The sequence below is a fragment of the Lemur catta genome, chromosome 15 (assembly GCF_020740605.2).
Source record: "Lemur catta isolate mLemCat1 chromosome 15, mLemCat1.pri, whole genome shotgun sequence".
Lineage (NCBI taxonomy): Eukaryota > Metazoa > Chordata > Mammalia > Primates > Lemuridae > Lemur > Lemur catta.
This window is the reverse complement of record NC_059142.1, coordinates 19,337,496-19,475,817: the sequence shown is the minus strand read 5'-3', so window position 1 is coordinate 19,475,817 and position 138,322 is coordinate 19,337,496. Positions and strand designations below refer to the sequence as shown.

Below are 138,322 nucleotides of genomic sequence, written 5' to 3'. Positions count from 1 at the left end.
ACAAAGAATGCTGAAGCAGCCAGGACTCAAGTGAGACAGGAAGCAAGGGCAGTTCTGGGAACCCAGGCGGCAGGAACCACGCAACGCACTTTAGGAGACCGTGCTACCAGGAGAGATCAGCTGTGATCCTATTTTATCACTGTGCTCAAGATTCTGGTTCCTGGGAAATAGAGACGCTGGCCTGACTGAGTCGCAGGCCTAGCCCGTGGCAAGGAGGGGGCGTGTTAATGGACAGCTCTCCCAAGGCTGCACCCCGTGGAGCTGGCAAAGCAAGATGGTGTTACCAGAAGGCGAGGTAGGGAAAAATATTGAAATCCACTGTTTTTTTGTCATCCTTGGGCAAATTCTGAAGATTATGTAAGCCAGGATGAGGAAGAGTCAGTGCAATGCGCAGAGTAACCCCGGGTCAGGCTCCAGCGGGTGCATTCGTGGCTCTGTTCTGAGCAGCACAGCCTTGTGCCAGGTGGCCCTCAAGGCAGCTGTGCGCTCAAGTGTGTTCAGAGTGGACCCCACTCAGGACAAGCTAGGACTTATGGAGTGTACACAGGCTCAGTGCTCACCACCCACAGGTAATGCCAGGGACCGGGCTCCAGCAAGACTATTTCCAACCTCCGTGGCCTGGGAGGCTTCCCTGCTGTCTGCTGACCTGGAGCCTCAGGTGCCTCCTTCCTTCTGTCCTTAGGTCTTGCTCCTCGCCAGCCCGGGCCCAGGCTGCTCTTGCTTGCCCCCTTGTGGCCATCTCTGGTATCACATAGCTCTCAGTCTCAACCTGCGACCGGGACCTAGCTATACACTAATATCTGAAAGCAAGCCCGTGGATTAAGCAAGCATATTTTCCAAAGACTTGCCAAAGCAGATTTTTTTTTGATGGATTGACTTATGTAATGAAGAGTCCTGTAAAGGTGTGAATGAGCAGTTACATCTGGCAAGCCACATTCTAATTCATCTACATTGAAAAGAGTAGAAGCGCAGACATCAGGACTGTCCCAGAATGCAAGGGTCAGACCGTGGTGGCAGTGTCCCTCTAGGAGACCAGACCTCTCAGCTCTGTGGGGCTTTACACTGGGGAGAAAGGTACACACTGTTGAAATGTTAGCCTGTCAACCCTTCACACGCCCTCCCACCAGGAACTTCCTTCCCAGCACACACACCCTTTGCCCAGGCTTCCCTGATCACGCAAGACCTCTCACCCCCTCCAGGCTTGGCTGCCAGCACCTCCTCCCCCACCCACCCAGCCAGCCAGCACCTGCCAATCTCACCCCCCGTGTACTGGGCATCTCCACAAGATAGGCTGCACCTCATTCTCCAAAAAAAAAGGAAGAAGGGAGAAGTCACGCCATCGAACTCTTAAGAATGGTTATCTCACTGAGACCTGGGGACAAGCCCATCTTACAGGTGAGGCAGGCCCAGAAGCCCACACGTAGCCAGAGGCAGCAACGGCATCAACAAGTGGGGGTGTAGGGGCTGGGGGGCAGCTTCCTGACCAAACGGCTGCGCCTACTGACGGGTTTAGTGCCTGAAATCTCACCACGAGACTCATTCCTCGGAGACTGTAAAGCTTTTTGGTTGGGAATTCTCCTTGAAAATGGAGATTAATTAAGAAAGAGTTAATTGGCCAGAATTTTTTTTTTTTTTTTTTTTTTTTTGAGACAGAGTCTCACTCTGTTGCCCTGGCTAGAGTGAGTGCCGTGGTGTCAGCCTAGCTCACAGCAACCTCAAACTCCTGGGCTCAAGCGATCCTCCTGCCTCAGCCTCCCGAGTACCTGGGACTACAGGCATGCGCCACCATGCCTGGCTAATTTTTTTATATATATTTTAGTTGTTTGGCTAATTTCTTTCTATTTTTAGTAGAGACGGGGGTCTCGCTCTTGCTCAGGCTGGTCTCGAACTCCTGAGCTCAAACGATCCGCCCGCCTCAGCGTCCCAGAGTGCTAGGATTATAGGCGTGAGCCACTGCGCCCGGCCCAGAATGTTTTATCAGTGGAGTCCTCTGTGAGTGTGTGTGTGTGTGTGTGTGTGTGTGTGTGTGTGTAGAAGGATATTAACAAAGTCCCTAAATGATTTTTGCTTTTCATCATCATGCAAACCCTTGCAATCAGTAGAGAAGGATTTAATTTTTTAATTAAACTTTTTATTTGAATATAATTATAGATTCACATATAATTGTAAGAAATAATACAGAGATCTCATATACTCTTAATTTCTCCCAGTGGTAACATCTTGAAAAACTACAGTACAGGCCAGGTGTGGTGGCTCACGCTTGTAATCCTAGCACTCTGGGAGGCTGAGGCAGGTGGATCGTTTGAGCTCAGGAGTTCGAGACCAGCCTGAGCAAGAGCAAGACCCCCGTCTCTACTAAAAATAGAAAGAAATTGTCTGGAAAACTAAAACTATATAGAAAAAATTAGCCGGGCATGGTGGCACATGCCTGTAGTCCCAGCTACTTGGGAGGCTGAGGCAGGAGGATTGCTAAGCCCAGGAGTTTGAGGTTGCTGTGAGCTAGGCTGATGCCACGGCACTCACTCTAGCCCAGGCAAGAGAGCAAGACTCTGTCTCAAAAAAAAAAAAAAAAAAAGCAACAAAACCACAGTTCCAGAGCACAGCCAGGATATTAACATTGACACAGTACAGGTACAGAGTTTTCCATCACTGCAAGAGTTGCCTGTTTATAGCCACACCTACTTCCCTCCCAGCCTCCACTCTGCTCATTTACCCCCAGCAATCATTAATCTGTTCTCTGTTCCTAAAATTTTGTCACTTCAAGAATGTTATACTAGGCTCCAGAAGCGCTAGTCAGGGGCAGTCAGCAGAGGTTTCTCCCCGCCCAGTGATAGGCCTGTGCCCCACCGGCCGCCAGCCGACCCTCTGCAGCCTCTGTGGGGTTCTGTGTCTGCTTGGCCCCATAGGGTGCCCAGTGTGTACATCCTGGTCGGCAGGTCCCCTTGAGTGCACAGGTCCGGGTTCCTAGAGGCTTTGTGTCCTGATCCCTGCAGCTGACGGCTGTGAGGGATCACCAGCAGAATATTCCTTTAGAAAAGGAATATTTGCAAAAGAGTTGCACAATTGAGAAGGCACTTGCTGATGCTAAAGCTCTTGTGGAAAGATTGACAGATCACGACGAGGTAGCAGGATCTCCGACTGAGAAAACCGCCTCTCTCAACAAGCGGGTAGAAGCCATGAAGCAGATTCAGGAAGAAATTTGAGAACTTAACAGAGTCACCACACATCAGCCAAGGTCCACAGTAGCTATGGGAACGCAGCAAGAAAACAGACAAACGGGAGAATTGCATACATCCTTGGAAGAACATCGGTCTGCCTTGGAATGTATCATGAGCAAGCATCGAGAACAAATGTTTAGATCGCTAATGCCTAGCAGGAAAGATGATCCAGGTATAATAATGAAGTTAAAAGAGCAGCACTCCGAAACTAACACGGTACATCATAACGACTTGAGAGGAGTCTTCCTTGATGCGTCACGTGCTTGAAGCACCTGAGCACGGACTGGCAGGGAGGCACTGGAGGCAAATCAGGATGAAGTAGAAGCACCTGTGGACCAGGTACCTGCACTGGCAGCAGGAATGAGGAAAGCTGTGGAAACTGAGGAGCAACAGGGTTGCAAGGAACAGGAACGGAGACTTCAACTTGAACAAGAAAACAAAGGCTTGAGAGAGATCCTTCAAATACCTGGAGAACTATTTTTTGACATTTAGGAAAGACAATGCATTGGAAAGTACTTATCCACTTTAGTGCTTCAAAGTGACCTAAGTCTAAGGACGAGCTGAAGAGCTTCCAAGTCTGTGAGCTGCTTACTTGGCTACAAATGGTCACCAGGGCTCACCCATAAGTGAATGAATGAATGAACAGAACACTCAGTCTCAACCCTTTGTTTATTTGTTTATTTAATGAGATGGTGTCTTGCACTGTCACCTGGGCGAGAGTGCAGTGGTGTCATCATAGCTCACTGCAGCCTCAAATTCCTGGCCTCAAGCAATCCTCCCATCTTGGCCTCCCAAAGCATTGGGACTACAGGTGTGAGCCACCACACCTGGCCTGGTTGATCTTTAAGGATAGTACATAGTTCATTTAGCTAACAGGGCTGAAATGTTTGATATAGCAAGATAGGTAGGGTCATTTCAAAGTAAATTTGGAGTTCCTCTGGCTCATAGAAATTTTTTAAAAATTAATTACTCTTGAGATACAGAAAAAGTAAATTAAAATTTTTAAAAAATCTTCTGGATTTATTTTTAAGCTCCATCTTGTCCTCATAACATGTGAGATTTTTCTTATGACCTTTTTGTTGAGAGAGGGAGAAAATCTACAGATTTAGAAGTATTTGTTTTCTTTTGTTTTATAAAAAATATCAAATATACAGTATGTAAATTTTTTAAAAGCCTACAAGGCGCGGCCGGGCATGGTGGCTCACGCCTGTAATCCTAGCACTCTGGGAGGCCGAGGCAGGAGGATCACGCGAGGTCAGGAGTTCAAGACCAGCCTGAGCAAGAGCGAGACCACCCCCCCCCTCTCTACTAAAAATAGAAAGAAATTGTTTGGACAGCTAAAGACATATATAGAAAAAAATTAGCCGGGCATGGTGGCGCATGCCTGTAGTCCCAGCTACTTGGAAGGCTGAGGCAGAAGGATTGCTTAAGCCCAGGAGTCTGAGATTGCTGTGAGCTAGGCCGACGCCATGGCACTCTAGCTCGAGCAACAGAATGAGACTCTGTCTCAAAAAAAATAAATAAATAAAAAATATTTTAATAAAGAAAAAAAAAGCCAACAGGTGCAGAAATGTGTTTTAACTTCAATTGAAACCTAAATTTTTCTTATGTTGTGATGATTATAGAGTAAAAGAATAAAAGAAGAGTGTCACACATGACTGAATATAGTATATGCATTTATATTAAATGTATATTAAAATAGGCACAAATAGAAAATTCGTTTCGGGTTGCTGAACACACAGAGGTGTGGGTAGGGTGGTGAGCCCAGAGAAGGCATCGAAGTTCCACACCTGCCTCTCCTGACTGTACTTTGCCCTACCCATCTCTTCGTCTAGCTGTTCATCTGTACCCTTTGTAATATCTTTACCATGAAAGGTTAAAAAAAAAAAGTCTGGACACAGTGGCTCACACCTATGATCCCAGCACTTTGGAAGACCAAAGTGGGAGGGTCACTTGAGGCCAGGAGTTTGAAACCAGCCTGGGGTAGCTACGTCCACTGTACAAAAAAATATTTTTAAAGAGAAAATTCTACTTCTGAGTATATAATTTGTTAAAGGAATATTACTTTGCATGGCAATATTTATGTATGGTTTCATATATTGGTAAAATTCAAAACTACTTTTCATTTCAGAATTTTTCTATCTTAATTTTGGGGTGAGTGGGATGGATGGGGCTGAGTGAATAGAAAAAGACTAATGGCCCAAACATTAAACAGAGTTCTTTTCTCATTTGGAGGACTTAATTGATATTTTATAAATAAATGACAGTTTTTCGGGGTTTTGGGGTTTTTTTTTGAGACAGAGTCTTGCTCTGTCACTCGGCCTACAGTGCATTGGCGTCATCTTAGCCTAGCGCAACCTCAAACTCCCAGGCTCAAGCGATCCTACTGCCTCAGCCTCCCAAGTAGCTGGGACTACAGGCATGAGCCACCATGCCCGGCTAATTTTTTCTATATATTTTTAGTTGTCAGGTTAATTTATTTCTATTTTTTAGTAGAGACGGGGTCTCGCTCTTGCTCAGGCTGGTCTCAAACTCCTGACCTCGAGTGATCCACCCGCCTCGGCCTCCCAGAGTGCTAGGATTACAGGCGTGAGCCACTGCGCTTGGCCTGCTTTTGTTTTTGTATGTAGTTTTTAAGAAATTGCCAAGCTGTTTTCCAGAGTGGTCATACCATTTCACACTCCCACTAGAAATGTATAAATGATCCAGTTTCTCTATGTCCTCATTTGGTATTGTCACTGCCATGCTGGTAGGTGTGTAGTGATATCTAATAGTTGCTGAAACAACCTCCTGCAAGTCTAAGAATAGTTCTACCCATGGCCATCCCTTACCAAGCAAAACTGGCCAGCTCCCCAAAGCCTTATTAGTGCCAGTGAACTTTCTCAAAGAGCAAGACATAACATTTCTCTCTCTCTCTTTTTTAAAACTTCTAACATTCTCTTTGTTCTTCAGACATACCAAAGACCACCCAGTCTGCATTTATGCCCTGAATTGCAATTCTTTCTTCTCAAATAAAACATTTTGATTTCAGAGATTTCTTTCTCTCTCTCTCTCTCTCTCTCTCTCTCTCTCTATATATATATATATATATATTTTTTTTTTTTTTTTTTTTGAGTCTCGCTCTGTTGCCCAGGCTAGAGTGCCATGGCATCAGCCTAGCTCACAGCAACCTCAGACTCCTGGGCTCAAGCGATCCTTCTGCCTTAGCCTCCCAAGTAGCTGGGATTACAGGCATTCGCCACCATGCCCGGCTAATTGTTTTATATATATGTATTTTTAGTTGTCCAGCTAATTTCTTTCTATTTTTAGTAGAGACAGGGCCTCGCTCTTGCTCAGGCTGGTCTTGAACTTCTGAACTCAAACGATCCACCTGCCTCGGCCTCCCAGACTGCTAGGATTACAGGGGTGAGCCACTTCGCCCGGCCTTGTCTCTATATTTTATTTGTCTTTGACAATGGTACTGTTACTGTATTAATGGATACCATAAGTTTAGGTCATCTGTTTACAAGAAGAATCATCTATCTGAAATGACAGGCAACTGCAGCTGCAGACCTCAATCTGTAGTACATATCAAGCAATTCTATTTTTTTCTCATCCTGTCATGACTTTGCTTCCTGGGAGCACTTTCAGCATTACTAATAGCACTTTGTATGGGTCCCGTGGTGTTATTAAAGGCTTATGGTATTGCAGTAAATACGATGAAAAATACTTGAGAACAACGAGAGATCACTTTTTACTGCCATACACAATTTACTGGAGAAATGAACTGCTCATGTGGAGATAATTAGTATCACACAATGTTTTAAGCAGATACTTGCAACATTTGAGCTCACCATAGTAACAACAGGAGGTGGCTATAAAGTGATAGTAGTACAGTTTGTACTATAATTAATTTTATGCAGTTATGATTAAATACTGCATTTTTACATTTGTTACATTTTTCTTGATTGCCAGTGGTGCCATATATGGTCTGTAAATGTTTGTGTAAGTTTTGATAAATTATAACTTTTAAAATAGATTTGTGTATATTTAATGGTGGTAAATTATTAGAGCAGTATCTACATAAATTTTATGCATTCATAGCATACTTAATGTTTTCTTAATTTTTTCAGTATTTCTAGGCTACACAATTCATCTGTGAGTTTTTCAAGTTGTCGAAAACCTCCAAAATATTTTCCAATATATTTGTTTTTAAAAATCCACATAGGCCGGGTGCAGTGGCTCATGCCTATAATCCTAGCACTCTGGGAGGCCGAGGCGGGTGGATCGTTTGAGCTCAGGAGTTCAAGACCAGCCTGAGCAAGAGTGAGACCCCATCTCTACTAAAAATAGAAAGAAATTATATGGACAACTAAAAATATATATAGAAAAAATTAGCCGGGCATGGTGACACGTGCCTGTAGTCCCAGCTACTTGGGAGGCTGAGGCAGGAGGATTGCTTGAGCCCAGGAGTTTGAGGTTGCTGTGAGCTAGGCTGACGCCACGGCACTCTAGGTTGGACAACAGAGTGAGACTCTGTCTCAAAAAAAAACCCAAAACATTATTTCTGGATGTGTCTGTAATGGTGTTTCTAGAAGAGATTAGCATTTGAATCAGTAGACTGAGTAAAGATCTGCCTTCATTAATGTGGGTGGGTGTCATACGATCCATTGAGTGCCCAAATACCTCAAAAGGCAGAGGAAGAGTGCAACGAAAAAAACTAAACTGTACTGTTCCTGTTCTCTACTCTCACTGAATATAATTCTGACACCAGTTGTGTGAGGGTATCTCCCCACACGTCAAGCAATCAATTCTCCAGCAGACACCAACTGAGTGTCCTGCAATTCAATTCACTTCTGACACTATCTGCCTGGAAACAGCATCAGATCGGCAAGGGTTCAGCCCCACAAGACTGCCCCCCACCTGCAAATTGCAAGTATAAGTTGTCACCTATACTTCTTTTTTTTTTTTTCTGAGAGCCCAGGCTAAAGTGCCATGGTGTTAGCCGAGCTCACAGCAACCTCTAACTCCTGGGCTGAAGCAATCCTCCTGCCTCAGCCTCCCAAGTAGTTGGGCCTACAAGAGTGTGCCACCCTGCCCGGCTAATTTTTTCTTTTTAATAGAGATGGGGTCTCACTCTCGCTCAAGCTGGTCTTGAACTCCTGAGCTCAAGCGATCCTCCTGCCTCAGCCTCCCAGTGTGCTGGGATTACAGGCATGAGCCACCACGCCCGTCCTGTCACCTATACTTCTGACTCATCTAATACCCTCCTTATGTTCAATTAATCTGCTAGAACAGCTCACAGAACTCAGGGGAAAACCCTACTTATGTTTACCCATTTATTTCATTATTTTATTTTTTTAGTGGTCATCATCACTGGGTAGCCATTCATTATAAATGATATTGCTAAGGATACAGAGGCAGGAGATGCATAGGGCAGGGCATGTGGGAAGGGGCACAGAGCTTCCATGCCCCCTCTGGGTGCACCACCCTCTAGGAACCTCTGCATGTTCAGCTGTCTGGAAGCTCTCCAAACCCCGTCTTTTCTGTTTACATGGAAACGTCTTCCTTACGTGGGCATAATTGATTGCATCATTGGCCATTTGTGATCAGTCCATCTCCCCTCCCTGGAGAGTGGGGAGGGGTGGGGCTGAAAGTCCCAATCCTCCCATCCTTCACTTGGTGACCTGCACACATCCTGAAACTATCTAGGAATCACCAGACACTTCATTAGCATGCAAAAGACACTCCTGTCACACTGGAAATTCCAGGGGTTTTAGAAGCTGTGAATCAGGAAACAGGGACAAAGACCAAATATATATATTTCATCACATCACAAAGGGCAAATTATCTCTTTCTCTCTCTCTGTCTCTCTCTCTCCTTGAGCTGGGACATTCATCTTCTCCTGTCCTGGGACATTAGAGTTCCTGGTTCTGGGTCCTGCCAGACTCTGGGACTTACACCAGCGCTCCACCCTTCTCAGGCCTTCCTACTCAGACTGGGGGTGACACCATCAGCTCTCCTGGCTCCCAAGCCTTCAGGCTCAGACTGGATTACACCATCAGTTTTCCTGGTTCTTTAGCTTGCAGACAGTAGGTGGTGGGACCTCCCAGCCTCCATAATTGCATGAGCCAATTCCCATCATAAATCTCTATACATATGTACATCTGTATATACATGCGTGTATACTGATATGTGTGTGCTTAGATATGTGTATGTATATATACATATATATATATATATATATATATATATATATATTCTGTTTCTCTGGATAATCCTGACTCATGTAGTTTCTCAGGGGTAGCCATAAAGGAGATTCTGGTACCTAACGCTCAGTGTTATTTGTGTAGACTATGATGTCTGGGCCCAGAAATGGTAGCAGTGGAGTCTTTGCTAGGGAAGCTTTGTGGTCTGGTTTAAGTATTGTTAATGGTAGTAGAACATCGAAGCCTCAACTCTCTGGCTTTCCCAGGGAATATTCAAAAGCCTTAATTAATTATTTTCTGCTAAAACTAGCTAAAATGAGATCTGTTAATTGCAATTAAGAACTTTAACTGATACACACTCAGAGTTTTTGAGGGTTTTTTTTTTTTTTTTTTTTCTGAGACAGAGTGCTCTGTTGCCGTGTTGCCCGGGCTAGAGTGCCGTGGCGTCAGCCTAGCTCACAGCAACCTCAAACTCCTGGGCTCAAGCAGTCTCACTCAGCCTTGTGAGTAGCTGGGACTACAGGAGAGCATTATCACACCTGGCTAATTTTTTTTATTTTTGGTAGAGACAGGGTCTCGCTCTGGCTCAGACGGGTCTCGAACGCCTCACCTCAAGTGATCGTCCCTCCTCAGCCTCCCAGAGTGCTAGGATTACAGGCATGAGCCACCCTGCTCGGCCTCATTCAGAGGTTTTTGTTGTTGTTCTTTATAATTTACAAAAATAGTATCATTTTGCTTTGTTCATTTAATAGTATATTGTGAAGATTTTTCTAGGTCCATTCATACAGGCCATTCTTTTTAATGGCTGCATAGTATTTCATTGTATGGATGCTTCATAATTTATATATGTAATCATTAACTATTTTTTTCTTTTTGTTTATTTTGATAGATTTAGGGAGTACAATGTAATCAAAATGAAGTTTCAGTGAATATCCTTGTACAAAAAATGTTTGGACATTTGAATAAGTGTGTAGGATAGTTTTCCTAGAAGAAAAATTTCTGAATCAAAGGGATTTGCATTTAAAATTGGGATAGTTACTGCTAAATTGCTTCCAGAAAAGTTGTACAAATTTACACTTCCACTCAAAAGTTAGCCCATTTTCCCCTACCCTCACCAATTCTTTAAGATTTTTCCAATCTGCCAGATGCAATGGCTCACGTCTGTATTCCCAGCCCTTTGGGAGGCTGAGGTGGGAGGACTGCTTGAGCCCAGGAGTTTGAGATCAGCCTGGACAACATAGTGAGACCTCATCTCTACAAAAAATATAAAAATTAATTGGGTGTGGTGCCACACTCCTATAGTCCCAGCTACTTGGGAGGCTGAGGCAGGAGGATGGCTTGAACCCAGGAGTTGGAGGTTACAGTGAGCTATGACTGCTCCAGTACCCTCCAGCTTGGATGACAGAGCAAGACCCCGTCTCTACAAAAAATTTTTTTTAAAAGATTTTTTTTCCAATCTGAGAGGCAAATAATGCTTTATTTGACTATTGCTGACATTCAGTTAGTTTTTTGTGCTTATTGGTCATTTGATTTGTTCTGTAGATTGCTTGTTCAAATCGTTTTTTGTTTTTTTTTGAGGCAGAGTCCTGCTTTGTCACCCTGGCTAGAGTGCCAGGGTGTCAGCCTAGCTCACGGCAACCTCAAACTCATGGGCTCAAGCAATCCTGCCTCAGCCTTCCCAGTAGCTGGGACTACAGGCATGTGCCACCATGCCTGGCTAATTTTTTGGATATATTTTTGGTTGTTCAGCTAATTTCTTTCTGTTTTTAGTAGAGACGGAGTCTCGCTCTTGCTCAGGCTGGTCTCGAACTCCTGAGCTCAAACAATCCACCCACCTTGGCCTCCCAGAGTGCTAGGATTATAGGCGTGAGCTACCACACCTGGCCAAATCCTTTTTTTTCTATTGGACTTCTAGCCATTTGCTTAGTGACTTGTAGGAATTGTTATTATTTTATATAGAGCAATCTGTGTTTGTTATAGAGTTTCCATATATTTTTCTCCCCAGCCATTGTCTCAACTTTGTTTATAGAGTCTTAAGCCTTAGAGAAGTTTTAAATATTTCTTATGTACAGAGTTTGCATTTCAGTTTGTTTACTTCTTTGTTTCAAAAAGGACTTGGAGGGCTTATGAGAATGTATGTCATAGGCTAAAAATCGAGCATAAGACCAGACAAAGGCAGATTAAAGGCAGAATATAAAGATGTGACCTGGGCAGTGCGGTGGCTCACACCTGTAATCCCAGCACTTTGGGAGGCCGAGGTGGGAGGACGGCTTGAGGACAGGAGTTGAAGTTTACAGTGAGCTATGATTTCACCACTGCACTCCAGCCTGGGCAGCAAAGCGATGTGACCCCCAAGATAACTTAGTGGCCGCAAACGCCTCTAATCGAGGCAGCAAAGGTGCGTGCGTGATCAGGAGATACTGATGCCTTGGTTCAGGGAGCCCTGGTTAGGGCCGGCATGTCTCGAGTCCGGTGTACTCTCTGGCGGGTTAGGAGGAGAAGTTGCCCTGGCTGAACTGCCTTCACCCCCTGTGCCACATCCACACCCCAGCCAACTGCTGCACCTGGGTGGGGAATCCTCTGATGTCTCTATCTTATCTCCTGACCCACCCTATTTCACCACAGCAGGCTCTGGCACACAGCCCGGCCACGTGTTGGAAGGCCACGTGTTGGAAGGAAACACAACACGAGGGCCGGTCCTGGAGGGAATGATGGCTGAGGGCCGGCCCAGCCCAGTACCAGCCAGCTGACCTGGCAAGCTTGGCTCTGCCTGCCCAGATGAACTGGAAGACTCCAGGGGGCCATCAGGGGCCCCAACACCAGGGCCAGTTTAAGACCTTCCTAGGGCCAGGCCCTCTTACTCTGGCAGCCCCACTCGACATCCCCTGTTAAGTAAGATGTCCAACCCACAATAACATTTTACACATTGAATTGAATTGCCCTGATATGTTCCTTTTTGGAGACATTTAATTAACTATTAGGTTGATATTTTCTATTTTGCAATTTGGTTTTTTAATTTTAGTGTCACTTTAAGTTTGTCTTCAGGTCTAGAGTTTTCATAGACTCTTGAAAATTCCTAGACCCCAAGCTCTCCCATCCAGCAGGCCTTCACCCCCCCAGCCCTCCTAATTTGGCTTACCTTAGCAAAGACCCACTTTCCAATCTTCAGCTGCTACTAGGACCTTAAACATCTCTTAGGGTGGGATTTACTACCAGGGGCTCCAATGGACTAATTTAAAGAGACAAAAGAAATAAGAAACTTCTGCCTCTCTGTGGCTGTAGTCCCAAATAGGTCTTGGGCTGCAGGTAGAATCTTAACAACCGAAGAGGCTCCTCAGGAGGCTGATAAGGCAACGACTGGGGGAATCTTAATTTGAATGAAGTATTTCTTTGATCAGGAGGGCTGGGTTAGAGTTAAGTGTTGTTAAGTATCCCATGACCTGCTAAATGTGGATCCCAGCACTTAGCATGGTCTTTAACTGCATATTTATTTGCGTCGTTATTTAATAGTCTATCCCCCTTACCAAACTGTAAACTCCTTGAAGACAAGGGATGGATTTGTCAAATCCTCCCCTGGTCTCTGGAATATACAGTTTACACGTAGATACAAGCATTCTAACACGCACATGCATGCATCCACTGTACACACTAACATTCATAAATGCATTCACATGAAACCACATAAGACAAACATATACGTATGCACTACACTCACTATTCATACACATATATCAATCAAAAATTCCACATACATATATTAATAAATGCATATATCGAAAGACTCATATAATTATACACACACCCCAAAATAAGCATATATATTTAGGTCATTGGAGAGATGGGGAAGCTGTCCCAGGTAGAAAACACAGGACAAGTGAGTGGGTCTGTGTGGCTGATGCTGGCATTTTTTTTTCAGACTTGAATAGAAGTACTATTTAGGAGATAGAAGGTGGCAAATAAACAGAGCCTCTGAAGGGAACTGTTCTAATTATTAACTAAAAAGTAAAGCTATACAACTATATTCAAGGACATAAGATAAAGCATTACTTTAAAACCAGAATAACTGAACAGTTAGATGAAAAAAACCCAGCTGACACAGGAAAGGGAAATGGATTTAAGAATAATTTGAATTACAGCACTGACTCATCAATCCTAGATGCTTCTGCTACCTGAATATCTTGAACCACATTCTTTCCTTTTTAATCTCTGTCTTCACTGAAATCTCAAAGGAGCATTTTCACAGCGCTAAATAATAGCTGCCATTTTGCTGGGATTCAAAATTTCAATCCAGTAGCCATCAGGATCTTGAATAAATGCCAGGCCTTTCATTTTTACCGTGATTGGGTTTCTTCACAAATTTCACTCCCAGTTCTTCAGACCTTTTACAAGCTCCATGTACAGCAGGACCAGCAATTCTAGTGTGACCCAATCCGCGAGGGTCTCAGTTGCCATTGTGGTGACTCTAGGTCTCAGCATCTTCAGTGCCCCTTGTGTGTCAGCTCAAGTTTAGATTTTCTGGAGAATACCCATGCTACTTTTTCATCTTTTTCTTTGGAGATGTCATTTTTATCCTCATAAGCCAAGAAATAGAGTGAAAATTTCATAGTGGGAAAATCTAATTTTGAAGTAGCGTCATTCCAAGAACTCTAGTGTAAAAATCCAATGACTTGTTAGGATCCTTAATTTGTAGAGTGGTCTGCTGCAACAGGAAATCCTTTGTGCTGGGGTCGGCGTCGGAGCAGCAATTGAGGGTGGTGGCCTCGTCCGTGAGGCCACTGGACGTGGGCTGCGGTCCTGCCACGGCAGCACTGCTGTATCATGGACAACGGGACCCAGGAACAGACCAGTCAGCCACACTCGTGTTGCCGGGATTTGAAAGGGAAGTTTAGGCAAATTAGGGAGGAAGGACCTTGAATAGCAAATAACAAAGGTGTTGCGATGTCATGGAAAGAGCCCTGGATTTAGAATGGATGATCCTGCGATTAAATCACTGCTCTGCTGTTTACTAGCTGTGTGACCCAGGGCAACTGACTTAACCTCTCTGTGCTTTGGCTTTCCTAGCTGTAAAATGGGTTGTTGCAAGGATGTCACTGAGTTCCAGAATGTTGTAGGTGCTTAATGACAAATCACAACTGTTGTTACGATGAAATGTATGCGGGGACTAAAGGTATTTTAATGGATCCTTGACCTCCATAAACTGATGTTCCCGGGGAAAAAGAAAAAAATCCTTTATATACATCATCATCATCCCATTTGAGGCCAGGAAACCGAGGCCCAAAGAAGGTAAAAGTAGTGGTCCTAGTGGGGAGGTGTGGATGACGCGTGCATTGCAAGAGGCGTCCAGCAGGAGGCGCGAGCCAGGCCAGGGCTGGGGTTTGGGACCACGCAGCTGCCAGGAAGTCGCACCTGTCCCGGTCTCTGCCTACACTCAGCTGTACTACGCCAGGGAGCTGTCCTGCAGCATTCCTGAGGACTATGAGATTTTATTTGCAGATTATGCAAAGCAGAGCCATTCTGTCAGAAGGCCACTGTCCGGGGCCCCTTGTGTCTGTGCCACCCAGTGTCTCCAATGGGCCTTAACTCTGCCCTTTCCTCTTAGCTGGGTGTGGGAGCCAGCTCCCTCAGCAACCTTTCAGTGCTGCCAAGGAGGGGCTCAGGGTTTGTGGAAGGCGCAATGAACTGGCAGTTGAAGGATCTGGGTTCAAGTCCCACCTTGGCCACTTGCTAGCCGTGGGGCCTCGAGCCAGTCGTTTCCCTTTCCTGAGGCCTGGCTTCGCCCCTCTGTTCGATGCTGGTATCAGCCTCCAGCAGCACGGTGAGAGTTCGGGGCAGGAATGAGCATGAAGATGCCTAGCTCGGGCGTGGGGACTCCATGTTGGCTGAGGGCGTAAAGTGAAATTAGCAGAGGCAGAGCAAAGCGTTCTAGTCCAGGCTGTGCCTAAAGTGTGTAACCTTCAGAAAGTGTCTTAACTTCTCTGCGCCTCAGCTCCCTCAGCGCGAAATGAGAAAATCGGCCTAGATAACCTCTCGCCTCTTTTCCAGCTCTGCTGCTCCAGAGCTCCGGGATTGGAGCTGTTGGGGTGTCTTTCTTCAGGGCACACATAGAGTGTTAAAAGTGGCAAGGTTGGGGACAGACCCACAGAGCAAGGACCCTCCTCTGCCCTAGAGACCCGTAGGCTTTGCAGGCCAAATGGGGAGGGGCTTTGCTCTGACATCGTGTTGAATGAGGTAGGTTAGTTTGTGTGTATGGGGGAGGTGGCGAGAGCTGGATGTTTGATAACGGGGGTCCTGTGGGTCCATCCGTCAGACACATGTGGCCTGTCTGTCAGCCGCCACTGTCCTTCAGAACCCTGTTGGGAGAAGAGCGCTGGGCACACGCAGCGCCGCTCACATGTAGCGCACAGTGAACTACTACACGAAACCAATGGGGTGGCTGAGGTCCCAGCTCCGCTCTCCAGATTCTCACAGGCTACTTGGAGACGAGCCAAGGACAAATGTTTACCACCAAAAGTACAGTTTGTGCCAGAAACCAGAGCATGTCCTCAAAGGAGTTCTGAGAATAGTGTGGTCAGCATGGGCTGCGACATCGGGCAAAGGTGACAGGTGTGATCTGCTCTTGAGGGATGGGCAAAGTTTTCATGGAGGGGAAAACGAGGCCGGTGACATGTTCCAGAAATCAAAGCTTCGTTTGGCCAGCACGTGTGGACGTTTGGGAGCAGAGTAGGCAGAGGCTGACGAGGAAAGGGAGGAGGAAGCCAACCTTTGCCCCAGGACCTACCGGTGCCAGGTCCCCTCTAATCCTCTCATAGAAACGGCACAACACACAGGCATTTTTCTCATGCTCATTTCACAAATGAGGGGAGTGAGACTCAGAAAGACCAAGAGCAGGGTGCAGTGGTGCACGCCTGCAGTCCCAGCTACTCAGGAGGCCAAGGCAGGAGGATCGCTGGAGCCCAGGAGTTCAAGACCAGCCTAGGCAACATAACGAGACTCTACCTCTCCCCACCTCTAAAAAAGAAATTAAATAAAAATTTTAAAAGACCAGGAGCAGAAGCCACAGCCAGTGAGGAGCAGAGCCAGGATTAGAAATTAGAAGTGGAATCCAGAAGCCCAGGCCCTCTCCCTCCTCTGCCTCATCCACTCAGAAGCTGCTACCAGGCTTGGAGGAGAGAAGGCTTCTTTGTCAGGAGGGGAAGGACTGACTTCCCTGGAGGACGACCAAGACAGCCTCTCTCCTCCTCTGGGCAGCCTTCCAGTTGCTCTCCTGGCAAGAGAGTTCCACAAACAAGCAATAGCGCTGCCAGGCTTATCACCGTCCCCACCCAGGACAATCTGATTAAATCCTGCTGTTTTCAATGAAAGGTCTTGCACAAAAGCTCTGCTTATCACAAACACCGGGCTCACCTCCTTCCTGTCTCCTCACCTTCAAGGTCAGAACATATGACAAGAGGGAGACTTTATCACTGTCACCATGGAGAGAGGCTTGATCAGAGTCCTGCTTTGATTTGTCAACAGCTGTTGATCCCTTGGGCACATAAACTGAAGTGAACTCCCTGAAGTGTCAATTTCTTGAGCCTGAGACTCAACAGGCCCTGGAGAAGGGCTGCATCCACTCAGCGATGGCCCCTGAGAAATAACAATTGCTACCATTTATTGAGTGTCCACCCAGGACAGGCCCTTTGCACGGTGTTTCTAGTTCGCCAGCATCACTGCAGGGTTGTTTCCAATCTTCTCTTCTGACTGCATTTCCAGTTTCTTCCCTGCTTTACAGAGAGAAAACTGAAACTCAGAAAGGTTGCCCTGTCTAAGGTCACGTAGGTGCTATGCTACATGATCCAGGCCAGGGTTCAAAGCCAGATCCGTTTGATTCCAAAACTCTCTAAGCATTTGCTGAATGAATGAATACATGAGTAGATAATGAATAGATGGGACCAGGTTTGGGGATCCAAAGATTGGAAGCCAGAATTAATCTTACCACCTCCTCCTATCTCTAGGGCCTCCTCACAATATTGAGATAGGTGAAATCAGGTTAAATAAATATCAAAGGAAGGTTTAAATGAGAAAAAAGAGAGGCCTCGAAAGAGCTGGGCCTGTGCATCTAAGGACATAATCAAGAAAGTGAAAAGGCAACCTACGGAATGGGAGAAGATATTTGTAAATCATATATCTGAGAAGGAGTTAATATCCAGAATATCTAAAGAACTCTTACAACCCAACAACAAAAAACAAATAACCTGGTTTAAAAACAGGCAAGCGGCTGGGCACGGTGGCTCACACTGGTAGTCCTAGCCCTCTGGGAGGCTGAGGCGGGTGGATCACTCGAGGTCAGGAGTTCGAGACCAGCCTGAGCGAGACCCCGTCTCTACTAAAAATACAAATAAAAATTATCTGGACAACTAAAAATATATATAGAAAAAATTAGCCGGGCATGGTGGCGCATGCCTGTAGTCCCAGCTACTTGGGAGGCTGAGGCAGTAGGATCGGTTGAGCCCAGGAGTCTGAGGTTGCTGTGAGCAAGGCTGACGCCACGGCACTCACTCTAGCCCGGGCAACAAAGTGAGACTCTGTCTCAAAAAAAAAAAAAAGAAAACAAGGTCTCAAGGAGATATCTGTACACCCACGTTCATAGCAGCATTATTCACAATAGACAAAAGATGGAAGCAACCCAAATGTCCATGGATGGATGAATGCATAAACAAATGTGGTATATATAATATGTATACAATGGGATGTCATTCCACCTTCAAAAGGCTGACACATACCACAAGCTAGATGAACCTCAAGGACATTATGCTAAATTAAATATGCCTTTCACAAAAAGACGTTGGCTCATGCCCATAATCCTAGCACTCTGGGAGGTCGAGGCAGGAGGATCACTCAAGGTCAGGCGTTTGAGACCAGCCTGAGCAAGAGCAAGACCCTGTCTCTATTAAAAATAGAAATTAGCTGGACAACTAAAAACATATAGAAAAGATTAGTTGGGCATGGTGGCACATGCTTGTAGTCCCAAGCTACTCGGGAGGCTGAGGCAGGAGGATTGCTTGAGCCCAGGAGTTTGAGGTTGCTGTGAGCTAGGCTGATGCCATGGCATTCTAGCCTGGGCAACAGAGTGAGACTCTGTCTCAAAGAAAAAAAAAAAAAACCCAAAAAGACAAATACTGTATAATCTCATTTCTGTGAGGTATCAAGAGTAGTCAAATTCATAGAAACAGAAAGTAGAATGCTGGTTGCCAGGGACTGGGGGAAGGGAGAAATGGGGAGTTGTTTAATGAGTATAGAGTTTCAGTTCTGCAAGATGAGAAGTTCTAAAGTTGGTTGCATAACAATGTAAATACACTGAACAGCACCGAGCTATCCACTTAAGAATGGTTAAGAGGGTAATTTTATGTTATGTGTATTTTATCACAGTTTTTAAAGAGAGCTGGGCCTGGAGACTTAGAAGAAGGGGGAAAGGGGCTCGCTGCTGGGTGATGCAAGGAGGTGGTTCTTGGACTGACTGTATATTAATGAGCCTCAGGTCCCTTTTAGGATCAGAATGTTCCCTGAGTCCCTGCCCAGCCTCCGGCAGCCAGAGCAGATGAGCAGGGCCAGCTCTGGAAGGGTTACTTCCTAGCTGCCTCGTCACGATCTTGGTGGGGGTGAAAACCCATTCACTTCTTTGCCTCTTTGTCTGCCCAGTGGCCTCCATATGTCCTAACTGCAGCTCCAGGGACTAGCTCTAGAACAGGCCGGAAGGAGGGCTTGGCTCTCAGCCATAAACCTTATAAATTATCTTATGGGCATCCCCTCCACCCATCTACCCATCCATCCATTCTTTCAGCCTATCCTGGAGAGCGCCAGCTCTGTACCATGTCCACACACACAGTCCCTGCCCTGATGGAGCCTGCAGCCTGGTGGGATACAGACAGGTGATCAGGAGGATGCAATGCAATGTGACATGTGCTGTGACAGGGTCATCTAGGGCACTTTGCAGGGCACCTGATTCAGTCTGTGAGGAGAGCTCACAAAGCAAGTTCCACCTTAGGGCCAAGACTTGAAAGATAACCAAGACGTAGCCAGTACAGCAGGGAGGAGGAGGCAGGGAGCATATACCTAAGAGAAGCAAGCCCATGGGGACTCCCTGGAGATTTTATAACAGAAACTGCAGGGTTCGAGTGAGCATCTGAAAACAGTCGAGTCTGGCTTATTGTTGGGTGTGAGGCAGGAGGTTAGAGCCGAGGCAGAAGAGGAAAGTGAGGACTGGATTTTTTTTTTTTTTTTTTGAGACAGAGTCTCACTCTGTTGCCCAGGCTAGAGTGAGTGCCGTGGCGTCAGCCTAGCTCACAGCAACCTCAAACTCCTGGGCTCAAGCAATCCTCCTGCCTCAGCCTCCCGAGCAGCTGGGACTACAGGCACATGCCACCATGCCTGGCTAATTTTTTCTATATATATTTTTAGTTGGCCAGATAATTTCTTTCTATTTTTTTAGTAGAGACAGGGTCTTGCTCTTGCTCAGGCTGGTCTCGAATTCCTGAGTTCAAACAACCCACCGGCCTCGGACTCCCAGAGTGCTAGGATTACAGGTGTGAGCCACCGCGCCCGGCCCCAAGGACTGGACCTTATAGCAACATTTAAGCCCCTTTGCAAGGTGCAGGGGGCGGGCGGAACAAACAGGTGTGCGACAAACTCCGTGGGCCCACTTGGAGAGGTGGTGGAAGATGGGGGGTGTTCAGGGCACCTGGAGTTGGATTTGGGGTTCAGGATTCTCACAGCTGTAAGCAAGATGCCCACCACCCCCCACTCCACCTCTTCCTGCTAATTCAGGGCATGTGAGCCACTCAGGCTCCTCTGGAAAGGAAGGTGGCTTCTTGGAAACAGCCTCAGTGGGCCTCCCTAGCCCCGCCATCCTGTGATCCTCTCTCCGTCCTGAGAACATCCCTGCCTTCTTCTTCAATCAAGCATTTGGCGACTGTCCCCACACCTTGTCTTCTCAAGGCTGGACAGGCTCAGGTCTTAACAAATCATGCCGGTGCTTCCTAATATGTCCAGCCACCCAGCCCTTCTAGAACCACTTGGGTTGTTCCCTGTGGGTGCCAGGCCCAGCCTGCACAATCCTGGGTGCCCAAGGGCCTCCGTCTGGATGCGCACCCCACATGTGCCAGCATGAACTTCCTAAAACCAACCCCAGTTTATCGGCCACCTGCTGCTGAGGATAAGCTGCCTCTTGCAAGCCAGGAGCCACCTCCCTTCCCCCAGGACTTTGGGCTGTTCTCTGACAGCCCCTCTAGGGGGACAGCAGGCAAAGTGCAGGGTAGGAGCTCCCTGGTGTGGTTCTTTCCTGAGATAGTACAGAGACCTGTCACAGGAAAGGACAGCCGTGCACCTGCCAGAGATTGTTCACGGTTCACTAGGAGCCATGAAGAAAAGCAGTTATTTGCAGTATTAATTAAAGGAAAAGGGGACAGGGCAAACTGGAATATTGAACAAGGCCTTGGCTGTGAATGCCGGGCAACAGGGAAGTTTTTGTAATGGGTGTGACAGCTGGAGGCTTCCCATGGGCGTTCGGGACACTGATTTTGCGATGAATTAATCGCCTCGGAGGCCTGGCTGCTGATGGTGCGATAGCCCCCAACATTGGGCCTCGAAAGAGAATCAACAAAGGTCCCCACAGTCTGGGACTTTTGTTAGAGCCAGATTCCCTCGGCCCCGGGAACAGAATGACAGAGTCACTGAGGCTGTAAAAGGCAAAGGAGTTTATTGACTAGTTCGAACTAGGGTCCAAGCCCCGAGCACCAACGCAGTGGTCTCTTTTTATGGGCAGGGACCCCGCGCAGCGGGAGTACAGGTCTTTTATGTTTTTTTGTTGGAATTTGTTACAGCCAGTTACCTCTGACAAGGGGACATACGCCCCTCATAAGTTTATTTACGTACTGATCAGGCCTTGGCCCCCTTATCAGTAAGTTATTTGTGGTTGTTGTTTTTTTTTTTTTAACTACATTGGAGCATTTTTTTTTCTTTTTTTTTAGCTCTTTATCGCAACCAAGCGTTAAGTAAGTAAGCCTTGTATACAAAAGCGGACTTTGGCTGTTAGCTATAAGTTAAGCAAGCAAGCCTTGTATACAAAAGCGGACTCTGGCTGTTAGCTATAAGTTAAGCAAGCCATCACAGAATTAACTAAAATGTTGTTTCAGTCCTGTTCTACACTTTGAAGAGGGCTGTAGGTAGAAGCCAGGGGGTCTCAGTAATATAGTAGCCATCTAATTTGGAGACACGGGGTTTGTCCCAGTTCTGTCAAAGGAGCGCAGAGCACGGAGGGCCGAGCGCAGAGCACGGAGGGCCAAGGGCACAGCAGCCTTGGAAGGAATCTGGGTTCTCTCTCCGTTACTCACAAGCTCTGTGACCCTGGACAAGTTACTTCACTGCCCAGAGCCCGCATCCCAGGGTTGACGTGGAGAGTTAGGGGAACTGGGGTTCAGGTTTGACACTGAGCGAATGCTGCCCCTGGGCGTGAGGCCCAGCCTGGTTTTTCTTGTGTCTCCTCCAGGCCTTGGCCGTGGGAGGGGCCAGGGAGACAGATTCGGGTATGGTCGTGGCTTTGTCTATCTCTGTGCTTCCTGGCTCTTGCTCACCTGGCCCTGAGCAGGTGGCAGGTGGGCTGTGTAGGAGTGAAGGGGCCGTGCCTGACTGGGGGTTGGAAGTGGCTAGTCGGTCTTGCATTGCTGTGGCTTCCCACCCACCCTTGGCCTGGCCCCGGAGACTCAACCTGGGTCCATCCACACTTCTATGACTGCCCTGCAGAGGGCTCCAGGGGTCTCTCTCACAGACCCCACTGGCTCCAAGTGTGTCTTGGTGGCATAACAGCCCAGGCCATGATATCGTACACCCTGGAAATGTGGTTACCAGCTTGCAATTCCGACCCCACAAACCACTGTCCACTCCAGCCACACACGGAACCTTCTGTTCTCCCAACCTCATCACACTTCTGCATCTTTGCCCAGACTGCGTTCACGGCCTGAACGTCGTCCCCGACCCTGCATTCTCATCCTGGCACACGCAGATTGTCACACTCTGACAACCATCAGAAACATGGATTGAGCTCCTACTATGCACAGTAAGGGGTGGGGGAAGGATGGTGAGGGTTCCAAGAGACAGAGGTTCTGGCCAGAGAGATGACCTGCAAGTTCTTCCAAACCACAACCTGCCCCCTCCAACACACACACACACACACACACACACACACACACACACCACCCTCCCGGCCTTAGTTCAGTCTTCCCTCTGCTTGTTCTCTTCCCCCTGTCATTTTGTGGCCAAATTAGCCTCCACTCTCAGACCTTAGCTCAGACGCTGCTGCCTCCAGGGAGCCCTCGCTTGGTGCCCCTGGCTGGGGCGGAGCTCCTGCGCTGGTGTGCACCTCCCTCGGGACACTCACAATGTTTGTTTGAGTTCCGGCTGGCCCTGTGTCGTTGGGCCTCAGTTTCCCCATGTGTAAAATGGATTATAGTAACACCTAACTCGTGGTGTAACTGTACAGAGTCAATAGTACACTGCCCAGCTTGTACTCACTGCTGCCCAAAGCAGCTTTCACCACCAGCTGCAGCAGGGTGTTCATCTCTGTATCCTGGGCGCGGAGCACAGGGCTGAATACGTAATTGGTGCCAAATACTTGTTTGGGGGAGGGATGGATGAATGGGTGATGGAGAAATGGAAAACTCAGGTGTGTTTCCAAAATATGAGACACTCTTTGCTAGTCTCCCATGGCGGTGGGGGGGGGGGTGGAGGGCGAGGGGGCCAGGAAGAGCCGGAAAGAAACTAAGCCTTATTGTCCATGTCACAACATCCATGCTCAGCACCCACGAGTCTCACGTGAGCCTCACAATAGGGAGAATGAGGAAGTGGCTGTTCCGAGAGGTTGAGCCAGTGGATCAGTGTCACACAGCGTGTAAGAAATGGTCAGGATCAGTGGCTTTGACAGTTTCCTTGATACCTGGAAGGAGGGGAAGGGCTTGCTCCAAGCCTGGGCTGCCTCAGTCTTAGGCTAGAAACTCCTAGTGGGCAGGACGAAGCCGTAGGCAGGGCAGGCCACCTACCCAGGGCCCTACACAAACTGCCCAGCTGAGAACCTGGCTCTGTGGAATAAAAGGACAGAAGAAAGGCCGGGCAGGGGGGAGGCCTTGGGGGCTCCCTGCGGGGGCCAGGTCGGGGGCTCTCCAACCGCCTTTCCTTCCCCAGCTCCTCCAGCACGGCCCTCAGCAGCCTCTAGGAACAGAAGGAGTTAACTCCGGGCTTAACTTCCTGGAGGAGCCTGAAGCTTTTACTTCTTGGTCTCCCCCCACCCCCCACCCCGCCCTCCCTTCCTGATCTTTACTCCTCCCGCAGGTCCCTCCTCCTCACTCTCACCTCCTGGCCTCCAAAAACACTCCGACTGCCAGAGTAGGTCAATGGTTAACGCTCCATGGACTTTAAATAAGCCCGCCCCGGCGACCTGCCGGCTGGGCTGCATCTTCGGTCCTTGTGTCCCCGGGTTCCCGCAGGCGGTGGCTCTGGCAGCCCTCGTTGGCGCACGATGGCCACCTGTTGGCAGGCCCTGTGGGCCTATCGCTTCTACCTGATCGTGTTCTTCCTGCCCATTTTCCTGCTGCCTTTGCCTATCCTCCTCCCCCAGAAGGTAAGGACCTGGCTTTCAGGGCATGGATAACTCCGGGGACTAGGAGGGGGACTGTCTGGGCCAGGGTTGGGCATCCTTGGGACCCAGCATAACCTTCCTCATCCCCCCTGCCCTGGAAGTCAGGCTACAACCTCCTGGTCCTCCTGAGGGCTGGGGGTTAAGAGGTCAAAGGGGGCTCTTGCTTGGCACCCAGTAGTAGGAGCCCAATGTGACTTGCTTAGCTGCTCTTGAAACCTATGGCCTCGGGGAACAGGAGGCCAGTTCCATGAGGGAGATGGGGGGTGGCAGGTGGAGTTGATCTGCATACAGGGTGGGCACACCCAGCCCTGGCCTGCACTCAGTGGGGGACGAGAGGAGCTGGCTGCGGGGAGGGGAGGGCACAGCAAGGTTTGGAGGGGGATAGGAGGGTGGGAGAAAGCTGGCTTTGGGCAGTCTGTGTCTGTAAGAGTGTAAACAGAAGGAGAATGAGTTCACCTGTGACCTCAAGGGCCAAGTCTTCTGAGGAGGAGGGGTGGGAATGGGAAAAGGGGACCCCTGCCAGTGGGGGACCCCTGCAGAAACTACGCCCTGGGTGGAGGGGGAGCTGGGCCCAGCCAGGTGTCACTGCCCCTTCCCCTGCCCCGAGAATAAGTCATAACTTCATCTCTCATTAATTTGAGCCCCTGCTGCCTCCCCTGAATGAGGCACCCAGTAATCCGTTCCCCCATCTTAAGAGGCAGGTCTGACTGCCCCATTTTACAGAAGGGGAAAGTGAGGTTAAGTCATTTACCCAAAGTCCCAGAGCAGATCCCGGTTTTGTGGAGCTTGACTTAGACACTTTGGGGCCTCCCTCTGTAAGAGAAAGAACACAAATGACGTATCTGAAATTAACGTGGGGCTTTGGGAAGGGTCTAGGAAGAGGGCCCTGAAGCTCCAGCGTCACGGTAAGTCTGTCTCTGGCTGGGCGTGTGTTCTGGCTCCAAAGCCTGTTGCCTCCCGGAGGCGGAAACAGACTCGTGGCCCTGGACCCACCCCACACCCCTAAGAACTGCCCGTCAAGCCATTTTCTTCCTTCTGTCACAGAGAAATCAAAGCAGACTTTTTCGTTCATGGTGTCCCAAAAGGGTGAGGGACCGGGGTTGGTAGTGGCACAGCCCCTGGGCCCCTGACAGCTGGTAAGTGGCAAGGCCTGGCTGAACTTTGAGATGACCTTCATCTCAGGCTAAAGCCCGTGGCATCTCTGTGCTGGGGACACATTGGAAGGGTTTTCAGACAAGCTGGGGCAAGTGTGTTAACACCAGGAGGGAAGCCAGACAGGGACTGTGATTTCCACTGTCCCCTACCTGCCACTGGGGAATCACAGCCCAGAAAGATTCAGTAACTTGCCCAAGTCACATGGGAACACATGGATCCGTGCTGGAAGCCATCTTGGTGGGAGTGGGATGTGTTGGGAGCCCGTGTCTTCCCTCTGCCTCGTCTGGCCCTGCCGCCTGCCTCTGGCCCCCAGACACAACCCCATCCTGACTCCCGTCCTACTGTGAGAGGCCAGCCCCTCTCTGGGACTTTGCTTCTGCAATTATCCTCTCTCTCGCCTGTGTGATCAATCCTTCCCTCTCTGCCTTCTCTCTCCCATCCTCATATGGAAACAAGAACCTTCCTTCAGTCCCGCGTGCCCTTCAGATATCACCTTCTTTCTCTGTGCACGCTCTCTCTCACACACACAACAGAAAGCTTCAAGACACTGTCTACACCGCAAACGCACTTCTCCCCTCCCCGAGACTTAGATCCCCATCTACGTGCATGTGACCAAACCCCTGTTCCACCTCCACCTCCCTCAACCCCTCAGCAGCATTTGTCACAGTCTGTCACCCCCTCTTTGTCATGCTGTCTTTTCTTGGCTTTGGTGACACCTTCTCCTGGTTTTCCTCCCACCTTTCCTGGCTCCTCCATCTGACTGTGAAAGTTGAGGTCTTCCAGAGCCCCTCCTGCCCCGGGGGACCTTATGCTCTCTCTGTAACCCCAGCCCTAGCCTCTAAACTTGTGTTATCCAACACACACTGGCCACCTCCTGCCCCAGAATATTTTCTTTGTACGCGGCGTCCACGTTCCCACGTCCTACTCAACACTCCGACTTCCTGTCGTCTCCAGTTGGCTCTTCCACATTCTTACTCACCAAGAAATGCTTCTGCTGTCCACCTCGTTACGCTAGCCAAAACCTCAGAGTCATTCTTGGTTTCCCTCTTTCCTTCCTCTCCACCTGCACCAGCAGGTCCCCTTCACTCGATCTCCCCAGAATACTTGAATAGAGTCACTCCCCACCCCTCCACTGTCTCCCTGCTGCCATTTCCCACCTGTCCCCCCTCCCCCTGCCCGACAAACCATGCTTCACCCAACAGCCATGCACAGTCATGTCACCACCCTGCTTAAAACTCCACACTGGCTTCCTGTCAAGCTTAGAATAAAACTCAAACCTCTCAGAGCAGCCACAGGTCCCCAAGGCTCTGCCCCAGACCCCTCGGACTCCATGCCCTATGCCCCACCTCTCACTCAGTCCTCACCAGCTGTCCTTCTGCTCCTCAGATTGCTCGTCCCCTGCCTGGACTGTCCCAGACGTCCCCTTCTCATTCCTTAGGCTTCAGCTGAAATCGACCTCCTCAGCAAAGCCTTCTCTGACAAACCCCCGCCATTCTTTGCTACATAGCCGTGTTATTTTATTTATAGGAAATGCACTATCTGAAATTAAGTATCTACTTACTTTCTACTTCTTCTCTGATTTCTACACTAGAATGCAGGCTCCATGAGGGAGGGAACTTTGTCTTTTTCCATGCAAAATCCCCAGTGGCCCCCACAAAGCAGATGCTCAAAAAAAAAATACTTGTCGAATGACAAAAGGAAGGATGGAAGGAATGTGGGCAAAGACGACCCTGCCCTGCGTCCCTGTTGAATCTCTGCTCTCTGTGATGAATCTCCATGGCACTGGCCCCCAAAGTGGGAAGGGGGAGCCCCAGAGTAGGCTCAGGTCTGTGTCTGCAATAACAGTATTGACATTTATTGAGTATATTTTATGCGCTAGGCATTGCATCAAGCACTTCAAAGCATTAGCTCACTTAATTCTTGCAAAACCCTATGTGATACCATGAGGTTACTACTACCATCTCCATTTTACAGGCATATAAACTGAGGCCCAGAGTGGGGAAGTAATTTGCCTAAACTCCCAACTAGCAAAAAGTTTAGCCTGGAACCTGGTCTCGGGGTCTCTGCCTGAGGCTGTCTGGGGAGGCAGGTGGTGTCCTGTTGTGACCTACCTCTCAGGCCATCTTCATGTCCCTCCAGCCATCAGCCAGCACTTCCACCATGCTTCAGTCCAGGATGTCTGCTAAGTCCTTTTTCTGTGCCAGGAGTTACTGGAAAGGACTACAGATGTTCTGCCCTCCAGTCGCTTACAGTCTAGAGGAAGAGACAGTATCTGTGCCAACACAGCGGTATAGCCCGCAAAGGTCAGAGGAGGGAGAAAATTCTTCCTGCTAAGTCAAGAGAGAATCTGAAGCAGGTGGCATTTGAGTTGGGCCTTGGAGGCTAGGTGAGATTTCAACAGTCAGAGGCATCAGCCGAACAGGCGAAGGGAACCACAGGAGGAAAGGTGTAGCGGCTGGAAATAGTAGGGTATGTTGGAGGGATGGCAGCAGAACCCCTGAAATGCTAGTCACTCTCTGATAGTCCCAGCAAATGGGGGCCAGTAGGGCCCGAAGTCTTCTCACTGCCCCCGGATCCCTGCAGCCAGACATCAAAGAAGCACCATTGGTGCGCCGGAAAACTTACATCCATCCATTCATTCACTTATTAGTGAACACAGAACTCAGTGCTGTGTGACAGGTGCTCTCTATGTGTGTTGGGGAGAGGATTTGAGGGAGCTTGCGTTCCTGAGGGTGGGAGGGGTGGAAACACACAAACACAGCAGGCTGTGACTATGGCTTGGGGAGGGGCTGCTGTAGATGCGGTGGTCAGGGAAGGCCGCCTGAGGAGGGTTATTTACCTGGGACCAGAATGGCAAAGTCACTCAGTGACCAGTCAGCCAAGCACAGCTCCGGGTGAAGCGCCGTCCAGGCAGAACACACAGCAGGCACAGAGCCCTGAGGATAGAGGTGAGCATAGCAAGGGGAAGGGATAGACGAGGCCAGTGTGGCTTCAGGGGCCTGAGTGAGGACAAGATTGCCTAAGTCAAGTTCAGAGACGAGGGGAGAAGCCAGCCCATGTCGGCCCAACAAGGCCAGGGGGAGGAGCGGGGATTTTATGCTATGGCTGTTGAGGGGTAAATAACTTGCTCAGGGGGCAAACAGCCAGTAAGACAGAGTCAAACCGCAGATGCCTCCTGCCACCCAAAGGGACCACCAGTAAAAACAGTCTCCCGATGGCTTGATGGGAGCACAAATGAAATCAATATTGTATTTGTTGTAAGAACAGAAGGCAGAATTTCCTTTTTTTTTTTTTGAGACAGAGTCTCACTCTGTTGTCCGGGCTAGAGTGCCATGGCGTCAGCCTAGCTCACAGCAACCTCAAACTCCTGGGCTCAAGCGATCCTCCTGCCTCAGCCTCCCGAGTAACTGGGATGGACTACAGACATGTGCCACCATGCCCGACTAATTTTTTCTATGTATTTTTAGTTGTCCAGATAATTTCTTTCTATTTTTAGTAGAGACAGGGGTCTCACTCTTGCTCAGGCTGGTCTTGAACTCCTGACCTCGAGTGATCCACCCACTTCGGCCTCCCAGAGTGCTGGGATTACAGGCGTGAGCCACCGCGCCCGGCCAGAATTTCTTGATCTGAATCACCTGCACTCCTAGCACGCAAGAACATTGTGTATACATGCACTTTAAAATCAATGTAATTAAAATACCGTTAGTGCAAGCTATTCCTGAACTCCAAAGGCAGAGGAGGGCTCAGATGATTCACTGTACATGAGGACGGTACGTGGGATTTGGACCTCTGTTCTGGGGCCCGCCTCTATCTTTTGTGACTTCTCAGCTCTCAGTGGAGATAGCCGAGTCCAGCCAACAAAACAGGGATTTTTTTTTTTTTTTTTTTTGAGACAGAGTCTCACTTTGTTGCCCGGGCTAGAGTGAGTGCCGTGGCATCAGCCTAGCTCACAGCAACCTCAGACTCCTGGGCTTAAGCGATCCTACTGCCTCAGCCTCCCGAGTAGCTGGGACTACAGGCATGAACCACCATGCCCGGCTAATTTTTTTGTATATATATTTTTAGTTGGCCAGATAATTTCTTTCTATTTTAGTAGAGACGGGGTCTCACTCTTGCTCAGGCTGGTCTCGAACTCCTGACCTCGAGCGATCCACCCGCCTCGGCCTCCCAGAGCTAGGATTACAGGCGTGAGCCACCGCGCCCGGCCCAAAACAGGGATTTTGAAAACAGATGTGGGTTCAAGTCTGTTCTGCAGCGTGTACAGCCATGTGACCTGCCTGAGCCTCTCCACGTCCTCTTTTTTTTTTCTTTTTTGAGACAGAGTCTCACTCTGTCACCCTGGCTAGAGTGCTGTGGCGTCAGCCTAGCTCACAGCAACCTCAAACTCCTGGGCTTAAGCGATCCTCCTGCCTCAGCCTCCCGAGTAGCTGGGACTACAGGCATGCGCCACCATGCCCGGCTAATTTTTTCTATGCATTTTTAGTTGCCCAGCTAATTTCTTTCTATTTTTAGTAGAGACAGGGTCTCGCTCTTGCTCAGGCTGGTCTCAAACTCAGGAGCTCACAGGATCCACCCGCCTCGGCCTCCCAGAGTGCTAGGATTACAGGCGTGAGCCACCGTGCCCGGCCCACATCCTCTTGTCTCTAAAGGGCTCTTACAGAGACGAGGTCACCCACATACATAGAGCGCCAGGAACCCCGGGCTCAGGACACACGTGATCCCTTAGCCCCCTGCCTCTTGCAGGAATCCCTGGGCCCCTGGAAAACACAGGCTGGCCTTGGGCACTGTGTAGATGTCTCCACAGCTCTGTTCAAGCAGGTGCTTGTCTTCCCGAGGGCCTCGGACGTCCCCACCCACCACCTACGAATCAGGACGGCTTGTCTGGTCGCCCACCAGAGTGGTGAGCCGTGTCCCTAAGCGTAGCTGGGGAGCAGCGCCTGGGGCTGTGTGGAGCGGAGCTAGGTTTTCCAGCCTCTGGGGCTCCTGGAAGAAGGACTAGAAGGAGGAGCCAGCCTCAAAGGGCACTCCTGGGGTGGAGAGAAGGTTCCCCAATTGGGACTTTGTCCCCAGATTACTAAATCGTGCCCCCACTTATCAGCATGTCCTAGGTGGAGCCCGGCAAGCGGAAAGTAAGGTAACATCTTGAACAGCCGAGTTTCCTGGGCGTAATCCAGCAGGAGGCCCAGGGAATTGGATCCTCCAGCAGTGTGGGAGCCTCGTGCACTGTCCTTCCGGCTTGTGGTTTGCTCTTTGGTGGATGCAGGCCTGGCCCAGGCCAAACTGTGATGTGAGGACTCTTCCCCCAGCTTTTGTTCTCTCCGACACTCAGAAATCCATTGTCTTGTTTTGGCCTCTTAGAAGAGAAGATGATGCAACAAAGTCGTTCACATTAAGGCACGCACATGCATGAAGATGACCCAAATGAGAACATGCAAGGGTAGGAAGAGAGTCAGCCGCCACCACCTGCGTTTGGCAGCACCTCAAAGGCAGGCGGGGGTGGGGAGAAGTTTTCGAGTGGACAAAAGGGCCTGCCAGTGTGCCCAGATTGCAGGCTGTTGAGGGGGGAAGCCGTAGGTGGCTCCCTAGAAGCCGGGCGCCCTGTGCGATTGGTTGGGGGAAGAGATTTGGCCTTTCTCTGTTGGTCCTGAGTTGGAACTGGGAGTAGGAGTAGGAGGCAAACATTAGAGGAGCTGGCAGTCACTGAGCAATCCTGACCGTGTGGGGCCCACGGCTGTAGAGGTTGTGGTCTGGCTTCTGGGCTGGCTGCTGCAGAAGTTGCAAGATACATTTTCATATGTGAACTGGCCATTGTCCCTTCTGTATATTCAGTCCTCAAAGGTATCCAGGCATCCTGGAAAGGATTTCATCCCCCGCCCCCCACCAGTATTTTTTTCATATTTTTATTTGGTTTGGGTTTTTTATTTTTGAGACAAGATCTCACTGTATCGCCCAGGCGGGCCTCAAGCTCCTGGGCTCAAGCAATCCTCCCACCTCGGCCTCCCAAGTAACTGGGACCACAGGCACGCGGCCACTGTGCTGGCACTTTTTCATATTTTAGTACTTCAGTATAACTGGTTTCCTTTGTAGTCCTATTTATTTTATTTAGTGCATTTAAAAACATTATTGTAAAGCATCGGAAGCCTTTGTCAGGCTGCCATGGGGGTCCTGTTACAAAAAAAAGTGTAAGAACCCCTAAATCAGAGGTTTCCCTAGGTATATATAAACATTTGTGCACATATTGTTTTGAATCACATATGGCAGTATCAGTGTAATCTTTTAATAAAACCCCAGCCTGACCATACCCTTCTCTGTGCTTAAAACCCTTCAAGGGCCTCCCCTTTCACTCTTGTTTTCTGGATACGGTCCTAGAGCCCTCTCAGGGCAGACGAGGCTCTTTCCAACGTGCACTCCTCCAAGAATGCATCTTGATCTTCTATGCCTCATTCTGTTCCCTCTGTGCTTACCCCTCACCCCAACCCCTTTCCCCCACTGATTGAACTCCTACACATTCCCTCAGTACCCACTCAGAATCCCCTCTCTGGACCAGCCCAGATAGAAGGAGGCTCAGGGAAGGGCCCCTTCTCCGCCGGACTCCCGGTTGTCTGGTCTCTCCCTTGCAGTGGTGCTTGGCAGGTTGCCGCCTAGGGCCTCACCTTGTTCCCAAGGCACAAGAGCACCCACTGCCCACAGCATGTCCACTGGCCAGGGGCAGAGGGGCAGTAGGAGTGGCCCACTATGTGCCAGCCATCCCCACCCCTGGGTTAACCTTCAATCTCCAGGAGGACGACTGTGATACCTTTGAGACCGCACATACTTCCTGTGCCTGACAGCCCAGGCCGGGCCGGGCCAGTAACAGGCAGAGGCCGTGATGCCCGCAGGTCCCACATCTGCCACGTACCCAGGGTCCAGAGCCTGCCCTGGACTCCCTGGCACCATAATTCCACGTGTGCCTCGTGCATCCACCCTTGTCCCCTCAGCAGCCCAGGAACACATTTCTCTCCCAGCACCACCCCTACCATCGGCTCACGGGGTTCAGTGCTTTAAAACTTATTCCTGGGCCGGGCACGGTGGCTCACGCCTGTAATCCTAGCACTCTGGGAGGCCGAGGTGGGTGGATTGCTCGAGGTCAGGAGTTCAAGACCAGCCTGAGCAAGAGTGAGACCTCGTCTCTACTAAAAATAGAAAGAAATTATCTGGCCAACTAAAAGAATATATATAGAAAAAATTAGCCGGGCATGGTGGCGCATGCCTGTAGTCTCAGCTACTTGGGAGGCTGAGGCAGGAGGATCGCTTGAGCCCAGGAGTTTGAGGTTGCTGTGAGCTAAGCTGATGCCACGGCACTCACTCTAGCCCAGGCAACAGAGCGAGACTCTGTCTCAAAAGAAAAAATAACAACAACAACAAAACAAACAAACAAACAAAAAACTTATTCCTACATTGTCAAACCTGCCAGCCCCCCTCACCTGTACAGTAACCCAGCTAGGGGGATGTTTCTCTTATTCTCACATGTAGATGAGGAAATTGCATAAAGAAGGTAAGTGTGTGTGCAGCTGGAAATGCTTGATAGTTTCGACCAAAAAAACCAAAAGAGGTTAACTCGCTTGCCCAAGGACACACAGCAAAAAAGCCGGGCCCCAGCAGGCAGGTTCTCTGATGCCTGGCTGTGCGCTTTCCCTTGCGAGCAAGCTGCCAGCCGTGGAGTTTGGAAGCTCCTCGGAGGATTGATCTCTTCGGTCCTTTGCAGGCAGCCCACCCTCCAGGCCAGCCCACACGGGCACTCAGACCCCTGAGGGCCAGAGCCGGGCCTGCCTCATGTCTGTGTCCCTAGGGCCCACATGCGCCCACTCTGCTGTCCAGGTGCCAGGCACCCTACTGGGGTGAGCAGAAACAGACCCAGACCCTGCTCCCAGACCTTGATCTGACAACAAAGACTGATGCTCTTCATTTAGCTCATAAAACTAAATGTTTAATTACAGACTGTGATGAGTGCTAGGCAGAAGACATACAGGGGCTTAGGGTGTGAAAAATGGGGACTATAGCCCAGCCTGGAAGCCAGAGAGGCTTCCCTGAAAAAGGAACATTTGAGCTGAGATCTCAAGATTGAGTAGACATCAATTAGGCAAAGTCGGGAGGGAAGAGAGGTCCAGAGAGAGGAAATTATGTGCAAAGGCCCTGTGGCCAGAAGGAGGATGGAGTCTTTGAAGAACATGAAGATGGCGGGTGAGGCTGGAGTAAAGAGAGCAAGAGGGAAAGTGTTAAGCCATGAAGCACAGGCCAGACCCCAACTTAGGTTCCCGAGAGCAGTAGGAAGCCACAGAAGGTACATGAACTGCTCTGAGGTAAGCATGTGTGTTGGGGTAGAGGGGTGAAACTTAAACAGATTTCTGCCTTCAGGTCACTGGGAGATGGGATTTCAGGGGCAAGAGAGGATGCTGGGAGATGAATAAGGAGGCCTTTGTAGGAGTCTTGGTGACAGATGCTGGTGCTTGACCAGGCTAGCGGTTCAGAGCTAGACAGAGGTACACAGGAGCACTTGAGGGGTAGAAGCAGCAGGGCCGGGAGCCTGGCCAGAGAGGGCATTTGTGGAATGAGTGGCTGGTGAACAGTAGGAGGCCCAGGGCCTGCCCCCAACAGGGTTCCAATTGCAGGGACCGCCTGGGGGGTGGAGAAAGGTGACTTCCTTGGTGGTGGGGGTGGCACCTGTGGGAAAGGAGGATTTACAAACCCAGGCCAGCACCAGCAAAAGCGTGACAGGCTAGAGACACAGAGGAGAAAGAGGCTTGGGCCCTGTCCTTAGGAGCTCATAAACAGAGACTGAGAGGAGAGTCAATGCTCCTGCCAAGTACAGAGCTGGGGAACAGCTATCCTGCTGGCCTGGAGAAGGAGGAGGTGACCAAGGCATTAGCCACCAGGAGAAGACACTTCCCTGCTGGTTTCTGAGCTCCAGGAAGGGGCTGCCTCGGACAGCGGTGCAGGCTGAGCCTTGCACAACGCCATGTGTGAATGGTGCCCCTGGACTCGTGCAGCGCAGCAGCCCTGGGGAGCTGCCAGTGGCTGGCGTGTAAGCCAGTCGGGTCCTATGTCATGGGCTGCCAGCTGAGCTTGGCCAGCTTAAGTTCCATAGAGCTGGGCTGCAAGGCAGAGAGTACTAGGGTGGCCTAGAAGGACAGGTCTGATCCCCAAATCGCCACTTCTAGAGCTGGGGATACTAATCGTGTAATCAGACACATTGTGGGCCCAAGGAGAAAGAGTCCCAAGTGCTCTGGCCTCAGGGAGTGCCCAACAGGCTGGCACCTGACCCAGGGGGCCTCTCAGAACACTGACAGCTCTCCAACCTCGAAACCAGACCCTTTAAGTTTTAATAAATGTCAACGCAATGCTAGGCCTCCCTGAGTCTCAGTTTTGCCTTTCTCAGAATATTGTTTGAAATGTACAAAATACAATGCATGGGATTACAGTGGAAACCAATTATTCTGAAATACAGTTATAAAAATATAAAAATATAAATTGCAATTCCAAAATATATGTGCTTCCTTATTAGTGTATGAAGCCAGATTTATTGTTGGTAGAATAACTACCATAATTTCATGATAGTGATGGCTATAAACATTATGTTGAGATATATCCTGGGATAACTGCAGCAACTAATCTGGGCAGACCTCCAGTATCTCATGCCACCATCAACTGGCCGAGACAAAGTCACCAATAACACTGTTATGATTCTGTTGCCTATGTTCATAACCTTAGTTAAATGTTAGTGGATAGATGAAATAGTTTTCCAGGCTGGGCGCAGTGGCTCACACCTGTAATCCTAGCACTCTGGGAGGCCAAGGCAAGAAGATTGCTCGAGGTCAGGAGTTCGAGACCAGCCTGAGCAAGAGCAAGACCCCGTCTCTACTAAAAAATAGAAAGAAACGATTTGGACAGCTAAAAATACATATAGAAAAAATTAGCCGGGCATGGTGGCGCATGCCTGTAGTCCCAGCTACTCGGGAGGCTGAGGCAAAAGGATCGCTTGAGCCCAGGAGTTTGAGGTTGCTGTGAGCTGGGCTGACGACACGGCACTCTAGCCTGGGCAACAGAGCGAGACTCTGTCTCAAAAAAAAAAAAAAAAGAAAAGAAATAGTTTTTCAATATAACTTATATATCCTCGGAATCCCATGCCCTTGCTAAGAACCCCATGATCCAGGACAAAGTCAGCAAGTCATGCTACAGCTTGACAGGCTGCCCAGGAGGTGGGAGGAGGACACAGAGCCAAAGCCACCGGGTTAGGGAAGGCTTCTGGATGGAACTTTGAGACAGATTTTGGGTTTTGATCCAGAGAAGGATCCACAGAAGGACCCAGCATAATTTTTTTTTTTTTTTTTTTTTGAGACAGAGTCTCACTTCGTTGCCCTGAGTAGAGTGCCTTGGTATCAGCCTAGCTCACAGCAACCTCAAACTCCTGGACTCAAACAATCCTTCTACTTCAGCCTCCTGAGTAGCTGGGACTACAGGCACACACCATGATGCCCAGCTAATTTTTATGTTTTTAGTAGAGACGGGGTCTCACTCTTGCTCAGGCTGATCTCGAACTCCTGAGCTCAAGCAATCCTCCCACCTTGGCCTCCCAGAGTGCTAGGATTACAGGTGTGAGTCACCACGCCCTGCCAGACCTAGCACACTTGTAAAGGGTGGGTGGGCCATATATTAAACACACTAGAGCTCAAAGAGGCAGATTTGATTAACAGCTCCCTTTGGAATGTGGAAATAGGGTCTCAAAAGTGAAGGAGCTTGGCCAGGCATGGTGGCTCATGCATATAATCCCAGCACTTTGGAAGGCTGAGAGGGGAGGATTGCCTGAGGCCAGGAGTTTGAGACCAGCCTGGGCAACACAGTGAGACCCTGTCTCTACAAAAAAAAAAAAAAAAAGGAAAGAAAGAAAAGATAGCCAGGTGCGGTGGCTCATGGTGGCATGCACCTGTACTCTTAGCTACTTGGGGGCTGACAAAAAAATTAAATTAAAAATTTTAAAATGTGAAGCAACTTGACAGAGCTAGGCAACAGGAGGTAGCAGGCCTGAGGAAGACAGTTCTGTTTTGATTCAGAGCTCATACCCACTGCACCCCACAGTGGTCACAGGGAGCCCGGGACTGAGGACACCCTCAAATGCAAGGGGCTGAGCTGAGCATAGAAGGTGAAAGCTGGGAAGGAGACGGCCTGGCTTCTCCACTGACTATTTGTGTGGCTTTGAGACATTTATGCAGTGTATTTGCACCTTTCTTTTCTCATCGGTGAAATGGGGACAGTGGTCATTACCACACAGGGCAACTAAATGCGATGAAAGAAAGCACTGGAAGCACATAGGGCACAACGCCTGGCACGGAGCAGTCCTTAAGATCCCTCCGAGGAGCTTTCTTCTTGAATCAGCAGAGTGATTCCACCTCAGCCCCCCTCCTTGTCTCTGGTCAGAGAGCTCTGGGTGGGCAGGGTGGGGGACACCAGGGTCCAGAGGGGCTGGCCTGCCCTTAGCCCAAGGGAGGGTAACCGGCCATTCAATCATTGCAGCTGAGGAAACACCAGCATCAGCAGAATCCTGTGGGGTGGGGGCGGGGGTGGGGGCCTGACTGAGGGTAAAGGTGGCCCCACCTCTGGGGCCAATGAGTTTATGTTCAGGGTGAGGAGAAGTGGCAGAGCTTTAGTGGAAAGAGAGCCCGGAGTCAGACAGACTTGGCGGGGCTGTGTGCGGTTGTTCATGCTGTGCACTGCATGACTCCAGGGGCCCCATCTACCATCTACGTAGAGGACAAGGGGAATGCTCTTGAGTAGCACTTGGAGTTACACAATCCAGATGCCTTACCTGAGTTCCAGCCAGGCTCTGCCACTTCCTTGTTCTGCAACCTTGAGCAAGCCACTTACCCTCTGAGCCCATCTGTAAGGTGGGACCACCACACCCACCTTAATGGCTGTTATGTTTTCATGTAACAAAAATGATAACAGTAAGAATTGCCCTATAAATAGCAGCTTCCGCTTCCCCCAGGCCACCCCCTGCTCCTACCCCAGGGGACTCGTGGGGAGCTTTAGGGTACTGTGGGTGTGAAGTACTAAGGGGTGAGCCCAGCCTGCACCAGGTGGAGAGAACAAGAAGGGCAGGGCAATTGGGACAGGTCAGGGCCACAAGCCCCATTGTCCAGCTAGCCCCAGCGAACAGCCCCTTCCTTTGGCAAACAAAGGGTGGGCAGGCACCGGCCCCTGGAGAGCCTCCGATGGACGCAGGGGCCTCTCTCCTGGAGGCCTCCTGGCTAATAATTCCCCAGCCCTGGGAGAGGCTCTGTCAAGGAGGGTGGGCCTCCATGCCTGCCCAGCTTCCCTCTCAGGCCTGAGGCTTCGCTAGACTTGGGGCCTCATGAGGGAAAAGGGTGCTTTGGAGCCCTATGACTCAAGGTTGCCCCGCAATTCCCTGCTCAAGGCAGAGATGCAGGACACGTTCACACAGTTTGTAATGTAAATGGTGCCTCTGGAATTGTGTCATCCAGCAGCCAGACCAGGAGGGCTGGGAAAGAGACCCTCCACCATTCCCAAAGCTTTTCAGTGATTCACTCATTCAGGCAAGATTTGCTCCCAAACCTGCTGGGGCCTGAGTCCAAGGATCCAGATGCCACAAAACTGACTCTGTCCTCACGGAGCTCACCTTGTAGCAAAGGGAACAGACTAAATAGCCAATCAAATAGGTACATTCTTATAGGATGTGATAAGAGCCAGGGAGGGCCAGGGTGCTAGGCAGGGGTCCACACTGTCCGGGTCCCACTCCTTCCTCTCGCAGCCCCCATCTCCTCTCGGAATCCTCGCCTGGGCCCCCGGCAATCCCCTTGGGCTGGCTGGGGACTGGTAGCCAACTGCAGACTCTCCAGTATGGCTGGTTTATAATGTCTGGGCTCTCCAAGGTCAAAGACAAGGTGGTAAGTGCCTTGCTTTGGTTTTTATTTCCATTTTGAAAAGGGACCTTGGACTTGGGAATCAATGACTGTGGGTTTCACAAGCTCTCTCCAGGCTGTTACAGACAGCCCGGTTTCTCTGGGGGGCAGGAGGTGGTGTGACTCTGGGACACAGGCCTGCCCCCTCTGACAGCTCTGCCACTGACCTCCCACCTGCAGGAGGCCTACTGCGCCTACGCCATCATCCTCATGGCGCTCTTCTGGTGCACCGAGGCTCTGCCCCTGGCCGTCACCGCATTCCTGCCCCTCATCCTGTTCCCCATGATGGGCATAATGGACGCCTCCGAGGTGAGCCCCCATCCACAGGAGAAAGGGGTCCTGAGGGTCGGGTGTCTTCCCTTGGATCCTGGTGACCAAGGAAGCCTCATGACAGGCAGGGCTCCTCAGCTTGGAGAGAGCACAGAGGGAAAAGTCAGCTAGAAATGCCAAGCACGGGCCGGTGTTTAGAGTATGTTCGAAGCGAGAGTGATTAGCCTCGGGCTCGGGAGGTGGAAGGCTTTCGGGTACTGTGGGTGTGATCTAGGACCCAGGAAAAGGGCCCTGAAGGCCAGCTAAAGAGCTCCTGTGCTTCTAGTTCAGTGGCTCTTGGACTTGAATGAGCATGAGAATCCCCAGGAGGGTTTTACCAGATGCTGGGCCCTGCCTGGAGTCTCTGATTCAGGAGACCTGGAGCCGGGCCTGAGCAGCTCATTCCTGACAAGTTCCAGGTGATGCTGAGGCATCAGGGACCACACTTTGAGAACTGCTGCTCTAGTTTCTAGAAACAGCACTAAATTATCTATCTCCCAGTCTATGGCTTGAAACATGAATGGAATCAGGTTAGATTATCCCCCAATCATTCCTGAGCAGAGAAAGAGTGAGTTTGGCAAGAAGAGGGGAGCTTGGTTAATATTAAGTGGCAGATAATCTGAAGATTTATTTCCATCAGGTTCCAAGATCTCAGGGGAATGCTAGTTTGTGGGAATGTCAGTGACTGTGCTCCGTACGCCCAGAGGCACAATGGGAGGCCCAAGGTCTTCCTGCCTCTCAGCCGTGTCCCTGCCTGCCAGGTCAGCGTTGAGTACCTTTCGGACTCCAACGTCCTGTTTATCGGGGGCCTGATGATGGCCATCGCCGTTGAGCACTGGAACCTGCACAAACGCATCGCCCTCCGCGTGCTCCTCATCATCGGAGTGCGGCCTGCCCCGTGAGTTCCCGCAAGCCAGGGCGGGAGAACCTGGAGTGGGGTGACCTTCTGGGCATGCAGTCCCTGGAGGAAGGCTGGAGCCGCCCGTGTGTCCGTCTGCCCACCCCTAGGCTGATTCTGGGCTTCATGCTGGTCACCGCCTTCCTGTCCATGTGGATCAGCAACACGGCCACCACGGCCATGATGGTGCCCATTGCGCACGCCGTCCTGAACCAGCTGCACAACTCAAAACCCAGCGGGGACCCCGAGGAGGGCAGAGAAAACCCCACCTTCGAGCTCCAGGAACAAAGTCCCCAGAAGGAGGTGACCAAACCTGGTGAGAAATGAGGCCAGACCCTGCTCCAACCCCTTGGTTCCTGGGGAGGACCGGAGGGGTGGTCTATTTTGAGAGGCGGTCATCTTGGACCCTTTGGGGAGAGAAGAAAGAGGCAAGAAGTATAGGGACCAACTCGTTCCAGTTTGTCTGAGACTTCCCAAGTGCTGGGAATCCCCTCAGTCCTGGGAAAACCGAGATGCTTGGTTGCCCCAGCAAGAAGAGGGCTGGAGTCTAGGTGGGCAGTCAGGGCTCTAGGCTCCATTCTTCCTGTGTGCTTTGGATACTCCTCTTCCCTTCTCTGTGCCTCAGTTTCCCTATCTCAAGAGAGAGGTTGGACCAGATGGTGTCTGAAGGTACTCCCAGCTTGAGACGCCGGGAGTGCTGGGCCCACTCTGACCTGGACACAGCCTCTGTCCTCCTCCCAGCCCAGGTCGGGGCTGTTCATGGGTAAAGTGCCCTGGAGGCCATGAAGCCAGCCCCAGCCACTTTCCCTGGAGCCTGCCCTCACCTGAGCTCTCCCTCGTTCCCAGATAACGCAGAGGCCCTCCCTGTCCCACCTGCTCCTGCGGAGCCGCGGGCACATCTAACCCAGCAGCAGGCCCGCTTCAGCCAGGGCTTGAGCCTGTGTGTGTCCTACGCAGCCAGCATCGGGGGCATCGCCACGCTGACTGGCACCACGCCCAACCTGGTGCTACAAGGCCAGGTCAACTCGTGAGTGCCGAGGGGTGGGCACACTGTGGGGTCTGCACTCTCGCCGGGAGGCGAATGGGGCTGGGAAGCTGCAGGGGCAATGTCACACAGCAGCCCGCGTCCCCCTCCAGGCTCTTCCCCGAAAATGGCAACGTGGTGAACTTTGCCTCTTGGTTTGGCTTTGCCTTCCCCACCATGATCATCTTGCTGCTGCTGGCCTGGCTGTGGCTGCAGATCCTCTTCCTGGGCTTCAAGTAAGTGGCAACGTAGGTGAGAGAAGCCCAGGTCCCCGCCCTTACCCCCTGGGAGCTTCCGGTCGGGTCAGAGGTAGAAAGTGATATAATCACCACCCCAGTGAGAAGGCCTCTCCCTCCCGGGGCCCCTCTGTGCCCCTGGACTCCCATTTGAGGAAATTACTGGATGGAGAGTACTACCCCATTTAGCAGACAAGCCAGCTGAGGCTTGAGGAGTGGAACACAGCTAGATTTGTCAGTGGTGGGATTGAAAACCAGGTCTCCTGATGCGCAGGCCAGGCCCCTTCCCATCGTGCTCCACGGCCCTTTGACAAGTACTTAAGGAGCATGCACTGAGCGTGGTCGGTTCCTACAGCCTGCGGGGCCCTGTGCTGAGCTCCAAGAGCACTAGAAGGAGTTGGGCATAGTCCCTGTCCTTGTAGCCCATCTGATGGGTGATGACATGTTGGGGGCCGTGACAGAAGGAAGCCTGGATGCTGTGGGAACCTAGAGATTGGAGCGCCTAGTTCAGCCCAGAGTAGTGGGGATTCCAGAAGGCCCCTGGAGGAGATAATGCCTCAGCTGAATCTTGCAGGACCAGAAGTCAGCCAGGTAGAGAAGGGGGTAAAGGCATTCCAAGCAGCAGGAACAGCTTGCACAAAGCACAGCGGCAAGAAAGGACACGGTGTGTTTGGGGGAACTCTAGTTCTGTGGGGCTGAAACACAAAGAGCAAAAAGCAGCATCAGGACACGAAGCTGGAGAAGCAGGCAGGGGAAGACTATGGAGGGTCTTGTGTGCTACATAAAGAGTTTGAACTTTGTTTTTGAGGCCAGGAACAGTAAATAGGTTTCATTCCTACTTCCAACCTTGGGTTACTGTTTAGAGCTCTGAGTTGAAAATTGTGGGAGACCCTGCTAAGGCTCAGTTGGAATTGAATCTGTAATTGATCAGTGATGTCTGCAGTGAGTACAGGATAGGAGTGATGGTATGAGTGTTACTGTGTGTTATGAGCTGTAATTTGCTCTTTCTGCCCAGGTACTGGGGACCCATTGAAAGTCTTTAAGCATTGTTGCTGCACTTTGGAAAATTCACTTGGGCAAATGCAAGGAGGGTGGATTAAGGTTGGGTGGGAGCCAGTACAAGGCAAGGTGGTAGTCGAAGAGATCAGCACAGTGCCAGGAACCACGGGGAAGTCAAAGATTTGTGAAGCACGGTCTTTGCCCTCGAGGAACTCACAGTCCAGCAGAGAAGCTGGGAGTTACCCAAGTGAAAAGTTATATGTCAACACAAGTTAAGTAAGCAGCACTTACTTACTAAGGAAGTGGGCTGCAGCCTCCTATTCCTCGGAGGACGATGCAGGGGGAGCTCAGGCTGGCAGGGGATACCCAAAAGCAGGTAGAGGAGGGAAGGGAAGATTTCCTGAAAGGCTGCTGGAGGAGGAGAGCTGTGATTCAGGGCCAGAAGGGGGCATGGCATTGGGCTGCTAGGTCCTCCTCATCCTGGGCGAGGGAGGGCTCCGCACCGTAGAACACTTGGAGGGAAGGGGCTCAGTGGGGCAGATACAGCAGGGGCTGATGAGCAAGGGGCATGGCCCCCGTGAGTCTGCCACTCCTCCTCCAGAATCTAGGGGTGTCCGGGAACCTTAATGCAGCGACCCTGCAATGCCCGCTGAGGGCCTTGGTCTTTACATTATGGGCACTCATGGGCACCTTGCTCCCTACCTGGTACAGGCCCCTCATGAGCTTGCCCTGCTTCTCTGCCTGCAGCTTCCGGAAGAACTTTGGCTTTGGGGCACAGGCGCAGGAGCAAAAGCAAGCCGCCTTGCGCGTCATCCAGACAGAGCACAAGCTACTGGGCCCCATGACCTTTGCGGAAAAGGCTGTCACTGTGCTCTTTGTCCTCCTGGTGCTGCTCTGGTTCACCCGGGAGCCGGGCTTTTTCAGTGGCTGGGGCAACCTGGCTTTTCCCAATGCCAATGGCGAAAGGTGAGAATTGCCAGGGAGAAAGGAGGACTCACCTGGTGCGCACATGCTTGGGGAGGAAGGTAGGGAAGAGGGCCCCAGTGCAGAACAGGAGGTAACACTTTCGGGGGGCTCCCCAGGCATGTCTATGGGAGGGGAATCCTCTCCACCACCCTCCACCCTGCAGCCCTGAGCAGCCCTGAGCCACTAAGCCTGCCCTCCCTGCCCCACCCACAGCATGGTGTCTGATGGGACAGTGGCCATCTTCATCGGCATAATTTTGTTCATCATGCCCTCCGACTTCCCAGGGCTGACCCAGAACCCAGGTAAGCACCTGGGCTGGGGCAGGGAAGGGTCTCCAGCAGCTCCTGCCTTCAGGCATGTAGTGTATCTTCGACCACACTCAGCAGGAGTAGACAAAGCCCAGAGATGTTGGAGTGACTTGCCAAGGGCACAGGGTCTCAGGGACAAAGCTCGGATGTTGCAGAACTGAGGGTCCCCCTCCTGCGTGCATTGAGCTCTGATAGAGACCGACACAGGGAGCCACCAAGTGGAGGGGTGGAAAGGCCTGTTTGCTCTTGGTGACCATCCTTCTCTGCTTGGGGAACAGGAAAACCGGGGAAGCTGAAGGCCCCTCCTCCCCTCCTCAGCTGGAAGACAATGAATGAGAAGATGCCCTGGAACATTTTGTTACTGCTGGGTGGTGGCTTTGCCCTGGCCAAGGGCAGTGAGGTGAGAGAGCCCCAGCCCACTCCCTGGCCTGTCTGAGAGAGACCCCATGGCAGGGAAAGAGGGGGCCCTGCTTCTATCCCACAGAGGGGAGGCCTGAACCCCACCATGTAGGACACCCCATCCCCCGCCGTGGGCAGAGCCTTTGCTGCAGCTACAAGGCGTAGGTTAGAGCCCTCTCTGAGGAAGGAGGAAGAAACACAAGCCCTAGGGACCTCTTCCTGGTGTGGCTTCTCTGCCGGGCGAGGCCTGTTCTCAGCGATGAATCCCATCCCACCCCAGCCCTTCACCCACTGCCAGACAGAGACTGCGCAGTAGCTTCAGCAGCCAAGTAGCTGGCGTCGGGTTCTCACGGTCTGCCAGCCGCAGCCACGAGGGGGCACCAAGATCACAGCCCCAGCCAGGCTCTGGGGACCAGCACATCTTTCCCAGAGCCTCCACCCCAAAGAGAGAAACCCCTGAAACTGCACCCTGGGCCTCAGTGTTCCAGCTGAGCCCATTCACTGCAGGGACCGGAGGCAGGAATTGGCGCAGGAACTCCTGGGTCTGTGGGACGTTCTTCCATTGACCGCCAAGCACTGTGCCAGGGGCCGGCAGCCTTGAACGAGATCCGATCCCATCTCCCTGTGGCTTAGAGCCTGGCGTCACAGACGTGGGCAGGGCAAGACCTCAGAGCTCTTCTGCCCCTGCGGACTGCCCCCATCCTCCCTCAGCCTCCTCCCAGCCTCTATCAGGGCCCTCCCCAGCCCCCCTCCTACCCGGAGCAAGGTCCCCTCCACCCCAACCCACTGGGCTGGAGGGGGCAGGGAGAGGGCTAAGGTTGTCCAGAGACTTCCTGAGAGAGATCAGGAAGGCAGCGGTAAATGGGGTCAAAGGTTTTTACTGCCACCAAGCCCCAGGTTTCCCAAGAAGGCCCTTTGGTCCCCTTTCCTAATTTCTCATCTGACCCTTCTCCCCACACCCCACTCTTCTTCAAGGGTAGGAGAGGGGACCCCTTAGTCCTTGCTGGGTCCTGTCTTCCCTTAAGAGCTGTCTTTGACTCTGAAGACTAGGGAGGTGTGGGCAGGAGCAGGACCCTCCCTGGGCCCAGACAGCCTCACTTCTCACATACCACCCTTCTCTGCCCACAGGAATCAGGCCTATCAACATGGCTGGGGGACAAGCTAACCCCACTGGAAAGTGTGCCACCTCCTGCCATTGCCATCATCCTCTCCTTCCTGATTGCTGCCTTCACCGAGTTTGCTAGCAATGTGGCCACCACCACACTCTTCCTGCCCATCCTGGCCTCCATGGTGAGCTGGCCCTGCAGAAACACCTCCTCCAGGCAGCCCTCCTGCCTGCCCCCACCAGGGGTTCTGCCTGCTGGGCAGACTGACTTGTCTTTGCGCCTCCTCTTCTCCTGGAGAGGACCCCTGAGCCTCCACCTTTATCTAGGCCCTTGAGCTGCCTTAGGCCCTGAGGCACTCTGGCCCCTGACTCACCCCACCCTTGTGACGTCATCCCTTGAGTATCATGATGGGGCTTGCTGGTGGCCTCACCCACCTCCCCACTCCAGTCCCTGTTCTGGTCATTCCTGAGGTGACGGGGTGAAATTGCTCCCCGAAGCGTCCCCAGCCCCTTCCTCCCCAAATGCGTTCTTGCTGCCTTTGATGACACTCCTGGAGCCCCTTTGAGATCCGTTTTATGGGCCTCTCCCCTCACCACACCCCACAAGGCAGGGCGGCACACTCATTCCCTCCAGAGAGGTCAAGGGGCCCTGCCCAGGTCACCCTGTGCCTCTGGCAGAAGTGGTGGGTTCATGACCAGAGAGTGTGTTGGGGGCAGGGGTTGTCCCCCAGAGACGGGAAGCAGGAGAATTGGGGCCACGCCCCCCCTCCAGGATGGGGCCCAGGGTCAGCTCTGCCCCCCTGTCTCCCGCTCAGGCTCAGGCCATCTGCCTGCACCCTCTCTACGTCATGCTCCCCTGCACTCTGGCTTCCTCCCTGGCCTTCATGCTGCCTGTGGCCACCCCACCCAATGCCATCGTCTTCTCTTTCGGGGGCCTCAAAGTGACTGACATGGTGAGTGCCAGGGAGGCCTGAATGCCTGGGTCCTCCTTCCTGCTCTGTCTTCCCAGCTTAGTAGCTTAAAGCCACTGAGATTCTCGGAGTGGAGGGTGGGCCCCATCTAGGGTGAGTGTATGGCGGGGGAGGTGGGGACGTGATCCCCCAGTTGTAGCATCTTCAGGCCTTGCCAGCGCCCCGCCATGTGAGAGGGAGGGAAGGAGGTGAGGAACATGGTGAAGGCTCTGAGGTGCCAGCCACCCACACTCAGGGAGAATAAAGCCCAGGGCCCTGGAAGCTCGTGGGGAACGTCCCTTTCTTCCTGTTAGCGCGGGGAGGAAAGCAGGGGCAAAGGCATCGGCTAGTGCTGCAGGTTGGACCAGAGGGAGGACTTCCCAGGGGGCGTATCGCTACCGGAGGGCTCCCCGAACACCTGGGGGATGGGAGCTGGCCCAGCTCAGCCTCTGACTGTCCTCACTCCAGGCCCGGGCGGGATTCCTGCTCAACATCATTGGGGTGCTGGTCATCACACTGGCCATGAACAGCTGGGCCATCTCCATCTTCAACCTGGACACCTTCCCCGCCTGGGCCCAATCCAACACGACCCAGTGCTGAACAGCGTGGCCGACTCCACCACGGCTGGCCCCTAGACGGGGCACGGCCTGGCATGGCACAGGAAGACCCGCCCCGTTTCCACTGCCCCGAGCTGGGAGGGGACACCCCGAGCTCCAAGCTCTGGGCCAAATACTGAGAGAAAGGCACATACACATATGTCATCTCGTGTGTGTCTGTGAGGGAGATGTGTATGCTCAGTCTCCTGTGTGTCAGAAGGAAATAGGTGTGTGCGTGTGTATACGTACGCCTGCATGTGAACATGGCGTGTGGTGTGAGGATGTCTGGGGGGGGGTGTGCACACGGTCCTAGGTGTGTATGGTTGACAGTGCACATATGTGCGTTCACACACAATACAACACGCCCTCTCTTATACCTCAGGTCTTTGTCTTCCCATCTTAGTGACCAGACCCCTTTGCACTGTATTTATTGAAACTCAGGCTTGCAGTGGCCTGGGAGGAAGGCCTACCAGTGGTTGCCATGGGAACAGCCCCTGGAACTGGCCCGGCACACTGAGGTTTCCCCAGCCTCTCAGGGTTTTGGGGAGGGTTCAAATATTAGTCACATTAAAGTCTTTTTCAGTAGAGTCTCGGATGGTTTTTTACAGCACTCTCCAGGGCTCGTCCACAACGTGGTTCAGGCCCCAGGTTGGGGGGTCCGGTGGGAGGGGGCCTGGCCTCTGTCCTGCTTGGTGGCCTCCTTGGCACCCCTCCCACCCAAGGGAGAAGATAATGGTCAGACACTCCTGCCAAGGCCCATCGGAGTGGGCGCAGCCACCGGGGAAAGCAGCACTGACATCACTGGGCCTGGCTAATTGGGAGCTGCCAGTCCCTGCGTGTCTTTGGGAAAACCGGCCTCCCTGTTCCCAGAGCGCTCCCTGGGCATTTACATAAAACCCTCTGCCCCTGCCAATTCCTCCCCGACCCTTCCTCCATCTGGAAAAACAGGTCCCACCAGACCAGAAGAGTCAGGCTGACCCACGCTGGGTGCCCAGAAAGGTGGACCCTCACCCCAAATGGCAGCCTGCAGCAAGAAGGGTACCGGTTAGACTCACAGGAACAGGCTCAAAACTGGCATGGCCTTCAGAGTCCAGGCCCAGACAACTTCGGATGATTCTGCCTCCCTACTCCACCTCTACCCCTCCTCCCCCCGACCCTCCCCACTCTCACGGACTCCAGAGTTTTCATTTATCTAGCAAGGTGGACGTGGGGATGGGGAGCAATGATACCATGTTCACCATCCATTCTGGGAGCCCAACAGCCCTTCCTGGCTGGAAATTCATCTTTGTGTCTATCCTAAGTCCCTGTCACTGTGACAGTGGCAAGTAAGCCTTGCGTCACATAGATGGAAGTTTCCTAAAGTCTCATCCAGTTCCCGCCCGCTACGGTGGGCGAGGAGAGTGGGATTTACCACCACCTGCATGCCTGGATGAAAAGGGGGCTGAGCTGCGAGGAGAGGAAACCAGAAAGGTTTTCATGCTGGATCCCCCTGGGCTGGGCTTTCACTCGGTGCTCCCAGAGCTGGGGGTTGGTGGGGAGCGCAAATAGGAGGGGGCTACTGTGCAGGGGAGAACACGGCTGTCCCCAGGGGACAGGGGATCCTGACAGGACACGCCAGCCAGCCAAGAGAGTGAGGAGTGTCAGGTGAGCGGCTCCGCCCCCACCCGGCCCCCCAGGCTGGCATTCCTCACTCATGAAGCACAGTCATAAATCACAGCTCCCACCCAGACCCACACTAGGAGCCCCCCCGAGCCAAAGCCCCAGGTGACAGTCCTCCCCATTGTGAATGGGCCAGCCGCAGAAGGGTAGGGGTCTCCCATGGCTTACCCATAATGCAGTGGGTCCCCGGGAGCAGCCCCACCTGCAAAGAGGACCCTCTGCTACTACTTCCTTCTGGCCCCTGCTTGGGCACCTGCCGTCCAGCCCTGGCTGGGGAAAGCAGGCTGTACATCTTAGGGTGTGCATACCCTGCCCGCTGTTCAGTCCCACTTGCCCCGCAGTCCTTCTCAGAGAGGGCCGGGTGTGGACTGAGGTCACACAGCAGTCCCAGCGAGTGAGGACTGGGCCGGCCCTGCCTTCTCAGGGGAAGGTGGTGGACGTGAGATGGTTGAGAGGTTGGCCGTGGTGGGTGCGCTCGCAGAGCCAAGCCTCCCCCAGATGCTCAGAAACCACCCTCCTCAGCAGGCGGGAGGATGGACGGGTGGCAGGCGGCACCTGTCGGCCTAATCACCGTCATTAGCTGGGCAATAAAGCGGCACGGACGGGCCAGCCTTTGAAGGAAGGGCCTGTCGGCCGGGTCAGGTTGGTACAGGCAGCCCGGCAGCTCGGCTCATCCTGCACACACTCCGGGCTGCAGCAGGTGGATGGGGCGCTGCTGGGAATGGGGTCTGCTCAGGCACCCACACCCCTCATCAGTGGCCTCCGGGAAGGTAGCAAGGCGCTTTGGGTGTCTCCTACCAGCCAACCTTGTGCACCGCTGGGACTCAAGCACTTCTGCAGTAGTGAGTTCCCCATTGCTGGAGAAGATCAGTGAGGCTGGAAACACCGTGAGGACAGTTTGCCTATAGGGGCTGTGTCCCCAGTTCCTATACAAGGCCTGGCACCGTGAATGGTGTGTGAAGAAATGAAAGTATCAGAAGCACAGAGCCGCTTCTGGCTCCTGGAGGGAAGCTGGACACGCTGCCCTCAGAGCCCGTTTCCAGCCCGCTGTGTGTGCAGGCCACGTGGCCTTGAGAAGTGTCTTGGCCTTTCTGGGCCACTGTCAACTTAAACTCAGCAGACAGGCCCCGATTCCTGAGCCAGCCCATACGGTTTCCCCTGTCCCTGTCCCCTAGGGCCCTGGGAGTTTCCCTGTTTCCCTACCCTCTCCTCCTGCCACCAGCACCAGCCCTCCATGGCAACCAGAGGGCCCAGGGAAACAGGAGCCTGTTAGGGAGAATGAGCAGGAGGGAGCAGGGCTGTCCACGTCATTTTCTCAGTTCACCTTGACCTGGGCTCCAGGTCAAGAGCAGCTCTAGGGGTTAGGGTCCTTGGTCCCAGAGTAGGTCCCCTGGAGGCTCAGACTATGCCTTCCCTGTCTCCCCAAAGTCTCAGAGGGGAAGCTGCGTCCTGAAGGAGCATGGGTGGTCCAGACAGGGAGTGCAGGGTCAGGGTCCAGGTAGGACTGGGAGGGGTGCAGTTCTGGTGGGGTGCCAGCCTAGGGAGGCTGCCCTCTGCAGCTTCCACCCCGATCTGGGCCCCATTCGTCATGGTCAGCAGAGCCATGAGGTTTCACTAGGGTCGGGGAGGCTGAGCGCCTCCAAAGGGTGAGCCTCCAACTCGTGGGGGTTGTGCAGAGGAGGGAGGGAGGGTAACTGAGCACACTGATTGGAAAGATGGTGACAGGGACTCGGAAGAGTTGCTCTTAAGGATGGTGAGCCCCACAGACGTGGTACACGAGGCCATGGGTTCTTGGGTACACACAGAACCCACAGACACGTGCACAGACACGGATAGCTGAGTACGTACGACTATACACACTCACACACAAACGCTTGTGCACACAAAGTCACAGGCTCTCGCAGCACTTCAGACACCAGCGTCGTCACAAAAACACACACAGAGATACACAGTCACAGACATTTGTATACACAGTCGCTCAGATGCCACTGCAGCCAGTGTCAGACCTGAGTGTTCTCACACACACACGCCCCCACACACTCACGCATGCTTAGACACAGACTCTAGCATGGACACACCAACAGCACATTATAGCTCCGCAGACTTAGTGCACACACACAGTGGCGCGTGAGAAAAGAAATATAGATACTTGCACACTCACGTAGAAGCACACATGCACTTAGACGCTGGCACCAGTGAAAACACACACGCATTCCTTCTCCCCACCTCCACACCCGGCCTCCTATAGCAGGAGGGATTAAGACAAGAGGAGAGAAGCCCTCCCCATGCAGCAGGGCTCTAACCGTGTTCCTCCCCACCAGACCCCTCCCCCCCACCAAGCTTGGAAACTCCCTGGATTTCCCACGGGGTCAGCCAACCAGAACAGGCTCAGACCTCCCAGCCCAGCTGCCCCGCCGCACACCCTCCACAGCTCTGGCCAGGTGCTTCTCCATCATCCACAGCCAAGAAGTTGCCTGCTCTCCCCGGAAAGCCCACCCTGATTAACCCCAGATCTCTCCAACATTTTTTTTTTTTTGAGACAGGGTCTTCCACTGTCGCCCAGGATAGAGTGCGGTGGCATTATCATAGCTCACTGCGACCTCAAACTCCTGGGCTCAAGCGATCCTCCTGCCTCAGCCTCCCAAGTAGCTGGGACTCTAGGCACACCCCACCATGCCTGGCTAATTTTTCTGTCTTTCTTTCTGTTTTTTTTTTTTTTTTTTTTGTAGAGACAGGATCTCACTCTTACTCAGGCTGGTCTCGAACTCTAGCTTCAAGCAATCCTTCTGCCTCAGCCTCCCAAAGTGCTAGGAGTACAGGCATGACCCACTGTGCTCAGCCTCCAACCTTTCTTTGATGTGGAATCCTCAGGCCTCAGGCCCTTATGGCAGCTGAGCTTGGGCCCTGCTCCCCTGCAGATGTTCCTAAGTGTCCTGCATGCCAATGGAGTGAGACTTGGCAAGCCTGGGAAGCAGCAGGCTCAGTCTTGGGAACCCATTTTGGGAAGACAAGTCCAGCCTACATGAGCAGAATCAGACAGAAGATGGCTAATCCTGATACAGGGTGCAGGGAGGGGTGCCCCTCCTCCATCACACTGGGGTTCCTGAGGGTGAGAACATTCTCTTCGTTCTCCCTGGGGTCCCCAGGGTCTTGCCCCAGCCTGGAGCATGGCAGACACTGGTGCCAGGGCGTTCCATTCCCAACCAGGGCTGCTTCTGTCTCAAGTAGCCCAGCCCCGGGCAGAGCTCAGAAGCACACAGTGAACTAGTTCTGACCTTCAGTCTCCAGAGGTACAGAGCTTCCTCTGGCCCCAGCCTGTTTAAGCACCCCGCTACAGCTTGTCCAGGCCAGAGCCCAGCTCGGCTCCATCTGCAAGCCTGAAATGAGGGTGCTGGAGTATGTGGGATCAAGCCTCCAGACAGAAGTCCTTTCCAAGGGAGCAGAACCAACACTGCAGCAGCTGGAATTGAGGCTAGACACCAAGACAGACTTTCTGCATCTGGGAGAGAATTCTGCAGGGCTGGTATGATGAGAGAAGGAGGGGATGGTCCTTTCTGGAGACAGAGAAAGAGAAGAAAGACCTCACAAATCCCCTTTCAGCCCAAGGCCTATGGAAATTCCAGGGCTCCTGCTTCAACTCCCAGACTGCCTGCAATGAGGAAGTCGTGCTTCCCAAAGGAAAGAGGAAGCCAGAGCCAGAGCCCGCACCCATTCCTGGGGCAGAGGTGGATCCTGTCTTGGAAGAGAAAGAAGTTCATCTCACCCATCAGAAGCAGTCTCACTGTGGGAAGGAGCCAACTACAGTTTCTCCTGGGCATCCCGTCAGGGCCTCCATGGGACCCTTGGCCCCTGAATTAATTTGAATTTTCTTGATGATTAATGAAGTTGAAAATCTTTTCACTTTTTTTTTTTGGCCATTTGTATTTTACCTGGGAATTGCTTATTCATGTCCTTTGCCCATTTTTCTGTGAAATCGTTTTATTTATTTAGAGGAGCTCTTTATATATGATGGATATTAACCTTTTTTTCTGTTGTATATGTTGCAACGCTTTATTCCAGGTTATTTTTCGTCTTTTAATTTTGTTCATATTCTATTTTGCTCTAAAGAAATTTTTATTTTATTTACTCAAATCTGTCAACATATTCTTTATGGCTTCTGGATTTGATGCTGTGTTTAAGAAATGCCTTCTCCACTCCATAATTATAAAAGTGTTTTCTATATTTTTTCTATTTATTTGCATGATTTTCATTTTTACATCAGATCTTTAATCTGTCTGGATTTTTTTATGTATAGTATGAAGTAGAATATAACTTTATTTCTTTCAAATGGAAAGTCCATTATCCCAACTTCCCAACTCTATTTATTGAATGTTTTATACTTTCCTTGCTACTTTAAGATACCTTATTATCCCAGAAAGATGAATGGGTAAAAATTAAGTAAACAAATAAATAAAAAATTTTAAAAGATACCTTATTATTATGTACCTAATTCTCACAAATATCCAAGTTCATTCTGGACTATTATCTTCCATTAATTTATTTGTTTATTTCTGCACCAAAATCACACTGCTTTAATTGTGGAAGGTTTATTGAACATTTTGAAAACTGACAGGTTTGGTGTAAATGGTCTAAAAAATCAAGAAAAAATTTAAAAAAAGAAAACTGACAGGGCAATTTACATCTGTTAGTCTTCTTTTTCAAAAATTCCTAAGCTATTCTAATGTATTTACTCTTCCCTCAAACTGTAGAGTCCACTTATCAAGTTTTGGGGGAAAAAAACCTTTAGACTTTTGATTCAAATTACATTCAGTTTATAGATTATTTAGGGGAGAACTGACATCTTTGCAACATAGCATTAATATTCAGCCTTCCAATTCAGGAATGTGATATGCTTTTATATTTTTTCAGGTTTTATTTTATGTGTCAGTAAAGTTCTGTTTTCTTCATGTAGATTTTACATGTTTCTTATTAAGTTTATTCCTGGGTATTTTGCAACGTTTTTGCTTTTGTGAATTGTATCTGTTGTCTCCTAGTTTTTAATTGGTTTTAGTTGTATAGAAATGATTTTGATTTTGATACGCTTCACATACATTCTGCTACCTCACTAAATTCTCTCATTAGTTCTAACAGTCTTTCAGTTGATTCTTTTAAATTTCCTAAGTAAACAATCACATCATTTGTAATTCTTGACGGTTTTTCCTCCTTGCTTCTCCTATTTATGTCCTTAGCTCTGTTTCTTATCTTACCGTACTGGTTAGGCCCTTCAGAATAATGTTAATCGCTGGCAGTGATGGCAGACTTCAGTTTACAACTTTCATGGTTCTCTCTGCTGAGGGTATCCACACAGAAATGTCTGTGCATCTAGAAATCACAATTAGCCCCGCATACATCCGATGGGAGCGATTAGCAAACGCACCAGGTCCTAATAGCTGCCCTTTCACTGTGAAATCCCACTGACCATTAGGTTTAAGGGAGCAGGGCGTGGATGGCTAGTGTGAGTCCTGGAGAAAGGCGGAGACAGTCACCGCCCTGTTCTAACCCCAGAATACAATTCTTCTACCCGAGGGGGCATGCCAGCACATTGTCATTTCCCACCCAGCACCACTGGGCTTGGTGAAGGGAAAGCAGGCACGTGTTTATTGAGCATCTACTATGTATGAGGGATTATGCTAGGAACTTTAAACCTGAACTTTTTATATCACAACAACCCTATGGGTGAATAATATTATTCCCTTGTTAACAGATGAGGAAACCGAGACTCAGAGTGGTAAACGTCACACAACTAACCATCACTCACTAATGGGTTTACTGTTGTATCAGTGCCCTCTTCTCTGAAATAGATACGTAGCACAGAACATTTTCTGCCTAGACCGAGAACTCTCCAGATGTTTTAGTCTACTCATCTTGTGCCAGATGACCACCTCCACCCCCAGCCAAGGTTGACATTACCTCTCTCCTTGGACCGAGATAGAGTTAGCTGGGAGAAGATGACTGTCCACACCCTCAGGCCGGAAGCCAAATCCCAGGCCTTGCTGGGCAGCAGAGCCACCACCAGGTTCCTGGAGCCTTCAGCTCCAGGAAGAGACACAAGTAGGCTTGAAGGCCAGAGGAAGGGTGGGGGACAAGGAAGAGGGAAAGAACGTCCAGGGACAGGGAACAAGGGGGCAGGGCAAAGAGGATGAAAAGGAGGAGGTGGGGATGGGGTCGGGGCAGCAGCAGGGAGGGCTGTCAGGGCAGGAACAGGCCCCAGGCCTAAGTCTAGGTGCGACCAGTAGGGGCCAATTCCTAGGCTTGCCAGGTGCTCTACCCACGATATCGTCTCTGAGGGGCCAGGGAGCAAGGCCACAACCACGCAGTCTTCTGTTTCTATTCTGCAGACCATAACAGGGCCGTGGGATCATGACACAGAGCCAGGGAGCCCCCTCTCTATGCACACAGGGCAGGGGCTGAGCCGGGGCTGAGACATGTGCACAGACAGACACACAGGGACACACAGAGACAGGCCTGGACACAGGGACACAGGCGCCCAGGGATGTAGCTAGGGCAGGCAGAGATGCAGACACACACCAACCCGGGAGGCAGATGTTCAGACCCGGGGAGAGACACATGGGGGCTCACACGCCCACGGACACAGGGAAGGAGTCACAGACACAGGGACATGTGGGGCACACACCCCCACACACAAGGAGACACCCTGAAGGTATCAGAGGGACCGTGGAGAGACAGTTCCCAGTAAATCTGCGCTACTGCTTGGCCCTTGAGGGTCACAACCACTGCCGTCCATGCCGTCCCTCCAAAAACCCTGGGCCGCCACCCAGTGCTGTTCCCCGGAACCCCCTCTTCGGCTCCGTGAACATACATGTGGTAGCCAGGCTCTCCTGACACACATGTGCGTGCCCTGACAGGCCTGTGCCCCACCTGCGGGGGGCTGACATCCCTGTTTGGGGGTGCAGGTGGGGGCCACGGGACAACTCCCTCCTCCACAAGCCACAGGCTGTGCCCGCTGGCAGGGACAGGGGGCCTGGGCTAGCTCAGGAGGAGGGAGGGGTTGGGGGGGCCGGGGCGCGGCTGGGGCGGGCACAGGAGCCGGTACCTGTCAAACAAGAGCCAAGGAGCAAACTAGCTTCTTAGTCACCTTTCTCTTCTCCCCGTTTTGGCAGCAGCCCCTCGGGGCAAGGGGAAGCTGATATCATAATTATTGGCTCACCCGGCAGCTGCCTCCCCTCACCTGATGTCAGCACAGAACCAGGACGGCCGAGGTGACGGACTGACAGACGGACGGAGCTCCTGGCCCCCCAGACCCGGGCCCCCACGCCGACCTGCTTCACTGAGCAGGTAAGAGGAGCCCCGGCCCAAGTCAGCCGTGGAGGCCAGCAGGCCTGGGCCAGGGTATGGGGAGGGGGGTTGCCTTTTTAACGGGCTGCAGGAGTAACTGGGAACACCTGGGTGCTCCCCAGCTTCTCACCGCAGCTCGAGGGAGACTCAGAATTCGGGTGAGTGCCCAGAGGCCAAGGGGGACCCCCTCCTCCGTGCCCCTCCCTCCCGTCCCTGTTCCAGATTATCCGGCTTCAATCCTTCTTGCTGTAGCGTGGGTCTCTTTCTGGTGCGTTGTTGGATTTTGTGCGAGTATCTCTGTATGTTGGAGGAGGTGTGCGTACCCACCCTGTGCTGGCAGAAAATGAGGACTCAGAAGTGCTAGAACTAGAAAACTAGAGCTGAAAGATCCCAACCTAGTGGCTTTTCCGGATGGAGAAGGCAGAGCCCAGCTCTGGGGGCTGGGTGGCACCAAGGCTGTGCACAGATCAAGGAATCACTCAACATCTCTGGGCAGCCTGGGCTGGAAGCTAGATGCCTGGGGCCCGTGGGGAGGCCTGGGCTGCAGAAAGGGGATGATGCCCCTGGTGGAGAAGCAGACAGGTGGCAAACAGGTGCTGTGGCCAGGAGCTGATGCTGAGCTTGAGGCGAGTCCCCATACCCCTGGGTCTGGGCACATTTCTCTCCCTTAAGACCCCGTGGGCAAAGAGTCCTGGTGAGCAGGCCTGGGTCAGGCAGAGAGCCCTTGGGCCTTTGGAACCTAGAGTTGGGGATGTGGGCAGGGAAGGCCCTTAGGAAATGGCCGGAGCAGCAGGAAGCCCCCTCCAGCCTCCCCAGCCCTTCCCCACCCCGCAGCTGATCGGGTGAGATCTGGCATTCCCCGTGGAGTCCCCCAGGCCCTCCCTAAATGCCCACAGGAGCACGTTGGATTAAGAATAGACTCTAACAAGTGGGTGTGTTTGCCTCCTCTCTGCACCTACAGGTCTGGGGGGATATGTTTCAATGTGCTTTGTGGCAAGGCACAACGGGAAAGGACCCAGGTGGAGAGGCTCCTCCTCTTGAGAAGTCATCTCATCCATTCCCCTGCCTCTGTGCCAGTCATTGCCCATGCCAGACAGGGCTGCCCCCTCCTAGTTTTCCTAATCCCTGAAGGAGAAAATGTGATCAGTTCCCCTACAGTCATGAAGTCCTTCCTGGAGTCTCTCTGAAGTCTCTACTGCTGCAGGGTCCAGCTCCACCTGTCCCCATAGCCTTCTCTTTGCCCCACTGACGAACCTCAGTTCCTCGGGGCTGATCATAGGGTGGTGTTGCTTTCTAGTCCTGTCCCCCTCAGGCCTGGCTCAGACTGTTTTACCATCTTCCTCATTCCCTGACCCTCGGGACGCAGGGAGGGAAAGGCATCATCGCTGATGTGGGAAGGGGCAGCACCTCCTGTCCCGGACCCTTTCTCTTGCGGCTCCATGAGGGGCCCAAGGTGAGCCAGGCAGGGACAGATCCGGGCTGGGTCCTGGGGAGGGGCAGAGGGGGCGGGGGCTGCCCCAGGTTGGGGATCCTCAGGGGCGAAGGAGCCACTGGGAGAGGCGCATGCCCTCCCAGCTCCCCGCCCGCCCCGCCCATGCGGCCTCTCGGGCTCAGCTCCCGGCTCCAGGGCCTGCTGAGGCACGCTGCCCCCCCCAGGCCCGGCGCCTCACTCACCTCCCAGAGCCAGGAACCTGTTCTCCCGGGAATGCCAGGGAGTTCTCAGAGGACTTTATTTCCCAGGGGCTCAGGGAGCCCCAGAATCCTCTGGACCAACGGGTCCTGGGAAAGCGAGAGAAAGATTAGGGGGCTTGGGACCCCTCCCTGCTCCCCATCTTGGCCTCATCCACACTGACCCCACATTGCCTCCAACCAACAGCCTTCTTCACTCATTGTGAGAAGAGAGAAGGCTTGAGAAAGTTAAAGACAAGGGGAGAAGCCCACAGATGACACTTGCCTTCTGTCATGTGCCATCTTTTGCCTCCTGGAAAGCCTTTCCTTAGGCCCCCTGGAGAGTCCCATCTGCCCTCTGAGAAAAAGCAACAGAGCACCACTTCCCTGGAGCTCTCCACCCTTCCTAGCCAGGAAGTCCTTCCTGATGTCTAGCTTCCTTCCTCCCAGCTCGAGTTGACACCCAGTCTTCACGGACCAGCAGAATGCCCATGTCCTGCACAGGGCCCAGGGACACAGCCAGGGACTGTTCCCAAGTCATGTTGAAATGTCCTGGGAGCTCACATGTGGGAAAGGACACAAAGCCCCCACCCACGCCTGCTGCCCCTCTGTTATTCTCTCCAGCTCCACACTCTGGTGAGGTTGAGGCCACGTCTGCCACCTGTCATCCCCCATAACAGAAGGATGGAGGAGACAGAGATCCTGCAGGTGTGCCCTTCCGTCTTTCCTTCTGAGTCACTGCCCGGGGTCCCTGCGGAGGCCTATAGAGGGGCGTTTACCAGCCAAGATCAGCTCCTGCAGCAGGAGAGGTTGATAGACTTCAGGGAGACTTTTCAGCATTTTGAGTTGAGTTTGCCTGGACTGTGTGACCACAGGAGGTGGTTTCCTAAGTGGAGAGGCAGCCCTTGATCCGCGCTGGGTGGGGTTGGGCTGGCAACACGCCCAGGAGCAGGGGAAGGACAAGATGACCTCTGGGAGGATGCATCCCAGAAGCATCAGCCAAATGGCCCTGAATGAGCTGGGTCTTTCTGGTTTACCTGTCCCCATCTGCTGGCCCTTCCCCCACCTCTGTGCTCATCTCCAACCCCAACCCCAACCTCATCCCTAACCCTATCCTAATTCCCGTCTTCCATCCCTTCCCAGCCCCTCCTGCTCCCCACCCCCACCCCCACCCCCACTCCTACCTCGACCCCGCCACACCCTCACCCCACCTCCCTGCCTCCCTGCCTCGGCTCTTCAGTCCTAACCCCATCCCCCTCCCACCCCCCAGGATGCATCTGCCCCTAGGTCACAGGTCCCCTTGGAGTCCAACACCCCTCACCAGCACCCCACCAGGTCCTGGCATGTCCTTCATGCGCTCTGAGTGTGGAGGAAAGGCCCAGAGCCGTGGGACAAAACAGATGGGCTGGGACCACCCTAAGCCCTCAGCTTCCTGATCCTTTCTGGGCCTTAACGGCTGGATGCTAACCACACAGTAACGAGTTCAGATGCAGCGAGCCGGGGTTCCAGACAGACCTCCACACTGCAGGTGTGCGGTGGATGAAGAGGCGATGGAGAGACACGCCCCGAGGGCCCCAAAAGGAGGCGAGGGCAGCCTTTCGAGGGTGGGGGGGTGGGGGGCTGTGACCCAACTGATCTTATGAGGCATGGCCAGGCCAAGGCAGGAGAGGGATGGAAGCTGGAGCAGGGATTTGGGGGGTTGTTTAGGAATGAGCATCCCTGGGTCATTCCTTAGTGGCTCTTGCTTAGTCAGCTCAGATTAATGGGGCTGGGGAGAGAATTAGCTGAATCGTGATCTCTCAGGGAACTTGACTCGGGAGCCAGCTGTGAGTCACAGAGAAAAGGGAACCTCTGCTCTCCCAGCTACTCGGCTACTCTGGAAGGTCCAGGGGGTGGGCACCCCTCCAGACCCCCCCAGGATGCAACAGAGAGCCGACTGGCTCCCCCTCCACTCCATGCTCATGGGAGGATGCACAGTCAGATAGCTTCGGGCCCTGCCCTCACACACCTGCCAGGAGACTTCAGGGCTCCCCCAGCCTGAAACTACTGCTTCCAACAAACTGCAGCTGGCCTGGGCACCAAAATACACACACACACACACACACATTCACTCACTCACAGAATGGGGTGTGTCCCTGGAACCGGATTGCCTGGAGACAGTTGAAGGTCCCACCTACACTTGTAAATTCCACAGCCATGTCCCAGACTGCACCAGCCCATTAGTCTAAGGCATAGGATGTGCACAAGGACACACATGCGCGCCCACACACAAACATGCACACGTCACTGTGATCAGACCCAACCATCAGACTCTGCAACTTAGCAGCCCCTCCGCTGCACGGAGCTGGAGTGACCACAGCAGTGGGTAGTGTCCCGGCTCCCGCTGGGGAGGGTTCCTGGAGCCCACATTGGACCCCAGAGAGCATGTGGCTTTAGAGAGGTGACTGCCTCTCTGGGCCTTCCTGAGAGAGTGCCCAATCTGCCTGAGGTGGGAAGGGTTCTGGAGAGAAAATCCTTTGGGATGGCAATGCCAAGACCAGGAGGACCTGGGCATGGTCCAGGGAAAAGGATGGGGTTGGAGCCAAGGAGCTGGACAGGGTCAGGGGAACGCCCCAGAGCCTGCCCCTTCTCCAAGGACATGGTTCAGTGCTCAGAGCCGCCTTCACACTGCCCAGGCACCTGGAGGAGGGAGCAGTACACAGACACTGCATAGCAGGCAATAATCCCCTCCACTGGTGGGGCCTCAGTTTCCCCATCTGTCAGATAGAGAGGGGCTTAGGTGGGAGGGGCCTTCAGGCAAGTGTCACTCCAAGTTTTGGTAAGTTCAAGGAGACGATCTCCTGCCTGCCCTCTGTGTTGGATGGCATTGGGGGAGGAGGTGCACCAGTACGTATCTGTCTTCTACTACATCTGTGTTATTAGTAGTGGTGTCAGAATTCGTATCCCTAATAATAGATTGATGATAATGAGCAGTTCTGATAATGATATGTACAGGGCACGAGGGGCCCCTGGCCCAAGGATGGTGGGATCCTGGGCCATTTCATTGTCCCTACTAAGGTGGGTAGGCAAGTGGGGGCCCACCAGCTGGATGAAAGCCCTCTCGCCACCCCCACGGGAAGCACCCCTGGAAAGGGCAAATGGCTGAGGTGAAGAGATTGCTCTCAGCCCCATCCTTCTTCCGAGATCTCACAGGCCCAGGCCCGGGCCCCCAGGGGAGGAGGGAGGAGGCAGGGGCAGCAGGCAAGATGGCGCTGGTTTAACTTCCTCTGAGCGCTTTGCAGTTCTGGGTCTCAGGGTCCCCAGGACAACCAGGTGAGGGATGCCGGGCACAGACAAGGACCCCATGTTATAAAGGAGGAAATGAGCTTCAACCCCGTGACAAGCCCACCCTGCCAGCAAAGCTGGGAGAGGACCCTCCTGTTGTCCTTTCCTTGAGGAAAAACAGTTGTGGGTCGCTTTGTAGGGCAGCCGGAGGTCTGGGCTCAGCGAAGGCTTCGGGAGATGATGACAGCCCGGTTAAGGGAGGGGGCGACACAAGGCTCCGGCATCCCTGTTGGTCACACAGATCAAATCCTCAGCTGCCAATCACTGCCACACTCAATCAACTCCGCAGCCAGTTACCAACACAGCCCACAGGAGGCTGGGAGCGGGACAACCTGGCCCAGCCCCGATGACTTCATTATGGGGGGGGACTCCTGGGCCATGGGGGACCCAGGCTAATGGCCGGCAACTTCTTCCCTTCCCTTAGCCCTTTCCCTCGCCCCCAACCCACCTGTCAGCCGTGGGGCTGGAGGGAGCTCACTGTAGGAAGGATGAAGGCGATGGCTCACGGCCTGTGGAAACGCCGCCTGGTCCTTCCATCATCCCCCACCTCATCATCCACCCTGGCCCCTCTCACAGCTTGGGCAGACGAGGATGTGAGGGAACTGTCTTCTCTGGAACTCACGAGCCCTCAGATCACTGCTTTCCGCACACTGCCCCCTGGGAGTATGAAGCAGGCAAGAAGTCCCCACTCCCCAGGTGCCCAGCTCTCCAGTCAGGTCCCCAATAGTTCTAGGTCACCTTGTCCACCTCCGAGTCGTTTTCCAGGCCAGTTCTCACATCAGACTGTCATGCCTTCAATCCGGGGGGATGGTGGGCGTGGCAGGGCCTTTTCCTTAAACTGCTCCTCTAAGGGTATCATGTTCTTGGAATTAATAACTCCACCCCCACCCCCACCACCACTAACCTTGGAGGGCAAGCTGATTGTGCTTCTGGGCGCAGGATGTGGGGGTGGGCTCATAGCCTCAGAGTAGCAGGGAGGCAGGAGGGAGGAAAAGGCAGACTGTGAATAACACCCTGAGTAAGAGCAAAACATCCCTGGGGGCTGGGGGTGACTAGGCGGGAAGTCTCTGGAAAGGGGCAGTTAAGGAGCAGGGAGAACCCAGCAGAGATGAGCTCACAGACCAGGCAGCCATAGCAGAGGAGAGAAGGTGTCCCAGTAGGTGTGTCTCAGAGAGGGATGGATGGGAGTTTTGAGGAGTAGCATTTCTGATTTCCTTGGAATGAAACATCCCTTTCTTTCCATCTGTAAAATAAGCATCCACAGTTAGGTCAAAGACATCCATCCGTCTGTCCCACTGAACATTTATCCATCTATCTGTCCATCCGTCCAGCCTTCCACCCATCCATTGTCCATCCGTCAGTCTGACCATCCATGAATCTGTCCATTCATCCAACTGTCCATCTGTATATCTGTCAATCCATCCACCCACCTATCCATCCATCCACCCATCCATCCACCCACCCATTGAGGTCAGGCCCCAGTTGGCCTCCCCAGGGCTGCTGGGAAGGGCCTGTGGTCCTATGGCATTTATGGGGCATGTGACCTGCCTGCCTGGCCTGGGGAGGCAGCCCCGCCTCAGCCCTCGGGCAGGGGGCTGGTCCAGGCATGTGGGAGTATTTATACCTCCTTGGAGGCTTCTGGGGAGCTGTTGGCTGAATGACTCCCCGAAGCGGTGATGGCCATGGCCCAGAGCCCACTGTGAGTGCTTGAATCCGGCTCCTTTGGGGCCAGGGGTGGGTGGCACTGGCTGGAGAGGGGCCCGAGGGATGGGAAGCTGCCCAGAGGTGGCCAGGGGTGGCGGAAAGGAAGGAGCACTGGGCGAAGGAGAGTAGGAGAACAGGAAGCTGTTGGAGTCAGGCATCTGCAACAAAGCTGGGATCCTCCCTGGAGGACGGATGAATCTATTGCCCTTAAACAGCCTCTTGGTGGGGGCGGCGGGGGGGGGGGGTCCCTTGGTGAATGACAGAAAGGACAGGACAAGAGGACAAGAAGAATTAAGGTTAGATACCTGGAAGAACTTCCAGGTCAGCCCAGGGCAGGGAAGGTGGCTCAAGTGCTTTTTCAGCCGGGCATACTGAATGCGGCTCTGGGACCAGCCTACTTCCAGAGGCAGGGGAATGACGGAAATGGCTTTAGGAGAGACCTGATTTGGGGGATGGAATGACTCAGCTGCAGGTGTCCGTGGCTCACATTTGGAGGAAAGTGTCACCTGGGGGATGTGGTTGCTGTTCATCCTTTGTTCTCCCCATCCCATCCCCGGCCCATCTGTCCCCACCCGCTTCTGCACTTGAGTCAAATCTCAAGACAGCGGCAGCCGACCCATTTCCTGAAACCAAAGCAGGAGTAAGAGCCAGAGGGGTCAGAATGTTGCCCTCAGAACCCCCAACGTTGATGGGATGAAAGGAGCTAGAAACTGCCAAGTATCCTGGGGTGCCTGAGCCTCCGGCACAGCCCCCAGGCCCTTCCCTGCCACCCCCTGCTAGATAATTGCGGAGCTGCTCCAGGGGACCCCTCCCAGCAGCCGGTGGGGTGGAGCCCTGGGTGGGGCCACAGGCGATCCCTGGGCACGGCCCCACCCGTCGTAAAACATGCTGCCACAGCCAGCAACAGAAACCATTAAGGCGGAACTGAAGTTCCCTCCCCACCTTGCTTATAAAGAGCAGGTAGGAAGCAGCGGGTGGGAGGGGACCTGGAGTACGGAGAGAGCCCAGCGAGGGCCCTCGGTGCCCCAGGCCTGCCTGTCCCCTGTGACTCAGTTGCCCACGGGAGATTCAGGGACAGACCCTCCCAAGGGAACCTCCAACCGCGCCCCCGACCCACCTTTCAGGTGTGAGCAGGGAGGCTGAGGTGTTCCCGAGGTGGGGCCGTGGAGCATAGTGTTTAAGCATCCTGGCTTTGAAGCCTGGGTCTGAATCCCAGGGAGCATAATTTACTAGCTGGGTGAACTTGGACAAGTCAGGTTAACCTCTCTGAGCCTCAGTTTCTGGATCTATAAAATGGGAATGACAAATCAGCACCTCCCTTCTGGGGTGTATAACTCACCCTGATCCCCTAGAGGATTTCCTCAGGGAGTCCCCTTGAGAAGGCAGAACAGGGGTGAGGGCCCAGCTGACAGCTCCCTGGACCATACACACCTCCACAGATGTACACACTCCTGCAGGTGTACCCCCTCCACAGGTGTACGCCCCTCCACAGGTGTACACACCCCTGCAGGTGTATGCCCCTCCACAGGTGTACGCCCCTCCACAGGCATACCCCCTCCACAGGTGTATGCACCCCCACAGGTGTACGCCCCTCCACAGGTGTATGCCCCTCCACAGGTGTACACAGCCCCACAGGTGTATGCCCCTCCACAGGTGTACGCACCCCCACAGGTGTACACCCCTCCACAGGTGTACCCCCCTCCACAGGTGTACGCACCCCCACAGGTGTACGCCCCTCCACAGGTGTACGCACCCCCACAAGTGTACGCACCCCCACAGGTGTACACACCTTCACAGGTGTACGCCCCTCCACAGGTGTACGCACCCCCACAGGTGTACGCCCCTCCACAGGACCAGCCTCAGCATCCTTAGATGCAAATGGTCCCAGCACCTCACTTTACTCAAAATGAACTGAAGTACAGAAAGGGGAAGTGACTTATCCAAGGTCACATAGCCAGCAAACAGGGTGTCCCCTGGTCCCCACCCCCAAACGGCCCCTTCCACCTGAGTCCTGAGGAGCTGGGGGTGGGTCTCTGAGAGGTGGAGATGTTGATGAGTCGAGGAGCACAGGGCAGGGGCAATAATGATTATCGTTGATCCTGTTGTCAGGCTTCCTGGGGAATTTCTCACTTGTCATCCTCCTCTCTCTGGCCGTTTCTTTCTTCCCTCTGACTCCAGGGATCAGGTTATCTTTCCCATTCCCAGGGATCATGCAGGGTGGAGGGTGAACAGAATGCCCAGATATCAAGTGGCCTTCGCCAGCATTTTCAGGGTCGCGCCCCTGGAGTGTGAGTGTATGGGTGTGTGGTCAGGGCTCTCGAGACCTGAGAGTCAGGAGATGTGGTCTTAGCTGTGTGGCCCTAGGCATGTCATTTCTTCTCTCTGGGCCTCAATTTTCTCCCCTAAAAAATGGGGTTGATGACCCTGTACCCCTGCCAGTGGTAAATGTTCACCAATCAGCTTTCAAAAAGAAAGAGGCCAGGCATGGTAGCTCACACCTGTGGTCCCAATGCTGTGGGAGGTCGAGGCAGGAGGATCACTTAAGGCCAGGAGTGACCAGCCTGGGCAATATAGCAAGACCTCATCTCTACAAAGAATAAAAAAACATTAGCCGGGCATGGTGGTGCGTGCCTGTAGTCCCAGCTACTTGGGTGGCGGAGGCAGAAGGATAACTTGAGCCCAGGAGTTTGAGGTTGCAGTGAGATGATGCCATTGCACTCTACCCAGGGTGACAGAGCAAGACTCCATTCTTAAAAAACAAAAAGAAAAGAAAAGGAAGGAAGGGAGGGAGGGAGGGAGGAAGGAAGGAAGGAAGGAAGGAAGAAAGAAAGAGAGGGAGGGAGGGAGGGAGGGTGGAAGGAAGGAAGGGAAAAAAACAAAGAGTGAGTCTGATTTGTAGTATTTGTTTATTTCCATGGGCAAATACTCCCACCACGGCCGATCTGGGCCAATTTCACTGGATGCGGAGTTGGGAAGAGACAGGCACAACGGGCTCGCACCACCCCATACCAGCTGGCTGCAGCACACCACTGCCCGTGCCCTCTGGGCAAAGTGAGGATGAAATGAGATAACAGATACAAAAGTGCAGAGGAAGCCGCAGTGCTCTGTGGGTGTGGAGCTGTGATGAGGGTCATCCTTACCGGTGGAGAGCCCCAGGGCACAGTCCACCACGGACAGCCCAGGCCTCCAGCCCAGGAAGGGGGCAGGTTGTGTGTCGTGCTGAGAGGTGGGTCATGAGAGTGACCTGGGGTAGCTCCTGGGATCTGAGAGGGGAGGGCACTGACTGGGTCTCCCACAGGGGTTCGCTGATATTTGCACACACATCCCATTGTGCTCCCTGAAACTGAAACAGCCAGGATGCAGGTTTGACTTCTGTGAGGGATTCCTTCTGAATGCAGATGCCAGCCGCAGGACACAGGCCGTCTGGGAGGCCTCCTGAGGGATTCAAGTGACAGAGTCACCCCTCACTTTCCATTTGAATCCCTGGGAGTTTCTGCAGGCACTGGCTCTACCACAGGGGGATGGCCGCAATGACCTCTGAAGCCAGAGAGTCTAGAGGAGGGAAGTTGAGCCTCTGCCAATGAGGGAGGGTGATGTCAGGGAGATGGAGGTGGGAGGCAGGAAAGGGCAGGAAGGAGGTGTTCCCTCTGCTCTCCCTGCCCCCACCCCTAGAGCTCATGCCTTAAGTTAACTCTGTCCCACTGCTAATTATTAATAATAGCTATCATTTATTGAGCATGTACTATGTGTTAAGCTATTTACAAGCAATATTTCATCTAATCCTCCAGAGAGGTGTGTATTATTAGCCCTATTTTACAGACGAGGAAACTGAGGCCCAGGGAAGGAAGTTAAGCAGCTTGCGCAACCGCAGTTACTGGGATTCAAACTCAGTCCTGACCCCAGATCATCCAGCTTCAGGAGCTCTGCGGGCTACTCCAGGGAGGGGTCAGGGCCCAGGCAGCCTCGTCCCTCACTCCACAGTGAGCCCTTCCCTGTGCTGGACAGGAGTCCCCCGTAGACACCAATCAGAAGCCCTTTGCCCAGCCCCTGAGGCAGGAGGGCCCTTTTGTATACAGTTGGTGGAGGGCCCCCTCTTTCCTGGACTGTGTGGTTTTAGGAAAGTCACTTAACCTCATCTCTGGGCCTCATTTGTGTAGAACAGAGATTCAGCTGAAGTGCCCAAAGGGGCATCGTGGTCACCAAATCAGGAGTCATCACTTACAAAATCTGCCCAGAGGAAACCCTGGACTGAGGACCACTCAGGGACTTCTGCATCCTCAGTGCAAATTAAAGGGTGGGCCTCTGAACTCTGAGTAACTTCCCTGCTTCTAATCCTGTCCCTGGGGGCTTGGAGGAGATGGGATGGTGGCTTAGCCAAGCTAGGCTATGAAAGCCATGGCTGAGAACTGAAGCCTTGGTCAAGAGCTCAGACATGCAGGAACTCAGCCAGGGCTACAGACAATGTCCCAGAAATAGGGAATAGGTGCCAGGATCGTTCTGGGCAGGCTGGACTTCAAGAGGAGGTGCAGGCCAGAGCTGGGGCTCAGGGAGGCCTCCCCAGATTCACATCTGCAAAGGAGCAGGGCCGAGGTCTGAGACCCCTGAGGCCAGGCTGAGTGAAGGCCAGACAGCTGGGAGGGCTGGCAAGAGCTGCTGCCACCTGGGGATGGGTCATCGCCAGTCTCCGCAGGGCTGCCAGGCCTGGAGCAGTGGGAATCAGGGAAACTGTAGAGACCGGGGCCAGAGGCCCTTGCGTCCAGCTGCATTTGGCCAACTGAGACCAGCTGTATGACATGTGTCCCTGAGTATTTTCTACATGTCTGTACCTAATACACGTCTTCTCGCTTAATGCTCATGATGATCCTGTGAGGTGGGCCCATGTGCCCACTTGTCAGATTTGGAAAGTGAGGTACAGAGAATGACACCTTTTGTTCAAAATCACACGGCCAGAAAGTGACAAGGCTGGGGCTCAAACGCAGGTCTTCCTGAATCCAAACCCTGGCTCTTAGCCACCATGTGATCCCCCCGACCCCCGCCAGGCTACAAATCCTGAGATCTGGGGGGAGGAAGAGCCCCCACCCCTGCATCTGGAGCAGCTGGAGAACGCCTTGGGAAGACACCAAGCCCACTGCACCACCTCCTGGGAAGGCAGCTCTGGGCCGGGGCAAGGTGTGGCAGGCAGGCCCGAGCTGTCCAGGGAGCAGGGGCCAGGCCGGGGCAGTCATGCGGAGCCGGAGATGGGCTGCCCCGCACCTCGGGCCCCATGCCTGCGCCCTTGTGGTGTCCAGTTACGGCCAGCTCGGCGCTTCCCCGGTCACGCCACATTTAGCATTGCCGAGTGAGCAGGCACCGGGACATCGAGAAGGGCGGTGGGGACTCTTGAAGGGGCGGGGGAGCCTCCCAGCAGCAGCCCCTGACCTGGACCTCAGCTACCAGCCCCCTGCTACTGATCCCCCGTGGGACTTTGGGCAAAGTCTCTTCCCTCCTTGCCCCTTTAACCCTCTGTTAAATGAGGTGTGTTGATGGTTTATTCAGCAAAGATGTGCCAACCTGGGCTGGGCACCGCGGAGCCAATGAGGCCGTCCCTCCCTCCCAGAGCTCCTCGGAATGGCACAGCTGCCCTGCTCTGGCTCTAGGGGGTCTTGGGTAGAAGGGGCAAGTGTAAACCTCCCGCTTTACTTGCTGCCTGGCCCCCCTGCTTATCCCACCCTGACTCTGACTCCCACCAAATGAAGAAACCGTACGTGGAGCACAGACTCTGGAGTCAAACCTGTCTAAGTTCAAACCCTGACTCTGTCAAGGGTTAGCTGTGTGACTTGGGCAAGTCGCCTAACCTCTCTGAGCCTCAGTTTCTTTATCTGGAAAGTGGAGTTAACAATGTACCTTCCTCACAGGCTTGTTCTGATAAACGAGTGAGAAAATCATCTGAATTTGCACAGTGGCCAGCCCAGAGCTGCCCCTCAGCAAATGGCGGCTTTTAGCCAAGACCAGGTGGGCAAGGAGGCGTGAATTCAAGAGGCACCACTCTTTGCAGGTGGTGAGGGAAGGAAAGAGCTGGGGTAATACCAGTAAGAGTCGCACCAACGATGACATTCATAATGAGAAGTGACATTTATTGAGCGCTGACTACACGAGAGCCACCATGCTAAATTCTCTCGGTGCCTGACGCCATCTGATGCTCACAGCACCCCGTGAGGCAGGCCCCTCACTCCCCCTGTTCTGTGGCCCATGGTGCCGAAGTGCAGAGACTTTGCTGACGCAGCTGGTGAAGGGCTGAGCCCCGAGTCCTCTGAACCACTCCACTGTGCTGGGGACAGAGTTCTCCTGTGATTCCAGAAGGTCTGAGCAAAAAAAGCCCTCAGATCTCATCTAATCCAAGGCCCTAGTTTTTTAGGGAGAAACTAAAGGCCAGAAAGGGCAGTGGGGCCGGGTGTGGTGGCTCACGCCTGTAATCCTAGCACTCTGGGAGGCCGAGGCGGGTGGATCGTTTCAGCTCAGGGGTTTGAGACCAGCCTGAGCAAGAGCAAGACCCTATCTCTACTAAAAATAGAAAGAAATTATCTGGCCAACTAAAATCTATATAGAAAAAATTAGCCGGGCATGGTGGCGCGTGCCTGTAGTCCCAGCTACTTGGGAGGCTGGGGCAGTAGGATCACTTGAGCCCGGGAGTTTGAGGTTGCTGTGAGCTAGGCTGACGCCATGGCACTCACTCTAGCCGGGGCAACAAAGCGAGACTCTGTCTCAAAAAAAAAAAGAAAAGAAAAGAAAAGAAAGGGCAGCAGCCTGCACAAAGTCACAGGTGTGAGAGAGAGTTTGTAGGACATAGGTAGCAACACAGCACTTGCCAGATGTTCCAGCGTGGGCTGGTGGCATCCCCAGTGCCTGCCAGGCTCACAGGGCCCCCAGACAACCAGGATGCTTTGAGTCCCCAATTGCACACTGTGGTCACACCAGCCAGGCTAAGGCCTCGAGGGTCACACCACAGGACCAGCCTATGATGAGGGCTAGGTCACCTGGATTGTGGGGGCTGCTCCAACCCCAAATCTGAGCCTGACCCATGCCCAGATCCCCCTCCCCTCAGGACCCCTGCATGGAGACTGCCTGCCGATGTCACCTCGCCTGGCCCTCCGTGGTAGACACAGGAGAGAGAGCTCGAGGAGCCAGAGGCAGGGTCTCGCTGGGAACCAGTGTCTGACTGGTTCAGTCCTTGCAGCCGCAGAGCCCAGAAACAGCCAAGCGTCCTCCTCTGAGGACTCCTACCTGGCTCCATTTGCTCTCTCTCCACGGATGTCCCCTCTGTCTGTCCTTCTCATTATCTGTTTCCTTCTGTTTCTCTCAGTTTCTCTCTGTGTCTCTGTCTCTCCCTCTCGTCAGGACATGGGCTGGAGGCAGGGTCCCAGCCCAGGGACAGGATGGGAGTTGGGGTGGTGGCCCTAGGGTTGGTCACCCCTGGACACTGATCCTCACTCTCACTGTAGACGGCTTTCTCCAAGGCCAGGACTGGGTGATGGTGTCGCTACTCCCACCGCAGTCTGACGTCACGCTGCCGGGCCCCGCCAGACTGGAGGGTGAGCGCCAAGGGGACCTCATGCAGGCGCCGGGCCTCCCAGGCTCTCCTGCCCCGCAGAGCGTAAGTACTTGGCATTGAGACCCAGGCTCAGGCCAAGGTCTAAGGGCTGCACAGGCAGCAGGTAGACCAGTCACCCACACCCGCCAGGGACCTCCCAGGTTTTGTCTTGTCCCTTCTACCCGCAAATGAGTACTCAGTGACGCGAGGTCCAGAGCGTTCAGGTGTAGGCCCTGCTCATCTCTTCAGACTGGGGCTTTCCCGGGGCAGGGCTGTGGTGCCCCATCAGCCTTGGGGTGCCCAGGTTTAGGTGCAGTATTGCCCTCATCAGATTGGGGCTCCCAAGGGCAGTCTATACCTTCTCCATCATCTGGGGGCTCCTCAGAGCTCAGAGCTCAGCCACAGACTCCTTCACCCAAGCACTGAGTAGGGTCCCAGCAGGTCCCCAGGCCTGGTCCAGCCCCGACTCACAGGCTCTCTACCCTCTGTCTACCCAGAAGCACGCCGGCTTCAGTTGCTCTTCGTTTGTGCCCGACGGCCCTCCGGAGAGGACACCCTCACTGCCCCCACACAGCCCCAGCATTGCGTCGCCAGGCCCTGAGCAAGTCCAAGGTCACTGCCAAGCTGGCCCCGGGCCGGGCCCCTTCCGGCTGTCACCCTCAGACAAGTATCCTGGCTTTGGCTTTGAGGAGGGCTCAGCGAGCAGCCCCGGGCGCTTCCTCAAGGGCAGCCATGTGCCCTTCCACCCGTACAAGCGGCATTTCCACGAGGACGTCTTCCCCGAGGCCCAGACCGCCCTGGCCCTCGATGGACACTCCTTTAAGACCCCGGGGGTGCTGGAGGCCTTCGAGGAGATCCCCGTGGACGTGGGCGAGGCCGAGGCCTTCCTGCCGGGTTTCTCGGCAGAGGCCTGGTGCAACGGGCTCCCCTACCCCAGCCAGGAGCACAGCCCCCAAGTCCTGGTGAGTACCACGGCCGGTGGGCATCCACCTCCCGCCTGGCCAGGTTCCTGACAGCCCAGAAAGAGTCCTCGGAGACCAGACTGCCGCCTTCCCTTCTCAGACCTTGCCACTCAAGGTCAGCGTGCACCAGGGGAGCGGCAGGCTCAGAGAGCTGGGGCCTCCAGGTCGGCTGGGGAGGGGGCGCCGGCCTGGCTCAATGTGGAGGGGGCTATGGGGCAGGCAGGTGAGGCTGAGGAAGCTGGCGGCTTCCCAGAGGCTCCTGAGTCAGGAGTCCAGTGTGTGACTTCGCTGTTTGTCTAAGTGTCAGGAATCCCCAGCTAGACCTGCATGCCCATATGCAAATGTGAGAAGAAAAACACATTCCAGGGGCCAAGAGAAAGGGTTTTAGGAGGAGCCACAGAGCACAATTTTTCCCTCTCCAGCCTCAGTGTGCCGAGTTGAGAGAGGACTTAAGTCTTCTCGAGGGGCCCTTCCTGGCCCCATTCTTTGCCCAGAGTGGGGTCTGGGTGTATTGATAGAAAGACCTTGAAAGCACCTTGGCAGGTAAACATGTCCTCCCACAGCTGGACCTCCAAGCGGTGTGACCTTGGGCTCATCTAACCTCTCTGAGCCTCTTTGGAAAAGTAAGGTGAACACTACCTGGCAACAATAGTATTGTTGCTTTGGCAAGAGGGGGACTAACGGAGCTTGCTCCCCACTCCCAGCTCTGGTTCGGAGGTCCCTGAGGCAGTGGCTGAGTGGGCTCGGCCAGATGCCCACCAGCCCTTCTCACCTCTTGCTGGCAAACAGGTCCCCATTCCAGCCCCAAGACACCCCCACAAAGTCTTGTTTCCCAGGCTTGACAGGGGCAGATGTGACCAGGACAGGACCTTATTCTGGTTCTGGAGCCCTCTGACAGCTCCTTCTCAGGCCCCTTGAGCACGACAGCGGCCCCCAGTGAGGACACCATCATCTCAGCCACTGCCCCCAAATGTCCACTCATAACAGCTCCCGAGCATTCTGCCAGGTGCTTTCTTTCCGGTGCCCCATTTAATCCTCTCAACAACCCTCTAGAGCATTCCCACTCTACCCATTTTGCAGATGAGGAAACTGAGGTTCATGGAGGCCAAGTGACTTGCCCAAGGTGTCTGCCAGCCTGTACGTGGGAGGCTGGGACTGGGCCCACACCCTCACCCTCCCGCACAGTGGAGAAGAGCTCCAGAGACACATGGCTATTCGGCCGACTTGCTGGGTGACCTTGGGCACATCGCGTCCCCTCTTTGGGCTCAGCCCCATCATCTCTCAAATGAGGGGTTGGACACCAGTGCTCTTGGCCCTTCCGGGCCTGGGATTCTGTGATCGTGGCAATCTCTGCATCAGCAACCCCAGGGCACACCCAGAAAGAGGTCACGGCTTTTTTGCCCCTCTGGGCCCAGATGCTGGTTTCCCAAGGCCCCAGGGAACCCCAGGAAGAGTGGGGTTGTCCACCTTCCTGGGCCTCCTCCTGGGCTTGTCCACCTCCCAAGGCCTAGCTGAGCATGCTCCTGTCCCTACTCAGGGGAGAGCTCCGTGGTGGGGCCTGGGGACTCCACGTGGGCCTCACACGCATGGCAAGCCAGAGTCTAGTCACCACGTGCCTGTGCCCAGCATGAGAGAACACACAAGCTCACGCAGACCGGCAAGCAGGCAGACTCCCTGCACAAGGAACAGAAGCTCTGAGCTGGGATGGCCAGGACCCAGAGCCCATCCAGAGAGCCTGCGGGAGCTTTCTGGGGCTTGATGGAAGGGGAAGTAGCAGGGACTCAGGGGTCACAGCTGGATCCGCCACAGGCAGTGGGCGCTCCCCGTGCTCCCCTCACCACGGCTCCTCGGTGGGGATTCCAGGGCTGCCACCTTTTCCAGCTGTCTCTTGAGGACCTGCTCGGGGAGGCTGGGACCCAGAGCCAGGTAAGTGGGGTCAGGCACTGCACCCTTGTGCCGTTCCAGCAGATCTCTGGCCCTACCCCAGCCTCACTGTCACCAGTGACAATTCTCCCGCACTTCCCGGGACCGCCCAGCCTCAGCCTCTCACCTGCAGGGAAGTGAGGGATAGGGAAGGCTGTCAGTTCCAGCCCCAGCGCCACCACTAAATTGCTGAGTTCTCTTGGGAAAATTCCTGCCTTTCTCTATTCTCCGATGTTCTCCAGAAATAAGCTTTGGGGGAAACAGCGTGGGGGGTTGCTTTTGTGTAAGATTCAGGACATGGGAAAGAGAAAGGGAGAGAAATAAGGCCCAACCTGGTCATCTGCTTTCTCTTCCAGCAGGGGTCAGAGGTCAAGATCAAGCCCCCAGCTCTGGAGAGTGGCCCCGGGATGTACTGCTACCAGCCCCCCTTGCAGCACATGTACTGCCCTTCCCAGCCCCCCTTCCACCAGGTGGGTCTGAGGCAAGTGGGCAAGTGGGCATGCTTCCCAGCTCAGAAGATAGCATGTGTGCGTGTGTGTGTGTGTGTGTGCACACCTGCGTGGGCAGGTGAGGGCAACAGGGCCCTGAACCTCAAGGCCAGGCCAACCTGGGTGGGGGCAGTGGCTACTGGGGAGGGAAGCAATCGCCATTCTCTAGGGGTGGGCCTGTCTGAGTCCCTGGCGGGGCCTGAGAGGTCTCAGAGATGGGAGTGGGGCTGGGACTCAGGCAGGGCCGTGGTGTAAACCAAAACGGGAGGGAGGGGAAGGGCACCCCAGACAGGCGCAGAGGCAGAGACAAGAGGAGTATGTGGTGTGACACACAAGGCCGAGTGGGGCAGGGAGCAAGGGCTCCCATCTAAGTTAGCCACCATCTTGCTCTGTGACCTTGGCCTCAACCCCCCTGTAGCCTAGAGAGGGTGGGCACCGGGTGTGGGGTTGGGGGCCTTCCCACCTGCAGGGCTCCAAGTTCCCATCGTCTTTGGCCCGTTCTCCCACCCCAGCTTCGGCTCCTCCCAAATGTACAGGATGCCAAGTAGTCATCCCACACTGGCACGGGATGGAGGATTTTTAAAAGAGAAAGGAAAGAGCCCCAGAGGAGCCAGGCAGCTCCCAGGAGTCACCGGGCAAGACAGAGCAAGTGGCTGCCCAGCGCCCAGCTCCATCCACCTGCAGCCTGGCACTGAGACAGGCCCTGCCTGTGGAGCAGGTTCTACTCCCAGCTCTCTGGCACTGGCCCTGATCTTGGCCAAGACTGGGAGGCAGGCGGAGGGTGGGGGTGGGGGGGGTGTCAGACTGCCTGCTTTGTGGGGGAAAGAAAGAGTTGGAGGGAAGCAAAGGAACCGCATGAGGGGACGTCCTCCCTGTCCTGAGGGCCCTCGCTAGAATGGCCTAAGCTACGCTGAGGCTCACAGACTGACCCAGGGTAGGGGATGTCCCCGAGGCAGCCTGCCTGTCAGGGACTGAGCCACAGCAGGATAAGGGGCCACCAGACCTTAAATGGCCTCACCATGCCTGGCCCTGCTTTGATGCCCTCTGCTGTCCACACCCCCTCTTGAACAAGATGGCCGCACCCAGGGCTTTATGGAGCCCGGAGAGAGGGTGACTCAGGCTCTAAGTGTCTCTCGGGTGACCTGGAAAGAGCACTGCAGCCTGGAGCAGCTGGGGGAGTCAGAGTCTCCTACCCCCTGCCCCCATAAAACACCATCCCTGGCACCGCAGCCACTCCCTGCGCCATAAAACCACCTCCTACCCCCACCTGCCCACCACCATGACCAGCCCTTTCAAAGAGCCACTGAAACTCGTAAAAGGTGGCATTGCCTGGCAAACACCCAGGTTGGACATCCCACTTCCGGCCCAGTCGCCCCAGGAGATGCAAGGGAGGCCTGGAGCGCCGGCCCAGAAGGGCACAGGGGCAGGGGGCTGCCCCTCATGCCCTCATCCCCTCACACCCTCCAGCCCAGGCAGGCTCCTTCCCTCACCATGGCAACCAGAGCACCTACAGGGCTGGGGGAAGGAGCTGGAGGAAAGGGGGCTTTGAGGACTCTGAGATCCTGAGTTCCAGAAAGTGGATCTGACAGGCCCTCAGATGCCCACACCACTGGCTGCCCCCTCAGATCGCTCTGCCACAGGGGTGGCGGAGCCCAGGACCAGGGGGAGGAGACTCTGGCCTCAGCTCCTTCTCTGGATGTATATGAATGGGGGAGGGGGAGGCCCCCTCGGAAAGGCCGGGAACCATGGTGATCACTGTGTCCCCTTTGACCCCTACAGTACTCGCCGGGTGGCGGCAGCTACCCTGTGCCCTACCTGGGCACCTCACACTATCCGTACCAGCGGATCGCACCCCAGGCCAGCACCGATGGGCACCAGCCTCTCTTCCCCAAACCCATCTACTCCTACAGGTACGTCTCCCAGCACTCCTGGGGTGGAAGGAGGGCCCCTGGGGAAACTGAGGGATGGAATCTTCTGGGTATGAGAGCAAGTGCAGGGGGTAGAAGTCATACCCAGTGGGCTTCCGGAGGGTGCTGAAGAGAGGGTCCCTGCATGGAGGCTGGGGGACAGACTGGACCACCTCTGGCCTTTTGTCTAACCCTGGGGAGTTATGTCTGTGGCTCAGCTCAGCAGATGGTGGTGTCCTGGGGTGAGCCTGCCGAGCTCTAACCTCCCGGGGCCCAGGGCCTGGGGCCGACAGTTTAGGGGGGATGCTCCCTACTTCCCCCGACCCTCCCCAGACATAGAGAGAAGCCCCACTTCAAAGTCCTACTGGAAGTAAATGAGGGATGAGGCCTGCAGATGTGACTCAGTCATCCACCATCTGCCAGATCTAGTGGCACTTCTCCGGGGCTGGGGTCTTAAGTGCCAGCAGACCCAGCCTGTCCAGGAGACCCTTCCATTTGCCCTTTCATTCATCCCACCAAGTGACACTTGACCTCATGTGTGCGAGGCCCCAGGTGGGGTCAGATCATCAGCTAGTGTGACCTCGGGGAAGGAAGAGGAACTCCCACGTCATCCAGGAGCACAGAGAAGGGGTCTGTGAAAGGTGGGGTTGTGCACAGAAGGGAGCATATGCAGGCCTCCGAGTCCTGCAGAACTCGGTTCAAGACCGGACTCTGGAATTTACTAGCTGTGAAACCTTGGGCAAGTTGCTTAATCTCTCTAAGCCACTGTTTATTCCTCTTAAAAAAAAAAGTCAGATTGGGGGGCAGCAATTCAGGCTGTTGGAAGGATTAAGTAAGAGAATGTAGGTACCACACCTGGCACATTTTAGGGGCTGAATAAACCTTAGTTCCTTGGCCAGGCACGGTGGTTCACACCTGTAGTCCTAGCACTCTGGGAGGCCAAGGCGGGAGGATCGCTTGAGGTCAGAAGTTTGAGACCAGCCTGAGCAAGAGCGAGACCCCCCCCTGTCTCTACTAAAATTGGAAAACATGAGCCGGGTGAGATGATGCGTGACTATAGTCCTAACTCCTGGGGAGGCTGAAGCAGGAGGATCACTTGAGCCCAGAAGTTTGAGGTTGCTGTGAGCTAGGCTGATGCCACGGCACTCTAGCCCGGGCAACAGAGCAAGACTCTGTCTCAAAAAAATAAAGAAAAGAAACCTTAGTTCCCTCCCTACTATTCAACATTCATTAAATTGGCTGAGGACTGACTGGTGATGGCAGCTTCCGTTTAATGAGTGCCTTCTGTGTGCTAGGCATCCTCTTTAATCCTCACGACTCTGAGCTAGCCATTACTTTCTTCCCTTCAAAGTTGAAGTAACTGAGGCTCAGAGAGGTTAAGGCATTTGCCCAAGGTCACACAGCTAGTGGGTGGCCAAGCCAGGATGGCAACCCATGTTTCTCAGATTCCACAAGACCCTGGTATGTCTGTAACTCCTGACGTCAGCACGCGCTTCAGTGGACACTTTCCCAACCCCTCTCTTTTCCACCTTTCAACTCCAACCTCACAGAGCCTCTCACAGGGGTGAGGGGCTCTGGGTGGGCTCAGAACTGGCCAGAGGTTCAGACTCTCAGGGGCTTTCTCTGTCTTCAGCATCCTCATCTTCATGGCCCTTAAGAACAGTAAGACCGGGAGCCTTCCTGTCAGCGAGATCTATAATTTTATGACGGAGCACTTCCCTTACTTCAAGGTAAGCCCAGATCCACCCCGACTCCACCCCGCCAAGTCCCCCCAAGCCAGGCCATTCTGGGGCCAGAGTTGGGGGGAAGAGGTGGGGGAAGCATCACAGCGAAAGCCAGAGGGGTTTGTCTCCCACCACACACACTGTCCCTCGTCCCCGCCTCACAAGGACCGAGTTCCTAAAGAAGGGGCTGCATGTGGGGAACAGAGAGCCCAAGCTGTTTTTCCAAGGTCACACAGCAGGCTGGAGGCAGACCTGCTGGGGGAAGGCGGACATGTCAGTCCTGCCGGGTCTCAGCAAGCATTCACCTACCCCAAGTGGGGAGAGAAAATTGGGGAAGAAATGAGAGACTGTCCCCATTACTACCCCCAGGATGCTGTGGGGCTGGGGCGATGTAGGTAGGAGCTGGGGATGCTGGGCCCGAGGAACCCGTTGTCTTCCCAGTGAGATTAGGATCTGCCTCTGTGGGCGGCAGGCCCAGCTGCAGTTCCGCCAGAAAGCGGGGTGTGGGCTTCATGGTCTTTGAGTGTCCCAGGGAACTGGCTGGCTCACCCGACTCTCCCCCCACCTCCTTGGGAAGAACCTAATAACTAGATTCTAGTTCCTGTCATCTACAAAAGGGGCTTCCGGGCACTCTACCCAACTCCCTCCCTAGAGACAAGACAGGTGCTCTTCTCCCAAGATAGGCAAACACATCAGAGAGGGTGGTCCATCTGCCCAAGGTCACACAGCAGGTGGGATCAGTTACTGAGTCAAGCTGTTTGGCTTCACGCACCACCCACTTCCCCTGGCTGCATATACCTCAAACCTTCCAGCATAGACCCCTTCTCCTGGGGTGGGGTGGTGGAGACAGGAGCTTGTGTGGGCACCTTCTCCAAGACTTGCACCCTGGTGAACACAACTTCATCCTCTACCTGTCAGAGGACGGGAGCTGAGACCCAGGTAGTCCAGAACTCAGCTCCACCTGCCACTGGGTGGTTCCCAGCCCTGCCACCTAACCATCTACCCAATCGTGCTGCCTGGGGATCACTCGAGGCTGATGTTCAAACAAGTTCCTACTTGCTGAGCTGCCATCAGATGGGGAGTGGGCAAGATGGCCAGAGTCTGGCCAGGAATGGAAAAGTATGTTGATCCACCAGAGTTCTGGAAGGGAGAGGAGGAGGCAGGAGAGTTGTCTCTGGGATTTGAGAAGCATCCAATCCTGTATCTGGGGCTGCCCCATACCCCAGCAGGTTAGGGGGCTGAAGTCTCCCCAACCCCTGCAGATTTTGGAGGGTCTTCCTGGGCTTCATACGGGCCCCACCCACTCCTCTCAGCCCTCCCTCCCTGCCGACTGCTGGCTGGCCCCAGCCCCTCCCTGCATCTCACCTTCCTGGCTTAATTATTTTTCCTGGGAGCTGTGTAATCCTTGTTTTATGGGGCTAAGGAGTGAAGAGGTCTAACAGCTTTTTTAAGGGTTCTAGTTGTTGTTCTTAGCCAGTTGCATCACTCCCTCGCTCCCCAATTTACATTTGATTTCAGAGAGAAAGCATCTCACTGGATGGTGAGGCAGGCCCTGTGGGGCGATCTGGGCAGGGCTCTTGGCGAGGGGACAGAGTTGTAGTCTGGGCTCTGTCACTGCAGCCCGTGTGATCTAGGGCTAGGCCCTTTCTTCTCTGGACTTTAGTTTCCCAGTCTGTAAAATGGTCGTCTTGGACCAGTTGGCACATAGATTCCTTCCAACTCTGACAGTTTCTCTCTGACCCACCTAAGGAATTAGCTCAAAGGGCCCCTGCCCACTCCATCTCTCACTCCCCATTTGTAGGTCATTTTTCTGGGCAAGGACAGAGTGGGCCCTGGGGTGGGCAGCACTCATACCCCAGGCAGCTGCTGTGGGCGTCCTGTAGCCCCATGAGTCAGGGACGTGGGACTGGAGAAGTGTCCAACTGCTGGACATAATTGTTAGTGCTGACCATGCCTCTTTCAAACAGGAAGTGGCTGGGGTGGGGGCTGCCCTGGCATCCTGAAGTCACAGATTTATAGGGCCATAAAAGGCCCCAGTGCCCATTAACTCTGCCCATGGGGCGACATGGCCTTCACTCCTACTGGGGGCTGTCGTGGGAGTCAAAGGTAAATCCCCACTTGGCTGGCCTGGTGGCTCAAGAATCCTCCCTGGTGACCCTGGGAGCCTTGGTGGTCATCTCAGCCAGCCCCCAGCCCCAGGCCAGCTGCCCCCAAGAAAGGCTGCAGCAGCTCCTGCCAGCGCCTTGGAGTGACGCTGGCATCAGGGCCCGGTTCTGCTGGGCGTGATTCAGCGTGGCAGCTCCCTGGGGCCAGTGAGCAGGGGAGGAGGGAGTGGCCGCCCCTCATTAAGCAGAAACTTCGGGCTGAAAGGGAGAGGGACCAGGGAATGAGGGCGAAGGAGCCCCAGCGCCCCAGCGGGTGCCCTCCCCAGCGTCAGCCCACGCTGGGCTCAGGGCTGTCACAGAGCCCGGAACAGCGCTGGAGGTGGGCGGGCGGGGGGCCCACTGGCACCCCCACCTCCGCCTCTCACCCAACTGAGTCAGCCTAATGGTTTTTACAACCCTCCCTGGGCACAATTACTGCACTGGTGGCATGACCGGGCCTCTTAATGGGTGTTTATTCTGTTGGCACGAGCACCCCCCGCCTGAAGGCTGGCCTCCTCTCCAGGGCACGCCCCCCGGGCACACGCATGTGCACACTCACGCCCACACACTCATACCGTCGTGGATACCCACGCGCACCCCCAGAGAGACTTTCTCACACGCAGCCGTCCTCGCGCTCAGGAATTCACAGACCCGCTCCCAGGAGATGACGATGGCACCGGAAGGAGCGCTGTGTGTCCCCACGCTCATGCACACTGCGCCTCCGGACACCACAACCATGACAGACTCACAGCCTGTGTGCACCATGTGCGCGCGCACACCCTTGCCAGCCTCACCCGTCTCTGTTTTCTCCCAAGTCTGCCCCAGAAGGGATGAGGCAGACCCGGGAGAGGAACATTCCGTAGCCTTATCCTAAGTCCCCAAAGCTGGCACAGGAGACCCCGGAGCAGTGAGTCCCCTTTCCGCAGAGGGGTCCACGCACAGGCCTGGAGACCCAGTGGGGACTGGTCCGACTTCAGATGGAGGGGCAGGAGGAAGGCAGATTTTAGATGAAAATAACTTGTGGTCAAGGTTCCTGCTCACCCTCCCCCCCCCCCGCCCCCACCCCCCGACGGAAGGGCCCAGAGGGGGCGAAGGAAGGAATGTTCTAGGGCCCAGATCTGGAGCCAGCCCTGGCTGCTTGACCTCAGCCTGAATTCTCGCCTTGCTCTGCCCTGGCAGACGGCACCCGATGGCTGGAAGAATTCTGTCCGCCACAACCTGTCCCTCAACAAGTGCTTCGAGAAGGTAGAGAACAAATCGGGAAGTTCCTCTCGCAAGGGCTGCCTGTGGGCCCTCAACCCGGCCAAGATCGACAAGATGCAGGAGGAGCTGCAGAAGTGGAAGAGGAAAGATCCCATTGCCGTGCGCAAAAGCATGGCCAAGCCAGGTGAGGCCGGCCTGGCCACGAGAGGGAGGGCCCCGGGTACCCACGAGCCTAAAAAAAACGAAGAATTGGTGAGTGAGGAGAGCGAGGGTTCCAAGGCTGGGGAGGGTTGCGGAGGAGGGAGGCCTCACAGTGTTCCTTCTCTCTTGGGCCTTTCAGAAGAGCTGGACAGCCTCATTGGAGACAAGAGGGAGAAGCTGGGCTCCCCGCTGCTGGGCTGTCCGCCCCCCGGGCTGGCAGGCTCAGGCTCCATCCGACCCCTGGCACCCCCAGCTGGGCTCTCCCAGCCACTGCACTCCCTCCATCCAGCTCCGGGCCCCATCCCTGGCAAGAACCCCCTGCAGGACCTACTTGGGGGGCACGCACCGTCCTGCTATGGGCAGACATACCCGCACCTCTCACCGGGCCTGGCCCCTCCTGGACCCCCGCAGCCACTGTTCCCGCAGTCAGACGGGCACCTGGAGCTGCGGGCCCAGCCAGGCACCCCCCAGGACTCGCCTCTGCCTGCCCACACCCCACCCAGCCACAGCGCTAAGCTGCTGGCCGAGCCTTCCCCAGCCAGGACCGTGCACGACACCCTCCTGCCAGATGGAGACCTCGGGACCGACCTGGATGCCATCAACCCCTCTCTCACCGACTTTGACTTCCAGGGTGAGCCAGGGGTGGGAAAAGGGAGGTGGGACAGGATTGGAGAGGGGCACGTGGCCGTGTGGCCCATTCCTTCCAAGAGTCCAGGATGCAGCCTGCGCGAGCTGCTGGGTTTCTGGTCAACTGAAGCAGAGAAGGCCCGAGACGACAGGGGTGTCAAGCTTCCCACTCGCTCCCTGCCATCCGGAGCATGAGGCAAAGAGGAATGTCCCGGGCCCTGTCTCCTTCCTCCTGGTGCCCCGAACATGTCACAGCTGATCCCGTCATCAAAACACTCGGCTCTAGATAGGCCCGAAAGTCCTCGATGTCCTATTCCATACCTGATCGTGAGTGATCAATCGTTCTGAACATTCCCAGAAGCATTTGCATTTTGTCAGAGTTCATCTCTTAAAGCAGAAGGAGAGCGAACCTCCCCCTGGAGGAATGTAAGGCCTAGAGCTGGGCAAGTCCTGGGGAGATTTGGGGACAGAAGTCTCACACCATCTTGTCTGTCCCATGTCTGCATGTGGCCAAGCCCCCCAACTCCCACCTAAATCCCAGTGCACCCCCGGGCACTAGTACCTGACCACAGGAAGTTTGGAGCAGGGAGATGACCAGGCCTCTGCCCCGCTGTGCCCACTGGGGTGGGGACATCCACAAGCAGGTGAGGCAGCCTGTCCTCAGAGGGCTCCCAAGCTGATGAGGAGATGGCCCAGGTCTTGGGAAGCTATTATTAGAAAAGCGCACATAGAATCTCAGCACCGCCCAGCAGTGGGGAGCAGGGCTCACGCAGCCTTGGAGGGAGCTGCAGACATAAACATTTACTCAAGCCCTTCCTAAATTTCAGGCATCATGCTAGTCGCTTCGTGTGTGCCCTCTCACCTGGGCTGGAGGATAGGAGGGATTATTATTAATCCCATTGCACAGAAGCACACAGACGTTTAGTAATTTACTCATGGTGACGGAGGTAGGAGAGAGCATTAGGATTGAAACCCAGGCAGCCAAATCCAATCCAGTGTTTAGCCAGGCCCTCTTCCTCCAGACCTTGCAGCCTGACACCCTGGGCAGGAGCTCCAGGCCCTGGCCTGCCATGATGCAGGCCACACGGCACAGAGAGGGACCGGGTGGCAGCACCGTTTGTTCCCCAGAGTCAAGGTGTGTTTCCCGGCTCTGCTCCCATCCCCAAGGCCCTGCTGTGGAGGAGGCCCGGGGAGCCATGCCCATCCTCCTTATCGGTCCCGCAGTGCATTGTGGGCAGATCCATGGTCTGGGCAGGTCAGATCCACTTTCCTTGGAGCCTGGGCAGGAGCCAGAGTGAAGAGTTCCTGGGGGTTCCCCAGGCTAAACCCCAGTGCACAGCATTTGCATCAACCCTTCCAGTAGGCAATTCTCAAGTCTGTGACACGCCCCAATGCCCCCTGTCAAAAGAGCCACAGAGGTCATCTAAATCTACGGCTTTCAGACCATGCTATATGGCAGGAGGAATCTGAGGCTCAGAGAGGTTCAGCAACTGCCAGGGGTCACACAGCTAGTGCCAAGATCTGTTCCCACTGCATGTCACCCTGCTCCTGCTCTCTGCAGCATATTAGGGCCCTGGGGAGGAGGGTGGACAGGGCTCCTGCAGTGCTTCCAGTGTCACCTGTTCTTTCTTTCCTTACCCTCCCCAACTAGGAAACCTGTGGGAACAACTGAAGGATGACAGCTTGGCCCTCGACCCCCTGGTACTGGTGACCTCGTCTCCGACATCATCGTCAATGCCACCACCCCCACCCCCACCCCACTGCTTTCCCCCCGGGCCCTGTCTGGCAGAGACAGGCAGTGGGGCAGGTGACTTGGCACCCCCAGGCAGTGGGGGCTCCGGGGCACTGGGTGACTTGCACCTCACCACCCTCTACTCGGCCTTCATGGAGCTGGAGCCCACGCCCCCCACGGCCCCCGCTGGCCCCTCCATGTACCTCAGCCCTAGCTCCAAGCCCATGGCCCTGGCATGAGCTATTCCAGCATCAGCTCCAGCCTGTGCCCAGTCGGGACATCCCGGCTGGTTGCCCACATCGGGCTCACCTTAAAGGTCAAGGAAGGAAAACACGACCTGTCCCCGTGCTGCTAAGCCAACTCGTTTGTCAGCTGGCCGCTGGGGGTACAGAGGACACCACCCGGGATGCTGCCCCTCACACATTTCTGCCACCTGGTGGTCCAGCTCCTCACTCAGGGCCCCCGAAGAGCAAGCGTCCGGGCAAGAAGAAAGTGCGCTCTCACCCCACACTTAAGCCCTCGCGAGGGTGCGCACGCGCTCACACACACACACACGCACACGCACACGCACTCGCACACGCACTCACACACAGCTATTCAGACATACAGTCCACCGCGTACCTTGCACCCAGAGGAACCAACAGTACATCACAGAGAGCCTGACTTCATTTCTGGGGTGGCTGATAGCTGAGGGCTTTGCTTACCAAAAGCTCAGGGCCCCATGCCAGGCCAAAGACCCCCGCCCCGGATCTCCTTCTGACATCCATGTGCTCTGCAGGCCTGGCCCCCTGCAGTCATGTTCTTTCCCAGAAGCCCCCTGTATTTATTCTCCCATCTTTGCCCCAACAGCCCAGCAAGGAGGAGGAGCCAGAGCGCTCCTCCCCAACCTTCCTCCCCACTTCGCAGCTGCCACTCTGCCAGGCTCTACCCATCCTCAATACACGCTCCGTCTGGCCTCCCCCTGGGTGACATGCAGGAGGGGCGAATTCACCCTGGGACCAAACTGAGCCCAGTTCTGACAGTGTTTGGAAAAGCCCTTGCCCTCGGAAACTTGAACGTGTCCTCTTCTCCCAGTCCTGGCTGCAGGAGGGGCCCCCTCCCGGTCGCCACAATCTCACTCCTCTGGAAAGGAAAGTTCATATAGTTTAGGTCCCAGCTTACTACAGACAGTCCCTGACTTAGGATGGTTCCATTTAACACTTTTTTGACTTTACGATGGTGCGAAACGAATACACACTCAGTACGTTCCTCAGCTTAGCATGGGGTTACGTTTGATAAACTCATCGTCAATTGAAAATACCATAAGTAAAAAACGTACTTTCTACTTACGGTATTTCCAGATGCAGTGGATTTGTCCAGATGCAGCCCCACCGTAAGCTGAGAATCCATAGTTACTTCCAGCGGTCTCGGGCAGCCTGGGCACTGGGGGAGGGGTAGCCAGGCACGGGGTGGCAGGGAGCACCCACGCCCCCTCTCTTTGACTGCTTGGCAGACCCAGGACACCTGGGAAGCACAGGGGATGCCCCTGGCGCTGAGGGGTGTGGCCCAGGTACCCGCTGTGACCCCACCCCCACCAAGGGGAGCCTCAGCCCACCCCAGCCCTGGGGGTAACAAGAGCCTCCAGAGGTTGAGCCGAGGCTCACATGAGGCACAAGCAGATCCCCGAATGGCCTGCCAGTGTCTCCTGCCCTGGAACAATAAAGCAAGTGCCTTGTGGTCTCACCACCGAGCATTCACTTCCGGACCTCCCCTCCCTGGGCAAAAAAGCCAGGCCACACTGATGGTAGATGCCCTGGGCCTGTGATGTCGCACCCACCCCTACCTGGAATTGTGACGTTTCCATATCCAAAGAGTGAGGCGTCTAGGAGGGCTTCCTGACCAGGCTGGGCAGGCTGAGGGGCAGGTAGCAGGGCCTCTTCCCAGAAGAACATCCCAACAGGTGCGAGGAAGAGGCTGCCCTCCCCCAACACCTCTTCCTACTGAGATCGGCCCCTCCCTGCCTGCACGCTCCAATCTCCTCACACAAGAAGGGGTCGCTGCCCTATCCAGGCTGTGCCTTCCTGCCCCCCCATGGCCCTGGCTGGGAGAGATGCCAAGCATTTGGGGGCCCTGGGGTCCACAGGTGACAAGAATGGAGCACAGCCTGGTGCTGTGTGCGCTGCTGGCCCTGGAGGGTGTCTCCAGAGGGTCAGGACTCACTCAGTCCCACTTCAGACTCAGCCCCCAGGTGCCACCTCCAGCTGAGCTGCTGTCACCAAAGGGCAGCCCGAGAGGCAGCCCTGCAGCTCTGCCTCAAGTTGGGGGCGGGGCAGACGTGGGAGCCAAAGGCATGTACATGAACCTCCGGTCTCAGAACAGCCACAGATGGGGCTTCTGCTTCAGCCAACACCTACCTCTGTCTGAGACGGTGGTGCTGTACAAGGTCCTATAACAGAACCCCCCCACCTCAGCGCCTCCCTGCCAGAGGCTCTAAGGCTGGGTCCAGGGCGGGAGGGCTGGGTGGGCTAGGGAGTGGGGGAAGGCATGGCCAGTGGGTGCACCCAAAAGGAAGACCACCTGCCCCAGCCGGGGCCCAGCTGTCTAGGAAGGGACTGAAGGCTCTCTGCAAGCCCTCAGGTGACATTGCACCCCAGCTCTGTCCAACCCTGGGCCTGCGCCTTGACCCCCAGGCCTCCAAAGACAGGGCACGTGCTTCCTGGGAGAACTTTCCTGGGACCCACTTGTTTGCCACAGACCCTGGGAGCTCAGACAAACCCAGCCTGCGCCCCCACCCAGCAGAGGACATCTCCAAGGGGCCTCAGTCAGACCTGTCCTGTGGGCCCATTCAGCACCCCTGTGAGTGAGCAGGCCCCCAGTGCAAGCAGGACAGGTGGCAGGCAGATAGGACATTCCGTCTGATTTTGTGTGTGTGTCTGTTTGTAACCAGACTTTTTAAACTGCGCCTAAGCACCACCTAGAAACGAGCCCCACACGCCCGCTCATGTGCTGCCCCCTGCTGGACACTCCACACCTGGCGCTTGGCCCACATGTTAGGGTGAGCCGCAATCTGGAAGGCTGCAGAGTCCGCAAGTCCCTTGTTTGGGGGGAAGTAACCCTTTTGTTCAGGGATTCCAAATGTGAGCGTTCTCAAACTGTTTGGAATTCACATGTCCAGGAACTTGGATAAAAAATAATTACATCTTCATTTTCACTCATCCGCACCTGAATGAAATTTAGCATTTCTCTCGATTATGAATGTCAGCAACAAATCACAACAGCTTTAGTAGTACCTGTGACTTTGTCATTAGAAACCACAGACATTTTCATATTATAGTATAGGTATCACAGAATACACACACACACACACATACACACACACACACACACACACAGTCATGCAGTGATGAACACCAGGAATACATTTTGCAAAATACATCCTTAGGTGATTTTGTCATTGTGCGAACACCACAGAGTGTACTCACACAAACCTAGATGGCAGAGCGTACTGCACATCTAGGCTGTATATGGTATAACCTACTGCTCCTAGGCTAAAGCCTATACAGCATGTTACTGCATTGAGTACTGTAGGCAGCTGTAACATGATGGAAAGTATTTGTATATCTAAACATAGAAAAGGTACATAGAAAAATACGGTATTATAATCTTATGAGACCACCATCATATATGCAGTCTGTCATTGATAGAATTATGCGGCACATGGCACAGACATACATATATAGTCATCCCTCGGTATTAGGGGGGAGGGGGGTAGTGATTCAGGACTTCCCAAGAATATCAAAATCCACGGATATTCAAGTCCCTTATGCTAAAATGGTATAGTATTTGCATAGCACCTACACACATCCTGTACACTTTAAATCATCTCTAGATGACTTACAATACCAAATACAATGTAAATGGTGTGCAAATACTTGTCATACTGTATTATTTAGGGAATAACAATAAGAAAAACAGTCTGTACATATTCAGTACGTTTTTTAAAAAAAAATTTTCTATCCGCAATTGGTTGAATCCACAGATGTGGAACCCACAGAGGCAGAGGGCCAATTGTATATAGTTTTTTTCAGTTTTTTTTTTTTTTTTTTTTGAGACACAGTCTCGCTCTGTTGCCCGGGCTAGAGTGCTGTGGCGTCAGCTTAGCTCACAGCAACCTCAAACTCCCGGGCTCAAGTGATCCTCCTACCTCAGCCTCCCGAGGAGCTGGGACTACGGGCATGCTCCACCATGCCCAGCTAATTTTTTCTATATATTTTTAGTTGTCCAGCTAATTTCTTTCTATTTTTAGTAGAGATGGGGTCTGGCTCTTGCTCAGGCTAGTTTCAAATTCCTGAGCTCAAACCACCTGCCTGCCTCGGCCTCCCAGAGTGCTAGGATTACAGGCATGAGCCATCACGCCCGGCCTGTATATAGTTTTTGATACATAAACTATGTAGGACTATAATATATTTTATGTTCTTTATAACCTTTTATTGTCTGTAGGCTTTAGCAGAGTGATAACAAAGGGGCCTACCACATTAAAAAGCGAAGTGCCCTTGCTTTAGATGCCAGATGGTGGGGAAGTGGAGGGTGACTCTTAGGGGAGGGGTCAGGCTAGGGCAGAAGGCACAGGGGGCCTGGGACAGCAGCTCTGTACCAACTGGAAGGGAACCGTCTCAGTATTTTAACAACTGGTTCGGCAGTCCCAACATGCATCCTGCAGGCCAGCCCAGGAGAGCATGAGCCATGGTTTCCCTGCAGTATTTGGGCTTTCCTGCTCTATCCAGTGGCGGGAGCTTCATGACATCCCTGAAAAGCCAAAGCAAAATGACTGGCCCACTTCAGAGAGACCCAAGGGAATCGCCCCTTCAAGGTCAATAGCTCATCAACATCAGAGCCAGCACTAGCCCCACCTCCACCCTGTCTTATTCCTCCTTCTCCTGCCCAGATTCCTAGGGAAAGTGCCAGGAACTAAATGCAGCAAGTAGCACCATTAGCAGCAGGACCAGTGCCAGAGGCATGAACACTTAAAAGAGGGGGGTTGCGGGGGTGGGATGGTGTGTGGGAGGCCAAGGCTTTTTCCAGCCAGGCCTCCTCCAAGCCCAAGGGACACAGGCCTCTCTCAGAGCGAGTGCCAACCTGGTTCCTGCTCCAGGCATGAGAATCCCAGAATAGGGACCTTCCTCCCGGTCTGAAGGTGGAAGTGCAGCAGGCTTGGTCCAGAGCCTCGACCCAGTTCTCCTTCGCAGCTGCAGTGAGGAGGTGGGGGAAGGCTCTCTTCCCGACACCAGTGTAGATCCCTTCCTCGGTCGGTATAGCTTCTCTGCAGACATGTAACCCAGGAACTACAGCAAATCCCTGTGCTGTACTTGTGCACCTATATAGCCTCATCTGCAAACCAATCCGCGCCCCCACATTCTTCTCCACATGCTCCTTCCTCACCTTCGTGGCTACTGACAGTACTTGACCTTGCTTCTAATGTGGCCTGCTCCCAAACAGGCCTCTGTCCCACCTCCCTGGAGGAGGCTCCTCCTGTCTCCATCGCTGGTTCCTCTCCTCTGCCCTGCTCTCAAACGCCGGCCTTCCTAGGGTTACACACTCTCACTCAGGGACCTTCAACTGGCATTGTTTGGGAGAGTCTCATTAATTGCAGGACATTGGGCATTGCTGCCCCCTGCTCACTAAATACCAGTAGTGCCAGTGGAGGACCCCATAATCTCAGCAGCTTCGGCAATCACCTTGTGATCAACGACCTCCAACAATCACTATCTCCAGCCCTTATTCCCCTCCTGGTCTCAGGACCCAAATTTCCTGTCTTCTGGTCATTTCCTCCAATATATCTGTACCACATCACAGCATGTCCCAGCCTGAATTCATCAGCTCATCAGCCACTAGCTCCCACCCTGATTCACCCTGGGTTCCCGAGCCCAGTGATGGCACCCCTATGCACCCCAACACCCAGGCCACAAACCAGGCATTCCAACTCACTCATCCAATCAGCCACCGGTCCTGAGGATTTCACCTCTTAAAAATCTCAACTTCAGGCTGGGCGTGGTGGCTCACGCCTGTAATCCTAGCACTCTAGGAGGCTGAGGTGGGAGGATTGCTTGAGATCAGGAGTTTGAGACCAGCCTGAGCAAAAGCAAGACCCCCATCTCTACTAAAAATAGAAAAAAAATTAGCCTGTCAACTAAAAATAGAAACAAAAATTAGGCGGGCATGGTGGCTCACGCCTGTAGTCCTAGCTACTCGGGAGGCTGAGGCAGAAGGATTGCTTGAGCTCAGGAGTTTGAGGTTGCTGTGAGCTAGGCTGACGCCATGGCACTCACTCCAGCCTAGGCAACAAAGCAAGACTCTGTCTCAAAAAAAAAAAATTCTCAACTTCATCTATTTCTCTCCATCTCTGTGAACACCGACCTAATTCAGATTCCCTTTCTCTCTCACCCAAATTCCTGCAACAGCCTCTCAACTACCTCTAGTATGGTAGTGCATGGTGCCAGACCACCTCCTGGATTCAAATCCTGGCTCTGCCACTTAGTAGCTGTGCAACGTTGGCTGGGCAAGTTAACCTCTTTGGGCCTACATTTTCTGTAAAAGGGGCATAATAATAGTGTCTTCCTCAGAAATGACTGAGAGTGTTTTATGAGTTAACACATATAAAGCACCCAGCCCTAGGCCTGGCACGCAATAAGTCTTGGCTATGATTATTAGTCTCATTCTTTCCAATCCATCCTTCACTCAGCAGCCAGAGATAATCCAACCAGGTCATGCCTGCTTAATCCTCCTCAAGGGTTTGCCACTTTTCTCAGAAGAAGCCCCACCTCCTGAGGTTCTGCCAATCTGTCTTCCTTTCACATCATGTATATTCGCTCTGGAGACACCTGATACATCTTGCCTCCAGGCTTTTGCTCATGCTGTTCCCTGTGCCCAAACATGCTGTTCCCTGTGCCCAAATGCTCTCCCCCATCTCTTCCTGTCACAAGCACCTTTTCCAATGCTGCCTCCTCCCAGCAGAATGGCTCTGGTTCTTGTTCCCCATAGGCCCGGTCCTTTTTATTCTGGGGACAGGTATTTGTTCCCCACGTCTCACTCATTTTAGAATTCCCAGAGTTCAGTGCAGATCCTAGCTCCACAAATCCAAGATAAATTCCAGCACTTCTGGGCCTCCTAGGGCCAGAGCTCCTCAGCCCAGAGGGCAGGCTGGCACCCAGCATATCTGAAAGAGGGCCTGGAACAGCAGGGTGTGTACCCTGAGGTGAGCTCTCTGCCTCGGTTCCTGAATTTCCTCCCTTAAGCGGTCCTCTCTCTAGATCTGGGGTGGGGGTGGAGGCAAAGCGCAGTGCTATGTGCAGGGCTGGCCAGGCAAGGGGGGCTCCCCAGGCAGCTGAGGGCAAGGAGGTGGCTCCAGGCCTTCCCAAAGCCCTCTCACCTTCTCTGCTGACGGCTGAAAGCACACCAGTGGTCCCAGTGGCCTCTGGGGATCAAGGAAGGTAGGGTGAAGGACAAGTCCACCTCCCCAGCACCTTCTCTCCACCTTGGCATTGAGGACCTTTGTTTCAGCCTCTGCTCTGCTGGGCTTGGCTGACTTTGGGCCAAAGCTTCCCCTCTCGGGGCTAGGTCTCCTCCATCACAGGAAAAACCCTTTCCAGCTCCATCGTGTTCTAACTGCTGACTAGACACTGAGCATGGTGGTCAGGGGACAGAGAATCAGGGGACAGGAGGACTCGAGGGTCAGGGGGCCTTGGGAAGGGGAGATTTTTACTACCTTGAGCACATGACTGCCTATACACCCCCACTGCCCATATACACACAGGCCGGCCCACACCAGAGAACAGAAAAGGAGAAAGTTTATTGAAAACTATGTACAGTTGGTCCAGCTCCTACCACAGGCTGCAACCCGGGCCCTCCCGCCCACACCTCAGGCAGTGTCTCGGCCCTTATGGGGGAGGCTGGGGCAGGGGGCTGGGGCCAGGGCACCATGGATCTTTGTAAATTGACAACTCTAAATGGCCTGAAGGTGGCGGGCAGGGAACAGAGAATGGATCCCTGCCCTGACCTAGTCACAGCCTGGATAGGGGAACACTATTCTGAATCTTGGGCCCGAGAGAGCCCAGCTAAGCTGTCCAGAAGTCCTGGCTACTCCTGTCACAGGCCTTCTTGGACATGGAGGCATACAGCGCCCCCACCACCCACCCTACGTGCCAGGCCCCCTGGGCTTCACGGGCTTGGACTGGGGATACCACGCACCCTTCCTCCCAACGCTGACTCTGTGGCCGGGGCTCCTGGAGCAACCCCCAAGCAGAAGCCCAGGGGTTGAGAGGTGAGTGCTGGGGAGGTCACAGCTCAGGGCCCAGGACCAGAGCCTCCTGGGGCAGGGGGTGGTTTTGGGGGTCAGGGGGTCCCGCTGTAGGAATAGTCTGCTTTATTGTGCATCACCAGCCGATCATCCACGAAGTAGAAGCTGTCAGACTGTGTTTCGTACGGGTGACGGATCATCTCGCTGACTGCAAGAGAGGCCCAGCCAGGCCGGGCTAAGGTCAGGAGGCTGGGGCTTCAGGACTGGGGGACAAGGACAGCTAAACAACTTCAGAGAGTTCCCCAGCCTCTTTGAGCCTGTTCCCCTATACGTGACATGGGAATGGTGCTAGACACAAAAGAGACCCAGGGTGGTAAGAAAGAGGGTCAGCCCCACAGGCATCCCTCCGTCCCCCGGCCTGGCCTCTACAGGGGCCCCTTCCCGGCCTCCATAAGCCCTGCCCACGCACTCAGCTCCTCAGAGAGCGGGGGGAAGTCGTAGATGTGCTCGCAGGTGTTCTTGCTGCTGGGAATGCAGAAGCCGAAGTGGAAGTCAAAGCTTTTGAGTAGCTGGTTGCGGAAGTAGTGCCTCTCGATCATGCGGAAGTTGTTGACAGGCTTGTCTCCCACTGTGAACTCCACCCTGAGCAAAGGGAAGGGGGCGGCCTGAGTCTGGCCTTGAGGCAAGCCACCCAGCAGTGGGCTCAGGACCCCACCCCTAGGAGAGGCTCAGTAGGAACTCAGGAAGGGTTCACCCCCTCCCTCTCCTCACCCCCAGCCCTCACCCCAGCCCGGTGACTCACGTGGCTCCCACCTGCCTCAGGCGGAGGAAGGCAGGCGTGAACTGGTAACGGACAAAGCGCCCAGCATTGGGGTCCAGGTCCCGTCGGTTGATGGGCAACCGCTCTGCAATGTACCCCAGCTGGAGCTCAGTGGGCTTCAGGCGGGGGGCCCTTGCCCACCCAGGGTTCCACTCCAGGGCCCCCATCTGTCTAAATTCTTAAAACCTCCTAGGAGATTCTGGTGCATAATGAGAGTTCAGACCATTGGCCAAATGGTGCCACCTGGGGGTTCTAGGTCAGCAGGTCACCAATTTCAACTGAGGTTCCCAGGGCCACAGGGTGCACAGAGACCTGGGACTGGGGGGGCTGCAGTTCCCAGAGAGGCCTGCAGAGGGCAGGCTGGCAGGGCACAAAGGGGCAGGACTATCCTCCCAAGATGTCCAACCCCAGAAACAGATGGGCCTGCAGACTCCTGAGAAAGCTCAGGTCCAAGCCCCGGCTCTGCTTGACTCCTCTGTGGCCCACGGAGTCCCCGGGCGGCCCACTCCACAGCTCTTGCTGGCCTCCCCTTGTGAATGGCCCACCCAGCCCACTCACCTGAGGCTGGGGGCTTCTTGATTTCAAAGAGGACAGTGCCTGAGTCCATGTCCCGAATCTTAAACCTGACAAAGTCGATCTTGTAGATATTCTCCTCGGGGGAGCAGAGGTAGTCTAGGGGAGACAGGCGGCTGAGCAAGGAAGGGGCCCAAAAGTCCCTACTGCCTGCTCAGCTTTTGTGGAACCCGGACTAGCTCCCACTTTCTCTGAGCCCTAGGAAGGAGAGAACTGAGTCCCTGCCCTGGGGGAGCCCCTACAGTGTGGAAAAGACATATGGAGATCTAGTGGGGGATGAACAGCCCCATCCTAGTGGCCTCGGGGGCGGGGGGGTCAGGGAAGGACAGGCAGAGGAGGGTAGAGGGCAGGCCACCTCCCGCACACTTTCCCTCCCACCCTGGATTTAAGGGCCCTTATTCTGGCCTCTGCCTGCAGAGCTGGGTGGTGTCTTTGGACCAAATGGGTCTCCAATCTGGTGGGAACCCCCATCATGAGACAGAAGATAAAGCCCTGCCTTTGGGAACCTCACTCTAAAGGGGCTGACACAGCTGTGCCTTGGGAGAGACACAGTCCTCTCTGGAGAATACCCAACCCCCACCCCTTGTCTGCCTCTGGCACTGCGTCTAGGTTGAGCGGTGCTGGGGCAGGTGAACAACCCCTTCCCTGTTCCTCCTCACCCGGCACGCCCCCTCCTCTCTCTGTAAGCAGCTTATGCAAGCCCAGCTCCCTTAAGCAGCTTAGCCAAAGCTCTGCTGACTCAAGCCCAGAGCCTGGGATATTGGGGGGAAGTCAGCCAACTTTGCTCCCATCCTTTGTCGATCTCCAAATGGGAGGAAGTCGTAGCAAACAGAGGGAACCCCCTTAGAGGTCATCTATCCAGCCTTGGCTCTGAACCACCCCCCCCCGCAGGGAAAGTACTCCCCGACCCCTACAGAAAAGAGCACAGGCTAGGCCAGGAGGAGGGTGTGGCAGGTGCAACAGAGGGTGTGGATGCGGGAAAGGGGAGTCCTCAGGCCCAGAAGGGGAACCAAGAACTGTGGGGGGCCCTGCCTGAGGGAGGCTCAGGAACCTACAGGGCCAGAGCTAACCCTCATTGCTCTTGCAGCAGCAACTGCAAGTGCTCAGGGTGGCCCTGGCAACAAACGGGAAGGAGCAGAGAGGTGTCAGCCTGCACAGCATCACATCCTCCCTGGTGGCCCGTAGAGGCCTGGAAATCACCCTCCAGGTCACTGGGCCATATCCTATTCCTCTGGGGCAGGAAGAGGAAGTTAATATAATGTCATTCTCTCTTCCCCAGGCCTGCATCTTCCCGCAGCCTGGGGTAGCCTCCTCCAGGAAGCCCTCCTGGCAGCCAACTGGCACCTTGGGGCCCACCAGGGAATACATAAGGCTTGGGGAAGAGACAGGGCCCTGAGCCTTGACCTGTCTACCATGGCCCATGGGAGAAAAAGCAGGGGGATGGAAGTGGGCAGCCCCTACCTCAACCTGTACACCTGTTTTCACAGAAGCAAGCACTTGTACAAAACTATAGAAAGAAGGTGCGGAGCACAGGGAGAGAAGATGGCAGAGTTGAGAGCAGGATCCCAGTTGCCCAACTCCCAGCTCCCTGTGAGGCCCTCTCTTTTTACCCCATTCTCCAACTTTTGGAGCCTCTCCTCTCATTTGGGAACAACTTCCTGCAGTGTGACCTCAGTCTCTTCTGCAAACTCAACCTATCCATCTCTCTGTCCTTAGAGCTGAGGAGCAGGGGATGCCTATGGCTCAGCGCACCACGGCCCTCCCTCCCTTCGAGAAGGATGAGGCCTGGGCCCCAGGGTCAGGCCAGAACACGGGGCAGAGTGGCCAAGGGCTCAGAACACAAACGCTCTATTCCCCTCAGCCACAAATAGCTTCCTAAGCTGGATTCAGGGCTCAGTAATCCAGGAACAGCAAACCTCAGACCTGTGTGATTAGGGTCAGAAGAGACCAGGCAGGGGTGCCAGGGCGGAGAGCGCTGGAACCCTGTTCTCAGCTCCTGCACAGGAAGGGGCTCTCATGAAGCCCCTCCCCCTACTATCCCCGACAGACACCCCATCTCTACTAAGGGCTATGAATTTCCTCCAAATTAGGAGACACATGGTGGTACATGAGCTGGAAGCCACCTCTAGGTACAAAATAAACCCCCAAAGTTAGCCAGGACCCAGTCAGTCTGACCTCTGCACTTCCTCTGAGGAAGTTCTGCCCCAGAGCTAAGCTGAATCCTAAATGCTGCTGTTGCAAATTGCAGCCCAATTGGCCCCAACATCAGCCTGGTCCAGGCCCCCTCCCTCCACCGATGCCTGCTTGGGCAAAGGAGTTCAGCACTTTGGGGGAGCAGCCAAGAATGGCTGTTGCCTAGCTCAGAGAGGAGGGAGGAGTTGGGCCCCCAGGGACACAGGTGCACAGGCTCGAGCCTGCCATCATGGTCCCCTCCACAGCTCTGTCTGGGAGCCCTGAGCTCTGCTGCTCTTGCAGCTCCAGGGCTCAGGTCCACTCCAATGCCTGTCCCCCCACCCCCACGCAGAGGGATCCCAAGAGTTGCTCTCTCAAAGGCAGCCGTGGTTGGTTGCTGAGTCCTAGGTGGAGGGCCACTGTCTCTCCAGATACCTCCTGTTCTTCAAGGCTCACGTGAGGCTTCCTAGCCCTTGTTCCCTGCCTACACTGACCACCTCCCCTGCCCGGAATGCCCAGGCAGCAGCCATGAGCAGCCCTGTGGGGTCTGAAATACTACTGCAACAGAGCCCTATGTACAGAGCACACACAGCATGCCGGGCACTGCACAAAATCAGAAGACTTGTTTTCACAATAACCTTATGAAGTAGGTGTCATTATTTCCATTTTACAAATGAAGAAACATGCTCAGAAAGGTGAGGTTACTTGCCCAAGGTCACACAGCCAATTATATGGCAAAGCTGCGACTCCAAGCCAGGCAGTCCAGCTCAGAAACTTAACCACAGTGGAGACCAGTCCTCCCTTGGTAAGAGAGCCCCCAGAAGAGAACAAGCCCTGGTCCAGGCTTAGAGGGGTATTAAACCACTCCCACCACAGGACCCACAGCCAGCACACTGAAGCTTCCTGTTCAGTTCTTTTCTTGAGAAGGAAAATGGCCCCAAGTCTTCCTGGGGGATCAGGGTGAAGGTTTTAATGGCTGGAGAGACTTGAAGAATCTTAACCCCTCCTAAGTAACTCAGCCTCCACCTAGCCTCCAGCGTGGGGGGTAGGACCGGCTCCCCTCAGCCCCCTCCTCATTAGTGCAGAGACGGGGCCTCGAGGGCTCTGAAGACTCCAGGGGGAAAGGGTTACAGTTGCAGCTGCTGCCCCACCTCCGCCATGGGAAAAGGGGATGGACCCCTCAACAAGGAAGGAAAGGGATGGAAATAAATCTCTAAAGGGAGAGGAGAGGTGCACAGGGAGATCAAGAGAAGGGGGGACATACAGATCTCTGGTTTGGAGGCAGAGGGAGAGCAGGGGACACAGGCGAGGGGGACCCGGGTGGGGGAGGGGAGGCGGGAAAGGGGGCGGGGGCCGGGGCTCGGCGCGCGGTGAGGGCCCCCTCGCGGCTTCTCCCTCCGGCCCGCGGGCGGCGCTCCCTCGCCGGTGCTCACCGCCCGTGATCCGCTGCAGCCCCAGCACGTCCTCCGGCCCGATCGGCTGCTTCCTCTGCAGCGGCCCCGACCTGGGCCCCGGGCCTGCCTCAGGCTCCGACTCGGACCCGGATTCGGATTCCGCCTGCGGCTCCGGCGTGGGTTCCAAGCTCGGGCCCGAGGCCCCTGGAGCGGGCTCCGCCCCCGTCCCGGCCCCGCCGCCGCCCTTCTTCACCTTCATGGCCTCGCGGGGCCGCGGCGCTTCTGCTGCCGCCGCCGCTGCCTGCGCGGGTTGGAGCCGGGGGAAGGGGGAGCGTCCGCGGCCCCGCCCCCCGCGGGCCAGGTACCGCCCCGGCGCCGGCCCCGCCCCCCGCCCCCCTGCCGGGAGGCCGCGGGTGCGGGAGCTCCCATTCATTTTCCCGGATGCTTTTTCAGTACTGTAGGGAATCCTGACTACCTCTCTTCTTATCCGTTGTGTTCCAGCCTTCCTCTCTGCCCACCTCAAGCGAGTTCCAGTCTCAGGGTCTTTCCCAAATGGCCTCTTCTCTCCTGGTTGCAGCTCAAATGTCATCTGGCCAAAGGCCCTCCCTCACACCCAGCCTAAAGTACTTCTTCCCCCAAGTCACTATTTGGTCGGCCTGTTTTTTCTTTCTAATGCATTATGTGAAATTATTTTAATTTGTTCACTGACTCTTCCCCCTGAAAGATCAGTTCATTGAAAGCAGAGATCCTGTCTACTTTGTTCTCTATAGCACCCCAGCTAGTGCTCAGGGAGCATTCTTTTTTTGATCTGATGAATAAGTTAGTATCTCAGGGCTTTCACTGGTACAAGCTATTCTCTCTCATAGAATCCCTGCTAAAAGAACAGAAGCAGATGCTAACAGCCTTGGGCAACCCAGGACATTCCCAGGGACAATAGCCCAGGTGTTTAGCCACCCCAGGGTTCTACAGGACAGAGAGGTAGGAAGGGCACATGGCCATCTGGGAGCAAGGGGGACCTGTGAGCACAGGAGGACAGATACCAGGAAACCATTACTTACACATGAATGGGCAAAGAATGAGGTATGCTCATACTTCATATTCAATCAGTGTTTATTAACAACCTAATGTATGCCAGACACTTTCACATGCTTATTACATTTAATCCTCACAACCACCCCATAAGGGAGGTATCAGTGCCATTTGAACAAACGAAAAACTAAGGCTCAGAGATTAAACGACTTATCCCAAGCTCCCCAGACAATAAATGCAAAAGTAAGGATTTGAATTCAGGACTGCTTGATTCCAAATATGGAGTTTCTAGAATCTCTGCCACATCACACAACACCAGGACCTAAGGTGCTGCCTCCTGGAGTGCTGGCAGGCTGTGCCCAACAGGCAAAGCCAGCCTGGAGGGAGGGAAGTGAGGGAGAAGGTCCCAGAGGTGTCCTGTGCCTGGCTCCTTTATCACAGCAGTGCTGGGGCTCTCCCTCCAAGGTTAAAGAGAAGCCTGGGCCAGGCACAGGGCTCATGCCCATAATCTCAACACTTTGGGAGGCCAAGGCAGGAGGATCGCTTGAGGCCAGGAGTTCAAGACTAGCTTGGGCAACATAGTGAGACCCCACCTCTAAAAAAAATTTTTAAAAAGTTAGCTAGGTGTGGTGGCACACCCCTGTAGTCCCAGCTATGCAGGAGGCTGACGCAGGAGGATCACTTGAACCAGGGTTCGAGTTGCAGTGAGCTATGATCACACCACTACACTCCTGCCTGGGCAGCAGAGTGAGACCCGCCCCCTTGTCTCTTAGAATAAAAAAATAAAAAAATTAAAAAATTAAAAAAAAAAAAAAGAGAGAAGCATGGAGGGGAGGAAGCTGGAATCCAACCTAGGTCTTTCCCCTAACGCTCCCTCTCAGTGCAAGAGTGTCCTGTGATAAGAAATGGGGCAAAAGCACAAGCTGTCCCTGTCCCAGAGGTAGATGGACAGGGGCCTTCAAGTTCAAGCCCAACATGGAGACCCAGATGATATGCCTTTTGAGGCTTCTGGGGGTCGGAGGGGCAGGACCTGAGCCAGGGGAAAGGGAAGGGAAAGAAAGATGAATCCATCTTGGAGTGTTGTACTTTGGCTGCTGGAGAGCCGACAGAAGAGACTGGAGACAAGTTGGTCTTTCCCAGCAGGCCCCATGGATGTGCCTCTCAATCTAACACCTCCCACCGTGGCCGGAAAAGAAAGCTTCCTGTTGAGATGCTGCCCTGATCAATCTGTCTTCTCAGGCTTTTTCCAGGACTTTCGGGTCTCCAGGAAGATCTTGACCAGGGACAGGAGGATGGGCACAGCCATGGGCAGGAAAAGCGGGATGTAGATGGCAAACTTCTGGTCATCAGGGAAATAGAGGAGGTGGAGGAGTGAGGGGTCAAAAAAGGCACGCTCAGAGGATGTCACAGCTTCCTGGCTGGCAACAAAGGCAGATGCCAGGTGCCCAGAGGCCAATTCTTTCGCTGCCTTCTGGACCGCATCTACAGCCCTGTACACCTGGGGAGGGAAGGGAATAGGGGTTACCAGTAAGTGCTAGGCATTGGTGGGAGGGGTGCTGGGCCTTACTATGCCTTCCATCTGCTAGGGAGGTTGCCTTCACCCAGGATATTTGGAGTTCAGTCTAAAAGGACTAAGGTTTGTTTTCTTAGGGTGGGCTTGAAACTCCCATCTGGGGAGCTGGCACTGCTGTTTAGAAGAAGCCTGGGGCACTTAAGGAGGGTGGGCCCACACATACTGACCTTATCTGCTCTCTGCTCTCACCACAGCCTGGCCACTCCAATCCTAGGCTACAGAATCCATCCCCTGCCCACTTACCTCAGATGCCACATCATCCTTGATGACAATGTTGCTGATCTTGCCCAGAAGCTGGGCCAGGGAGGTAAGGGTGGTGGTGGCTGTGGCCAGGTTCTCCACTGACCGAGCCCAGAGCAGCCGGTCTAGCTCCCAGGTCATTAGCCCTTCACTCTGAGGCCCTGAAAGCAAACACTTTGGAGGCACGTGGGGCTGAGTAATCCCAAAGAGCAGCCTGTAGGGACAGTGAAGTTAAGATCAATGTCACTCGGCCGGGCGCAGTGGCTCACGCCTGTAATCCTAGCACTCTGGGGGGCCGAGGCGGGAGGATTGCTTGAGCTCAGGAGTTCCAGACCAGCCTGAGCAAGAGCAAGACCCTGTCTCAACTAAAATAGAAAGAAATTAGCCAAACAACTAAAAATAGAAAAAATTAGCCGGGCATGGCAGCATGTGCCTGTAGTCCCAGCTAGCCGGGAGGCTGAGATAGGAGGATTGCTTGAGCCCAGGAGTTTGAGGTTGCTGTGAGCTAGGCTGATGCCATGGCACTCTAGCCCAGCCAAGAGAGTGACACTCTGTCTCAAGAAAAAAAAAAAAAAAAAAATCAGCCGGGTGCGATGGCTCACGCCTGTAATCCTAGCACTCTGGGAGGCCAAGGTGGGAGGATCGCTCGAGGTAGGAGTTCAAGACCAGCCTGAGCAAGAGCGAAACCCCCGTCTCTACTAAAAATAGAAAGAAATTATCTGGACAACTAAAAATATATATAAAAAATTAGCCGGGTATGGTGGCGCATGCCTGTAGTCCCAGCTACTCGGGAGGCTAAGGCAGGAGGATTGCTTGAGCCCAGGAGTTTCAGGTTGCTGTTAGCTAGGCTGATGCCACAGCACTCTAGCCCGGGCAATAAAGTGAGACTCTGTCTCAAAAGAGAAAAAAAAAAAAAAGAGGATGTGGAGAGGCTCGGGCAGGTCACATGGCTGTACACGCTGCAGAACAGACTTGAATCCACATCTGTTTTCAAAATCCCTGTTTTGTTGGCTGGACTCGGCTATCTCCACTGAGAGCTGAGAAGTCACAAAAGATAGAGGCGGGCCCCAGAACAGAGGTCCAAATCCCACGTACCGTCCTCATGTACAGTGAATCATCTGAGCCCTCCTCTGCCTTTGGAGTTCAGGAATAGCTTGCACTAACGGTATTTTAATTATATTGATTTTAAAGTGCATGTATACACAATGTTCTTGCGTGCTAGGAGTGCAGGTGATTCAGATCAAGAAATTCTGGCCGGGTGCGGTGGCTCACACCTGTAATCCCAGCACTCTGGGAAGCCGAAGTGGGTGGATTGCTCGAGGTCAGGAGTTCAAGATTAGCCTGAGCAAGAGTGAGACCCCCCCTGTCTCTATTAAAAATAGAAAGAAATTATCTGGACAACTAAAAACATATGGAAAAAATCAGCCAGGCATGGTGGCGCATGCCTGTAGTCCCAGCTACTCGGGAGGCTGAGGCAGAAGGATCGCTTGAGTCCAGGAGTTTGAGATTGCTGTGAGCTAGGCTGACGCCACGGCACTCTAGCCTGGGCAACAGAGTGAGACTCTGTCTCAAAAAAAAAAAAATATATATCAAGGTGGCTGAGACCAGAAGGTGGAGATGATGGCTAAGAGTCCTAGAATATTTGTCCTAAGCTAGTGATTTTCAATCTCACCCAGAACCATAACGGGTGGCGGGGAAGTACCTCAGGGTCTTAGCGGATGAGTGGCAACACCAAATAATCCATGCTTCAACCAGAGTGTTTCTGTTTTCACCTGTTTCTATACTAGACTTTCAGGATCTTGTCAGAAAAGTTTCCATGGCTAAAATATTTCTGTTAAAATCAACTTTGTTTAATCCCCTCACCTTCTCTACCCTCTCTTTGGACAAATGGGGCCAATGGGACTTGGCGTTAAGGGATGATCCAGGACCACCTTTGATGAGGCACATGTGCTGTGCTTCTCTAAGCCAGCACCCATGGCAGACACTGCTGATCAATCAGAAGGATACTCTTCCCTGAGCCCAGACACAGCCTTAGAACCCTCAACATAGGGCTTTAGGCAGCCATCTCAATCAATTAGACAGCACAAGAATCAGCAGCTATTTTCTTATGCACCCCAATCACACCCCATCGGTCTGACATTCATGAGACTATTTTTCTTAAAACAAGTTTTGTCTGCTACTAGTCCTTCTTAGGAAAAGGATGATGGGATCTTTGGAAAGCTTTCTCTGGGGCTCTTGGCATAGCCAAAGTGTCCCTCTCAGCTGAGATTTCGTTCCGTTCTGCAACCCCCTCTACAGCCATGGAGACTATGGCCAGACTCTCAGTGGCCATGCCCCCAAGTGGATCACCCAGGACCTCACCGCAGCTGAGCCAGGAACACCTCCATCACTCGCACCATGTCCACCTCGACTCTCACTGGCAGCTCTGAGCCATTATAGGCTTTGGGGTCAACGTTATATATCTAAAAGGAGGAATGAGATTGCCACATCACACCAAGACAGTGCACACACAGCTCTACCCTAGGCAGTCTGGAGGCTCTGAGAGAAAAGGAAGACATATTCTCTGCTCTTTAGAAGCTACAAACCCAATGGTATAGCTAATATCTTTCTGAGTACCTACTAGGAAGAGACTTAAATAAATTATCCCAATTACCCCCTCAAAAGTCCTTTAAAACAGATTTTTTTAAAATCCCATTTTAGAGTTCTACCCATGAGAAACTCCAAGTCTAACAGGGGAGACAAGGTTCCCAACCTTGCAAGACTCCCACAAATAAGGCCAAGATCTAAGATGGACACTGAATAGTCCAAACTGATTAGTGCAAAAGGATCATAGCACAGAAAACATTCACAGAAATAAGAATGAGTGGGGCTGGCAGAGGAGGGGCATGAACACACAGCACCCTCACCTCCCTGGTGCCTGACCCTCCCACAGGCTGGGCCACAGAGGATGCCAGAAGGAAAACAGAAGGAACAGTTTCAGGGAACATCTGTCTGTCTCAGAAGCTTGGGCTCTGGGGTCTGCATAGTGTGACTATTACCATAATGCCACCCCAGCGGGGACTGTGGAAGGCGTTGGTGGCCACCGGAGCCCCATCCTTGTCCTGGATGTACAGCGGGGAGTGGGCAAGCTCAGGCACGTAGAGTAGAAAGTTGAGAACAGGGTACAGGGAGGCAGCGCTGGATCCTGTGGCATAAAGACAACAGAAGGCAGAACGTGTTGGACGTAGACCTCAACTCCAGGTCAGCCTCTAACTTGGTGGCCACAAACTCTGGGCCTCAGATTCCCCAGCTGATAATCACTAGGACATAGTCCAGTCTGGGTTTCTGTGGTAAAGGGCTTCTGAACGTTCTCCCGAGATGTGCTACACAGGTGGAACGTAGTCCTTAGCCCCAAAATGCCCCTAAAACCTGTCCCCCGCTAAAAGGCCCCCCTTGACCGTCTAAGACAGTTCTCCTAGCCACTGCCACAATACACCCATATTACTATAGACAGTTTTACGCACAAGTATAAATCTAACCTCATGTTAATTCCCTGCTTAGTACCCTTCAATGGCTAGCCATTCATATCACGTTAAAATTCAAACTCCTTCACGCGGTCCTTTATGATCTGGCACCTGCCTGCCTTGCCAGCCTCATCTTTGGTCACTCACTCACATTTCAGTCACACTAAATTACTCTGAGCTCCCAGAATGTCTGTGTTCTCTTCATCTTTTACATCTAAGCTCACAGTTCTCTTTGCCTAAACTGCCTTTCTACCTCTGTACTCGGCACCGACACAAGGCAGTCCCTCAGCCAATGTTTGCTGAATGAATGAATGGAGAAAAAATCTGCTAAGGGCTCACGTGCCACCCTTCTCATTACACTCGCTCCACACTGGCCTACCTCTGGTGTCTGAAATTCCAGTTTGTGACATACTTGCTTTGGTTTGCCTGTTTTATAGTTTTTGGTCACACCTACTCTTCCTAGGTTCCATACCCAAAATGAAAAACATAATCCTCACTTCAAGGTTCTTCAACCTCAATCAGCAGATCACTTCAAAGTCTGCCTTCATGTACTTTTACTGTTGTCTTTCCTACATGTGTGGTCATATCTTTCCTACGTGGCTTTCAGGGAGAGAGACCCAGCCTAGCCATTTGTTTGTAAAAAGTGCAGGGAATCATGTTTAATAAATGCTTGCGGGCTGGGCACGGTGGCTCACGCCTGTAATCCTAGCACTTTGGGAGGCCAAGGTGGGAGGATCGCTTGAGGTCAGGAGTTCAAGACCAGTCTGAGCAAGAACGAGATCCTGTCTCTACTAAAAATAGAAAAAATTAGCTAGGTGTGGTGGTATGCACCAGTCCCAGCTACTTAGGAGGCTCGGGGAGGAGCATCTCTTGAGCCTAGGAGTTTGAGGTTACAGTGAGCTAGGATGATGCTACTGTACTCTACCCGGGTTGACAGAGCAAGACTTTGTCTCAAAAAAATAAAAAAATAAAAAATAAATGCTTGTGGATATAATGGGTGTGAAGATGGCGATGTCAACGGAGCATCAGGAAAAAGGAGCCTAAATCTCCCCCGTCCTCTCAGACCAACCCGGCCTGGGAACCATCACTGTATACAACCCATCTCCAACCCCAGGCTGAGCCTTCCCCTCCCTGGCCTGGCAGAAGGACCCTCAGCCTCAGGAGCTCACCCAGTCGGGACTCCACAGGGTTGATGACATGGGGGAGGCTGTGCATGTCCAAGTAGTAGCTGGAGGAAGCCGAGTCAAAGCGGGGGTTTACCCCCAACATTGCATAGTAAAGGATCTGCAAAGAGGGAGGAGGTTATTTTGTTTATTGATTTACAGTCTACTTTCTCACCAAAAAGATGTGAGGTGCCTTACAGAGATACAATCAGAACTAACAGAAAATACATGTAGGAGAAAAAAACAGTGAAGCCAAGAGTAAAGTTAATACACTAAATGCATGCTTTGAAAACCACATATTTTACCAGGTTTCCTAACAGTCTAACCAAAGAGGGAAACAAAGAACAGCGTGATTCAGTGCCTGCAAGAGCAAATCGAGCCAGTTATTCAGAAGCAATTACTCCCACTACTACGGCCTCATAAAAATTTCTCCCACAAGTTTTCCCTCCAAGCACATAGCATGATACAGAAAGCTACATTCTTCACATCTTTATTGTTACTACATTAACATATTTCAGGAAGCTTTCTTAAAAAAATTAATTCCTTAAGGATGGCAGAAGGCATTAACATCTAGCCACAACAGGCGAGTACAGGTCTCAGAGGGAGTCACAAGGAAGGTGGTTTGTTAAAAAGCACCGACAGAACTCCTTCAGCTGGACGCTAAGGAGGAAAAAGAAAGACAACAGAATCTGCCATCGATGGACAGAGGGACAGGGACATATGCACATACCAGTACCTGCCCTTATAATACTCACATACATAGAAATACACAGGAAATTTCTAGCAAATCAGCAAGCTCGAAGAGGTGGAAGAACAGACTGCACTTGGAAACACTAAATATGTATGGAGTTTGAAAAGGATTCCTCAACTCACTCCCAGTCTCACCTGAGAGTCCACAGAGAAGTTGCCAGCAACACTGAGGGCATTCAGGAAGGGCTGCACATAGTGCCGGACAGCCCCCTCAATGTCCCAGTGGACGTCATGGGATCTGGGGTCTGGGTTGAGTAAACTGAAGGTGATCTCATAGCCTATAGAAACAGTAGTTGGGGAGGTCAGCAGCTCCTGTGGATCAAGAAAGAGGGGGACCCCATACCCCTAGCTGAGCTGAACTTTTTTCCCCTCTGGAATGGGACTGGTTGCCATCATGGAACCAAAGGGAGAGTAAAACTGGGATGGGGAACACCAAGTGCTTTAAGAAAAAGTTGAGACCAGAGAAGAAAGGAGTAAGGATTTTGCAAGCAGATTCCCCTCCTGCCCCACATAACTCATTTCCTCTCCCTTCCTATGGCAAAGCCCGGTACCCTACCCAAGCTGGACTTGAGAGGCCGCCTCTTATCAGAGCTCCACTTGTCCTCTGGAAGGTGGTCAGCCAGAGCAGCGGCAAGCACATCTTCAGTCAAAGACATGGCCTGGGCTACTTGGACTATGCGGCGGCCAATGATATTAAAGGCCTCACGGTGTATTATGCCCCGAATAACTGCTGTCCTCTTGGGCCCGATGTAGCTCATCTTGTCCTGTGGGAGTGAGCAGGGGACAGAATGCCCATGGCTCAGGGAAGAAAGCCAAAAAGCACTCTGGCTCCTGTCTTTGAGAATCTGGCCTTTTGCTACTGACCAATGGGCTGGCACCCCTCTTTAGATTCACAGTGAGCTATTAACTCAGCATTTCCAAGCTATGAGTATATATGAGAGTTTTCATTCGTTTCCATTTCCTTTTCTTTCCCAGTAGACATAGGTCCAGGCAGCATCTAAATCTTCAGAGGCTGGTGAACCGGAATGGTGAACTGGAAACTAAGAGATGGCATGCTGACCAAGAAAGGCAGAATAAACAAACTGGAAAGTTTGACATAAGAAATGCCACACAGCAAAGAGGCAAGTACAAGAATGTTCACAACAGCATTATTTCTATTATAACAGTAAAAAACTGGAAACAATCCAAATGTCCATCAGCAACAGAATAGATAAATTATATGTATGTTTATACCATGAAACACAGATTTAATTAAACATATGATCATGGATGATTCTCACAAATGTAAATGTTGAACAAAATAAAAGTGGCAGAAGAACAGGTACAGGATTATATCATTTACATACATTTAAAAATATGTAAAATTAAATGTATTTTTATATAGATACAATATATGAGATCAAACTTTAAAGAAAAGCAAGAAAATGATACACACAAAATATGGTCGCCTCAGGCTGAAAGGGAGTGGAGTGTAACCATGGAAATGCACAGGACTCCAACTATGTCACTATACTATAGTTTGTAAACTGGGAGTGGGTACATAAATGTTCATTAAAATTTCTTTTTAGAGGATGGGAAGGGTAGCAGGGAGCGGGGGATAAAGTGGGGATGGTTAATGGATACAAAAATATAGTTAGATACTTAGAATGTACAGTATTTGATAGTGAAACAAAGTGACTATAATCAACAATAAGTTAGGGTATACTGTAAAATAACTAAAAGAGTAGAATGGGAATGTTCCTAACACAAAGAAATGATAAATGCCTGAGGTGATGGATGCCCCAATTACCCTGACTTGATTAATACACACTGTACGTCTGTACCAAAGCATCACAGGTATCCTATAAATATATGCAACTATCATGTACCCATAATTAATAATTTTTTTAAATTTCCTTTAATTTTTTATAAGAATTAAAGATTTTATTATAAATTCAAAAAGAAAATGGTATATGGTATATCTCCCACCTAGCCTTCTGCTTGTAACATGAAAAAGTCAATGTGATGGAACCAAAGGGAGGATAAAACTGGGATGAGGGACACTGAATGCTTTAAGAAAAAGTGGAGACCAGAGAAGAAAGGAGTAAGGAGAGTCATGAAGATTTCACAACCCATTCAAACCAGCTTCTTTGTTATAATCCTACTATTTTTTTTCCACTTTTTTCTCTTTTTTTTGAGACAGAGTCTCCCTCTGTTGCCTGGGCTAGAGTGCAGTGGCGTCAGCCTAGCTCACAGCAGCCTCAAACTCCTGGGCTCAAGCAATTTTCCTGCCTCAGCCTCCCAAGTAGCTGGGACTATAGGTACGTGCCACCATGCCCGGCTAATTTTTTTTTTCTATTTTTAGTAGAGACAGGGTCTTGCTCTTGCTCAGGCAGTTCTCTTGCTCAGGCTGGTTTCAAACTCCTGACTTCAAGTGATCCTCCCACCTCAGCCTCCCAGAGTGCTAGGATTACAGGAATGGGCTACCATGCTCGGCTTATTTTTTTCCACTTTAAATGGTCATTGGCACTTTAACCATATCTAAGTCTTGGATTTAGAAAGACCCAAAGTCAATGAATAAATCACCTTTGGTATTTTTTTAAAAAAGATCTGGAGACTTTTCTGTAGCGAATGGAAGAAATGAGTAGCAATATTGCAAGAAGATGACCTAAGAGAAGATGAGCTGAAGGGATAGGTAAGGCCGCAGCCTCTCTGCTAACCCTACCTGGGGGAGCAGTGAGGAGTGTTCAGAGATCACGTACACAGTCAGGGAGCCCTCCGCTTGTTCCTGGGGCTCAGCTAACATGGCTTCTGCCTCTGGGGACAAGAGCAAGTGGTACACCAGGAGCAAAAACACCATTCCATCTCCCCGTGGCCACCACAGGGTGCCTAAGCCACCCCTCCACTCACATTCAGCTGACACTGTGGCCAGACTTGGGTAAGCCAATAGCCTCTCTGGCCCTCAGTGGCCCAGGCTGAAACCCATAGTACCTCATTCCCAGATTTCCCAGAGAGGTTTTAGAGGGAAGAAAAAGTATGAAAACCACACACTTAGTGACCAGAAGGAAAAAGAGGACTTCTTGTTAAAATGGTGTGCTCACCCCTTCCCATACCTTGCACATTGCCCAATGACAGGGCCTCCTCCTCATGGTCCAAAGCTCTCCGATAGGCCTTCTGGAAACGACATTTGATTTTCATTTTGTCTGGGAGGGAAAGGAAGCAGCATTATGAGAAGGGCAAGTGTCAGACTTCTGCCCACTTTCCCAGCCCTAACACTGTCAAGAGTCTGAGGACAGCAAGATGGTTGTTTGCAGAGAAAGACCAAGAAGCTACAGCCAACTCCAATGATGTCTGCATAGATGATATCAAACACATGACATCCATCTGCCCCATCTCTTGCCTCCACCTGTGCACACACTTGTCCTTCAGTCTGCAGTATCTTCCCACTGGGAAATCTGTTTCAACATTCATTACATTAATGGATGAAAGGAGGAAAACCACATGGTCATTCCAATCATTGCCCCAAGATAATTAAATTCAGTGAATATGCCTGACAAAAAACAAAACACATACTTAACGACAAAACACTAAACACAATTCCATTAAAGTTAGCGATAAAACAAAGATGCCTGCTATCTCCTCTATTATTCTCATTGTTATTCAGCTTTGTTCTTTCTGAAGTGCTTGACCAATGTAATAAGTGAAGGAAGAGAAATAAAACTTATAAATATTTGCAAGAAAGAGAAAAAATGGCCACTTTTGAAGTAGTATAATTATTTTCCAAGAAAATCAAAGAGAACCACCTGAAAAACTATTAGAACTACTAACAGTTCAATAAGATGACTAGATACAAGAATACGCAAGAATCGATAGCTATATAAATACCGGCAATATCCAATTAGAAAAGTAATCATTTTTTAAAAATCACAATCACAATAAAAGTATAAAAATGCCCAAGAATAAATGTATAAAACTATAACAAGAAAATTCAGGACTTTACTGAAGGACATAAAAGATCTGAATAAAATGGAGAAAACATACAAGGCTCCTAGATGGAAAGACTAAATATTATAAGGATGTCAGTTCTCCCCAAGTTAATCTGCACATGTAAGGCAATCCCAAAGGGATTTCTTTGCCTCCTGAAACTTGACTAGCTGAATCTAGAAATTTATTGGGAAAGTTCCTCTTTATAGAATTCCAGGTCACATATTTCTTCCAGCTAGAAGAAATGACAGAATTTTAAAAATCACTATTTTGTAACTGCTAATGAAATGGATGCTTGCCTCAGATAGATGCTAAAACCATCAGGTGAAAGGTTCGGGGGACCTTAAAATACAGAGATAAGGCTGACAATACCTGAACTCACTAAATAATCTGTGCATCACCCAAAGTGGAAAACCAGCCATTACATGCTTCATGATATAACACAATAGGTAGTACACAGTACTACCTATAAAGTATTCTTGCCTAAAAAAATTGTACCTGGCTTTAATCAAACCTCTAGGTTTAACTACCATTTTATAAAAAATATGAATACTAGAGAAATAAGTTAAATGAAACTATGAGAAAGCGATTTGCCAAATCTCAAATGTAAGGTGTTCTCTATAACAAATGACCTGGTTTCTCCAACAAATCGATGGTACGAGAAAAAGTGTATGTGGCTGGGGTGGGAGAGCTGACGTATAATAAAAGAGACAAAAGAGACTTAACCAAATGCAATGTGTTGATCCCGATTAGAATAAGCCAGCTGTGAAAGGACACCTGTGAGATGACTGGGGAGATCTAAATATAGATTGAGAATTAGGTGATATTAAGGAATTATTGCTAAGTTGGTTAGGTGTAATAATGGTAGTTATGTTTAAAAAACAAATCAAAAACACCTTCAATGGCTTCCCTTCTCATCTAGAATAAAGACAAATTCTCACAGCAACCTATCAGGTCCTATGTGATCCAGGCCCCCTCTACTGCTCTGGTTTTATTTCTTCTTGAGATTCTCACTGTTCCTGAAAGGTACCACCACACCTGCTCCTACCTCAGACTTGCTTTTCCCCCTGCCAAGATGCTCTTCCCTCCCACCTCATATCTGCATAATTTATTCCCTCACCTTTTTTAGGTCTTTTCAATGAGGGCTTCCTTGGCCACCCTAAAATTGCAATCACCTCCTACTCCCCAAGGAAATTCCCTACCTCCCTGTTCTGTTCTATTTTTCTTTACTTTTTTTTTTCTTAGACAGGGTCTTGCCCTGTCCATGAGGCTAGAGTCCAGTGGCCTCAACATAGCTCCTTATAACCTCAAACTCCTGAGCTTGAGCTATCCTCCTGCCTCAGCCTCTGGAGGAGGTGGGACTACAGGCACACACCACCATGACCACGCCCAACTAATTTTTCTATTTTTAGCAGAGACAAAGTCTCACTGTTTACTCAGGCTGGTCTCAAACTCCTGAGCTCAAGCCATCCTCCCACCCCGGCCTCCCAGAGTGCTACGATTATAGACATGAGCCACCACACCCGGCCTGAAATATGATTTTTTAAAAAATGTCTTGACCAAGATTAAAGAGCTAGAAAGTAAATGGCATGCAGGCACTTAATGGTCTGGACTCAGACCACATCTTTAATCACTCCCAGTCTTTCATTTCACATTCCAGTAAGGTAAAACCGCTCATCATTCCCCCAACATGTTGATTCAACTCTCCAGGCTTTTACACAGGAGTAGACTTTGTTGGTTAATAGCTTGCATACTGGGGCCAGATGTGGTAGCTCATGCCTGTAATTCCAGCATTTTGGGAGGCTGAGACAGGAGGATCACTTAAGGCCAGAAGTTTAAGACCAGCCTGGGCAATATAGCAAGACCCCATCTCTACAAAAAATAGTAATAATAAAAAAAATAAAAGCTTGCACACTGTAATCCATCAGGCCTGGATTGATTGATTTTTTTTTTTTTTTTTTTTGAGAAGGATCTCACTCTGTCACCCAGGCTGGAGTGTAGTGGCATAATCATAGCTCACTGCAGCCTCGAACTCCTGGGCTCAAGTGAGTTTCCTCAGGCCTGGATTTAAATCCCAGCTCTACCTCTTGCTAGCTGTGTGATCTTGGACAAGTTAAACTCTCTAAGTGTCAATTTCTTCATTTATAAAACAAGGATCATAACAGTAGAAAGAACTGAATGAGGCAACACATATAAAATGCTTCACCTAGTTTCTGGCACACAGTGAACAACTATTAGCTGTCCTTATTACTGGCTCACGCTATTCACCCTGCCTGAAATTCCCTCCCTCCTCTCCCCATTTAACCTGAATTCCTACACATCCTTTAAAAATCCAACTGAAAAATGACACCCCTCAAAACCTCTGCCTTTCTTTCCTCCCAGTTAAATGCTCTTTCTTATGTGCAATCCCTTTTTCTTGTGTACTTCTACTGTAATTTATTTTATCTAAGTGTCTTTCTCCCCTTCCTATGAACTTCTTGAAACCATTATTAATTTCTTATTCATTACCAAATTCCTGGGACCTAAGAAAAGGGCCCAACAGAAAAGTGTTTAATGTTAAACTGAATAGGGCCTATATACAAATCCAATTTAATTTCAAACTCTGAAATAAATTAATTAATTTTAAAAAAAGGAAAGGTCAGGTGTGGTGATGGCTCATAACTGTAATCCTAGCAGTTTGGAAGGATTACAAAGCTGAAGCCAGAGGATTGCTTGAGCTCAGGAGTTCGAGACCAGCCTGAGCAAGAGTGAGACACCATCCCTAAAAATAAATAATTAATTAATTAAAAAAAAAAATTTTTTTTTAATTTAAAACTCTGTTCTGTCCACTACATCCCACTTTCTCCCCTATACTCTGATGAACATCAACTCCTTTTGATGAGGTAGCATAATTATGTATGAAGAAAACTACTGCCTCAATGACAGACACTGAATTTAAAGCTAGTTTTTTTCTTTTTCTTAAGCCAGTCAAATTTAGCAGTGGGGGGTTGAATACCAACTTTAGTGACACCAATGTCAGTAAGTTCTGATAACCCACTACCATCAGACCAGCCAAGCTAGTTTTTTCCCTAACAAAACACTCTGTTCATTCACAGAGGTCTTTAAGAATAAGTTTTTAACTACCTTGTTGGTACACCATGCTCCTCCTACCCAACCCATCTCTGGACTGAGTTCAGACCGGAAAGGCAGCCCTGACCTCCCCAGGAGCTCACATTTCAGAGGAATCTCCCTCTCATGCACAACGGTGAAGGGCAATTTCTCCTGGTCCTCCAGGGACACTGACTCCTGGGTAAACACGACAGTGACAGGCACCATGAGCCGGAGCTGTGGGAAGGAGCACGAAGGCCATCAGCTGAGTCTCACCTCGCCGGTGGGCTGGCCCCTGACCCTCCCCCACCGCAGTCTCACCTGCAGGGCATTCAGCCTACTGATCTGGGAGTAAGGCAACGGGGCCCGGTAGGTCTCCGTGGTCTTCCACCAGAGTGGCAGCCCCAGCACGATGGCCACCGCCGCGAAGAAGAGGGCGGCGCGCTTTCCCCGGACCACCTCTAAGGATACGCGGGACCGAGTGAGGGGCCGAAAACGCGCTCGGGTGCCGGCCCCACCCGCGACGCGAAGGAGCCCGGGCAACAGGCACCCGGAGGCCCTCGGCCCGCGTTCGTAGGGATCCCCATGCGAGGGAACCCGGCCCGAGTCTGAAGGGATCCCGTCTGAAGCACCCCGAGCGCCCCCCACCCCAGTCTGCAGGACATCTCTCACACCACAATCACCACCCCAGGATTCCCCCCTTGCAATCTGCAAGCTGCAGGCCCCCACCCGAAGCCCACAGCACCTAGATCAGTGGCCGCAGGTCCGGCGGCCGCCATGCTCGCTTCCGGCTGCTCGGAGCGCCGCGGGGCGGGGCTGCGTAAGCCTCCCCCAATCGGAAACCCCTCAACGAGGGGGCGGGACCACAGCAGCGATCCGGGCCAATCGCGAGCGGCACTCCAGCCCCGCAGGCGGGAGAAAGCGGCCTTGGCAGTTTGAAAGGAGGCTGCCAGGGCACCGAGAGGCGGGCGAGGGGCTGCGCTGGTTTAGCCTCCCGCTTCCCAGCAGAGCGCACTCCGAGCCTCAGGGATTAAGAGCGCAGACTCTGCAGTCGTTAAAAACTAGCTTGGCAACCACGGGCAGCTCTGAGGCTCAGTTGTCTCATCTGAAAAGTGGAGATATTTACTTAAATGAAGGCATTCGCGTAAAGTGTCTGGCACACGGAAAGCCCTCAGATGCCAACTACCACGATCACTGTTTTATCATCCCTATCTTCTGGCCACCCTCTCCTCAAGACTCAGAAACGGAGGTGGTAAGCTAGTAGCTTTTTAGCATAATTGGCTCTCTCAGTACTTTTTTTTTTTTAAAGACGAGGTCTCGCTTTGTTGCCCAGGCTGTTCTCAAACTCCTGGGCTCAAGCGATGATTTCTCACGCGCGCGCGCACACACACACATACACACACACACACGCACACACCCCACGCCCAGCTTAAAATTCATCTCCAACTTGGAAAAGTCAGGATAAAAATCTTGAGAATTCATAAGCACAGACTCTGGATCCTGATCACTTCAGTTCAAATCCTGGCTTCACGTATTACCTGAGTGGGCTTGAGATCTCTCTGTGCCTCTCTGTGCCTGTTTCCTTGTATTAAAATGGGGATAATAATAGTACCTACTCTATAGAGTTGTATTAAATGAATTGATATATGTAAAGTGATTAGAACAGGGTTGGCAGGAACGTATAGAAAGTGTTGAAAGTAATAGCTGTTTTGTTATTATAAGGTCAGGCCACACAGGGTGGAGCGCTGGTGGCCTCCTGAGTTCTCACAGGACACATCCTGCTTGTTCTCTCATCTTTTTATCTGCTCAGATAGACCCAGGTTCTCAGCCCTGGGTCACACTCAAGCCCCGTGTCAAAGTTCAGCTTGAGGCCTCACCAGGTCTGCCCTCACCCAGACCCTCAAATTGGCCCCCTCTGTGCCTCCTCATACCCCAAATGGGAGTGGCCCATAGCCCTTGGCAACCTCCTAGATACCCTGCTCAGCCCAGAGCCTTGGGGGTTTTCCTTGTCAGGCAGGCCCAGGTGCTCTTCCTCCTGTGGCTCCTCCTAGCAGAATGTGTCAGGCCCCAGCAAGGCTTAACACTGCGAAGACGTGATACCCAGATCCCACCCACTCTCATCCCAGCTCGTCCTGCTGCCTCTGTGCTTTGAGCCTTGCACAAAATCTGCCTTCGACAGTTGCCCAAGTCTTGTCTCACTCCATCTTCTGTAGCTGCATTCTAGTGCCACTGATGTGGCAGTCCATGGAAGATGCGCAGCCTTCCTCACTGCCCCACTCCAGCCTTGGACATCAACAGGCAAGAGCCTGCGCTGGGGATGGTGACTGGGTGTGACCTTCCTCCATAAACTTGAAGCCCAGTAAAACTCAAATCCTGCCCTCTCCACCTCCAGAATCAGAGGCCCCAGAGATAGAATTAGCAGAGATAAGAAAACTTGGAGGTGGGAATTTGATGTGTGAAACAGACAGACAAAGTAGCATGTTTTGCTACCATTTATTTGCTGTGTGGTATGTATTCAAGGCATGAATCGGGGCTGATGTACTACCCTCTGATCCCAGGAGACAGGGCAGGCAAGGAGAGCCCGAGGAGAAGCTACCTCATCATGGGGACATTGTGGGGGAGCTGGCAGAGGCAGTGTGGGAGACCCAGGCATCCTGCTTTAACTTCTAGCAAGTTCTCCGGCCCTCAGTCATGAGAGGCTCCCTATCCTCCCATCCTATAGACCCAGGTGCAGCAATAGGAGAGGGGAGGGAAGGAGACAGAAGGTAGTCGACTTGGTTCTGGATGAAGGCATCTCTGCTCTGCATGGCTATTTGGCCCTGGTTGTGACTACAAGCAAAAGTAGGTGCAGGTGGCTGGACCAAGGGTTGTGGTGTGGAGTGGATGCTCAGTAGGCATGGTTGGCAATGTAGAGGGACTGCGCTGCCGCTCCACCATCTTCTCCACTGCCTTCATACTTGCCTTGGGCTGCAAGCCCATTCACCTGCAAAAGGGAAGTGAGATAAGCAGGCTGAGCCAGGCCACAGGTGCCAAATCCCACCCAGGCAGTAGCCTCTGGGTGCTGTACCCCAACCACCACCACCTCTAGCTCCCAACCTCAGCCCGCTTGATGAACTCCTCAGTGGCAGCCCCAGCATTGTCCCTTTGCCCTCGCCAGGCATTGAGTGCAGAGGCCTGCAGGGCACGCCCGTAGGAGAAGGTGAGGGCCCAGGGCCGGGGAAGTGGGCAGCGGTTGATGGCATTGAGGTTGAGGGATGCCTCCTCTTCACTCTGACCCCCAGACAGGAAAGTCACTCCTAGGGTGGAGAAGAGAAGACAAACTGGTCACCCCCTATTTTTCCAGGGTAAGGAACCCATGAAGTCCACAAGAAGAACCTGAGGATGAGCCTTAGGGATAGGAACAGATGAGGGAGCAGGGTAGTACCTGGAACAGCTGGGGGCACAGTGCGACGCAGGGCAGTGACAGTTGCCATGGCAATCTCCTCTGGGCTATACTTTATGGGACAGGCATGGCCAGGGGTCACCATGTTGGGCTTGAGGAGGGTCCCCTCCAGGTACACATGATGGTCACTCAGAGCCTTGTACACAGCAGCCAGGACCTGGGGATCAGAGGAGGTTTACTAAGGGTCTGGGCCCTCCTGCTTACTGCTCCATGCTCCCTGTCTAGGGATGGGTGGCATGGACTGGGAGGGCTCAGGACAGGCTCAGACTCACAGACCTGTTCTGGGTCAAGTGAAAGAACCCCAGAGGTAAGTGCTTAGGGACCTAAGCCAGGAGCTCTGGGGAACAGGCACGCCTGCCAGGTGTGGACTTACCTTCTCTGTAACATACTGGCAACGTTTGAGGTCATGGTCTCCATCAGGCAGGATCTCAGGCTCCACAATGGGAACAATGCCATTCTGCAGGCAAGAGCAGAGTGGCTTGGGAGGGGGTATAGGGGAGATGGGAGAAAGCCCAACAATCCTCTCCCACCAGTCACAGAGCTCCCATCTGACTTCCCCTACCAACACACATACCTGCTGGCAGATGCTGGCATAGCGGGCCAGCACGTTGGCATTCTCCAGAATGGCAAGTGCTGAGGGCGTGCGTTCACTGATTTTTAGCACACAGCGCCACTTGGCAAAGTCAGCACCATCCTTTTTGTACTGGGCACAGCGTTCCGAGAGCCCATCCAGCCCTGCAAGCATAGTGCCAGCCTCATCACCCTGCCCCTCTTGCCAGCATCAACCACCTAACACCTCTCTGGTCTTGAAGCCCACCCAGCCTGTACCTTGAGTGGTGGTTTCTCCATCAGTCCCTGCTAGAGGTACTACACCCTTGTCAACCTGTAGGAGAAGCATAGGCAGAGGGCTGAACCAGGCAGGAGTCCCCTTGCCACCCCTCCTACACAAACCTGTTTCCACACCCAGCCCCCACTCAGGGCCAGAGGCTGCACCTTGATGCCCACGACAATGCCCTTATCCTGGATGGTACGGACGAAAGGAACACCATTATCATCTTTCTGGTAGAGTGTCTCATGGAAGAAAATGACACCTCCGATGCACTTCTTCACACGGTCATCGGCACTGAACAGGACCTGGCGGTATAGCCGGCGGTTCTCCTCCGTGTTTTCCACCCCGATTTGGCTCAGCCGCTTGGCCATGCTGCCTGGAAGCAAACAAAGAGGGGCAGCAAGGTTGTCCCTTGGGTTCCCTGGGCACCTACATGCCACCTGGCCACAGATTCCCACCTACCTACAGACTCATCTGCGGCCAGAATGCCTTTGCCTGGGGCCACAATCCGGAGGGCTATGTCAGACAACTCCTTCTTCTGCTCAGCAGAAAGGGCTGGGTACGAGTGAGGCATGGCAGCAGCTCTCTGGAATGGAGATAAGACATAAAAGCTGGACCTCGCCCACTACCTCCTTTGCTGACTCTCCTGGCTAGATGGGGCAAATGTTCTCCCCCATCAAATATAGGGCTGGGAACAGGGCAGCAGTCCTTGGCATGAGTCCCAGGCATCACAGCGGCACCAATCCCTCTGACAGCTAGCAGGCTTAGGGCCCCAGTTCCCACATCTCCTTTTGTCCCTGGTGGGCACCCTTCCCAGCCCCAGGGAAAGATGCAGGGTGGGGGGTAGGGAGGTGAGCAGCCCTGGAGCTACAAGTCTTCTTATGAATCTGCTGCCCAGTTGAGGATGCCAGCCCTTCTTTCATGAACTTGACCCCTTCTTGAGGTACACATAAGCCGTGGCCTTCCCAGCTTCCTGTTCTCATCCTCAACAGGGCCCCTAGGGCAAGAGTACTTAATTCCAAGTCTTCAGAATGAGGCAAAAGTACTTATCACCACCCCCTTCCCTCAGCTTCTAGAGGAAAAGGTTAGGAGGAGGGGAGCAGGTAGGGCGCAGGGATGGCACAAATGCCAGTCACAGGCTTCCACAGCTGCTTCTTTTCTGTACTCCAAACCTGACTGCCTATGCCTATTGCCTACTCCCCACCCCAGGGCCAAAGGGTGGCCCCAGTGGGACTGCAAAGTGTTGTAGGAAGGGGGGCCAGCAGGTCAGCTACAGTAGTATGTGCAGGCTGGGGGAGGTGACACTGCCAGGTCATCTCCAGTGCCAGGAGCACTTTACCTGTGTGGGGAGAGGGATGGGAATTAGGGAACACTTCAATTTCCCACAACTCAGACACCTAGAGGGGAAACAGGGCAGAGGATTAAGCATGAAAGGAGTGTGAGTAGAGAGGCTGAGAAAGGGAGGGGGACGCAGGCGTGGGGAGGAGACTTGGGGAAGGCGATGGTGATGCAAGCTAACCAGTCAGGGGGACAGACTCAGACCAGGGTGCAGAGAATGCAGGAGAACTGAAGAGGGGACCTACCCTGGGAGGAGAGGGAGTAAACTGAGATGAAAATGGTCTGGGTGAGAGAGGCTGACCCCAAGGAAAAATCCAAGAGATAGAGGAAGATTGGGGACTGGAAAAGCTGAGGTCCAGGTGGGAGAGGTAAGAGGAAGGGGTGGAATGGGAGAAGCTGAGCCATGGGGCTTCAAGTGGACAGAAAGGATCACGGATGTTAGGAAAGAGCCGCAAAAGCACATCCAGGGGCCTCAGGGAGCAGGAGAAGGATGGCCAAGGGGAAGGGCCAAGGAGAGGAAGCGGAGATGCCGAACAACTCTCGCCTCACCCAGGCCTTACCTGTGCGCAGCCAGTTACCAGCTCCGGCTCCGCTCGGCAACAACTGCAGCTCCAGCTCTGGCTCGCTCGGTAAATGAAGCTGCGGATGCCGCAGAGCTACGTGACTCCTCCGGAGGGCGGGGCCTGCATCTCCCCGCCCTGGCCACACCCCTCCCCAGGACTGGTGCCGGGCAAGGCCACGCCCACAGAGGCGGGGCGGTGAGGTGGAGTGACTCCCTTGCCAGGACCTCCGAGGCTGTTATGGACTGTCCCCCTCCCACCTCGTGGAGCCCTGCCACCACGGCCCTAGAGGCAGGAAATGGCCTTGTGTTTGTTTCTGCCACAATCACCTTTACCATGTACTAGGCACTTGCTGCATGTTGGGGGTTAAGCCTGGTCTGGTGAAGAGAAGTCACCTAAACAGTCACAACAGGTTGGGTAGGTGGGACAGAGACACCACCAAGGTACCCAAGCTCAGGGGTGGGAGCAATGAACTGAGTTTCTCTGTCCTCACTCCCATATTTACCAAAGCCTACCCTTGAGGGGGATGGGGAAAGTTAAGAGAATGAAGCCTTTTCTGTTTCCCCCAGGCGGTGAGCCAGGGAACAAGCAGTCCAGTGCCCAGAGTTTTGGGGGAAGCAAGGGAAGGGAGGAAGGGCAGACAGCCTTGGCTTTGGACGCGGCAGGAGGTGGAGCGGGATCTGCAGAGGGAACCTAGGCAGGAGGGCCCAGCTGCCTCTTCCCTGACCTCATCCAGTCCCTCACACCCAAAATATAAGACTGAGTGAGCTTGAAAAAATACATTATATACACTTTATTTAAATAGCATTAAACATAGTCAACTGTATTCCAATTGGTCTTGATATCAGGGTAAGGGGCTATTGCAGGTAAAAAGAGGTGAAGCAGATTCCAGCTTTCAGTTTCTTAGCTCAGAAATTCCAGCAATCCCTGTAGCTCCTTGCAACCTCTCACTACCTCTGGGATGGACAGCAGAGTCTGAGAAGAGGGACAAAAACAGCAGCTCAGAACCACATGCCTAAGGCCCAAGGCTCCCAGCCCCAGGAAGCAGCCACTGAGTTAGAGGGGACAAAACAGAAGCCACAGAGAAGGCTGCAGTAGTGAGCCAGGCCCAGCTCTCAGCACAAGCTGAGAACCAGAGCTATGCTCATCAGTACCTCCTGGGGCCAGGCCTTATACCAGGTGCCTTAGTCATATCAACTCTCACCCTCCTTTACCTTATAAATATGCTGAACAATGTCATCTAGTTTTTTTAACTCCTTGTCAGAGCGCCGAAGGTTCTCCTCTAGGATGTTTCTCTAGAAAGCAATTAGGTTTCATAACTGTTATGCTCAAAAGAACAGCATGGCTTGGTAGGACAGGGGAGACATGGCAGGGCACTTGCTAGTCCTATGGTAGGAAATGGCATGGAAATTCTTACGTGGCTCTGGAACTTGACCATGAGTTTTTCCTTCTCATTTTTCATTTCTAAGAACATCACCCTCAGCTTGTCCACCTATAGATATATCCAGATCAATAGAGGCACAGCCTGGAGTCCCCACCAGCTGCCCAGCTTCTCTGTTAACTACGAGTCACCTCCTGGGAGAGCCACACTTTCTCCTGGATCCAGTTAGTGGCCATGGGATCACAGTTGGGGTCCAGCTGGCCCGCCAGGGTCTCCTGGAGCACTTTAGTCTCTGTTTCTGCACGCCGAAGTGAGCGGGTGAGCTGGGTCACCTCCTCTCTGAGGCTCTGGGAATGAGAATGGAGACGTATCCAACAACCCTCAAAGGTTCTCTCTATCTTACTTATCCCATGTGGTGAACAAAGGTAGACCAGGGTATCTACTTCTCATATTTGGGATCCTGGCTACCAGTGACACAGAGGGCAGAGGCTGGACATCATGATGAACGTACTATGAGCTCGCCACTCCTGTCTATCTGCTCTAGGATCTTCTCGTTCTGCTGCTGTATCACTTCCTGGAGCTCCTTTTCATTCTGTGAAGGAAAGGGAGGTGAGCAGACACTGAGGGAGAACTGGATTCTTTGCAGCCCTTGCCAGGAGAGTGGAGAGAGTGCCTGACCCATGCTCAGCCCAGCTGAGACCAGTCAGTACCACTCCAATTCTTCCTCCAGGGCCAAATCAGTCAGTGTTGGGAGAGTTCTGCTAGAATTCCTGACTTCTCTCCTGGGTCTCCCTGGGAAGATAGGTCAGCCCATAGCTGATTCCCAAACATGTGAAATGTGTGACCCCAGGAAGGGCAAAACTAGGGCAGTAGTTGGAAAATTGCTACCACCCAGATTCCTGAAGAGACAGTGGCTCCCAGTGGACCAGTAGGGCTGCCCCAGTTCTTCATCGCCCCACTTCTAGGCCCCTCCTTCACCTTGTAGCGCAAGCACAGAGCCTGGTTCAGCTTCTCTATGTCTGCTTCCTTTGCCTTCTGGGCTTCCTGATGCTGTTCTTCCTGGGCCTGCAGTCTATCCTGCAGATCACAACTAGGGGAGGGAACAATTTAGCATCATTCCTGTCCTCTCAGAGCCCAGCTGGGCCCTTGGCATAAGAAGCTGTCTCACTGTCCCTCTGTCACCAAGACTGCATCCCACTCACATTTTCTGCTGCAGAGTCCTGATGGCTTCTTCTTTAGACTCTTGCAGCAGGGAACAAAGGCTCTGAAGTTCAAGAGTCATAGTACTCATTTCTGCCAGGCTCTTCTCCATGCCTGGGGTCTCTGAAAGAGAAAGTTGCAGATAGAGGTATAGCCCTTCAGGCCTGGAAGGAATGTACAGCCATCATTTCCACAACTCTTATTCATGTTCCCCACCCATAGGATTTGAACATCCGGAACATTACAGATCCCAAAAGGCAAAAATAAAATGAGCCCAAGTAGAATTGAGGTTTTTAGAGCAAAGCACTTCTCACTGCTTTTGTCTTTACTCATCACCACCAGGTTTTGTAGAAATGAGGCAGGATCCCTGGAGCCCATCCTAACCTGTAGGCTGAAGAGAAACCATTGATGCTACTCGGGTGAAAGCACTCTTGTCACTTCCAAGCAAGGGTACAGGAGCTGATTCTGGCTCTAAAACAAAAATCAACCATGGGAAGAGGACCCCTTTGGTGAGCCAGTCAGGGGTCTGCCATAATGGAAGTCAGGGAGAGGTAGGCCTAACGGAGAGCATCTTCAACAGCCAAAGGTATCCAGAGCAGGGTCACAACTTTCCCACCCCACATCCCAGGGCCTTTAACCTTCATCTGCCGCTGCCATAAAGATGCTTCCCAAGAAGGTGCTATCATTGGGCAGAGGGTGTTCCCGGGCAGGAACACAGGCTGTGCTCAGAAGGGTCTCTGGTTCAGCCTAAGGTTAAAGCGGAAAATAATATCAGCTGCTGTTCAGGGTTAGTGATTTCCTGAACTCCCAGGTACTCCCAGCCATCCCTTCCAGAATGCTCTTCTACCTGTTACCTCACTTCTTTATATTCAACTATTTCATTAGTGCATTTTCCTGAACGTGTTTATATTCTTAAGTCTGTCCCACTACAACAACAATATTTTGAAAATGAAACCAAAACAAAAAGCTTCTTGAGTCCTCTTTTAGCTACTCGCTTTCTCTTTCCCTTTATTTTTTTAAAAAAGAAAAGAGCCTATACATCTTGCCGACAATTCTCACCATCTATTGACTCCCCAGCCCATGACACTCAGGGAGCCCTGCCATTCTACTAAAATTCTTGTCTTTTGGTTCATCAGTGGCATCTTTACTTTCAAATGCAATGGACACTTTCCAGCTCTTGTTTTCCCTGACCTACTTGATATTGATGACTATGTTGTTCTTTGAGAAACCTCCTTTTCTTAGCTTCCAGGACATGATTCTCTCTCCTTCAAAGGTAATCCTCATATTTTTCTGGCTGTTTGTTCTCTCTATCCACAGGTCCTTCCTTAACTGCTGGACTCCTCTGGATTTAGTCCTTGGCCTTCTTTTCACTTTAACCCATTCCCAGGGTAGCCTCATCTTGGGAGCTCCACAAAAACATCAACTTCAAGCTTCCACTTACACATGAATGACTCTTTAATCTCTGTCTTGGATTTTTTCCCAGTCTCCAGACCCAAAGGCTAACTGCCTGTGAAAAAATCTACCAGAATGTTCCACAGTCCATCTGAAACTTAGTATGTATAAAGCTGAGTTCACTATTTTCTCTGTCCTACCCTATCAAAAATCTGTCCCTACTCCTGTATTTACTATTCTAGAGCAGGGGGAGCAGCAACTTATAGCCTGTGGGTCAAATCTGGCCTGACTACTGTTTTTGTAAATAAAGTTTTATTGGAACACAGCCACACCCATTCATTTATATATTATCTATGGCTACTCTTAAGCTACAAAGACAGAGTACTTGAGACAGAGACCATATGGCCTATAAAGCCCAAAATACTTACCATATGGTCCTTTATAGGAAAAGTTTGCTGACCCCAGTTCTGGAGGAAAATGTCACTATCTTTCTAGCAATCTAAGGATCAACATTCAGTCTTTTGCCTTATTTTTTACATCAAATTTGTCCCCAGGTTCTACTACTTCTACCCCTTAAATATGTATTGATTCCATTCAATCCCTCTGCTCCTCTCTACCCTCTCTATAACTGCCATTACTTCAAGCCTTCACAATCTGGCCTCCTGCCTACTTCTCTAGTGTTGTCTCCTGCCTTGCCCCGTATGCCTCCCACACCCCAGTCATAAAGAGCTACTTCTCACTCCCCAGCCTTGCCACATTCCATATGAGTGGAGCCTTGCCTCGCTCATCCTATAGTCCCAGCACCTAACCCAGGTTTTGTCACAAGGTAGACACTACAAAGAAGTACACATGGTGTTCTATATATATGACTTTCTACATATGACTTTCATATGTAATCAGATGAAATTTTCATACACTATTCCCTCTGCCTGGTGGGCCTTCCTATGTACCCTCCCCTCCCCTACAACCTTCTAAACCTCAAGACTCTGCCAGGTCACCTGCTCTGAGAAGACATCCTAACTTTCAAAGGTTGAAGTGATCCTCCTTTCTCTGTGCTCCCACAGTGGACCATGCAGACCTCTACCATGATCGTAAGTCAAGATGACAAGTTTATATCTGTCTGTCTTCCCTGCTAGACTGTAGATTCATTGGAAATCCTGTGCTCAGCACACAGTTGGGGAAGAGGGTCAGAGGATAAGCATTTCCAAATTTCAGGATCTTGGTAGTACCTTTATCTGTTGAATAAGCTAATTAACTGTGTATTCTAAATGACATCAACCATTTATTGTTTATTGTGTGCTGTGGGGAAGCGAAAGAAGCAAGGCTAAATTTTTGCTTTCTTTAAACACAATTTGGTTGAAGACATCAAATATCCAAGGAAAAGTAATACAAGTGCAAAAGGAGAGTAAGTTCATGAGGAATATATCACAGCAGAAGAAGAGATCACTGACTCCACAGGATTTGGGAACATTTCAGAAAAGAAGGTGAACAGGAAGGATTTTAATAGGAAAGGAAAAAATATTTCCAGTTTGAAGAGAGAAGAGAATAGATGTGGGAACAGCCCAAGTCTGGATGTGAATGGACATGGGACATGCATGTAGCATACAGCAGTCTAGTTGGACTAATAGGGAGGCAGGAGACAGGTGAAGAAAGGTTTCAGCAACAGGCTAAAGAGGCCCTGTAGATAGGTAACTGAAAGTCACTTAGGGTCACAGAGATGGAACAAGAGTAGTGTTTTAGGAAGACCATTCTATACAATAAAGATACAATTGGAAGGGAAAAGAAGGAACCCCAGGATCCTACCTTCTCCATTACTTTTGTCTGTAGGAAGAGGACCAGGTTCTGCAATTGTTCAGTCAGCACCCCTAGCTGTAGTGAATACTGGTGTGTCTTCTCCAGGTCTTGCTTCTGGTTCTCTGCTATGGTGCTAGCCAGTCTAGCCCTGCAATAAGGAACAAGGAAGACAGCCAAAAACCAGGTTACCTTCTCTGAATGCCTCTCCCAAATCCCCACACAGAGATGCAGTCAGGGAGAGAAAAAAGAGGCTCAACACCATCACAGTTCTCTTTTTGGAGACATTGGCTTCTAGAAGTGTTCCTGGAAAAAATAAGCACTTGGAGGGAAGCACAGAAAGGTAGAGATCTTACGTTAGGTTCTCTACAGTGTCCTTGAGGTTCTCACACTGCAAGCTGCGCTCTCGGAGCACTTCCAGCGTGGTTTTCAACTGACACTCAACCTGGTCCAGCTCCAGGTGAGCAACCCGATTCTCCTGGTCTGCAAACTGGGAAGACAGGAGAAGGAAGGAAGGGAAGGAATAAGAGAGGGAGGGAGAAAATGAGTTCATGTGGGGAATATTAGAGCTCTGGGGACAGAGGCTTTTTCCAATTCACAGTCTGAAACCTCACCTCAATACCATCAGGCAAGAGTCACATCCTGAGGTTTACCAGCTGCCTTGCCCCAAGCCATATTCCTTACCTCCAGGGTCTCCTTCAGGTCCCGCACCTCTTTGGCCAGGACAGCGTGTTGTTGCTGCAGTTCTGCCTGCATACGTTTTAGTGTCATCTCTTCCTTTTGCCATCTGCCAGAGACCACATATTAGATCCCATTTGGTCCTATGTCCTGGGTGCCTACTGGCATAATTCCTACTGATAGGGACTCACTGAGCAGCCTGCTCCTCATTACTGTGGGTAAGCTGGCAGAGCAACTCATCCTTCATGGCCAGGTCCTCGGCACAATGGGCATGCTGACTCTGTAGCTCTTTTAGCTGGCTGTCCATGCTGGCCAGAATCTGTAGCTGAGCCCGGAGATCTAGACCAAAAGTATTCTAATGACACCATGCGGTCACCAGGCCAGAAACTCCCCACACTCCTGCACCAAAGCAGATGCTCCAGAGCACTTCCTTGCTCTACTGCCACAATCCAAGCCTTAGCACGCTCAACGGCTTGCACGCATGCACACACACACACACAAACACCTGTTGCTAGGCGACTGTTTTCTATCTTCAGTTGTTCTATTTGGCCCTTGCAGTCCTCTAAATGAGCAGAGACTTGTTCCAGCTCCCTGGAAACCTAGGAAGAAAAGATAGTTTTACTCCTATGGTTCCTCCTGAATCAAGATCCCACGACTTAGTCCAGCTTCTCTTTATGAACAAGATAGCAAACTACCTTGCTCCTGGGCAGCAACATTGCAGAAAATAAGGTTGATCCTCAGGAAAAAGTAGAGACAGGAAAAAAGTTGCTGAAGTAAAGAAGGTGCTGAAGGGCAAAGGAAACAACTGGGCTTAAGGCCATCTTATAGCTAAGGGACCTAGCTGTCCTCCAAACCCAAAGGGTAGAAAGAAGACAGGTCCAGGGTAAGAGGCTAATGCCATCCCACATTAGAAAAGCCTTCTGCAAAGAAGGAACCAGGCTTAAGCAGTCCCCATGCCTGGTTTGTACCTGTTGCTTTTCCTCAATTGCAGCATCACGTTCCTGCAGGGCCTGCCAGCTCTTGGCTGTGAGCTTCTCTGTGAGTTGTCGAGACCGACTCAGCAAAGCTGTCCATGTTACATACTATCAGGGGAAGCAAGCAGGTTAGTAGAGCACACTTGAGGCAAAGCTCATAACAGGACTGGCTATGAGTAAGGAAGTGGTTATGATGGCCCCAAATACTCACATCCTGTTGCATGGATATCCAGTCCTGCTGCAAGATAGAAGTAAGACTCACTGTCTGCTGAGCCAGTTCTTCTTGCTCTGTATGAAGCCCTACCTACAAGAGAAGGATTGCCTTTGGAGGGAGCCCCTTCCCTTTGGCTACAGCAAAGTAGGGATATGTGACCATCCTCCCAGTGTGTCAGCGTGGATCCCAGGAAAGAAAATGCCCTTAACTTACCAGTTGGGTCTGGGTCTCCTTCAGAAGGCCTCTGAATTCCCGCATGGACGCCAGGTCCTGTTCCAGCTGGCTGATGCGCTGGCTGGCGTGTGCACAGAAGGCCTCCAGCACTGTCTCTGCCTGTTGAGGGAAAAGGTTGCAAGGACACAGTGGGTAATGGGGGAAATAGCACAAAAAGCTATAACTATTCAACACCCTGGTAATTTAGTTCTTTATTCCCCAGGGCAGGCAGTTCTTAGCCCACCCATCTGTGTCTCAAGTGCATTCATGTTCCTGTTCCTGCAGGAACCTTGAGGTGGAAACTGCCCACATCTAGGAAGAGATGGCATCTTACTGCATCCTTGCTTCTGATGGCCATTTCCTCTCTGTGTCTTGCCTCCTCCCTTTCTGCTTTGAGGTTCTGGAGCTTTGCCCTCAACTTCTTCAACATATCAAAACAGCAGGAGACCAAGGTTTCTGCTCTCCGAGACTACAAAATAAGAATCAGATGCTGTGTTTCTCTTTCTGGCTTTCAGTCCCACCAGAGGCCTGTACCTCCATCTTCATGCTGCTCACCTCCTCACTCACAGTAGTTTTATCTTCTTCTAAGTGCAACAGGGACAGGTGAAGCAAGGATATCAGCTCTTTAGAGACTAGCACCCATGATTTCTGTAGAGGGAAGGAAGGCTAGATTAAATAAAGTCACTAAGCAGGAAATAGAGTTACTGGAGAAGAAGGACACTAACCCCAATTCCAAGCTCTTAATAAGGAGATACACTTAATAAACATTGGGAAACCTCCCTTCACTACCACAGCTGAGTATCACCATCTATTAACCACCCAGGATTCTCTAATGTTGATCTTCACAGGAGGACCAATGGTGGTATAAGGTCAATCAACACTCACCAAGACATTCCTGGCCTGCCGCAGAGCCTGTCCAATCTCCTGGCTCTCCTGAAGATGTTGAGGTTTCTTAGTTATCTAGCCAGAGAAATCGAGTTGTTCCTTCTGAGCAGGCAACATGTGTCACTAGCACCTCATTCCCCCTTCCACCAAGTTACAGTAGCCTTTGCTATTATAGGCGGGAATGAGGCTCACAACTACATGATGCCAAGTCAGAAAGAAAAATCCTAAAAAATTCCTTTGAAAAGCAACTTTTTTTCTAATTACAAGGGTAATACATGTTTATTATAAAATTTTGGAAAATATAAAAATGAATAAAAAGGGGCCGGGTGTGGTGGCTCATGCTTGTAATCCTAGCACTCTGGGAGGCCAAGGCAGGAGGATTGCTTGAACTCAAGAATTCAAGACTAGCCTGAGAAAGAGTGAGACTCTGTCTTTACGAAAAAGTTTAAAAAAAAAACCCAGCTGGGCATTGCAGCGTGCACCTGTAGTCCCAGCTACCCAGGAGGCTGAGGCAGAAGGATCACTTGAGCCCAGGAGTTGGAGGTGGCATTGAACTATGAAGACGCCACTGCACTCTACCCAGGCTGACAGGGTGAGACTGTCTCAACAAAAACAAATAAGGCAACTGAACACCCCTCCTCACAACCCCCTACCCCTTCATATTTAAAAAATAATAATAAAATAAAATAAAAATGAATAAAAAGGAAAGAAATCATTAATAATTTCAACACCTATACCAGTGATTGTTAACCAACAATGTATCCCCACATCAGAGATTTACTTGCTATACAGATTTCTTGTAACTCAAATATTTCCCTCAAATGTCAAGGAAAAAGCTATAGACCACCAATTTAGAAATAAATTACCATATCCAATAAATTCGAAAATGAATATTTTTTCACATTTTAACACCTGTGAAATTGCGATGTACCTTATGATAGTATCTTAGATTGAAATACAGTAATGCTTAAGAAAAACCCCAATTGAGATAATATATAAAAAATATGGCGTTCTGTTGTCATTACTTTATTTTTCCTCATTGGAATAGCCTGAGACTGGGATATCTGCTTTAGGGGGACCTATCAAAGTAAAGTACCACCCATTTTTAACTTCTGCTGGTATTTTATCTTACCTCAAAGCCTCTCAGAGGTTATTTGAACTCTGATTTCCTTTCTTTAAAAACCATGAACTTATATTAAACTTATTTTTCCATGTTATCAAAAACTCTTAAAAAACATTCTTTTTAGGCTAGGTGTGGTGGCTCATGCCTGTAATCCTGGCACTCTGGGAGGCCGAGGTGGGAGAATCGCTTGAGCTCAGGAGTTCAAGACCAGCCTGAGCAAGAGCGAGACCCCATCCCTACTAAAAATAGACAAAATGAGCCGGGCATTGTGGCGCACACCTGTAGTTCCAGCTACTCGGGAGACTGAGGCAGAAGGATCTCTTGAGCCCAGGAGTTTGAGGTTGCAGTGAGTGCAGGTTGCATGGTACTCTAGCTGGGTGACAGAGCGAGACTGTCTCAAAAAAACAAAAAGGATGAACCAATTTTTACCCTACTGACAAAAGGACAATGGTTACCAGAATAGCATTATCTATTTTATCCTTTGCTTTTGTGTCAGAAGAAAGTAGCATCTCATTGTTTCAATATGATTTCTTTGATACCAGTAATGCTAACCTTCAAGTATTTATTAGTCATTTTTATTTTCTTATTCTTTAACTGTCTGTTCATTATCTTGGGGCAGATAATAACTGTCTGTTCATTATCTTAGTATGCACAGAGTAGAAAAATAGGATCTCAAAGGCAGTTGAGTCCAAAGAAGATTAAAGTTCTAAGAGAAAATTGGGAGTCTTCATTCCTCCTGAAAGTCAGCCATCATCTGGGGAAAAGGCTACTGCTAAAGCAGCAGTGCTGAGTCACGATGCTGCAGCAGTCTGGGTTTAAGGTGACAGAGGCACATCATCCTCAGATCTCTTGGAGTTCACAGCTCCTTTCCCCAGCAAAGCAGTCATCATTCACTGCTTCATCGTGCAGTAAGGCACAGAGTAGCCCATGAGCCTTGGATACGACGCACACAGTGCTCAGAGCTGGGCAGTCAGGCAGGTGATGAGATTAATGTGAAAGAGGCAGCCAAGCGGCAAGGACATGGCATGATGATAGGGAATGGCTGAAGGTGATGTCATTTCCCCTCTTTGGTTCTGCTTCCGTGCCTTCCAAAGGGACCAGGCAAGCTTCAGGGGAAGAGGGTACAAGGCAGATCCAAGGACGGGAAACAAGGTCAAGAACAAGAGAAAAGGATACAAAGGTAAGAAAGGAGAGAAATTGAGCAGCTAGAGGAATAAGGAGCCTATGATTTCCAGGATTTTTGGCAAAAGGTAAAGTCATTACTTGGAAGATATTTTCAACCCAAAGGAGATAGATCTCTGGGCACTCAGGGACCGTATCTCATAGCCACCTATTATCTCAACAGCCACAATACTGAGGCCTGTGTTGTCACAGAGTCCTCTAGAACAGTGGTTTTAAACTGTTTTCCTCTCTTATCTCCTACAATAATTTTGAAAGACTGAGTACACTTAAGTTTAAATTGTTGCAAAGGCTATAATTTCTAGCATATTATAAAGACTGACAGTTTGAAATAAAAATGTTAAATCACTCTTAAATATATCCAATGGCATAAATACTACATATACCAAAATGATTTGATACCTATTTTTTTATATATATATATATTTTTGAGACAGAGTCTTGCTCTGTTGCCCAGGCTAGAGTGCTGTGGCATCAGCCTAGCTCACAGCAACCTCAAACTCCTGGGCTCAAGCTATCCTCCTGCCTCAGCCTCCCAGGTAGCTGGGACTACAGGCATGCACCACCATGCCCAGCTAATTTTTTTTCTCTATATATTTTCAGTTGTCCAGATAATTTCTTTCTATTTTTAGTAGAGATGGGGTCTCACTATTGCTCAGGCTGGTCTCAAACTCCTGACCTTGAGCGATCCTCAAGCCTCAGCCTCCCAGAGTGCTAGGATTACAGGCATGAGCCACCGTGCCCGGCCTTGATACCTATTTAGTACCTTTAAAAAATACGTGAAAAAGCTCTTCTTTAACAGAAATTTTATACATCCCTCTTAATCTGTGAACCTGTATTTGTTATTCCTTTCAGAATTTCATCCTAACATATTTTTATATTTTAAAGTCTGTTATTAACCAACATCTCTACAACAATAAAACTTTATCTAAATTTAAATTACAGTTTCCTTTAAATTCCTTTGACCAGAAGACTTTAAGTGAAAAAACTTTCTTTTGGAAGGAGAAATATTTTCATCACTTGTATCCTAATCACTGTAATAATAATAATTTTTTTTTTTTTTTTTTTTGAGACAGGGTCTTGCTCTGCTGCCTGGGCTAGAGTGCAGTGGTATTATCATAATTCACTCAAATTCCTGGGCTTAATTGATCTTCCTGCCTTCCTGTCTCAGTATCCCTAGTAGCTGGAATATAGGCATGCAATGCCACACTCTGCTAATTTTTCTATTTTGCCTTGCCATGTTGCTCAGGCTGGTTTCAAACTCCTGGCCTCAAGTGATCCTCCCACCTTGGCCTCCCAGCGTGCTAGGATTACAGGTGTGAGCCACTGTGCCTGGCCATAATAGTATAATTTTAAAAAAAAATCATAAACATACCCAGTAAAATTTTATTGGGAATCACCTATTAATGAAATGGATGGACCTTTCTTCCTTTATTAGTTCATGTATCTGTGGATTACTATAATTCCTACAATAAGACATGGTTGGGCAATAATTCATGACTCTTTTCCACTGTAATAGATGTAAGCACTGAGAAATCTTCTTCACGTAAATAATGAGAATAAGCAGGAATGGAATAAGGGAAGAAGGGATTGGCAGCCAATTCTAGGAACCCCTTTAGAGATATATGCCAAAAACCTTAGCAAACTTTCATTAAAAATTGTTAATGCTTGATCCACTGACATAATTAAACATAATCAAAATCTTCCTCCAATTTTGTTAAAAACACGCAAATATGACATGTTATATAATCATTACAGTCATTCACTTTCAGAGCATGTACACAAACATTTTCTACTGTCCTTTGATTGCTATGCCCTGACAATGTAAGGTTCTGGATAGGCAGTAAGTATGCTCTTCTTTAGTAAAGTGGGCATGAGCAATTGAGAATAGGGAAATAGGAAAAAAAAATTAGTAAAGAGTAATTATTTGGGTGGCTCACACCTGTAATCCTAGCACTCTGGGAGGCCGAGGCGGGCGGATTGTTTGAGCTCAGGAGTTCGAGACTAGCCTGAGCAAGAGCAAGACCCCTGTCTCTACTAAAAAAAAATAGAAAGAAATTAGATGGACAACTAAATATATAGATAGATAGATAGATAGGAAAAATTAGCTGGGCACGGTGGCACATGTCTGTAGTCCTAGCTACTCAGGAGGCTGAGCCAGAAGGATCGCTTGAGCCCAGGAGTTTGAGGGTGCTGTGAGCTAGGCTGGACGCCATGGCACTCTAGCCTGGGCAACAGAGTGAGACTCTGTCTCAAAAAAAAAAAAAAAAAAAGTATTATTTGGAAGATGAAGATCTAGAAACCGATTCCTTTAAAACTCTCCTTGCTTACACTCCCTTGGATAGTCTTGATGTACCACAGGGGCATAGTGAGTACCCAAAGCTTTCAGGGATTTTCCAGATCCTCAGCTTTTACACATATTCTAAGAATGTTCCTGTGATTGAGTCATCCCCTTTGCCCTTTGATAGCTTATCAGCTTAAATTCTGAGGAAGAGGGCCCACTGGGATCCTCCAAGCTTTGGAAGGAACCTTCTTACCCTACTAGGAGAAGTACCAGTCTGTGTGCTACTGTCCTGGGCTTCTGGGTGAGGGACAGCCAGCCGGCTCTTCCAGTCCCGAAGCTGGCAGGAGAGAACCTCCAGAATGACAAGAGAGCTCAGCAGGTTGTCTTCCAAGTCATGTCGAGATAAGGCAGTCAGATCTGGAGGCCGGCTGCAGCAGGAAGAGAAGAACATAAGGAAAAGAAGGGGAGGAGAAGGGATGGGAGTGGCAGGTCCAGTGTAATGAAGCTCACAGGACATAAGGGCACTTACCCACGCAGGAGGCCCTCTGTCCCAGAAGTACTATCCTTGGTTCCCACCGTGCCTGCCTGGGATGTGTTTGTACTCTTTTCCTGTGGCACTGGAGGAGTAAACCAAGTCCCCACCGAGCAAGTAGAGAAAGGGGTAGTGCCAATTGTAGCATCCCGAAGTACAGAGGGAAGGGATAAGCTTTGGCGGAGATTTTCCAGCATGACTGAGGTATTTACACCTTTTTCCAGCCAGGCCAGTGGGGACGTCCACGGCTCTGTGTCAGAGATAAGAATCCTGCCAGTATCTTCCACTGCTGGGCCTGGAGCTGCCTGGAATTCCATTTCTACTGGATTTGGTGTCAAACATGTGGACGGAATATCTTCTACATTTGAGACAAGTGCTTGATCTCCCAATTCAACTTCCTCAGGGAGTGTGGGAAAGCTCATTTCTCTTTCCTTCATAGGTCTATGCTCTACAACTTCCTCCTCTGAGTCCACATGATTGACAGGGAAATCTACTGCCAAGGCAGTTGAAGGGGAAAGCCAGAGCATGGAGGATGGCAAGAAGTCATTACTTTCAGAAGGTACTAAATTCTCAGGCACAGCCTCAGTCCTACTGTCCCTCCTGCTTTCCTTGGAGCAGTGTAGTTGTTGCTCAGAACAGTGATTTGGTGGACACTCCAAGACATGGGATGGAGAATCCTGAAATGTAGGTTTCTCGGGCATAGCAGCAACAACTTCTGGAAAGCTGTCTTCCATGCAGGGTGCCACCTCTTTTCTCACCAGATCTCCTGGCCTCAAAGGCTCATCTAGAGAGATTCTGTTTGTCTGTGCCATGGTATCTAAATAGACCTCAAATGTAATATCCTGCTGCTGCCCCACTGGAGAGGGTACAAGGACCATGGTTTTAACCACAGAGTCATCGGGTAGGTCTACTGCTTCCTTAGTTGTTTTGGGAGTAGAGTTGGTTTGGAGAATCATATCTAAAGGCTGCTCATCTGATTCATGCTGACAGGCTTCTAGCCACTTTGAGGGATGATTGAATTGTTCTGATGGGCAGTCTGTCCTTTTGGCATTGACAAAATCCAGTGGAGATGAATTGCTGCTGCCTTCCTGCCAAAGGAAAGAAAAGTAGTTGACTAAGGGAGTCAATTCAGTTCCCAACATACAATTATGGGTGCAAGATACTGTCCAAACTCAATAAAGGAAAGAGTTCTCATTACCTCTGCTCAGGTAAGAACTTGACTGCTTCTTGCTGCTCACTGCAGAGATCCAATAGTAGGGAAAGAAAAGCTAGTAAGCCATTTTGGTTCCTTCCAAGTGAACTAGCCTACATTATTAACAGGCTGAGAATATGTATTCATATTATGGACAGGTGGTAGCCTGCATGTGACCCCACTCCTCTCTATTCCTACCTCCAGCCCACTACTAGTGGAACAGGTAGGAGAGGTCCATAGGGTATGAGTGAAGGCTCAAGCTCTGTCAGAATCTAGAGTTGGTACAAGATTTTTCTCCCTTCTGGAACAGATGAGAATTTGGGGACCAGAGTTAGAGAGCACATAACACCACAGAGATCCATGAACTCCAGGGAGACAGGGTAACATCAACCTGTGCCAGTGACCTGGTCTACAAGAGCTGAAGATGTCCTGAACACGTCGAGTCCACTTGGCCCTTGGGATTTGAGCTCTAGCCTTTGTAGCAGAGAAGGCTAAAAAGCCACAGAGAGACTTCCTCCTAGTGCCCTGACAAGGGATTGAAAATACCTTACTGCTGGGTCATAGGGACAAAGATAACTGCACCTTCTACGACTTGCAGGATAGCCGGATCTGAGACTGAATGAAAAACAAAAGGAAAATATGAATGACCTTAAGTGGATCTAGTAGCCAGAGAAAGGACAAACTCTAAGATAGTTAGAAAAGGTAGACTAACAAAACAGAGCTGCTGGAAAAGACAGATGACAATTTGAACCAAAAAATGGATTACTTAAGAAGATTCAAGTGTAACATATACACAAAAAAAGGACTTTGTAGAAATAAATATCATTTTAAATAAAAAATTTCAGTAAAAAGAATTGAAAAGGAGGATTATCAGAGTTGAGACTGGAATTACTGGGCTGGACAAGTGGAAGAAATATCTTAAAGCAAAGGTAAAAATACAAAGAAATGTAAATCTGAGGGAAAAGCTAAGAGACTTGGAAGGTAAACCCAGGAAATCTAACATCTGCATAAAAGAAATTCCAGGAGAAAAGAGTACATGTACAGATGAGGCACTGATTAATAAATATCAGAAGAAAGTTTCTCTAAGGTAAAGAAAGACCTGAGACTGCAAACTGTAACAGCTTACTAAGTTCTAAGCAGGACTGACAAGCAAAGATACATGTCTACACACATAACTGTAAAATTTCTGACCACAATGAAGACAAAACTATTTTAGAAGCTTTAGATAGACCAATTATTTACCAAAACAATAATAATCAGACTTACATGAAATTTCCTATTTATTGCAGTGATAAGACTTAAAAACAAAAGGTTGAGCTGAAAAGGGCTTCTGATATTCTAGTACTGTTGTATTACATTTATTGACCTGGGTATTGGTTACATGGATATGTGCTTTATACTAATTTGTTATACTGTTATGTTTTATTGTATTTTCATGTATCTTATTTCAACTTTTAAGGTTTTTCTTTCAAAGCATTAAAGGAAAGTAGAAAAAGGGATTGGTAGGCCGGGCACAGTGGCTCATGCCTGTAATCCTAGCACTCTGGGAGGCCGAGGCAGGTGGATCATTTGAGCTCAGGAGTTCGAGACCAGCCTGAGCAAGAGTGAGACCCTGTCTCTACTAAAAATAGAAAGAAATTATATGGAAAGCTAAAAATATATAGAAAAAATTAGCCGGGCATGGTGGTGCATGCTTGTAGTCCCAGCTACTTGGGAGGGTGAGGCAGTAAGATTGCTTGAGCCCAGGAGTTTGAGGTTGCTGTGAGCTAGGCTGATGCCACAGCACTCTAGTCCGGGGAACAGAGTGAGACTCTGTCTCAAAAAAAAAAAGAAAGAAAGAAAGAAAAAGGGATTGGTAAAGAGATACCAAGCAGAAGCAAATAGAGCAGAGATAGTAATATTAATATCAATCAAACAGTTTATAGCACTATTATGATAAAAGAAATAATTGAAGATACATGATATGAAAAACATAAATTAGTCTGCACTAAACAGTCTAGAAGCTTAATAGACAAAGCAAAGACTTAGAAATGCAAAAGTGCAACTTAAAAGTTTTGCTCTGTTTATCAAGTTCCTATTTATTTACTCCTTTTAAAAATCACTTCAAGGAGAAATATTTGCAAATCATATATCTGCTAAGGGGTTTCTATGCAGAATATATAAAAATCTCCTACAACTCAACAACACAAAATGAAACCCAATTTAAAAATGAGCAAAGGACTTGAATAAACATTTCTCCAAAGAAGATATACAAATGGCCAATAAGCACATGAAAAGATGGTGAGCATCATTAATCATTAGGGAAATGCACATCAAAACCACAATGAGATAGCACTTCATACCCATTAGGATGGCTACTATCAAAAATACAGAAAATAGGCCAGGCACAGTGGCTCATGCCTGTAATTCTAGCACTTCAGGAGGCCAAAGTGGGAGGATTGCTTGACATCAGGAGTTCAAGATCAGCCTGAGCAACATAGTGAGACCTTGTCTCTATAAAAACAAGAAATTAGCCAACCACAGTGGCACATGCCATAGTCCCAGCTACTCAGGAGACTGAGGCAGGAAGATTGCTTGAGCCCAGGAGTTTGAGGTTGCAGTGAGGTATGGTATTACTGTATTCTGGCCCAGGCAACGCAGCAAGAACTTGTCTCAAAAAAAAAAGAAAAAAAAAGAAACAGAAAATAACAGATGTTGGCAAGGATGTGGAGAATTTGGAACCTTTGTGCACTGTTGGTGGGAATGTAAAATGGTGCAGCCACTATGAAAAACAGTATAGTGGTTCTTCAAAAAATTAAAAATAGAATTACCATATGATCCAGCAATTTCACTTCTGGGTACATAATCAAAAGAATTGAAAGCAGGGTCTCAAAGAGATATTTGTATACTGAAGTTCATAGCAGCATTACTCACAATAGCCAAAAGGTAGAAGCAACCCAAGTGTCCACTGACAGTTGAAGGGATAAACAGAATGTAGCATATACATACAATGGAACATTATTCAGCCTTTTAAAAGAAAAATTCTGACATATGCTACAAGGTGGATGAACCTTGAAGACGTCATCTTGATGAAAATGTTTCAATCTGAGGCTAGAAGAAACCTAACCCTGTATTTATTTCCCCTAGGAGCAGCAGTCCGGTATTTGCTAATTCATTGTTCAAGAAACTTTATAGAATATGGCAACCACAAATAACAAGGATTGGCTGTACATTGTGATCCTATCAATAAAATATGTTTGCATATTATTAGAAGAACACAGAGAAAAATATAGAAGGATACACATCAGGTTGTTAAAATACCTGGGAAGAGCAGGGTATGTGGGGGAGGGATTGATTCCAAGGGAGGAGCAAAAAAGAAAGCTACAACTAAGCAAAATAAGGAGGGGAGGAAGGAGAAGAAAAAGAAGATTGCATCTGGGGGCAAAAAGTACCTTGATAAAAAAGTATTATGATAATACAAGGATGTGTGTATATACATATATATACACCTATATACACACAAAATAGACATACATAAAGAGAGGCATGAAAGAATTCTCAAATATGATAGTTCTCTAAGATAGCAGAAACATATTTTCTTCCTTATATTTATATATTGTTCAAATGTTTCAAACAATGAATATATATTATATAAACAATCAAAAATTTAAAAAGCAAAAATAACAGCTATTTTGTTGGGGGAAAAAAACCTTTTTGTCTATGTAGCTGACTATATCAGTAGGTAGTAAGCCCTATGGTTAAGAGGGTAGGAGACCTAAATTTCAATCTAGTATTCTGCTACTATGATTAAATAACTATGGTTAAATTCTATAAACTCTATAGTTCCCACTTAGTACTTATTTCTCTTCTACCTTAAGCTGTACTGTCCAATATGGTAGCCACTAGCCACATTTTAAAATAATTAAATAAAATTAAAAATTCAGTTCCTCAGTTACACTAGTCACATTTCAAGTGTTCAATAATCATGCAACTGGCTGGGATGGTGGCTCACACCTGTAATCTTAGCACTCTGGGAGGCTGAGGCAGGAGGATCACCTGAGGTCAGGAGTTCGAGACCAGCCTCTGCAAGAGAACCCATCTCTACTAAACATAGAAAGAAATTAGTTGGACAACTAAAAATAGAAAAAAGAAATTAGCTGGACAACTAAAAATAGAAAAAAAATTAGCTGGGTGTGGTGGTGTAGTCCCAGCTACTTGGAGGCTGAGGCAGGAGGATTATGGGAGCCCAGGAGTTTGAAGTTGTGAGCTAGGCTGACACCAAAGCACTCTAGCCCAGGTAACAGAGTGAGACTCTGTCTAAATAAATAAATAAATAAAGTACCCATGTACACCTCCCTTAAAAAAAAATGATCATGTGGCTAGTAGCTAGTAATTGGATGGTGCAGATTATCAAACATTTTCATTTGGACATTAGGTATTAGAGCTCTCTCAAGAAAGACTGCCACCATTATACTTCTGTTATTCAGGCTGTCATCTGTCTTTACATAGTCTTCTTTGCTCCTCTAACCTATTTTATTGATATCCTATCTCCTTCCAAAAATAATTTCCACAGCATGAAAAAAAACAGATAGATAAGGTTAATGAAATAACAAAGTCATAGTCAAAAAAGAAAGAGGAAGCAAATCTTCCTATTTCAGCAGTAATAGTAGCTGCATCTGATCATCAAATTTGACCCTGAGCTTTCTAGAAGCCAGAGCAAGAGGGAAAATATGGTAAACAACATAGTTCTCATTATCAGAAAGAGAAAAGATAGCAATTTCTTCAGGAAGACAATTGTCCCAGGCAGTAAGTTCTAAAGCCTTTCTTTGAGGAACCTTATAGAGGGATCAAGCTCCTTCCTTGACACGTTTTTACAGCAACTGAAAAGCAGTTTCTACATGGTTACTTCTTTGACAAAAGCACAAATCAGTGAGGGCGATTCTGCAAGGGGCTAGTTTAAACTAAGGTGTTCCAAGTACCCTGCCTTCCAGTGGTGTAACTTGATACCAGGAGAGTTTTGACACCTCCAGGAATGGATGAATATTGCCTCACTCTTATAGCAGACTGACCTTTCTATAAGTGATTCCATGTTAGAGGGAGACGACTAATCAGGGTGGTAGCGTTTCTCAGTAGTTTGGTAAAGGTCGAACGGGGGAGGAGGTAATAAAAACTAACAGCTAAATAGAGATTGAAGTTCTCAGTGGATTTCCTTTAACCACCCTAGGGCACCTCTCTGTTGGCCTGAATAGCTGTAAATGGATGTCACTGAGGTAGAAGACTTCATTATCGTTATTAATTACGTTCCAGCTCTGGCCCTCTGTTCCTCTGAGCTCTCGCCCTGGGCAAACAGCCCAGTTGAGCAGCTGTCCAGGAGAAGCTCACCTGCAGCCTCAGTTTGCACAGTGATGCGGTCAGAGAGGAGCAAATGGGGGTCCCTGTTCCATAGGTGGTGAGGGCACCGGGCTGCAGGGTGAGTTCTCGCAGAGGAGTTCTCATAGCTGGTTTTCCCTGAAAATGAAAGCGAGAAGAGAGCCAGTGTGAGGAAGACTGGGCTCTGCCAGCCGGCCTTTGCTCCTTCCCTAAAAAGTCCCTATGAGGCAATAAGAAGAGTAGGCTCCCACCCCAGGCGCAAGGAAGCGGCAGGGCGAACAAAAAGCCTCCACACGCCCCCCACCCCCAGGCTCAACCCAGCTTTCCAGGACACTCCGCGCCGCCAGCGCTCCCGCCCCACTAGCCCAGGCCCGGCTCTGTCTCCACGAGAGTTCTCCCACTTACGGGTTGCGGCGAAGGCGACAGGCTGAGGCTCAGGTTTTTCACCCGCCACATCTTCAACACAGAAGGCAGATGGATCACCTCTCAGACCACACCGGAGACGCCATATTCACCCGCCGTCTTTATTTGAACCTGCTCCGCGCTTCCCGATTGGCTGCATCAGGCAGGCGCATCCGTTCCGGGCCGAGCCCTCGGGGTGGGCGGGGGCCGACGTTGGCCACGCCCCCCGCCCGTCCCCCCGTTGGCGCCCGCTCGGGGCCAAACCCCCGCCACAGACGCGGGTGGGAGGCCAGGACGCGGGCCTGGGCCAAGGCGGGTCTTGTGTCCTCACATCGAGGACACCGCAGGTAGCTGGGACTCCAGGAGTCCATCTCTCCTGCTTCCTCTGGGCCGCGTCAGGCCCTGTCAGAAAAGTTGTCTCCCTGGCCTGGCCTTAGGCAGTGTCTCCTCAGGCTTCCCTGGGTTGCCTCCCGCCTCAGCCTTGACAAGGGCCGGCCAGGGAGCCTCGCAGAGAAACGAGAGCGGAGCGTTTTTTCGTGGGTTTGGCGGTCGGCGCGTGGGTCCCGCGTCCGTGATGGCCTGAGACCGGGTTCTCAACCTGGGCTGCAATGCCTCTTCGGAATTTCTGGGTTTTTCTTGGGACTTACGTTAGGTCCTGCAACAAGTTTACCGGAATAATAGCTAACAT

At 51.6% G+C, this 138,322-nt stretch overlaps 6 protein-coding genes and 2 pseudogenes across 9 annotated transcripts; 3 read left to right on the top strand and 5 right to left on the bottom strand.

Moving 5' to 3' along the window:
• Positions 1-367: 367 nt before the first annotated feature.
• Positions 368-3,710, top strand: LOC123621150 (annotated as a pseudogene).
• Positions 3,711-13,651: 9,941 nt separating this feature from the next.
• LOC123621149 lies at positions 13,652-22,871 on the bottom strand (annotated as a pseudogene).
• Positions 22,872-23,810: 939 nt separating this feature from the next.
• On the top strand, positions 23,811-46,556 carry SLC13A2 (solute carrier family 13 member 2). The gene is made up of 12 exons (XM_045525384.1): positions 23,811-24,053; positions 38,360-38,488; positions 39,250-39,386; positions 39,497-39,702; positions 40,233-40,413; positions 40,524-40,646; positions 42,393-42,611; positions 42,825-42,913; positions 43,198-43,319; positions 44,447-44,608; positions 45,239-45,376; positions 45,842-46,556. Exons 1-12 carry the CDS (start codon positions 23,952-23,954, stop codon positions 45,971-45,973), a joined length of 1,740 nt encoding a protein of 579 aa, XP_045381340.1. The 5' UTR covers positions 23,811-23,951; the 3' UTR covers positions 45,974-46,556.
• Positions 46,557-54,778: 8,222 nt separating this feature from the next.
• FOXN1 (forkhead box N1) lies at positions 54,779-82,376 on the top strand. Its single transcript, XM_045525383.1, has 9 exons — positions 54,779-54,963; positions 69,153-69,289; positions 69,724-70,188; positions 72,471-72,581; positions 74,379-74,509; positions 76,140-76,236; positions 79,554-79,761; positions 79,918-80,409; positions 82,057-82,376. Exons 2-9 carry the CDS (start codon positions 69,167-69,169, stop codon positions 82,374-82,376), a joined length of 1,947 nt encoding a protein of 648 aa, XP_045381339.1. The 5' UTR covers positions 54,779-54,963; positions 69,153-69,166.
• Positions 82,377-89,943: 7,567 nt separating this feature from the next.
• Positions 89,944-95,740, bottom strand: UNC119 (unc-119 lipid binding chaperone). Its single transcript, XM_045525382.1, has 5 exons — positions 95,408-95,740; positions 91,788-91,901; positions 91,212-91,314; positions 90,879-91,051; positions 89,944-90,617 (listed from the first exon to the last, which is right to left on the bottom strand). Exons 1-5 carry the CDS (start codon positions 95,625-95,627, stop codon positions 90,505-90,507), a joined length of 723 nt encoding a protein of 240 aa, XP_045381338.1. The 5' UTR covers positions 95,628-95,740; the 3' UTR covers positions 89,944-90,504.
• A 1,405-nt stretch (positions 95,741-97,145) lies between these two features.
• Positions 97,146-111,503, bottom strand: PIGS (phosphatidylinositol glycan anchor biosynthesis class S). Its single transcript, XM_045525381.1, has 12 exons — positions 111,422-111,503; positions 110,998-111,137; positions 110,802-110,913; positions 106,719-106,808; positions 106,331-106,422; positions 104,183-104,390; positions 103,762-103,904; positions 102,883-102,997; positions 101,249-101,394; positions 100,572-100,672; positions 98,214-98,424; positions 97,146-97,895 (listed from the first exon to the last, which is right to left on the bottom strand). The coding sequence occupies exons 1-12, from the start codon at positions 111,453-111,455 to the stop codon at positions 97,620-97,622; spliced, it is 1,668 nt and encodes a 555-aa protein (XP_045381337.1). The 5' UTR covers positions 111,456-111,503; the 3' UTR covers positions 97,146-97,619.
• Positions 111,504-113,155: 1,652 nt separating this feature from the next.
• On the bottom strand, positions 113,156-116,926 carry ALDOC (aldolase, fructose-bisphosphate C). 2 transcript variants are annotated; one of them, XM_045525379.1, is made up of 10 exons: positions 116,846-116,888; positions 116,287-116,344; positions 115,410-115,533; positions 115,112-115,323; positions 114,947-115,001; positions 114,693-114,853; positions 114,492-114,575; positions 114,101-114,275; positions 113,773-113,972; positions 113,156-113,659 (listed from the first exon to the last, which is right to left on the bottom strand). In XM_045525379.1, the coding sequence occupies exons 3-10, from the start codon at positions 115,519-115,521 to the stop codon at positions 113,564-113,566; spliced, it is 1,095 nt and encodes a 364-aa protein (XP_045381335.1). In that variant the 5' UTR covers positions 115,522-115,533; positions 116,287-116,344; positions 116,846-116,888; the 3' UTR covers positions 113,156-113,563. The 2 variants fall into 2 exon arrangements, with proteins under 2 accessions (XP_045381335.1, XP_045381336.1); XM_045525380.1 differs by lacking the exon at positions 116,287-116,344 and having other exon boundaries at positions 116,846-116,926.
• Positions 116,927-117,614: 688 nt separating this feature from the next.
• Positions 117,615-137,773, bottom strand: SPAG5 (sperm associated antigen 5). Of its 3 annotated transcripts, none has more exons than XM_045525375.1 (24): positions 137,638-137,773; positions 137,245-137,370; positions 130,689-131,779; positions 130,413-130,587; positions 125,574-125,648; positions 125,244-125,336; positions 125,023-125,157; positions 124,689-124,808; positions 124,473-124,565; positions 124,256-124,369; positions 123,793-123,886; positions 123,479-123,626; positions 123,294-123,396; positions 122,966-123,099; positions 122,622-122,760; positions 120,065-120,173; positions 119,811-119,897; positions 119,429-119,549; positions 119,205-119,316; positions 118,738-118,818; positions 118,418-118,573; positions 118,263-118,337; positions 118,060-118,140; positions 117,615-117,820 (listed from the first exon to the last, which is right to left on the bottom strand). In XM_045525375.1, the coding sequence occupies exons 1-24, from the start codon at positions 137,686-137,688 to the stop codon at positions 117,749-117,751; spliced, it is 3,585 nt and encodes a 1,194-aa protein (XP_045381331.1). In that variant the 5' UTR covers positions 137,689-137,773; the 3' UTR covers positions 117,615-117,748. The 3 variants fall into 3 exon arrangements, with proteins under 3 accessions (XP_045381331.1, XP_045381332.1, XP_045381333.1); XM_045525376.1 differs by having other exon boundaries at positions 125,256-125,336; XM_045525377.1 differs by lacking the exons at positions 130,413-130,587; positions 130,689-131,779 and having other exon boundaries at positions 137,638-137,757.
• Between the last annotated feature and the right edge of the window lie 549 nt (positions 137,774-138,322).

Bases quoted from the DNA above. Each gene is read 5' to 3' on its own strand.
- SLC13A2 (XM_045525384.1), top strand. From the start codon at position 23,952: ATGGCCACCTGTTGGCAGGCCCTGTGGGCCTATCGCTTCTACCTGATC. The intron at 39,703-40,232 runs GTGAGAAATGAG...CCTCGTTCCCAG, and splicing joins GAAGGAGGTGACCAAACCTG to ATAACGCAGAGGCCCTCCCT. The intron at 45,377-45,841 runs GTGAGTGCCAGG...TCCTCACTCCAG, and splicing joins GCCTCAAAGTGACTGACATG to GCCCGGGCGGGATTCCTGCT.
- FOXN1 (XM_045525383.1), top strand. From the start codon at position 69,167: ATGGTGTCGCTACTCCCACCGCAGTCTGACGTCACGCTGCCGGGCCCC. The intron at 72,582-74,378 runs GTGGGTCTGAGG...TGACCCCTACAG, and splicing joins CCCAGCCCCCCTTCCACCAG to TACTCGCCGGGTGGCGGCAG. The intron at 80,410-82,056 runs GTGAGCCAGGGG...CTCCCCAACTAG, and splicing joins CACCGACTTTGACTTCCAGG to GAAACCTGTGGGAACAACTG.
- UNC119 (XM_045525382.1), bottom strand. From the start codon at position 95,627: ATGAAGGTGAAGAAGGGCGGCGGCGGGGCCGGGACGGGGGCGGAGCCC. The intron at 91,315-91,787 runs GTGAGTGGGCTG...GGTACATTGCAG, and splicing joins CAAGAAGCCCCCAGCCTCAG to AGCGGTTGCCCATCAACCGA. The intron at 91,052-91,211 runs GTGAGTCACCGG...CCCTTTGCTCAG, and splicing joins CTGAGGCAGGTGGGAGCCAC to GGTGGAGTTCACAGTGGGAG.
- PIGS (XM_045525381.1), bottom strand. From the start codon at position 111,455: ATGGCGGCCGCCGGACCTGCGGCCACTGATCTAG. The intron at 103,905-104,182 runs GTAGGGTACCGG...CTGTTTCTATAG, and splicing joins GCCTCTCAAGTCCAGCTTGG to GCTATGAGATCACCTTCAGT. The intron at 100,673-101,248 runs GTAATAGTCACA...TCCTCCTTTTAG, and splicing joins CCCGCTGGGGTGGCATTATG to ATATATAACGTTGACCCCAA.
- ALDOC (XM_045525380.1), bottom strand. From the start codon at position 115,521: ATGCCTCACTCGTACCCAGCCCTTTCTGCTGAGCAGAAGAAGGAGTTG. The intron at 115,324-115,409 runs GTAGGTGGGAAT...GTTTGCTTCCAG, and splicing joins GGCCGCAGATGAGTCTGTAG to GCAGCATGGCCAAGCGGCTG. The intron at 115,002-115,111 runs GTGCAGCCTCTG...CTTCTCCTACAG, and splicing joins GCATTGTCGTGGGCATCAAG to GTTGACAAGGGTGTAGTACC.
- SPAG5 (XM_045525375.1), bottom strand. From the start codon at position 137,688: ATGTGGCGGGTGAAAAACCTGAGCCTCAGCCTGTCGCCTTCGCCGCAA. The intron at 125,649-130,412 runs GTAAGAAGGTTC...TTCTCTGGCTAG, and splicing joins CTGGTACTTCTCCTAGTAGG to ATAACTAAGAAACCTCAACA. The intron at 119,898-120,064 runs GTTAAAGGCCCT...TTTTTGTTTTAG, and splicing joins TATGGCAGCGGCAGATGAAG to AGCCAGAATCAGCTCCTGTA.